At 33.5% G+C, this 102,851-nt stretch overlaps 8 protein-coding genes, 1 long non-coding RNA gene and 2 pseudogenes across 10 annotated transcripts; 8 read left to right on the forward strand and 3 right to left on the reverse strand.

Annotated features, from left to right (window-relative positions):
- Window positions 1-11,672: 11,672 nt before the first annotated feature.
- On the forward strand, window positions 11,673-12,367 carry LOC11425718 (ribonuclease S-4). The gene is made up of 2 exons (XM_003616934.2): window positions 11,673-11,846; window positions 11,942-12,367. The coding sequence occupies exons 1-2, from the start codon at window positions 11,673-11,675 to the stop codon at window positions 12,365-12,367; spliced, it is 600 nt and encodes a 199-aa protein (XP_003616982.2).
- Window positions 12,368-36,961: 24,594 nt separating this feature from the next.
- LOC112421734 (uncharacterized) lies at window positions 36,962-46,890 on the forward strand. The gene is made up of 2 exons (XR_003011952.2): window positions 36,962-38,013; window positions 46,799-46,890. It is a non-coding gene; the product is annotated as an uncharacterized lncRNA (long non-coding RNA).
- Window positions 46,891-49,910: 3,020 nt separating this feature from the next.
- On the forward strand, window positions 49,911-53,529 carry LOC11434699 (receptor-like protein 7). The gene has a single exon (XM_003616942.4). The coding sequence runs from the start codon at window positions 50,375-50,377 to the stop codon at window positions 53,420-53,422; it is 3,048 nt and encodes a 1,015-aa protein (XP_003616990.1). The 5' UTR covers window positions 49,911-50,374; the 3' UTR covers window positions 53,423-53,529.
- An 87-nt stretch (window positions 53,530-53,616) lies between these two features.
- On the reverse strand, window positions 53,617-57,195 carry LOC11424524 (lysM domain receptor-like kinase 3). The gene is made up of 11 exons (XM_024783753.2): window positions 56,351-57,195; window positions 56,000-56,033; window positions 55,887-55,894; window positions 55,537-55,793; window positions 55,309-55,398; window positions 55,117-55,210; window positions 54,858-55,009; window positions 54,686-54,780; window positions 54,359-54,527; window positions 54,185-54,286; window positions 53,617-54,104 (listed from the first exon to the last, which is right to left on the reverse strand). Exons 1-11 carry the CDS (start codon window positions 56,958-56,960, stop codon window positions 53,943-53,945), a joined length of 1,773 nt encoding a protein of 590 aa, XP_024639521.1. The 5' UTR covers window positions 56,961-57,195; the 3' UTR covers window positions 53,617-53,942.
- Window positions 57,196-61,247: 4,052 nt separating this feature from the next.
- Window positions 61,248-63,983, forward strand: LOC11434700 (receptor-like protein Cf-9). The gene is made up of 2 exons (XM_024785004.1): window positions 61,248-61,969; window positions 62,264-63,983. Exons 1-2 carry the CDS (start codon window positions 61,248-61,250, stop codon window positions 63,981-63,983), a joined length of 2,442 nt encoding a protein of 813 aa, XP_024640772.1.
- A 5,129-nt stretch (window positions 63,984-69,112) lies between these two features.
- On the forward strand, window positions 69,113-70,973 carry LOC120575815 (receptor-like protein Cf-9). The gene is made up of 3 exons (XM_039834760.1): window positions 69,113-70,274; window positions 70,575-70,795; window positions 70,905-70,973. Exons 1-3 carry the CDS (start codon window positions 69,113-69,115, stop codon window positions 70,971-70,973), a joined length of 1,452 nt encoding a protein of 483 aa, XP_039690694.1.
- On the forward strand, window positions 70,895-72,175 carry LOC11421421 (receptor-like protein 9DC3). The gene has a single exon (XM_024785005.2). The coding sequence runs from the start codon at window positions 70,979-70,981 to the stop codon at window positions 72,092-72,094; it is 1,116 nt and encodes a 371-aa protein (XP_024640773.2). The 5' UTR covers window positions 70,895-70,978; the 3' UTR covers window positions 72,095-72,175.
- A 5,438-nt stretch (window positions 72,176-77,613) lies between these two features.
- On the reverse strand, window positions 77,614-78,624 carry LOC11435168 (putative F-box protein At3g10430). The gene has a single exon (XM_024784023.2). It carries the CDS (start codon window positions 78,351-78,353, stop codon window positions 77,799-77,801), a length of 555 nt encoding a protein of 184 aa, XP_024639791.1. The 5' UTR covers window positions 78,354-78,624; the 3' UTR covers window positions 77,614-77,798.
- Window positions 78,625-81,686: 3,062 nt separating this feature from the next.
- Window positions 81,687-83,576, forward strand: LOC11421422 (receptor-like protein 20; annotated as a pseudogene).
- A 3,318-nt stretch (window positions 83,577-86,894) lies between these two features.
- On the forward strand, window positions 86,895-93,371 carry LOC11432872 (CSC1-like protein At3g21620). Of its 2 annotated transcripts, XR_005646307.1 has the most exons (13): window positions 86,895-87,084; window positions 87,742-88,086; window positions 88,315-88,461; window positions 88,790-88,925; window positions 89,074-89,175; window positions 89,720-89,839; window positions 89,981-90,061; window positions 90,387-90,727; window positions 91,405-91,650; window positions 91,792-92,116; window positions 92,331-92,564; window positions 92,738-93,045; window positions 93,089-93,371. XR_005646307.1 is itself a non-coding variant. In XM_003616949.4 (12 exons), exons 2-12 carry the CDS (start codon window positions 87,773-87,775, stop codon window positions 92,990-92,992), a joined length of 2,301 nt encoding a protein of 766 aa, XP_003616997.1. In that variant the 5' UTR covers window positions 86,895-87,084; window positions 87,742-87,772; the 3' UTR covers window positions 92,993-93,371. The 2 variants fall into 2 exon arrangements, 1 of the variants encoding a protein (XP_003616997.1); XM_003616949.4 differs by having other exon boundaries at window positions 92,738-93,371.
- Window positions 93,372-97,115: 3,744 nt separating this feature from the next.
- Window positions 97,116-100,161, reverse strand: LOC11424525 (receptor-like protein 9DC3; annotated as a pseudogene).
- Window positions 100,162-102,851: the final 2,690 nt, after the last annotated feature.

A 102,851-nucleotide genomic window follows, 5' to 3' on the forward strand; every position in this document is an offset into this window, starting at 1 on the left:
CACAACTTTTCAACGTATAGTTTTCTATTTAATTGTTGAAATTTATATTGGTCTTAAAATAGATAGTGGCTCACATAATTTAGTGTAATACATTTGAATTTAAATCAATAAATTAGAGAATGTTGTATAGAAAAATAGAAAATGTGAGTTACTTAAAGAATACTAAATCATGTAAACAGATTTCATAGTTTCTCTTCAAACAATCTCATATACATGGCTTTGTCAAGTCAATGAAGAATATACTCATCTATCCTTTGAATAATGAATTAAGGATAATAGACAAAGCGATTAGAACACCCTTTTGGCATACAAAAATGCTAAACCTTCCGGAAAAAATGTACAGCGACATATTCACGGTGGAATTGGCTTTGTTGCACCCAAAAAAATAGCACCACAACCTCCTGTATTCCATTAATACCGAACTTTACACTAATACACATTAAACATATATATGCATTTGTGAATTTTCAAGAGGCCTCGCACTATACAGCAGTGCTGTTTGGCATATATCATAACTTTATACTATTGGCAAAATCACAAGAATAAAAAAAAAGTTAAAATTTATATTAAATTTGTTTGTAATTAAGAAAATTGATATTTGTCTTAAATTTGTTTGTAATTACTGATGTTTTTACAATTTTATATCATCAATCCTCTTACCAATTATTAAATTGAAGCCAAATAATGTGAGATGGTAGGACAAAATATATTAGCTATAGCTATTATAATTCCATTTGAAAATGGTTCACCAAGCTTTAATATCATGTTAGATTTTGATATTAAGTCTAACTAATCCTTTCAAATGTAACCAAAAAAAAAAATCCTTTCAAAACATTTTAAAATTGACTTGTAAGGTAAATAATACATCTCTTTTTAAACTTTAAAAATGTATCAAAATTACAAACACGTTTTTAATATTTTATTTTGTTGGTAATTTTGACTATTTAAAAACAAGGTTCGTTCCTGACCAAAAAAAAAAAACAAGGTTCGATCACCAAAAAAAAATTCAAAATGACAAATAAAAGAAGAGGAACATGCGTAGATGTGTTTGTAATTTTGATTGATTCATTCAGATATTATAGTAACATTGTCTTACACATTTTGGACCAGGACAGGACCAATTGATGATGTTTTATCCTTCTCGTTTCTTAAGAAATTGAGATGATCTCTGCTTATTACAAATTGTTTACGCAATCTTTGATCTCTTGAGCTTTTTAATTGTCCAGAAAATACAATTGTTTAATGATGTTACTCGGTTGTCGTTCTAGCCAATTCTCTAAGAAGTTAATATCCAAAATTAAAGTGATAAGCAAAACGTATTACAGCAGTACTTAAAACAACTACCTTTCACATAAGCACAAGCCAAAAAGACATACGTTTGAATGCTACATATATTCATTCACATGCACTATGAAGTAGTATAACAAAAAAACTAGTACATGCATGCATATTCTCCATCATCAACCTAGCTAGTAGCAAAATATTTTATAGCAAACGACCTACCTATTTAAATATATATATATAAGTCTTAATTATATCCTATTTCTAGGTATGAAAAGAGTGAAGAGTTCCTCGAGATCAATATCAGGTAGGTAGAAGTATCCATGTTTGGGAGCTTCTCTTTTCTTTCCTCCAAATGAAAATGGTTTCTTCTTCTTTGGTGGAGGAGGAGGCAACAACGGAGTATGTATCTGACACTCCCACCTCTTCGGAGTTGAACAACCAATATCCAAATTGTTCATCATCTCATCTTCCATTTCACCACCCCTCATCTTGTTCTTGGTTCCTTCACACACACATGAGCAAAGTGTAAGAAGGTAACTAGTAAGTGAGTGAGTGAATTTTATTTATATTATAGTATATGGTTTGTATTGGAAGACCCTAGGAAGTGTTCATTTATGGTTGTGGTGGTGACAGATAAGTACAATTTCTCTAATACGTGGCAGCAACTTAAAGTGCCTGTCTGCCAGATAAGGACTTTTTTTTACTCTCGATTTGCTTGCACAAATAAGACATTCACCTTCCAGTTCCACCACCCTTCCTTACTAGTTACTGTACAACATAGTTTAGAGAAAAGGGGTGTGTGTGAGCAAAATTTTGACATAGATAATATGTCACTAACATGTATATAGAAATCAATAGAAGTGCAAAATTTGAAATATATGTGATGAACCTTGACAGGAAATATGGAATTCTATCTTTTTGTCTTATGATTCTAATTGAAAGCTTTAAGAAGGAAAATCAACTAATCTTCATATGGGCAACAAAAAGGAAAAGACTCAAATAAAAAATTTTAAAATTACATACCTTTTGTGTGTTTCTGGTTATATCGTGGAAAAAGTCTACTGAAATAATATGCCAAACATTGCAAACAAAACTTAGTAAAAAAAATGGAACATGTGATTTATAGGTTCTAGAGAGACGATACCTAACGAAATCCAAAGCTACAATTTTTATTAAATTTTATAAAGATGAATTGTACATTTCTTCAATCGTATGAACCGTGAACATATACATTGAAATAATTAAATAGAATAAGAGAGGTAGAATATTTTTTCTCCATTTTCATAATAAAAAAGCTGCATTCGATTGAAAAAAAAAAAAAAAAATACCATTAATTCACGTTATTGAACTTTCCCTCAAAAAAAATTTGTCATTGAACTTCCATCATGGTTACCAACATTTTTTTTTATGATATTGGTTACCAACTTCTAATATATTTTTTTTTCCTTTTTTCTTTTTGAATTGGCGCTATATGAAGATTAGTTGATTTAAGACATGAATTATTATCTTCGATATTGTTATACGTAAGTTCAGTTTTTTTCTCTCCCCAATGTTAAGTAATATATTCATATTCATAGTTCCACTAGTGAAATAAGACATGAATGGATATCTAATATGGTTTATTATAGAATTTTATTTTTAATTTATTTTAACCATTTTGGTTAGAAAAGATGAGCTTCGTTATATTAAAATTGGGCTAATCAAAATTTGACGGATAAACTACGAATATAATATTTTTATAGGTTAAAAGCGGATATAATAGAAATATATAGGAATAATTTTTAAATGTGCTAATTTTTAAATGAAAACAATACTTGTATGACATGAAGTTGAGGGAGTGTTTTTACAACTGACAGGAAATGTCAAAAATTAAGAAAAGATAAAATATGGTGATTTATAATGATTATGCAGCTAAAAAGACACCAATAGAGAGAGAATGAATGATCCTTAAAAATAAAAAGAATGAGAATGAATGAGAAGTATTTTTTTATTTTTTTAAACTCAACTTAGCTAAAAAATAATTAGAGAAGGTGTGGAGTATTTTTAGATATGCTACATCATCACATAGGGGCTGTTTTGTATTTAAATTAGTTAGGGGACCAAAACCGCAACTTTTAGAAAGATAAGGGTCCAAAAGTGCAATTAAGCCTTTTTTTAATAGGTACCATATTGATAAAATGTAATTGATTAATAAGATTAAGAGTAAATTACACTCCCCTCCCCTCAAAGATGCTTGAATTACACTCCCCTCCCCTCTTAAGTTAAAATATACACTTTACTCCCTCAATTTTTTTTTTTTTTATGTTAAAATTTATACTCCCCTTTATAAGATGCTTGAATTACAAATACATCCCTTAATAATTAAAAATGCACTACACTTTATTCTATTTGAACATAAATAAATATTCTTATAATATATATTAATTTTGAATCACCATTTAAAAAAAAATTAATTAATTTCTTTATAGTTTAAATGTGAATGATAATTAAATTTAAATATATTTGATATTGATTTTATAAATTAGAGTATAAAATTAACTTTTAAATAATCATGCTTTAATGATTTTAGTAACTTTTCACATATTTTAATTTTGTTTTGGGTTGTTTCATATTTTATAATAGAGTATAAAACTACATGTTAATGAAATTGTGAATAAAAAATAGCGAAAAATATGTATTCAATTTTTTATTATATTAAAATAGACCCAAAATACTATTTTTTTTTAAGTGTGTTAAATTATTATTTTTTGCTAGATTAGTAGAAATAATAAAAAAGAATCTTGAGGGAGTAAATTGTAGATTTTAACATAAGAGGGGAGGGGGATGTAATTCAAGCTTCTCTTAGGGGAGGGGAGTGAAATTTTTTCTAATATGTTTTGAATAAGAGGGGAGGGGAGTGTATATTTTAACTTAAGAAGGGAGGGAAGTGTAATTCAAGCATCTTTGAAGGGAGGGGAGTGTAATTTACTCTAAGATTAAACCTACCATTCCCTCAATAAAATAAAAAATTAAACGTACCATATTTAGCAATAAATCTTTTCCAACGCAGTCTGCAGGTAAAGGCGGAAACTTAGTAGACGGCCTCAAACTGCGTATTGTTAAACTTAATGGAAGCCATGTCCTGCAATTGGATGGTTGCCTCAATCACTACCGAAAGAGACTTCCAATGCTCAAGCACAGAAACAAGAAACTTCTAAATATTTATGATAAGACAAGATGTGTTATTACACTTGATATATAATCAGAGGTGTAAATTAAACAAATCATAACAAATTCTTAAGACTTTAGAATTTCTAATTAGATACAAACTCTGATAAGAAATTTGTAAGTGTTCTTCTGTGCTATTTGATTTTGGCAGAGTAATGACACAGTAAAAATAGGAGGGTCTTATTGTTTCTCTTCAAGTCTTCAGCTCTGATGTAATATTTTTTGCGTATTAACAAAAAGTAAGTATTAAGTATCGTTTCCACATGTAATAGTGGGATAACACAAACCGTTCAACATCAATTACAATTTTGAGTTAGGTTTAATCGTTTGATTGTTTTAAAAACTAATTAGACTAAAATGCGAGAATAAAAACGAGATTAGATAAGACGTAAAAACTGTTAGGATAAGATTTCGTTGACCAAGCTTTGCATATATCCTTATGACCACATATACGGATTCTAGATTTTAATCGATATTATCACATATCACTCGACAACACCGTTTATGTCTAAACAATGTCGTGACTTCGATCGTATCGTTTAATCAACGATTTCTCAATCTATTAAACGATCTGATAGCATTAAGCTTTGATATTTAAAGTTATTACTAAAACCTAAACCCCATTTCTAGAATTCAAGTTTCAATAGATGATTATCCTAACGCTAGATTCAAAAATTATTTTTCAATATCATTTTAAATCAAACATAAACATGAATAGCAAAGATAATATCAATATCAAGTAAAAGACTAGAATCATATATTAAAGGATAAAAAAATAGATATTATGCTTGATCAAGTACATCTAATCCCAACAAATGAGATTTAGCTACTCATTGTCATTGTAGCTTTGCAAAAATGGAATAAAAGATGAAAAGTTCATTGCAAGATCTTTGATTTCTCTAACAATCTTGTGAAAATTCCCTTCCTGCACTCTTGCCATATGTTGTTATCTGAAATGCGCCCTATCTCTCTCTAAAACATGTAATATGATATCTCTGAAAAATAAGAGAGTTGGCTTTTATACTTTTGCAGAAAAGTAACAACTCGTAGTAACAACTCGTAAGGCAAAATGCTGCTCTGCCACATCACTTGAGGAGTTTAGACCTCCTTAGATCGCCAAACGAGGCTATTGCTCGCCATGGCGAGGTCTTGTTTCCATGGATTCTTGGCTCTCTGGAACTTGCTCGCCTTTCCTGTTGCTTCATGCTCGCCATGGCGACTTGGCTCGCCATGGCCTCGTTGTGGCGTGTTTAAGGACTTCAAAAACATGGCCTCTCTGGAACTCCTAACCTTTTTGCTCGCTCTTGGTTCGCCATGGCCTCGTTGTGGCAAGGCATGGACTTTGATTTTGGTCACCTTCTGACTTGAACTCGCCTTGACCTCACCTTGGCTCGCCATGGCGAGTTAACCTTTGCAAAACTATGTTGTTTTCTTTCTTTCTCAGTGTTTGGGCATTCAATTCCTGTACATTGGGATAGAGTAATGCATAAAAAGCATAATTGGCTATTTATTCATATTTTCTTGCATTTTCCTTAAATAACTTGTAAAACAAGTAACAAAAGTGCCTTAAATATAACATGAATTTAACTACTTTCTAACACTTATCAAGTTCGTTATATAGGCAAGGATTTGAGATACATTGGAGAAATATGTTAGCGCATTAAGAGTCATTGAGAAGTTTCAAATCAAGAACGTTGACCCTTTGTCTGATATGGATAGTTCTAATGATTAGACATTTGAAATTCCTTTGCAGAAACATGAATTATCCGTTCATTCTCTTTGTCCTTGAAGTTCTTTGTTTGTTTCTACACGTGGTCCTTCTAATATATTGATTTTAAGATGTGATGTGAGTCTCACTTATGTAATTGCTCTTAGCCTAATGTAATAATACAACGCGATGTAGGCTCTTACGGATGTCCAAACAATCATGATGATATTATTCAACGCATCAAATATATAATATTCAACTTTTTTAATGTAGTTTCATAAATAGAAATCCTTAAATTAATGTAGTTTCTTAAATAGAAATCCTTAAAAAATGTATTTAAGACATTTAATAGCAAATTTTTTATAATATTAATGCTGGTATTCATACACATGTTCGTACCCTTGCAATATTTTATTCCCTCTGTCCCAAATTGTATGTCACTTTAGAAAAAATATTTGTCCCAAATTGTATGTCACTTTACAATACAAATGAAACATTAATGTTACTTTTCCTATTATAACCTTAACTATTTATTACTCTATCTTCTTTCAAGTCTTTTATTTATCTTTTTCATAGGACAATTTTGTAAAACAACTCATAATATCTCTTTTCCACATAATATTAATTACATTTCTTAATACGTGTGAAATGTCCAAAATGTCATACAATTTGGAACCTGGGAGGGAGTAATCGAAAATCGTGGTTATTTAATCTTTCTTACTAAAGCTTGTTTGGTCAAGCTATAAGTAACCCTAATTTTTAACCTAATATTTTCCCTCCAATGTTTATGCCTTAATTACTCCTTGGTGTTTTTCCTAATCAGCATTTCACCTTGAGAAATCAACTCTGCCGATCCACTTTTCTTTCTTTAGCATTTATTACGTTCAATTCAATAATCAATTTTGTTTTTCCAACATGCCATTTCAGTTTCATATTCAATTTGCTGTTTTATTTTCCCAACATGCAATTTCAGTTCCCTATGATTGCTTGAACTCCATCTATTTCCTATGTCCATTCTAGCACTATATATGTGTGTTTGCACTGAACAGTATCATTTGCCTTATTCCAAACGAAATCATGAGAAAATCAAAACTTCACCTCCCTATTTCAAGCATGGTCGATCGTCCTCTCAATGCATTGCTCTCCTACCATTGCCTCACATGTATATAACATCTGTCATCATTAGAATGCTTTCCCTATTTTCGTTTCTTTTGTACAACATGTTTTTCCGTGAATATTTCTAACATGGTTTTTTGCTTTTTATTTTGTAGGACCATTGAGCCGTAACCCATCCACATAATTTTACAGAACTATCAACTGCCTTTGTTTGAAGTATAGGACGTACACCATAGATTGTGAAGTTGATTGTGTGGGTTTTCAGATGTTTTGATTTTAAATTTTCTGTTTTTTGATTTTTTATGATTGGTTTTATGACAATGTTTATTTAAATTTACAAGTCGTACGTATGTGTAGACAGCCTATCACGTAATGGTCACATGTACATGGTTCCCTTAATTGTATTTGCTGTTTTTATAAATTTAGTTTCAGATTTCTGTGGAAAAGTTTGTCTGCGAAGAAGTTTGTCTTATCTGACCCAAAGTCCAGTTTCTGTAGCTCCTTCCTTGGCTCTCTGCTTTCTTTTAAAAGGGTTCTCATGCTAAATCATTCCTTTATGCTAAACCCTTATTTCCTGCTTCTTTGTTTTATTGAGCAATGTTCCGTTAACAATATTTTTGTATCTCCTTCTGAAATAATCTACCTATTAAGTAGTTGATATTTGTTTGATTCGATATCCATGTACGATTCCGTTTTTCTTAGAAATAGTAGCTGATTGTGCTCCTTCTTAAAATCATTTTTATTAGTCATTATCATTAATAATTAATATACAAAATTTCCTTTTATGGGGGAGAAACTGTTGTCCAAAGGGAGAATATATGTTCTTTCTATATAAATTCACACACATTTGTTTTCACGGTAATGTAGAGAAAAAGAATATTGTTTTTCTTTTATTTATTCAATGTGTTTAGAAAATGAAATTTGAGGTATCTAACTTCAACCAAAACTATTGTAAATGATATAGTAAATTACATTCTAACCCTCCCCTATATGAAGTTTCTCAAGTTATTTTCAGCAAAAAAAAAATCACGTGTAAAAATAAAGGGAATTATATTCGTTGCCATGTAACTTACATTTTGCATATTGGTTTGTAAGCATGAGAGGTTTTCTTACCATGACATTTTGAATTAGAGGGGCATTGGAATTTTTATTCATGTTGTATTCAATTCTTCATTCTGTATAAAATCACATTATAAAGGCATATCATTTATAATTTTTTTCATTTGATTATTCTTTTTGTTGGACTATGGAGGAATGTTGATAAGATAATTTTAATTTAACTTGGAATCCAGATTGATTGTTTTTTTTTATACGAAGGTTTAACTTTTAGATTTTCTACTATTGTTTTATAATTCACCAATATATCAAATTTTATAAAGGCATATAAAGGTATATCAAATTTTATGCATTTTGTCCATACTTCTTTGTGACATTATTTTCTTTTAATTCACCACAAAGAAAATTCTATCCGAATTGGAACAAGTGAAAGTTATGTTTTTATCACTATATCTTATAAAATTAAAACTAACATGCACATCTTATATATACACACACCTTCACGAAAAATTAAATGTTGCATGAGTTGAGAAAAATGAACTAAGTTAATGATTTATGAGGTCGATATTTTTAAGAAATTGCATTGCAGATTTGTGAAAATGAAACTTTATCAATTATATTAAAGATGCAAGCACAATTGAAGATAGTTTTTTTGGTACCTGTGTTGAAGCTAGGTTTCCCATATGGGATAAGTATACAAGACTCTCGAAGTTGGTTGGAAAAGTGGAAAAAATATTTAAGCCTTCCTATAAATGATATTGAAACCATTGTCCAATTGAAAAAGCTATTGAATGAATGATTATTTATTATTTTTGATAATATGAATGAATGATTAAATGGCATTGAGATCTTTACGAACCCTGAATCCTGAACTATATTTTTAGCGTCTTATTTTTATGAATGAATTATGAATGAACTATATTTTTTTTCCATTGCTATTATTTTTTAGTGTCTTATTTTTTTGGGTGTTGGCCAGGATTCGAACCCTGAATTTTGTATATATTATGCATTGTCTTTATCAACTGAGCTTAACTCACAGAGACTTTTTTAGCGTCTTTCTAACAATTGTTTCAAGGATCCATAAAATGAAAAATTATGTTAAAAAATAATTGTGTATTTTGTCAAGTATCATCTTTTGATCTAAAAAATTACACCACTTTTCTTTCTAATTTTTCCTTTTTATAGAAACAACTATACGTTTTACACATGTTTTACAGATATTCCACGCGTGCATCACTCATGATCCTTCAAGTTTAAAGACGACAATTTTCTTTAGCTGTCTAATTTTTCGTGACAATTAACGAGAGTTACATCTAGAGAAGGACTGAAGATATTGATAACTTATGAAGATGAAGATATTGATGTGACATCTAATGTCGTGTATAAAGAAGTATTTCGAAATGTGTAATATTTAATAATATATGTTATGTTGTAATTAAAAATCGTTTATTTCTTTGGTGTAACATGTTTGGTAGGCGATAAAATATTTATCGATATTGTAGCTTTTGTTTTGCATAAATTTCGTTTTTGTTGTTTAATTTTTTAAATTTCATTCCACTATATTTCATTTTATTATGTATCAATTTGTTCCAGCTAATAAGACCCGTGCGGGGCACGGGTCGGCGTTCTAGTTTTTTTAAAAGGCATCGTGGCCATTTAATAATCATTATGATTTTTCATGAAGAATAATAATCATTATCAATAGCATTGACCATGGTTTTAAATGCTTGAACCATTTCCTTAAAAAAATAAAAAAAAATTGAACCATTACATATTTTTATTTTTTTGGTGTTAGCCTTCCTGATTATAAGGGAAGAGAACTCAGGAAATCTGAACTAACCTTACGTTACTATAGTGTGGTCAAAAATTATTACACTTGAATCGAACTTGGTTCTCTTGAACGATTTAATTGCTGAAATTCATTAACAGCTTAAATTCAACTATTTGATTTAATTGTTTTATAGTTTTTGTTGTTGTACAATTATAGTTTGTTACTATGGACCATTTTTTTTTAAGAGTTTTTCTAATTACACCCTGTTTAATTCTGATTGCATCCCAAAATGACAGAATTATCCTTCCATAAAATTTAATTTTCAAAAAGCATCTTCCTTTTTTTTTGGTTACACCTTAAAATTCCTCTTCAGTTTAAGTAGGTCATGTAAACTTAATTTCAGTATGTCATGTAAACTAAGTTTAAGTGTACATACTTAAACTCAGTTTAAGTAGTTAATGTAAACCGAGTTTAAGTGTACATTTAAAAGTTCAACCTTGTTCAATGATTCTACTTAATCTCAGTTTAAGTATGTACATGTAAACTTATTTTAAGTAGGTCATGTAAACTCAGTTTAAGTGTACATACTTAAACTCAGTTTAAGTAGATCATGTAAACTTAATTTAAGTAACTCATGTAAACTTAGTTTAACTATACATACTTAAACTCAGTTTAGGTATGTCATGTAAACTCAGTTTAAGTATGTCATGTAAACTGAGTTTAAGTGTACATATAAAAGTTCAACCTTGTTCAATGATTATACGTAATATCAGTTTAAGTATGTACATGTAAACTTAGTTTAAGTAGGTCATGTAAACTGAGTTTAAGTGTACATACTTAAACTCAGTTTAAGTAGGTTATGTAAATAAGTTTACATGAACCTACTTAAACTGAATTTAAGTTAACCTCAACAATGTAAAACTGAAACTGTCGTACAGTACAGTTGAACAAGAAGAACAAAATTTGAAACCAGCGTTATTGAACAAAATTTAACTTATTTATATGTAATCGAGTATGAATGAAAGATGTTTTGATTCACTCTTTAATCTTTCATAGAGATTAATTGAACATCAGGATTGTTTGATCGTTGGTGGGTGAAAGAGAGTGAAATTTTAATGTGACAATGAATGAAATCAAGATTTTAATTTTTTTATATAAAAGGATAATTTTGGTATTATCAAAAACCTTTTAAAAAAACTGGGTGTAACCAGAAATATATAGGGTGTGAATAGAAAAACTCTTTTTTTAATAGGTAGGAGTATCACGTTTTTTTTATTGTAAACAAAATATCGGGATTTTAAAGCTTGATCCCATTTTTTAGTTAGGAGAATTATTGATATAATAATTGCATTAATGGCAAGACTAAGGAGAGGGGAGAACAAGAGGGTATCACATTATAGATTTATACAGCTATATATACAAAAACCAATTTCACAAACAACAAACTCATTCGCAATAGAAAATTTGCACCTTCCTACAATGGCACGTCTAGTTTTCTTGATATGTTTATTTTTCTTCTTACCTACGGTAATGTCATGCGATTTTCTTGTCCTAGCTCTACAATGGCCAATAACCTATTGTAGGCCACCATCCAATTGCAGGACAGGGCTTCCACAAAGTTTAACAATACGCGGTCTGTGGCCGTCTACTAAGTTTCCGCCTTATCCTGCACACTGCGTTGGAAAAGATTTATCGTTAAATATGGTATGTTTAATCTTTTTTTGTTTGTTGAAGGAATGGTTTGTTTAATCTTGTTAAACTTTATATTAAACTGTTTTTATTTTATTTTTATGCACCAGGTTACGTCAATAGAGGATCGACTTCACAATGAATGGCCAAGTCTAAATTCCGGTCAAAGTGATTTTTCTTTTTGGGAGATGGAATGGAATAAACATGGAAAATGCTCAACCGATGTCTTTCCTGATCCACTTACTTATTTCAGTTTTGCATTAACAAAGAGTAGAGCTGCTGATATTATGAGGGTACTTGATTTGAATGCTATCAAGCCAAGTCAAAGAGAAATATTCTCAGCAGTTAGAATTGTGAGTGCTATAGTCAATGCTGGTTTTGGAGTACCTCAACTTGAGTGTAATTATTTAGCATACCCTTCTGAGTTAAGAGAAATACGATTATGTCTACATACTAACGGAACATTCATGCAGCGGTGTCCATATAACAACTTAAAGATAGGTTGTGGACTAACATTAAGTTGGCCATTACAATGAGATAAAATGATGTGGTAATCATAAATATCATTGTTATTTTCGATTATTATTATCGGAACAAAAAAAGAACAAAACTTCTTTGCTTTATGTCATATTATTTATTGTTACTATTCTTATTATTTTTATTTTTTTTGGTACCTTTTTATGTATGTGTTTACTTATTTTGTATGCAAATACAATGTTGCTAAACCATCTTTAAATTTTTTTTTGTTATTATCTATCTTATTTGTTTCTAATTTAGTTTTTTACATGAATGCACTCTTTCATTTACGTATCACTATTTTAGGTGATTTTTTATTCTTTTTGAGTCAAATCGCAAGTTTTTTAAAGCTTCCGTACCTTTGAATATAGGTGGAACTCCACAAGACCACTCAAGTTTGTTGATGACGATAAACTTAAGCTTATAATAAAATTTTCAAATTCAAATATTGAATTTGGAAAATTAAACACAGAATTTGAGAATTCACCCATTGAGATTCAACTGTTTTCAGCGAAGGCAAAGTAAAACACCAATTTAGAATTTTTCCATTTAACATGTTATCGTCCAAAGATAGAGTATTTAATTTTGAATGTTGATTGATGTTACTGGGAATAAAGCCTACTAACTTAAATTTGTTGCATTCATAACGAGCTTCTTCCATGTGATATTGGATCAAGTCTTATTCGCCAACAGTAAGTAGTACGTAAGAAGCTCAATGGGTGAATTCTCAAATTCTGTGTTGGTAAACTATCCAACCCGAATTGGTATCGGGAAGAATTAAACATGAGACTTTGAAGATGAGGATGTTGGAAATATTAATAGGAAATAGAAGGTGATCTAGAAAGCACCACCATTTCTTTCATAGAAGGGAAAAAAATTCATTATTATCTAGAAAAGATCTAAGCATTCACACTCAAGTAGGTAAATTCATCAAATGCGTCTCAAAAGCACCACCATAAAAGGCTATGAATTTATTAAGAACATAAAAAATGTTTAACCTCATATTTAACCAAGGGCGAGTCCATCAAATCAGTCTCATAAGGACCACCCAAAAATTAGGGCTATGAACTCATTTAAGAGCTAAAAGCTCAACCTCACATTAAGCACTGCCACATGCCATAGGGATGAAAAATGTAGTGCATATAGGAGTATCCACCATATTTTCCTCCACTTAAGGTTTTAAATTCATCTCTCTCGACGTATCCATGACAACTTTCTTGGGTAATCCTTTCACATAAAGATCTTAATTTTTTTTTCTTTTGTCACTGCTCATATATATAGCGGGATAACATTATTTTATTTTTAGTTCCTTTCACAAAAGGATTTATGTCGTCTTTCATATACGCTATTATTAGTCATACACATATATCTTGTGATTAAAAAAGATTTAGAAGGTGTGGATCTCCTCCATAAATGTATCTCATTCACGATGAGTCTTTCAAACATAAACTTATTGACCTTCAAATTCAAGAGCTATGAATTTTGATTTCATTAGTAAATATGACTACACATATTTGCTTTATTTATTTCCAAGAAATATCACATCATCGTGAAATAAATAAGTGCTTCGCAATGGAACTCACCTCATCTTTATTGGAGATCCAATTTACAATATAAAATCCTTCTAAGATAGACAATCTGTCATAATATACAAATTACTCTTTAGATGTTTTAGAAAACATGATTGTCCATTCAAATAATCACCATTGAAATCATGAGTTTATATACCCAATCTATTCATTATGCCACAGGTAATGTCATTAGGGGTGGGCAAAAATATCCAAAAACTGAATCGAACCTATTAACCGAACTGAATCAAACTAAAATTAACTGAATCATTACATTGGTTATTGAACCGAACCGTTATTTTAAAAACAGTTCATTAACCGAACCGAACAGTTAACCGAACCGAACCATTACATCTCAATTAATTTCTCACACAAAAATTCATTTTCACACAAAAAGAACCCTTTTCTAAACCCTAATTTCATTTCAATCCAACCATTTTCAATTCCTTTATCAAATCTTACCATACATCTACAATATGCTAATTTTTCTTTGCAGTAAGGATGGAATTTTAAATATGTTTGGTGAAAAAAAAATTGTGAAGGTAATTAGCATTATGAAGTCCTGAAAACCAACTCCAACCACAAGGAGGTGGAGAGAGTATTACTTTGTTGAAGCATGTAATAAAAAGAAAGCCAACTAAGTTTCGATATGTATGTTAAAATAAATCAGTTTGAAGAGGCAGAAAATTCATGTTAAAGTATTCACTAAGATATGAACTATGCCTTACCTTGAAATTAACCATAACAAGCAAAGAACTATCAGTTAAAGGAAATTGCTTAACAACGTAGCCAATTCTGGCTATTGGTGTTTCCCCTGATCGAACATGAAACTCTGACTCTTGCATTAATATATTATACATGAAAGGGCTATTTCATAAATGAAGGACCATCACCTGCATATTACACACCTGCAGATTTTCTGTCTTTTGTTGGTAACATGCTAAGAACCACATTGCTCCCTTTGGTAAGCAACAATGGCAAACACAAGAGCTCATTTCTAACAATAACACACATGTGGATCTTGGCTTCCCTCACTCAAAAGATGTTTCAACAACTATGTAAGCATGTGGTTCCTGCACATAGAAATTAAACTAAGAAAATAATATGGTAATAATGATGTAAAAAAAACACAATTAAATTCGTAAAAGGATAAAAAAAAAAAAAAACATTTTGGGTCAAAATTAGGGCTGGCTTGTTGGAGAGGAAGAGGAAGAGTTGTTTGATCTTTAACTTATTTAAAAACAAAATAATTTTATATTATTTAATTTTTGTCTTTTATGAGGCTTAAAATGGAAAACCATAGGGAGGAGCTCTTTCTCCCTCTTTCTCTGCAGCATCAATGGAGAGATTGATTTTTATATGGAACCCATCTACTTTTAGTCTTTCTCTCTTGTATCTCTTTTGTTCCAAACATGATGACTTTACTCTCTCTCCCCTATTTCTCTTGTTCCAAACACAAATGATGATTGGCAAATTGTTTTTTTCTTTTTTTAAAAAAAAAACAAAGTTTGTTTCTTATCTTTAAATTAAAATAAAATTTTGTTACATATAATAATGATTTCATTTTTTTTTTTGAGGTAATATAATAAGTGACATTCATTCACTCCTTAGATAGATTCTTTGGTTTTGAACATAATAAGTGACACTCATTGGCAATACCAATAAAGGAACTCAGCTCTTCTCACAAGAGGGAGTGCTTTTTGGTTAATCAACTTCCATTGTCCCTTTTGTTCTCTCTCAAAAATATAACTCTAATGAAATCCACGAACGAGTTGTTGACTTGAGAAATACTTCATAGTGCATTTGAACATTTGGTATGTTTAATTTTATACATTTGGAATTGTGATATAATGTTACACTTAGAATCTAGTGTTGACGTCCTTACCCATAGTATTGTATTATGCGTCGTTTAATTTCCTATTTATCACCTTCTCCATAAAGCAATTTTTTTCTTTACTTTTTGACATGTTTTATATTTTGTTACTCGAAAATTGATTAAAAAATCACACCAGCAAGAAATGGTTGCCACTCTCGCTTGCTTTCACCCCAATGCACTTAACTTCGTATGATCATATTTTCAGGCAGTGGCTTTAACTGCTAATTTTACATTTCTGTGGAATATTCTTAGCGTATGGATTCTGATTCTCACTTTTTAAGGATGTAGTTACTAAATAAAGTAATTGAAGGCATTAGACGATATGTGTCTAGAAAATAACAAGGCTGGTTATGCTCAGTTTTGCTACCATATGCCCTCCTTTCCCACAAGCCCAATCCAAGACTGTCTTCAGCTCAGAGTCAGTGGTCTGCTCGTTTGCTACACACCATAGCTTCAGTTCGGCATTAGCTTCATGAAACATACTCTTGAAGATTAATATTATGAATACACAACAGAAGGAGGAAAATTAAGAAACTAATAGATTTGTAATGTTTACATTTCTAGACTAATAACATTGTAAAAATGAAACAGTTTCAGATTTTCCGGAACAAGTATGTTTCTGTTGGCAGTTTTTGGAAGAATTTTGGGTACGAAACATAGAGGAAACATTAAATTTAACATGGATACTGCCATTTTATTAGGAGTGAGAGTTGAAAGTCACCATGTGATTCATTGAACATATGAATTTGAAATCCTAACATTCTTGTCAGCTAACCACTAAATTATATATGTTGCACTACAGAAAGCAACCATCCCAGAAATATATAGAAGCTGAGATTTTACCACATCTGCAGCTTCAGCATGAACTTTCAACTCTCTCATTTGACGAGGGGGAAAATAAGTTATTGAAAATTGCATACAAACAGATGAGAATTCAAGATACAGAGACTAATCAAGGACAAGGAAGCATATCATCACAACTCGACAAGTAGGTAATCTACTGATTTGATCTTTTTAGTATTAGTTCATTATTCCTAGATAATTCTGCAAGCAACTACTTCTCAACATGTAGATTCACAAAAACAGTGATATCTAACTACTAAATATTTCAATTTTATTATAATAATGCATCACTGTAAGCTTAAATTAATTTTCAATTCAGTCTAGAACCATTAAGCCCCTGATTTACATGTTTCGATTTTTTTTTTTTTTGTGAGTTCTTTCTGTTTGCCGCAACATTCCAATTCACAGCAAAACTCGCAACTCAACAACGACCGAGGTATTTATTTCTCATTCCTCGATTGAATCTCAGGAAGTGTTATCATGGTTTTTGGGTGCCAAGCCATTTAATTGGACTTGTACCTTTCGACCGTTGATATCTCTATTTTTTCTTGGGAAGGGCAAAATTGAGAAAAAACCCTTAGATTCTAAGTTCGGGGGTCGTTTTCGCTACGGGAAGGTGTTAGGCACCCGGAGCGATTATGGTACTCCATAAGAGCCGCTCTCCTAAGTTGATTTCTACGCTTTATTTTTATTGCCTACTTATTGAAAGAAAAGAAGTTTTATTTGAGTGAAGAATGGAGGTGAGAAGGAGTAGAATTTGATTTTATTTCGGCTTGGATGAGTTTTGACTCATTGCCTACGTACCGTTTTACGGGATCAAAACCGGCGTAGTTCTTGCTAAAAGACTTGTTTTTCTTTTGTTTTAATTGTTTGATTTTAAGTTTTGAAAAAAAGGTTTTGAAGAAGGAGATTGGGAGGCTTCATGAGCATTAGATTTAGCAAAAAAGGTGAGGTTTGATTAGTGATTTAGAAAGAAAGTCTAAATGATTAAGATGAATTGAATTTTTCTTAAGAAAAAAGAAAGGAAAAAATGAAGTGTTGACTTCATACTTATTATGAAAATTTTTGAAGTGAAGTTCAATTGTTTTTTTTTTGAAAAAAAGATGGATTTTCTCTAAGTGTTTAAAACCTAAACGCTTATTTAACCATACAATCCTATGCATACATCTAAGGTGAGTGTGTGCGTGTCGGTGCATCATAGTGTCCATAGTCCATATTACAAAAATTGCCTAAATACATTCTATGGCCCCTTTGCCAAGCTACAAACCAATGATAACAAATTACATCTCTAAAATGAATTAAAACTTGCAAAAATAAATGCTAGGCTAAAGAAGGTGGAGGGAATGCTAAATGAGATGCATGAAACATGGAAATAAGCTTGTTAGTGAAAAAAAAAAAATCATAACAAGTGCTAAGAAATAAAAGCATGCAAGATGGCACAAAAAGTTAACAAAATGACATTTAAACCCTAAAAACTTAGGTATGAAACCTAAAGCATTCTTGGCCTCTAATTCTCATGCTTTAACAAATTTTGAAAGAGTTTTCTTTATCTCAAGTTATAGCATGGAATTATTGGAAACATGCAAGCATGATTTCATGCCATATTTTCTAGAGTAAACTTGGCATTTTATATCTTTCAAAATATGGATATATTGTTCATAAAAACAAGAACTCATAAACCAAATCAAAACAGCAAATCAACATGAAATTATTGGCACAAATCTCTCATATTAACACGTCAAGTAGCTTTTATTACATATTCTCACATCAAGGACAAATGTGTGAAGAAGAATCCATAACACATAATTCAAAGAGAATTAAAATGCTATGAATTAATTATACAAAAATTTCATAGATCCTTGATGTTCAAAAATGTCATAAAAACACTAAGAAAATATCAAGAAACATGTGATAATTTTTGGAGATTTTTGGAGAAAAATTTAAGCATGCAGGGGTTCAAACAGCAAAGAAATATGGTGCAAATAGCAGGAAAACAAACAAAAACGTAAAAGATCAAAGCCCAAACCAAAGGCCCAATACACAAAACTCAGATTGCACAGGAGACGTTAGATTGATCTAGAGGCTGAGAAAGAAAGGAAAAAACCGGAAATAAACCGGACTGGTTCAAGTCTCTATATATAGAGGTGAAATCCGGTTTTTTTCCATTTTGATACTCCTCTTTCTCTTTCTTCTCTCTTTTTAGAGAGAGAAGCTCCAACTTCTCTCTAACTTTCCGGTCATCTTCTCCGGTTGGCATGGCTTTTCCGGCGCGGCGGACGGCGGTGGCGCCTCCGCGCCGGAGTTCGAAACTGCTCCGATTCAAATTTTTTTTACGTTTTTAAACATCCTTTTTTATGCATTACTCGAATCTGAGCTTAGATTTTTCAAAAGAGCTTTGAATCGGAGTAGATCTAAACTTGAACCTTGATGAAAAAACTTAAGCAAACGGAAAGGAAAAAGAGGAAGAACGACGGCGGTTACCTCACGATCTTGTTGCTCCGCGTGTTTGCTCGCGTCCTTGCTTGCTTGTTGCTTGCTTGCGTGCGCGCTGCTTGCTTGCGTGCGCGTTGCTTGCGTGCTTGCTTGCTTGCGTGCGCGCTGCTTGCTTGCGTGCTGCTTGCGTGCTTCTGTACAGATTCTGTTTTTCCCTTCTTCTTCTCGGATTCGCACGCCTTTCGTGATCGTGCTTGAGTCCGGTGACGGATTCGCACTCGTATTGCGAAAGGAACAAATCGATGATGATGATTCTCTGACGAATCTCCTGAGATTTGCAGAAATTTCAATGGATTTTGATGATTTTGTTATGAATTTGTGTGTTAGGGTTTGATGAATTTCTGTGTTCTTGGTGATTCTGTTTTCTTTGATCTAACAGAATGGAGAGAGAAAGTTTTGATCTGTTTGTGATGTGTCACTGTGTGAATGGAATCTCCTCTTTTTTTTTTCGAAAAAATCTGACACTGTTCCCCTTTTATATGCTGCCATGTGTACCTGAACCAATAAAAAAGTGACATCTGGACTGGACTAAAATTTGTGCGAAAATTTGGACCAAAATGCCCTTTGGGGCGTTTCTGCAAAAAAAATGATAATAAAAGGACTGAAATGCAATTTTTAGAAACTTTTGGACTGAAATGTAATTTTGGGACCTCAATTGAGGGACCAAAATGCAATAAAAAATAAAATTGAATAAAAAACGCAATTTGATCAAACGTAAAGCGAAACAAAAATAAAATTGACAAAACGGACTAAAATGAACCAATGGCCTAAATGAGGTACTTCAAAGTAACCTCCCTATGCCAAAATTTTGTGTGAAATGACCAAAATGCCCCTAGGGCTAAAAATGACCTAAACAGAGCCAAATTGACTCGACACTGACTCAGATGCAAGTTTGAAATGAAATTAGCAAGGTTTACTGATGGAAAGTTAAAAATGAATTTGAAAAGACTCAGAGACAGTCACAAGGATGAAAATGGGTCCCACTGCAGGAAATGACCAAAATACCCTTCTGTACGACTTTTTGCAAATTTTGAAATAAACTGTAGAAAAAGCAATGTAATGATTCAGAGACACTTTTGAATGACTTACAAGACAAGTAAAGACATTTCGAAAGGTTTTATGCAAGAAAAACATAGGTAAAATTGTGATTGAAAATACTGCGAGGCAGAGACAATTTGAACTGTGCAGTTGAAATTTGATAATTGACAAAGTTTGAAATGAAATTGGGCCCAGTATTTTTAGGTCCAAAAACAGGGTATAACAGCTGCCCCTATTTAAGTTTCTTTGTCTGGAGAGTCAAGAGACGGAGTCTTTGGCTTGACAGGACGAAGATACTTAAATATTAGCATTTGCACTGTGTTTGGACGTAAAAATACGCCTACCTATTTTCAAATAATATGCATGCCATGCATCATTTGGATTATGAATGCAAGACCTCATGGGGATTGGAATTAACAAAATATGTCGTATCCATTGCGGGATTGGTAGACATTGACAAAGATAGTGAATAGCAGAGTAACGGGAAACTAGAAACAAGTTGGACAGGTACAAGCTGTTCTTGGATTCAAACTAGCCACTTGACCGGGGATGAAACAAACAGACAACTGCGAGTTGTTCTTATGGATTCGAACTGGTCACTTCACAGGGGATAGAGGTTACTGGACAAACATGAGTTGTTCTTATGGATTCGAACTGGTAACTCACTTGGGGATATTGGAAAGTGCGAGTTGTTCTTATGGATTCGAACTGGTGACCCGACTGGGGAAATTGACAAGTACGAGTTGTTCTTAAGGATTCGAACTGGTGACTCGACTGAAAACAAGGCAAATAGACAGGTGCGAGCTTGTTCTTGGATGCGAACTGGTTACTCCACCGGAGACAAAGGCAAATAAACAGGTGTGAGCTTGTTCTTGGATGCGAACTGGTTACTCCACCGGACAGAAACAGATAGACAGGTACAAGCTGCTCTTGGATTGAGCTGGGCACTCGACCAAACGGAAACATATTGACAGGTACAAGCTGCTCTTGGATTGAGCTGGGCACTCGACCGATAACATAAGCAAATTGATAGGTACAAGCTGTTCTTGGACTTGAACTAGCCACTTGACCAAACAGAAACATATTCACTGGGGATTGAGTTTTGTTTGACGAAATATAGATTGAGATTGACTTGGCGTCGATTTGGTTTGAAAGGTAGAAATTGATTGATATTATTGGCTCACAAGGCTTTGACAGAGAACCTGACATGAGTATTGAATTGAGACTGATGTTGATATTGGAAATGCAATATGCATGGATGTTATAACAGTTCCATTAAATGCATGGGCACGTAATATGCATGATTATGCATGTATGAATGCTTGTAATGCATGACTGTTGGCATTTGGTAGGCACGACTTCACGGGGAAGACAAGACATTAGAGTATTGGGCACGTAGTGGCTCGTGCTATATTACACATTCTTGGAAATCCTCTTTGGAGATGACGTCGTTGGGAGACGTATCGGAACCATGGCTGAGGGCAGGTAGCTATGCAACTTGCTGGGGATAGAATCTCGAGAGACTTTACTGGGGATAATGCCGTTGTGCTGGGCATGTTGTGGACATCGCATCTGTGGTCAATGCTTTTTGCATGTTATATTCTCAATTTTCATTTTTTGCATCCCATTTTTGCCTGGATCGCCCTTTCGGGTTTTCGATCCACCGGGGAAATAAATTCTTTTCATTGCCCCATTTTTGCCTGAACTGCCCTTTCGGGTTGTCAATCCAGCGGGGTGCTCATTTTTGCCTAAGCCGCCCTTCCGGGTTTTCGACTTAGCGAGCCTATTCATTTTCATGCATTTTCATTCTGTTTTTTCATTCTTGCCATTGACCACAGATTATCCTGGAGGAGAACCTGCTTGTAACATATATTGAAATAGACATTAACATACTCTCGCTCATGCATGTTTCATTTGAACGTACCCTGTTGCTCAGGTTTGCTTTTCAAAATAAACAAAAAGTTTTCAATTTTCAAAATGTTTGTTTCAAGCATTGTCATTATCAAAAATGGAAGGAAAATGTTTTGTATATAGCTTTGAAAGTAGAAGAAAATAGAGTTTTCAAACAAAAGCAAAGGCTCAACTTGATGTATAAGAGTGGTGGTCAGCCGAAGGCATGACTCCACGGATTCACAAAGCTTGGAAAATGGTAATTTTATTGGTTGGTGGTACATTGAACACAGTAATCATGACATTTCCCAGAAACTTTGAATCCACAAGTGCAGAAGCTTTTGATGAAGACAGTCATTAACAGCTGCAGATGCCCCAAGGGGGACGGTGGTTGGCCAGATATAGTTACTTGCCTTTTGTTTCAATCTCATTTTTGCATGAACCGCCCTTCCGGGTTTTCGGCTCATCGAGACGCTCATTCTTGCCTGAGTTGTGTACAATCTCAGCGAGCTTTTCATATTTGTTTTTTGTCCCTTATTTTTGCCTGGACCGCCCTTTCGGGTTTTCGATCCACCGGGAAGCGCATTTTTGCCTAGGCCGCCCTTTCGGGTTTTCGACCTACCACGCTGTTCTTTTCATATTTTTAGGCAAAGTATTTCTTGACTATATCGGCATTCACTGGATTTGGAAGTTCCACACCATCCATGTGTGTAAGGATTAAAGCACCACCGGAGAAGGCCTTCTTGACAACATAAGGACCTTCATAGTTAGGCGTCCACTTGCCCCTTGGGTCGGGTTGCTGGCTTATCCTCCTTTTCAATACAAGTTCCCCTACCTTGAATTCTCGAGGATGGACTTTCTTGTCAAAAGCAGTCTTCATTCTTGCTTGATATGACTGTCCACGAGCCATGGCATCCATACGTTTTTCCTCAATCAAATTCAACTGATCATACCGGCTTTGGCACCATTCAGCCTCAGATAACTTTGCTTCCATTATCACACGGAGAGATGGGATCTCCACTTCCAAAGGAAGAACTGCTTCCATACCATATACAAGAGAGAAAGGGGTTGCCCCGGTTGAACTGCGCACAGTAGTACGGTAGCCATGCAGAGCATAAGGTAACATCTCATGCCAGTCCTTGTAAGTGGTTACCATCTTCTGGATGATTCTCTTGATATTCTTATTGGCGGCCTCAACTGCACCATTCATCTGAGGTCTATAAGGAGAAGAGTTATGATGCTCAATTTTGAATTCTTCACAAAGAGCTTGCACCACATTGTTGTTCAGGTTGGTACCATTGTCGGTAATAATCTTGCTGGGAACACCATATCGACAGATGATGTTGTTCTTGATGAACTTAGCTACCACTTGCTTGGTCACATTGGTATAAGATGCTGCTTCAACCCACTTGGTGAAGTAGTCAATTGCCACTAAGATGAAACGATGACCATTCGAAGCCTTCGGTTCAATCCTTCCAATCATATCGATGCCCCACATTGAGAACGGCCACGGGGATGACATAACATTGAGAGCGTGCGGAGGCACATGAATCTTATCAGCATAGATTTGACATTTGTGGCATTTTCTGGCGTACTGGTAGCAATCATGCTCCATAGCCATCCAGTAGTAACCTGCCCGTAGCAACTTTCTTGACATAGTATGCCCTGTAGCATGGGTCCCGAAGGTACCGTCATGTACATCATGCATTAACTGCTCCGCCTCATGTTCATCAACACATCTTAACAATACCATGTCATAGTTCCTCTTGTACAGAATATCTCCATCTAACAGGAATCTACCGGCCAATTTTCTCAAGGTCTTCTTGTCTTGTTTGGAAGCACTCGGCGGATACTCACGGCTCAGCAAGAACTGTTTGATGTCGTAGTACCAAGGTCTATAGTCAACCACATTTTCACCAGCTTGATCGATCACATCCCCAATAGCAAACACATGTGAAGGTCTTTCAAGGCGTTGCACTTTGATTAATGGCACATCATTCCAATGGTTTACTCGGAACATGGAAGATAGAGTAGCAAGAGCATCAGCCATTTGGTTCTCATCACGAGGAATATGATGCAGCTCAACCTTTGTAAAATATGTCAGAAGACGTCTCGCATAATCATGATAAGGAATCAACTTAGCATGGTGGGTCTCCCATTCACCCTTTATCTGATTGATGACGAGCGCAGAATCTCCATAGATGTCGAGGTGTTTGATTCTCATGTCAATTGCTTCCTCGATCCCAAAGATACATGCTTCATACTCAGCCATATTGTTGGTACATTCGAACAGAATTCGGGCGGTAAAGGGAATGTGATGCCCTTGCGGGGATACAATGACTGCCCCAATTCCTTTGCCATAAGCATTGACAGCACCATCAAAGACTAAACCCCACTTGCTATTGGGATCTGGACCTTCATTAATCAACGGTTCGTCGCAGTCTTTGGATTTCAAATACATGATCTCTTCATCAGGGAAATCGAATTCAATTGGTTGGTAATCATCAAGAGGTTGATAAGCAAGGTGATCGGCAAGAATGCTGCCTTTGATTGCCTTTTGAGTTTTGAACACAATATCATATTCAGACAAAAGCATCTGCCAGCGTGCGATCTTCCCAGTAACGGCCGCTTTCTCAAAGATATACTTTATCGGATCCATTCTGGATATCAACCAAGTTGTATGATTCACCAAATAATGGCGCAGGCGTTTGGCAGCCCAAGCTAGAGCACAACAAGTCTTTTCAAGCATTGTATATCGAGTTTCACAATCGGTGAACTTCTTGCTTAGATAGTAGATAGCATGCTCTTTCTTTCCGGTTTCATCTTGTTGACCAAGTACACATCCCATGGATTCATCAAATACTGCCAAATACATAATCAAAGGCCTTCCTTCCACGGGTGGGACAAGGATAGGTGGTTCCAGCAGGTAATTCTTGATGCTATCAAAAGCTTCTTGGCATTCATCATTCCATACAACAGGCTGGTTCTTTCTGAGTAGCTTGAAGATTGGCCCGCAGGTTGCGGTCATATGAGATATGAATCGGGAGATGTAATTCAAACGTCCCAAGAAACCTCTGACTTGCTTCTCTGTCTGTGGAGCTGGCATTTCTCGGATGGCCCGGACTTTATCAGGATCGACTTCAATGCCCTTTTGGCTGACAATGAAGCCTAATAACTTTCCAGACCTGACACCAAATGTACATTTGTTGGGATTCAAACGCAGCTTGTATTTTCTCAACCTTTCAAACATCTTTGTTAAATATTCAACATGCTGCTCCTCATCTGCTGACTTCACAATCATGTCATCCACATATACCTCAACTTCTTTGTGAATCATGTCATGAAACAGAGTGGTCATCCCCCTTTGGTAGGTAGCACCAGCATTGATTAGACCGAACGGCATCACCTTGTAGCAGAAAGTACCCCATGGAGTGACAAAAGATGTCTTTTCTCTATCTTCAGGAGACATTTTGATCTGATTATAACCGGAAAAACCGTCCATGAAGGAGAACACCTTAGATTGAGCAGTATTATCAACAAGCACATCAATATGAGGTAGTGGAAAGTTGTCTTTTGGACTGGCTTTGTTCAAGTCCCTGAAGTCAACACACATCCGGACTTTACCATCCTTCTTTGGCACAGGCACAATATTGGCAACCCATTCGGGATACTCAACTGTCATGAGGAAACCCGCATCAATCTGCTTTTGAACTTCATTCTTGATCTTGAGGGCCATGTCAGGATGAGTCCTTCTCAATTTCTGCCTGACGGGAGGACATTCAGGCTTGGTAGGGATCCGATGCTCCACGATCATAGGGTCTAGACCTGGCATATCTTCATAGGACCATGCAAAAATATCCGGATATTCCCGGAGGAGTTGGATGATCTTCTGTTTAACCCCTTCCTCTAGAGTAGCACCAATCTTGATTTCTCGCTTGTTTTCTTCGGTACCTATGTTGATAAGCTCAATCTCTTCTTGGTGAGGCTGAATGGCTTTCTTTTCTTGCTCAAGTAACCGAGTGATCTCATACGGTATGTCATCACCTTCCTCATCTTCGGCTTCATATACAGGGAAATCAAAACTTGGAGGAACCGTAGGATTACTGTGTTCAACGGGTTTATTATGGTTCAACCTGCATATAATGATTGGATGATTTTTAGAAAGAGTTTTTTTTCATGCAGACTTTTGAAATTAATAAGAAAATACAGACGTTTTGGTTTTTTCTGGCATTACCATTGTTTCCAAGGGAAAAAGCACTAAAAAAAAAAGTAGTCGTGGAAGAAACGACAAAATTTTATTAATCAACGGCAATGTCGAAACAAACATGCCCTTACAGAAAATATCACTCTCGCTTTGGGCAGAGCGAGAGGATTGTTATTTTGAAAACAAAGCACTAAAGCAACAAGACACATTACTCAGAAACATGCATGATTGAAGGAATGTCAATGGCATCCCAATTTGTCGCAATGCCTCCTGGTGTAACAAATACAGGCCTGAGACCAGATCCAGTGGCTTCTTCAGAGATAGCATTAACAAACCCTGCACTGTGGAAGACTCCCGAGGAAACCCTTGATGACGGGGAGAACCCGAGACCTTCTTTACGCTTGTTCTCACAGAGCTGTATCACCTTGCCCCAGCCGGCAGTCTGACCTTCTTGGATGGCTCTCTGAGCATCTTTCAATGAAGCCATAGCAGCCCCAGCTTCCTTAGGCTCTGCACCTTCAATGGTCAAACCTTGGAAAGCAGTCCCTTCAGCAGACCCTGCTTCAACACAAGAAAAAGAAGACAACTGGCTGACTAAGTATGCTTCTTCACCATGGATTGTAACGAGTTTTCCATTCTTCACAAATTTCAACTTCTGATGTAAGGTGGAAGTAACCGCACCTGCATCGTGTATCCACGGTCTTCCCAGCAGGCAACTGTAGGATGCATTAATGTCCATCACTTGGAAGGTAACCAAAAAATTCTCAGGGCCTACGGTTATCGGCAAGTCTATCTCCCCCAGCACATTCTTTCGAGATCCGTCAAAAGCTTTGACCAAGAAAGTACTTCTTCTCAAAGGGGTCCCACGGTAGCTCAACTGATCTAGAGTTGTCTTGGGCATTACATTGAGAGAGGAACCGGTATCCACCAACACATTTGATATCATGTCTGATTTACAATTCACCGAGATGTGCAAAGCCAGATTGTGACCCTTTCCCACTTCCGGCAACTCTTCTTCACTAAACCAGAGGTTGTTACAAGCAGTAATATTTCCCACTATGCCGCTGAAACGGTCTACCGTAACTTCGTGGTCAACATAAGCCTGCTCTAGTACTTTCAACAAGGTATTCCTGTGAGCCTCAGAGCTCAAGAGTAATGACAAGACGGATATCTTTGAAGGAGTCTGCAGCAACTGATCAACGATCTTGTAGTCGCTCCTCTTTATTATCCTCAGAATCTCATCTAAATTTGAATCCTCTATAGATTTGCCTGGCTGATTCACATCTGTAGCAATGGGTGAAACAACGGTTGGAGTTGTTTCTTCAACTGGTGGAGTGATTGGCGTAGCTACCTTCTTCTGAAATAATGGCGGACGAACCTTCCCGCTTCTTAGCGCTGCAGAAGTCCCTTCGGCAATATTGCTTACTGTGGCAAAGGAGGCTAGAGGCACCTCTACTCCATTTTCTATCATAGTAGCATTGTACTTGTATGGCACTGCCTTGTCCGAAACATAAGGAATTGGTCCTGGCAACCTTATCACCAAAGGCTCAGCATTCTTCTTCAAAGGTACACTCTTGACAGGCGGATCGTGAAAAACTGGCACGACCACGCAAACATCACTGACAGTCAGAAGATTATCATTCATCAATCTTTGGATGTCGTCTTGAACAGCATGGCAACCCAAAGGATCACGGAGGCATCCTAGACACTTGGCATGATCATGGCTGAACAGAGAAGCTTTGCACAGCTTGATGTGCAGAGGCACCAGGGGAGTGGCAACATTGCGGACATCAAGTCTAGGAGCTTCCTCACACACTTCGATCATATTCACAGCGGCATGATTTGGAAGAGGATTGTCGAGGACATGTGGAATATTATTCTCAAAAGTCAGCTTCCCTTGATCAATGAGTTTCTTCACAATATACTTCAAAGCATAACACCCCTCGACATCATGTCCTAAGGCACCTTGATGAAAGTCACATTTGAGATCAGACCTGAACCTTGGAGGCAACGGATCAGGTGGTGGCTTGCCCTGTCTAGTTGTACAATGACCTCTCTGGAGTAGAGTTGGAAGAAGTTCCGCATACAACATTGGTATAGGAGGAAAAGTTGGTCTAGTATACTGCTGCTGTTGTTGTTGTTGTTGTTGTTGTTGAACCGGCAACTGTTGTTTCATCTGTTGGGCAATTGCATTGACGGGCACTTGAGGCTGGCCCGGTGGCAAAGGGTACTGATGATAAAACGGTGGGAAGAACGGATGCTGAGAATACGGCATATATGGGTATGACGGAGGCATTTGAGCTGCATTGATAGGAGCAACGGTAGCCATAGATTGACCGGCTCCAGCTGACACCATCCCCACTTCCGTTTCTTTCTTCTTGTGGTGTCCATTACCATACCTCTTCGATGCACTCGTAGAAGATTCAGCTTTCTCAAATACAATGATCCCATCTCTGACTGCTTCCTCAAGACGGGTTCCCATAGTGACCATCTCCGAAAAGTTGTTCGGGGCAGCGATGATCATCCTCTCAACATAATCTTTCTTCAAGGTCTTTAAGAATGTCTGGGTCATTTCTTCTTCATCTAAAGCAGGAGTAATACGGGCAGCTGCCCCTCTCCACCTTTGCGCATATTCACGGAAACTTTCCTCCTTTTTCTGAGATAGGGACCTGAGAAACTCCCTATTCGGCTTCAAACGAGTGTTAAACCCGTAGTGGCTCCTGAAAGCGGTGGCTAGCTCATCAAAAGTATGGACATCGTCTTTGCTCAGACTAGTATACCACTCTGCAGCATCTTCCATCAGACTGTCTTGGAAGTAATGGATCATAAGGGAATCATTGTCCTTGTAGTTGCCCATTTTCCGGACGTATTTGACAATATGATTTTGAGGACAAGTCAGCCCGTTATACTTGTCGAACTCCGGGACTTTGAACTTTTTTGGAACATCTACCTTCGATACTAAGCAGAGGTCCTGGGTTTTAATGGAGTCTCCATTTCCCCTGTTGGCCTTAATTTCCCGTCGGAGCTCTTTGGCCAGTTCTTCCATTCTCTCTTCCATAGTTCCGGTTGTGGCAATACTCCCGTGGTGCGCATTAGCATGGACAAATAGAGGCACCGCATTCACAATGGGCTCGGTAACAGTTGTTGCAGCTTGAGTCAAGGCGGTACTAACAGGAGTTAAGTTTGCCCCTGGGATTGGGCCATTGTTGGTAGTACCAGAGGTCCCTGCCCCTGTATTAGCAGTATAGTACAGCGGAAGTCCGTAAGGATACCCGGATGGCATGATAGAGCGGGGATCAGTTGTTACGGTAGGAGTCACATTTGCAGCTGTAGAAACTACAGGAACTGGTTGTTCCTGAGCAGCCAACAGAGCAGTCATAGCATCATGAGCTTTGGCCAATTCCTCCCTTAGAGATACCAATTCGGTACGAAGCTGTGTGTTCTCTTCTTCCATAGCCCTTTTCTTTCTTCTGTATTCTCTGGTTCGATCAATTCTATCAGGTTCGTAAACTCTCTGAGCACGAGCCACTTTTCACACTGCGGCAGAGAAACCAGGAGGTGGTAAGCACTCGGAAGCCTTTGTGACCGATGCATGATGCATATGATGCATGATATGCAAATGCAAATGCGAAAGACTTATTTTTTCCATCGAAGGATTTTTAAACAAATTGAAAATTTTGCAAATAATCAAAACTACATAGCATTTTCAAAAGGAAGACTTTGAAATTTCAACAAGATAAACAAATGAAGCCCTCAAGCATAAGAAGTAGTCGGAAGATCATCGGACTCGGAATCTGAATCACAGTATCTATCAAAGAAGTCTCGTCGTCCTCTGGCTCTCTTGGAATCCCTCATAAGCAGCTCGTCTTTCTCTTCCAATTCCCTTCGGGCTTTAGCTAGCTCTTTCTTCAACATCAGATTCTCATGAGTCTTCTGCTCATCTCTACCATCCAAAGTCACGATTAGATTCTCGGCTTGATTGTACCGAGCTTTCCACACTTGCTTCTCACGACTCTCCATAGCTAGATGCTCCTGATACATATCCTGAGTTGCGGGGAGTAGGGGTAGAGGCATAGATGGAGTAGACGAAGACACGTATCTCATAGCTGGATAAGGCATACCAATCTCCTCAGCTCGATCTATCACCCACTGAGTATAGGCTTCGTGAGCAATACCGGATCTCACACCTAGATGCTTCACACTCTTCCTTCGAACCTTGGACCAAGCATCCATGAAAGCTTTCCTTTGCCCGGTAGGAGCATTCGCATAGAAGAAGAACTCTGGAGATGTAGCAAGATTGATGGGCTTCGACTTCATAGGAAAACCAAACTGTCTCATAGCAAGCTCGGGGTTGTAGTTAATTCCTCCACGAGTACCAAGAAGAGGTACATTGAGAAAGTCTCCACAACCCATGATAATTTCCTTGGCTTGAGCGGCGGGAGTGATCCAGACCACCTCATTAGGAGTGAGAGCCATAATCCGCTGAGAGTAGGACCAATTTTCCGAGTTATCATGGAAGGAACTCGGAAGGTGCGAAATAAACCACCTATACAAAAGAGATACGCAGCAAAGAATATACCCACGGCCCTTGAGAGTCCTGTCATGAATGGCGTGGTAGGTATCTGCTAGCAAAGTAGGAACCGGGTTCTTGGAATGAAAGATCTCGATAGCATTCATGTCCACGAAATTGTCGAGGTTCGGAAAGAGAATGAGCCCGTAGATAAGCAAAGCAAGAATAGCCTCGAGTGTATCCTGACGAGTAGTACCGAGATTAGCCTGATCAAGAAGATACTTTGAAGTGAACCCGCGGATGTGAGATTTGGTAATAAGATGGTTGGAGACGTCGGAAGTCTTGAGGTAGAGATCCTTAGCAATAACCAGAGGAGTAAGAGAAGTCCCAGGACCGGTGAAAGGCGTCTTCTCGGCTATAGGTAAACCCACTAGATTGGAGTAAGCCTCGAGAGTAGGAACCAACTGGAAGTCCGGGAAAGTGAAGCAACGGAAGCTTGGATCATAAAATTGCACCAGAGTGTGCACTAGCTTCTCGTCCACATCGGTTCGGAGCAAAGTAAGCAATCCCCCATACCGGAGTCGGAACCCTGTTTGACTCTTGACCTTGAGCGCCAACTCTCTCAAACTAACCAAATCCACTTCCTTGAACTTGTAGCACTTAGTCTTCTTCATACCTGTGATTATTTACAAAAATTTCCATTTGTTTAAACCCTTCGATGAATGCATGAAAAATGTTTATGCATGAATGCATGTATGCATGATTGTGTTGTTTTAGTTACAATGTGGGTTGAGATCCAAAGTAACAAGGCCACGGATGGACACGGCGTCCGGTGAACTAAGGCTTTAGATAATAGTAACCACGGTTCTAACACAGTTCCCAAACTGCAACCTCTCTCACATATATCATGGTAGTACAGGACGACACCCGTTCCATGTTTATTTGTGAGAAGGTCTAGCTTGAGTGTAGTATCGCGTGACGACTAAAGTTTGAGACAACACTCAATTTAGCCACCGCACTACGTCCTAAAAAAGGCTAGGATGGGTTTGGTAACTACGGTTCATAGCTTCGTCGAACAATTGAAAGTGAAGTGCCTAAGCATGACAACACACGCCGACAATATCACCTTCAAAATGCCTCAGCTATGTGAGATTGATCGCATAATCCAATACACGAGGCAACCCCCGGATCGAATTGTCGATTATATCTCTACCTAAACATAAGTTCACTCAGCCCGGGTTAGGACTTTTGATATTCTCACCCCACACGTCAAATGAAGGTAAACAAGTATTCACATATGTAAGCAATAAAATAAAGCATAAATATAAACTAAGGAAAACTAGGCGCGACCCGCTAAAAACTAATCCCCAGTGAAGTCGCCAGTTCTGTTATCATGGTTTTTGGGTGCCAAGCCATTTAATTGGACTTGTACCTTTCGACCGTTGATATCTCTATTTTTTCTTGGGAAGGGCAAAATTGAGAAAAAACCCTTAGATTCTAAGTTCGGGGGTCGTTTTCGCTACGGGAAGGTGTTAGGCACCCGGAGCGATTATGGTACTCCATAAGAGCCGCTCTCCTAAGTTGATTTCTACGCTTTATTTTTATTGCCTACTTATTGAAAGAAAAGAAGTTTTATTTGAGTGAAGAATGGAGGTGAGAAGGAGTAGAATTTGATTTTATTTCGGCTTGGATGAGTTTTGACTCATTGCCTACGTACCGTTTTACGGGATCAAAACCGGCGTAGTTCTTGCTAAAAGACTTGTTTTTCTTTTGTTTTAATTGTTTGATTTTAAGTTTTGAAAAAAAGGTTTTGAAGAAGGAGATTGGGAGGCTTCATGAGCATTAGATTTAGCAAAAAAGGTGAGGTTTGATTAGTGATTTAGAAAGAAAGTCTAAATGATTAAGATGAATTGAATTTTTCTTAAGAAAAAAGAAAGGAAAAAATGAAGTGTTGACTTCATACTTATTATGAAAATTTTGAAGTGAAGTTCAATTGTTTTTTTTTTGAAAAAAAGATGGATTTTCTCTAAGTGTTTAAAACCTAAACGCTTATTTAACCATACAATCCTATGCATACATCTAAGGTGAGTGTGTGCGTGTCGGTGCATCATAGTGTCCATAGTCCATATTACAAAAATTGCCTAAATACATTCTATGGCCCCTTTGCCAAGCTACAAACCAATGATAACAAATTACATCTCTAAAATGAATTAAAACTTGCAAAAATAAATGCTAGGCTAAAGAAGGTGGAGGGAATGCTAAATGAGATGCATGAAACATGGAAATAAGCTTGTTAGTGAAAAGAAAAAAAATCATAACAAGTGCTAAGAAATAAAAGCATGCAAGATGGCACAAAAAGTTAACAAAATGACATTTAAACCCTAAAAACTTAGGTATGAAACCTAAAGCATTCTTGGCCTCTAATTCTCATGCTTTAACAAATTTTGAAAGAGTTTTCTTTATCTCAAGTTATAGCATGGAATTATTGGAAACATGCAAGCATGATTTCATGCCATATTTTCTAGAGTAAACTTGGCATTTTATATCTTTCAAAATATGGATATATTGTTCATAAAAACAAGAACTCATAAACCAAATCAAAACAGCAAATCAACATGAAATTATTGGCACAAATCTCTCATATTAACACGTCAAGTAGCTTTTATTACATATTCTCACATCAAGGACAAATGTGTGAAGAAGAATCCATAACACATAATTCAAAGAGAATTAAAATGCTATGAATTAATTATACAAAAATTTCATAGATCCTTGATGTTCAAAAATGTCATAAAAACACTAAGAAAATATCAAGAAACATGTGATAATTTTTGGAGATTTTTGGAGAAAAATTTAAGCATGCAGGGGTTCAAACAGCAAAGAAATATGGTGCAAATAGCAGGAAAACAAACAAAAACGTAAAAGATCAAAGCCCAAACCAAAGGCCCAATACACAAAACTCAGATTGCACAGGAGACGTTAGATTGATCTAGAGGCTGAGAAAGAAAGGAAAAAACCGGAAATAAACCGGACTGGTTCAAGTCTCTATATATAGAGGTGAAATCCGGTTTTTTTCCATTTTGATACTCCTCTTTCTCTTTCTTCTCTCTTTTTAGAGAGAGAAGCTCCAACTTCTCTCTAACTTTCCGGTCATCTTCTCCGGTTGGCATGGCTTTTCCGGCGCGGCGGACGGCGGTGGCGCCTCCGCGCCGGAGTTCGAAACTGCTCCGATTCAAATTTTTTTTACGTTTTTAAACATCCTTTTTTATGCATTACTCGAATCTGAGCTTAGATTTTTCAAAAGAGCTTTGAATCGGAGTAGATCTAAACTTGAACCTTGATGAAAAAACTTAAGCAAACGGAAAGGAAAAAGAGGAAGAACGACGGCGGTTACCTCACGATCTTGTTGCTCCGCGTGTTTGCTCGCGTCCTTGCTTGCTTGTTGCTTGCTTGCGTGCGCGCTGCTTGCTTGCGTGCGCGTTGCTTGCGTGCTTGCTTGCTTGCGTGCGCGCTGCTTGCTTGCGTGCTGCTTGCGTGCTTCTGTACAGATTCTGTTTTTCCCTTCTTCTTCTCGGATTCGCACGCCTTTCGTGATCGTGCTTGAGTCCGGTGACGGATTCGCACTCGTATTGCGAAAGGAACAAATCGATGATGATGATTCTCTGACGAATCTCCTGAGATTTGCAGAAATTTCAATGGATTTTGATGATTTTGTTATGAATTTGTGTGTTAGGGTTTGATGAATTTCTGTGTTCTTGGTGATTCTGTTTTCTTTGATCTAACAGAATGGAGAGAGAAAGTTTTGATCTGTTTGTGATGTGTCACTGTGTGAATGGAATCTCCTCTTTTTTTTTTCGAAAAAATCTGACACTGTTCCCCTTTTATATGCTGCCATGTGTACCTGAACCAATAAAAAAGTGACATCTGGACTGGACTAAAATTTGTGCGAAAATTTGGACCAAAATGCCCTTTGGGGCGTTTCTGCAAAAAAAATGATAATAAAAGGACTGAAATGCAATTTTTAGAAACTTTTGGACTGAAATGTAATTTTGGGACCTCAATTGAGGGACCAAAATGCAATAAAAAATAAAATTGAATAAAAAACGCAATTTGATCAAACGTAAAGCGAAACAAAAATAAAATTGACAAAACGGACTAAAATGAACCAATGGCCTAAATGTGGTACTTCAAAGTAACCTCCCTATGCCAAAATTTTGTGTGAAATGACCAAAATGCCCCTAGGGCTAAAAATGACCTAAACAGAGCCAAATTGACTCGACACTGACTCAGATGCAAGTTTGAAATGAAATTAGCAAGGTTTACTGATGGAAAGTTAAAAATGAATTTGAAAAGACTCAGAGACAGTCACAAGGATGAAAATGGGTCCCACTGCAGGAAATGACCAAAATACCCTTCTGTACGACTTTTTGCAAATTTTGAAATAAACTGTAGAAAAAGCAATGTAATGATTCAGAGACACTTTTGAATGACTTACAAGACAAGTAAAGACATTTCGAAAGGTTTTATGCAAGAAAAACATAGGTAAAATTGTGATTGAAAATACTGCGAGGCAGAGACAATTTGAACTGTGCAGTTGAAATTTGATAATTGACAAAGTTTGAAATGAAATTGGGCCCAGTATTTTTAGGTCCAAAAACAGGGTATAACAGGAAGCAAATTGATATTTTGCATATTTGGGGTTCAAAGTGTCAAACATTTACAAATTGAAGACCCAAATGGTGGTTTCTCATGTCGATTGAACACGATTTTGATTGTGCCTGAAAAAACACTTTAGAATTACTCATTTAATTCTTGTTGCATTACTTTGCAGAATATATTACTCATTTTCATTCGCTTCTCATATGTTCTAGATTTGAAGATCATGTAATCTCACACTATTTTAGGTCAAGACCTGTTTTTTCAACTCTGATTTCTGAGAGAGTGTGGAAGTTTTCCAAGAAAGTTGTAGAATTTGGAAAGAAAAAATGTATTATTTTCCAGAGAAGGTAATTGAACATGTTTTTGATTACGTGGTATCATATAGTGACAGAAACACTTTGTTTTTGGTATGTAAAAGTTGGTATAAAAATAGAGAGATTTATAAGGCAAAGAGTGTTGATAAGGAACTATTACTCCGTTAGTCCTAAGAGGTTGGTCAGAAGGTTTCATAATCTCAAATCTCTAACTTTGAAGGGAAAACCTCATTTTAATGACTTCACTTTGGTTCCTCGTGATTGGGGTGGTTTTGTTTATCCATGGATTGAAGCATTGGCCAAGAATAAAGTTGGATTGGAGGAGCTTAGGTTAAAGAGGATTGTGGTCTCGGATGAGAGCCTCGACCTACTTTCTCGTTCTTTCGTGAATTTTAAGTCTAAGGTTAAACCATTGTTCTATGCCTGTTGACGCACTTCCACGGACACTAATGCAGGTGCCTCAATTAGTGGATTTTGGTATTGGGTCATTTTCTCACATAATACACAGCATGTAAGAATTCAGTATCAGTTATTTTATCATTGGAAAATTTAAGAGAAAGACAAAATGGTAATTGTTCACAAAACTTTTCAGGATCGAATCATATTATTCCAACGGACTATTGAGAATGGAATTTTCCGCTTAGAACTTTTACGACATTTAATCGGATATTTTAGTTTGAAGAATAGCATGAAAAGGGCAAATTGGGCATTTACATAAAAAGGTACAAATAGAACAAAACTAAGGGTATGTTTGGTTCCCATGAAAGTTTAAGGAAAGAAAGCCTATGGAATGGAAAGCACGCAAATCTGAAACCTTTCCACAGTTTGGTTTACAAGAACAGTAACTAAGGAAAGAAACAGTTGTGGGATCCATGCATGGAAAACTTTCCTCCCACTTAGGCGCGGAAAGGACGAGGAAACGCTTATTTTTTTTGTTGTTCCACTTTTATCCACATGTGTACATAAAAGTATATAAGTTATAAAATTGATAAATAAATATGGGATGTTAATGAATATTTTGTATTTTTACAAGGTATATATAAATAAATATTTATATTTATGGACATATGTTAAATTAATAAATTTTATCAATTTATTAATATATTATGAATATTCATCACTCTTTTTTCTTACTTTCCATTCACTTTCATTAATATCAAACAATTAAATAATTATCCTACTTTCATTTCACTTTCTCTTAACTTTCTTTCCTTCAACAATTTACTATTTTTCCCCACACTTTCTTTTTCAAGCCAAACACACCCTAAAATTTTCCACATTTTTCTACACTCTTCTCTCACAAAAATCAGAACATCCCTCTTCTCTCTTCCCCCTCTCTCACGTGTTCCTTTCTTTCACTCCCACCATTACCTATTTCACTTTTGTAGCAAAATCAAGCTAGAAATGACATTTCAAGTTGTAGAAAAGTGATTTTTGTGTTGTGTTTTGAGCATTAGAGGCAAGCTTGAGCAAGAAACAAGAATATTGAAGCTAGGGTTTGGCTTGGCAAGAAGATTGAGGCAGGGGCTGAATGTAAGTATAAGTGATTAATAGCTTAAATTGAGGTAAAAGTGATTATTTTGAGAAGCAATTCAAGTTATGTTGATTGATTAGATGTATAAGTTGTTACTGACTTTGGGATTCTATGATGAATCTGTTTTTGGGCTGTTAGTAGTATAAATTTTGTCGTTGTTGCTGTTTGGAATGAAAAGCTAAAAGTTAAAAGCCATAAGTTGTTCCAAAAGCTTCCGTAGTTGATTATTGGGTTAAATATGTTAGAATTTATTTATTACTGGTGTAGGAGCTGTGTATACATATTTTATTTGATTCTGGAAAATTTGAGTTGAAATTGAATTGTCTAGAGGTCATAAGCTGTCAGTAAGCTGTTTTGGGAATTTTGCCTTAAATGACTAAGTTGTGGATTAACCTTCTGTATAAGTGGTTCATGGGGCTGAGTATATATGTTGGAACATCTTTGCTGAATGCTTGGTCGAAATTAATTTGATAGAAGCCATAAGCTGCTAGTTAAGCTGTTTGGAAGTGCTTAAATAGCCAAACGACGTACTTCTGGTGCAAGGACTGAAATTGAAATTTTTGTGTATGCTGGTTGATGAAGTAAGAGTACATCACAAATGAGTTGAGTTGTTTTGGAAAGAGCAAGACCTATAAGCCAAGACATAAGCTATTTTGGAAAATGGATTATGGAGTTTTGGACTAGCAAAAGCTGCAAATTTTGGATAAGCTGCTTGCAATTTCGGGACTAATTCCAAGGTGAGTTCCTTTAGCTTTGAACCCACCTTTGGAGATCGATTATGATTATGCTAGATTATTAAGATAACATGAATAATTAGACCATTTTATGATTACTTGCCTTTTGTGCAAACGTGTCTGTTATGCCATATGAATGGTACATTTGAAGTAGAATAAATAAGATAGTTAGAATGATTATATCTTGATTAGGCACCCTTACTTGTTTATTCTAAAATCTCTCATGTTAATAAGTATGTTGATGTTAGTATAAATGTTGGAGGGAAATTAGCAACGCAATTGATGTATATATACTTATAGAAATGATTTGAAAGAAAAGTTGAAATGCAACCTGAGTAATATGCTCACAGTGAATTATAGAAACTCGTAGAAAAATTGAAATGGGTAACATGCTCATAGAAAAAGAAAAATAAAAAAAAGAAGAAATAAATAATAAAATTGAGAAAAACTCCGTTCGCTACAACGGGCTACGGCTCATAGTAAAAAAATGTAAAAAATCCGTTTGCTACAACGAAGAGATAATGTAGCCTATGAGGTACGGCTTACAGTAAACAAATGTAAAAAATCCGTTTACTACAACAAAGAGATAATGTAGCCTATGAGGTACGACTCATAGTAACGAATTGAGAAATAACTCTGTTCGCCACAACGAAGAGATAATGTGGTATATCCGTTCGCCACAACGAAGAGATAATGTGGTATATTTCCGTTCGCCACAACAAAGAGATAATTTGGTATATTCCGTTCGCCACAACGAAGAGATAATGGGGCATATCCGACACTCTGTTGTCAAAGCGGAAATGCGGCGCGGGGTGCGGGCGCGTAGCGGACGCTATTTCGGTGACGCGGACACTAATATATTTAATATTAAAATACTATACTATTAAAAAAATTACTAAAATACCTTAAACATTACTTAAAATTCATGAAGTATTCCTAATTTGAAATAAAATTCACAAGTCTTAAGCAAAACATAAAACATATTTGCAAAAAATACTAATAAAATTCAAGGAAACCGACACTTTAAGCCTCTAAAGCTTAAAGTAACAAAACTACAATTAACAAGTTCATCCTCCCAATTAACAAATTGACAAATTAACAATTAACAACTAACAAATTGACAAATTAATAAATTCTGAAATCAAGAGATGAAGAGAGGAGAACAAAGATGGATTCTGAGATGATGAGACGAGGAGATGGAATTTTTTTTGTTGGTACGATGAAGAAGTTGAGTTTGTGGCTGTGTATTTGGTTCTGGTGGAGAAGAGTAATAGTTAGGGTTTTGAAAATTACAAAAATGACCGTTAAAACAGTTTTAAATTAAGGGAAATCTAGTATTTTACACAGGGTTGTCAAAAGCGCCCGCTTTGACCCGCATCGCGCCCGCTTTTGCCCGCAATTGCGCCCGCTTCATCCGCTTTCTCCAAACGCTCCGCGTTGGAGCACTGTGTCGCGCTTTGTTGTTTTTGGCCGCTCCGCGCCGCGTTCGGCCGCTATTGACAACAGAATCCGTTCGCCACAACGAAGAGATAATGTGACATATTTCCGTTCGCCACAACGAAGAGATAATGTGGTATATCTCTGTTTGCCACAACGAAGGGATAATGTGGTATGAAAAGAGTTAAATGATGAGATAGTTTATATTGAGTGGTACAAATGAGAAAATAATTTATATACTTTATTGATAGTAAATTCACATCATGGGATGCGATGATAAAGTATACGAGAATGTGTCAAATTTCAGTAGCTTTGTACTTTAGAGAAGACTTGTCTAGATGTCTCTTATTTGACGTTAAATATCTGATCTAATATGATTTTTCTTCATGGACATGGCTCATTTGGCTATAGTCAAGTCTTGTAATATACACCAAACATTTCTATGGATGCTAATGAATTAATGTTTTTATCAATTATCGCATCACTAAAATTGCAACCACAAAAAATATTTCCACTGGAGTTCCGTTTGAAGAAAACCATCCCCTAGCTACTACAAAACAAGAGCACGCCAAGACTCAATTTCTAAAACCTTTACTCAGTTTTCTTGGCAAAATACCTTTCATTCATTGGCTCAAATTATTTTCTTAATTCCTAGAATGGACTGTTTTCCACAGGTGAAAACTAGTGCAGCCGCTTCTATTCATTCAACTTTGAAAGTTCATAACTGAAATTTACCATTGATTTTGATGATCTGATTCTCAATCTTTGAAAGTTGGTTTTACTGTCAAATACTTTTTCTTTTTAATACATAACTGTCAAATACATTATTATATAAAAATTTATGTAAATAATTCAGTTTTATATACTTAACATTACAAAATTTGGTGCCAGTTTCTGCGTAAGATGTAAATTTATTACGGTTGTCATCGATTTTGTAGATAAATGACCATGTGAGTTGAATGCATCCGCCCCTAACTGAACTGATGTTAGAAATTAAATCTGTTTAATTTTAAATTTCTTACACAAGATTAAAAATAGGTGAAAATATCCCTCTTTAGGACATCTCTAATACATTAACATTGGTATCCTTAAAAGAATTGATGTTTGTAAAACAGTGAAGTAAGTAAGTGTATCAAGTATGTATCCCGTAAGTAATTTGAACAAAAATTTGTAGAGTATATAAAAAGATGGGTTTAATACATGCTTTGGTCCCTTAACTTATTTTTGAATTTCATTTTGGTCCCTTAACTTTAAATTGTCTCAATTTGGTCCCATAACTTTACATCCGTTTACCTAAGTGGTCCTTTATGTTAAAAAAACTAACAGAAGGGACCACTTAGGTAAACGGAGGTAAAGTTATGGGACCAAATTGAGACGGTTTATAGTTAAGGGACCAAAATGAAATTCAAAATAAGTTAATATACCTTCCAATAATTTATTTTTTTACATTTGACTCATTAGAAGAAAAAAGTGTTATAGTATAATATACCATCCGATTTTGGGAGAAAGAAGTAGTGGTAATTTGAAGTTCGATTAATAGGTAGGAAAGTCTGATCAATAATTAAATTTAGATTCTTGTTATATAGATTTTGGAATATATTTCTTTTGTATATGTTAATTTCATTATTATTGTTATTATTATTATTATTATTATTATTATTATTATTATTATTATTATTATTATTATTATTGTTGTCGTCATTGACAATTTTGTATATGTTAATTCCATTATTATTGTTATTGTTATTATTATTATTGTCATTGTCATTGTATGTCAATGTCAATGACAATGACAATTTTGTATATGTTAATTTCATTATTACTAGTATAGTGACCCGTGCCAGCACGGGAAAATAAAAAACTTTTTTGATAAAATGTATAGATTTTAAATTCGATATGAAAAAAAATATCATCTTAATTTTGTATATATTTTGAAATATCTAAACATTGCATATAATGATATGCAATGTTAAACTAATTATTTGGATTATTATACTTGTACTAATTATTTGTAGTATAAGATGCACTCATTGTTAAACTTAGCATATGTAATTTTCTTGCAAAAATACGCCGACGTACTGTGTAATAATATTTTTGTTGACAAAATGTATTTTATTAATCACAAAAACTAAAAAATATGTATTTTTTATATAATAGTCATTGTCACATGCATACACGTAGTTGGTAAATGCAAACGTTTAATTTTTTACGGGTGTGTATAAATATAGTTTGGGCTACAGAAACGCCGATTGTTATTTGTTTTTAATTTTTACAAAACAAATGGTCTAATGTAAATATTGTATTTTAGGGTAACAACGATGTAAAAAAAAAAATAAAAAAAAAGGTTTCACGGATTGTTAAACCTGAAAAGTGCATGAATTAATAGTCAATGACAGGAGGATCTGCTTATATAGAAATTGCATGTATATAATGACCAATACGCCTTACAAAGAAATTAAAAATAAAACGACTTCCAAACAATAGGCAACTTTAGTTTTATAAATTATAGCAACAACAATTCTAAAACATAATCAATGATCATACTTTTTGAAAAACTTCACGATACACAACATTTGTGGTCTCCTTACAAACATTATCATCTTCATCCAGGATGAGCAGCTTCAGACCTTTTCTTGAAGTTACTCGAGAGACAGCGACATAAAGTTGTCCATGCGTGAATACAGGCTTAGGAAGATAAACCCCCACTCGAGATAAAGATTGACCCTGACTTTTATTTATTGTCATTGCAAAACAAAGCGTCAATGGAAATTGCCTGCGCTTGAATTTGAAGGGTAGTTCTGGATCACTCGGAATAAGATTCATCCTGGGAATGAATACCCTAGTACCTGCCATTTTTCCTGTAATTACGGTAGCAGCTATCGTGCTCTTCCCTAGATGTGTAATTGTCAGCCTAGTACCATTACACAGTCCATTGGCCTAATCGATGTTTCTCATCAGCATAACTGGACATCCCACCTTTAGTTTCAACCTGTGATTTGGAATTCCAAAGCTCTTAATACCATTAAGAAATTCTGGTGTGAACCACTCGCTTTGGACATCAGAATTATCACCCGATCTAAAAATAGAATCAGAGCTTAAATACTCTTTCTCTTCACCTGGAATCAGTGACATCATAAATTGGTTAACATGCTCAACTGAATCAAGCGTTGGTGCGAGTATTCCCCTTTCTTCGAAAAATAGTTGGTCACCAAGGTTATCATTCAGATCGGGATACACAAAGTCTATAAGTGACATCAACGGATTTGTTATGTCTGATATCAGCAAATCTTCAGGAATTTCTACCTTCATTTCACCATTGTCACCCGAAGCATCGTTGCCGTCTCCAATTGAGAGTATCCACTTGCAAAAATTAGCAATTTCTTCCTGCTCTGCAGGTACCGAAGATGCACCCAATCTCATATTAACAGTAAGCCTCAACACATTACAATAAGCCCATATCTTTGACGAATTGACCGACGCATCAACAATATCCGGCCTCGTTCCTCCTCAGACAACAGGCAATATCTGCTTAAAATCACCACCTAAAACTACTGTGATTCCACCAAAAGGTTTAAGTGCGTTTAGGGGATCATTCTTGGACATGATATCACGCAATGATCGGTCAACTGCCTCAAAACACCATCGGTGCATCATTGGAGTCTCATCCCAAATTATCAACTTTGCAGCACGCACCAGGTCTGCCCTAGGACTATCCTTTTCCATCGTAAGCGATGACGCCTCATTAATCTCAATAGGGACTGTCGGCATGGAGTGCGCGGTTCTTCCACCTGGTAATAGAAGAGCCGCTATACCGTTGGATGCAACATTCAATACAATTAACCCCTTCGATCTAACAGCAGCCGACAATCTTTTCCATATAAAGGTTTTTCCAGTACCACCGTAACCATATAAGAAAAAGAAACCACTGTCGTCAGAACCAACAGACTCCATGATCTTGTCATGCACACATCTTTGTTCATCAGTCAGCATCAGTAACATATCAGCGTGTCTTTTCCAGTTCAACTTTGTTGTAATTTAGCTCATCAATGATAAGCTTGTTTGTGAAAGTTGGCATGTCTGCCGCATTTGGCCTGGGCATAGATTTGAAGTCAGTAAGCGACGTCCATTTTCCTGAAGCTGCATTTCAATTTCAATCAAACACATGTTCTTCAAGTCATCGCCACCGATACACATATCTACATATTAAATGTAAAGTCACGAAATTAATATAAACACCTAAAGAAAAACGATAGTAAGAGAATATATGCAATGCAACAGAAAAACTAATATTAAAGTCACGACTCAATTCTTAATCGAAAAAGCTTCTTTCAGCTTAACTCAAACTAAATAAATAAGCTTATTTGTAAAGGATTTCCCAAGCCATTATTTATTTAAAGCGAAAATAAATAGATATAGGAACTGCTACAAAATGATGTCATGAATGCTCACTAATCTAGATAACGTGAAAAAGTAATCAATTAAAAAACAGAAAATGTGAACAAATTAATCAAGATATACATAGTGGAAAGCTATATATGACAGTTTTGTGGCGTTAACAGTAGATAAATATATTTATTTAATAGTGTATAATCAAATTAATAGTGTATTTGTTTATTATCACTACTTAAATAGATAAATATATTTATTGAGATAGGCATACAATACTTTGAACAGGACTATGTTAACCAATTTTCTAAAATGTGCCTTTTTAGACAGAGAAAAAAAATGCAAAAATTAGATCGTAAACAAAACAAAAAATGGTGCATAGATTTCGTAATAAGTACAATAAACATTACCCAGAATATTCAGACGCTTCCTACGTTCAAATAAGATATCATCGGGCAGTAACTGCCATGCAGCATCCCATACTATATCAGGGCTCGTCATTGTCCTAGTGGTTAAGAGATGCACAAACAACCAACGCAATTGATTGCCCGAACCTAACTCACCATTTTCCGTGATATCATCTATAAACTCTCTGTCGTCATCAAGTGATCCTAAAGCAGCGCGTGCTTCCTGGAACGTGTCATAGGTATGTCCATTAATCGTTTTTATGCATCTATATCTCATACAACCCTTCTTAACGGTCAATAGTATCCTCATGTAGTACAACTCAACGGTCAATAGTATCCTCATGTAGTACAACTCTCATATACAAGGCGGCATGTAATGAAGCCTTCCAATTTGATATCCTAGTTTACGTGACTGCCACTGTTTGTCCTTCTTCTCATAAGTAAATCTTGTTGGAAATTCAGCATATGTTAGATCGCGACCGCCTACATACTGACGATTTGCTTCAAACCACGCGAGAAACATGGTCTATGCTTCCTTGTTATACATCACCACGTCCTTGATGTCATGATCACCATCATATAGTACTGATTGTTCATTATGCAAGTGAAACGTTAGTTTGAGAACATGAGGCCATTTATGGTGTATATCAAAAGCAAATATCCTCCAAACAGCCTCGCAAGGTGAAACATAACAACAATCGTAATACTGCTTTATTTCATCAACCGGCTTGGACTTATCACGATTGTCACCGTCAACAGACAACTGCATCAATGCCTTATCAGGTACTTTGTTCACGTATTTGAAAAGGTACTTGATGGAGTTGGATTTGTTACAACATTCCACATTTACATGACCTCCGTATCTAATGAGAAGATGTGGATTGTATGGGACAACATATCGATTATCCAATAGGACCCTCTACTTGTCAACATGTATCCCAAAATCGCGACGTTTGTACCTCGGATAACCCTCGTCAATCGTCGTAGTTTCTTTTTAATCCTTCAGATAATATTTCGTACATCTGCCCCTGTCCATGCAAGGCGAGAAGGGACGGGCACCACCACATGGCACGTGGCGCTGACGTGGCATGCCATATAATTAATTTTTGTTTTCAAAATTCTAAAAATTCATTTTTTAAATTGAAAAATCGGAAGAAAAAAAACTGAAAATTAAAATTTTTCGATTTTTAATTAATTTTTTTTTCTTCAAAATTCTGAAAATTCATTTTTTTAAAATTAAAAAAAATCAGAAAATTGAATTTTCGGTTTTTAATTAAAAAAAATATTTTTTTCACAATTCTGAAAATTCATTTTTTTAAAATAAAAAAAAACTGAAAATTAAATTTTCGAAAATTCATTTTTTTTAATTCTGAAAATTAAATTATATTTTCAAAAGTTATAAATTTTGAGATTATATAATTTTCAATTTTATTTTTCTTAAATTTATTTCTAAATTTTAAAAACACTCATTTCCAATTTTTTTCTTCATATTTAAAAAAAAAAAAATTGGAATTTTTTTATGATTTTTTAATTTATTTTCAAATTTAAAAAAAAATGACGTGGACTACCACGTCAGGGCCACGTGGCAAAAGTCGCACAGTCAACAAATGCCACGTGGCCAAAGCCATCCCATGTCAACAAAAAAGTGGGGCCAGGGACCTTTTCAAAACAAATTTTTTTTACAAGGATGTTTTTAATTTTTTTTTTATAAGGACGAAAATCAAAACGCGTCCAAATTACTGGGACGGATTGCATATTTAAGCCTAAAATACTACTAATATTACAGTGTATACCTGCATCAACTTTGCCAAACATTCTTCTTTCTTAAAATCATCCATCAATTTATCCAACTTCATTTTGAACACTCGCCAAACAATATCAGGTCTATCAGATGCCTTTAAGTTTCGTTCTTTAAGAAAATCTTGAATTTCTCGCCAGTTTGTATTGCACGCGATTGTTACGAACAGATCAGGATATCCATATTTCTTACAAATTGACATTGCATCCTGACAATTATTAAACATGTAATGTCTGCCACCCGCAAAGGACGACTGTAACACTATCTTTCGTCCAACATTAGACGCATCAGTTTCACCCATATCCATTGCCTCGTGCAAACCATTCAGAATGCCGCACCTTATGGTCTTTTGATTTTTTCTAATGTACCTCAACCGTTGTGATTCAATCATAGTATAGCAATCAACAGATCTCCTCGAGTTAACATTGTCATAATCAACGACCATGTCTTGCATTTTATATGCAATCTATTTGCGTATGATGCAATCCATTTCCGCATGTCTTAAGTGTTTTCAATGAAGATGTTGGGTTTCTCTAACCCAAATATGATAATCCAACAAATTGTAGACTCCCTCAGAACTCCAAACGTTATGATGAAATATTTTGTTATTTTTAGGTGTTATTTTCTTACTTTTTTATATTAAATATAAAAAAAATATTTAAATTTTTTGTATTATTTTAAATTCCTTCATTTTTTATCTTTGGTGAAAACTAATCATAGAAAAATATGAATGTGTTATGCACGGCCATACATAACATAGAAATAACACTTGGAAAGGGTGGACAATTAGCTAGAGCGGCTGGTGCTGTAGCGAAATTGATTGCAAAAGAGGGGAAATCGGCAACATTAAAATTACCTTCTGGAGAGATCGTTTGATATCAAAAAACTGCTCAGCAACAGTAGGACAAGTAGGGAATGTTGGAGTAAACCAAAAAAGTTTGGGCAGAGCCAGAGCTAAACGTTGGTTAGGTAAGCGCTCAGTTGACAAAATGCATGTCTATTAAACTTGTTTATGATTGATGATTTAGGAGAATATTTTGATACGTGATAAGTGAGTCATATATGTATGAAGAAAAAAAAGCACAAACTTTGGTCTGCAATAGATGAAATATGTGAGAATGCAAATAAAGGAACTAATAGTTAAGGTTTCAAATTAGAAAGGCAAGAAAGTTTGCATCCTTATTTATTTTTCAATACATGTTGACATATGTATATCTCTGTATTGAAATCATTTGATTGTCATTGTTTTTACTATAAATACAATAATGGATGGTTAATTGGTAATATAATTTCTATTAAAAATGTTATACTCTAAAATTTATATTTATGGGTTAATGTAGTGATTGAGGGTAGATTTGAATTTTAAGTCAAGACAAATTTTAGATTCGTATAAAAATTGAGACCCAATTAGTTGCTAAGAAAAAAAAACCTTTAAGTTCAAAAAAATTAATTTGAAAATTTAATCTCTATCTCAATGTCCTCTTTTTTACTTATTATTTTTAATGAAGTAATTATACATTTTTTATTATTATCAAGACATAATAATATCTTTAATTATTGTGAATGATCAAAGTTTGGTTGTAGAATCCATTAACAACACTAAATATCTTTAATTATTGTGAATGATCAAAGTTTGGTTGTAGAATCCATTAACAACACTAAGGCGAGCTAAGGGAAAACGGAAAACTTGCTTTATATTCTCAAATGATTTAAAGAACTCTGTGAGTTTCTTCTTTAAGATAGCCCTCATTGGAGCATTTCAAAGTTTCAAAAAATCATTTATAATTAAGACAATTAAAGTATGTGTTTAATTTTTGAAAGAACAAAATAGAATTTTATTTTATGCTTATTTAAAGGTTATTTAAAGGTACTTAATTACTAACAATTTTTTATATCGTATTCACGCGGAAGTCACGATCCTTTACTATAAGTATACCCAAGTCTTTGGAATCAAATGTTGTGAAACAAAGAAAAAAATAGATAGCCTATTTAGAACGTTTGTACCAAATTAATTTCATTCAAAATATTACAACGTTTATTTCAAATATTACAATGTGATCACTTATTTAAAAAGTTTGTATCAAATTAATTACATCCAAAATATTGTTGATCCTTAGAGATATTTGTCTTAATTAAAAAATAATAATGTCTAGAATTTTCATGATTTATAAAGATGAAAAAATAAACTCCTTAATTATTTGGTGAAAGGTTTATTTCATGGCATTCTTAAATTTTTCTCGAAAAAAAGAGTTCTATCTACTCTTTTGTGAAAATGACTAAATGAGATGTAACTATATTACTCAATTAATATATTTTTTTATTAATTACCATTTACATTACAACATATATGGTGTTGTGATGGATAAATTAAATATGTTAATCAAGATTATTACTTCCCTCAACAACAAAAAAATATTGCTATTGATTACCGTCCAATAAACAAATGGTCATAGCTTTCTTTGTCAACTACATAATGAAAAATAATTTTTTAAAGAAATTATTGAAATAAAATCATAACAAATTATAAACGAATATACAATTAACCGAAGAAAAGAGGACATGAGATTGCTGGTGAAACTTGGGTGTTGCCATTTGATAGTGTGTGTGCATGATGTTTATTATTGATTTCGACTAAACTGACTTTAAATATGCAGAAAATGATAAACTCAATTATGAACTAATAGTAAAAAGCATTAAAATGATAAGTAATTTATTAACTAATTTCATCAATATAATACTCCTTTGTTTCATTTTTCAGTCCGATTACATATAAACATACCAAAAAACTAAACAATCCTTCTTTGTATAAGAGACATAAAATAGTGACTCATCATAGTAAAAAATTTATCTAGATTCTTTTCTAAGAACGACTAATTTCTTTGGAATCTCAAAGTTTGTCATAATGTCATCTTTTTTTCCCCTAGGCCCTCGTGTCAAGAATATGTTGTCCTGAACTCAACCATCATATACTCGATTTCATCTATAAAATAATATCTCCATATTCTTATTTTTTGTGCTTGTTCGTGATTTCTTGATAAAATACCCTGTATACATAGGAACCACAAAAGTAAAAAAAAAAAAAAACTATAGTATTCATTTATAAAGCATCCATAAATTTAAATAGAATAATAACGAAAACAAAAAAGCATAGCAAGAAATGTCTAACATTATTTGATGTTTTTTTTTTTTTTTTTTGAATAAACACTATTATGCGTTATTATTAATAAAAAACAAATTTGAATAATTCAATCAATTGTTTTATATTAATCTATGAATTCTAATATTTTAATTCAAACTATCTTTTTTGAAATAATTTTAATTTAAACTATTTAATTATTAAAAAAAATTATTTGATTCAAATTTGTACTTAAATTCAAGTAATAGAATTTGATATTGTAAAACTTCCTTTTATACATGAACATTAAATACAAATATGTGAGGATGATTGTGGTGAGAGCATTTTGTGAGGATCAATATGGTGAGAGCATTTGTAAAAAAGAAAGGGACATGTGGCAACACCAAAACAATAGTAATTCATTTCCATAAAAGTCTATGAAATGGTTCCTAAATTTATATTATATAGATTTTTATTGTTATTATTATTATTGTTATTCATTGTCATTGTCAATGTCAATGTTAAATTTTGTTTTTAATTGAAATTATTTTGATTTAGATTAAAATTATAGGTATAGATATTAAAATTATTTTTATTAGGCTTAATACATGCTTTGGTCCCTCAATTATTTGTGAATTTCATTTGGATCCCTTAACTTTAAACCGTCTTAATTTGGTCCCATAATTTTACTTCCGTTTACCTAAGTGGTCCCTTCGGTTAGTTTTTTTTAACAGAAGGGACCACTTAGGTAAACGGAGGTAAAGTTATGGTACCAAATTGAGACGATTTAAAGTTACGGGACCAAAATGAAATTCAAAAATAAGTTGAGGGACCAAAGCATGTATTAAGCCTAAAAAGATGACATAATTACAACTAAGTCATCTTTTTATATACTATATCAATTTTTGTCCAAATTACTTACTGTGATTACTACTTAATGAATATTTCAAATTAGGATTGCAGCTTAAGTATTACATACGGTTCAAAAGTCTTGGTCTTCCCTTATAAAAAAATAAAATTGCAACCACAAAAATTCTTCTTAGCGGAGTGCCTCATACGGTTGAAGAAAAGCACCCCTTACTATAAAACAATAGCATGCCAAGACTTACTCGGTTATGTTTCCTATATAAATACCTAGAGTGTAATGGATTGGTACATACAACATCATCAACTAAAAAAGAAAGAATATTGATAATAGAGTATAAGTCTAAGTCGTTCTAAATGGGGTCCTTTTTTACCTTTCACTTGTTCTTGTTGTTGTTGCTTACTCATTTTACTTCCCACACTTTCTCATTGTGCAACCAACATGATACATCTGCCTTGTTACATTTCAAAAACTCATTTTCTTTCAACACTTCATCGAAATCCGATATACATTTTTGGCCTAGATGTTCCACTTTTTCTTTCAAGATAGAATCTTGGAAAAATAATACAGATTGTTGTGGGTGGGATGGTGTCACGTGCGACTCCATGTCAGATCATGTGATTGGTCTGGACCTCAGTTGCAGCAATCTGAATGGTGAATTACATCCCAATAGCACAATCTTCCAGCTTAGACACCTTCAACAACTCAACTTGGCTTTTAATAATTTTTCTGGGTCTTTATTGCATGTTAGTATTGATGATTTAGTGAATCTCACACATCTAAATCTATCACACTGTTCCCTCGGTGGTAATATTCCCTCCACAATCTCTCATTTGTCAAAATTAGTATCACTTGATCTCAGCAGTTATTATGATTGGCATATGGGATTGAAACTCAATCCATTGACATGGAAGAAACTCATTCATAATGCTACTAATTTAAGGGAGCTTTCTTTAGGTTGTGTGAACATGTCCTCTATTAGAGCGAGCTCTTTATCTATGCTAAAGAATTTGTCATCCTCTTTGGTTTCTCTTGGTCTAGGAGAAACTGGGTTGCAAGGAAATTTGTCAAGTGACATCCTCTCTTTACCTAATCTCCAAACACTAGATTTATCATCTAATAAATATCTGAGCAGTCAACTTCCGAAATCCAACTGGAGCACTCCTTTGAGGTACTTGGACCTCTCTCGCACCCCTTTCTCAGGTGAAATTCCTTATTCCATAGGCCAGTTGAAGTCTCTAACTCAATTAGACCTTGAAATGTGCAATTTTGACGGGTTGATTCCTCCATCTTTGGGGAACCTCACTCAACTCACATCCTTGTTCTTTCAAAGCAACAATCTTAAAGGTGAGATCCCATCATCACTTTCAAAACTTACACACCTCACTTACTTTGATCTTCAGTATAATAACTTTAGCGGTAGCATCCCAAATGTTTTTGAAAATTTAATCAAATTAGAATATTTAGGATTCTCCGGTAATAATCTAAGTGGCCTAGTTCCATCATCACTGTTTAATCTGACTGAGCTTTCTCATCTAGATTTAACAAATAATAAATTAGTAGGTCCTATTCCAACTGAAATCACTAAACATTCAAAATTATATCTTCTAGCATTGGCTAATAATATGTTAAATGGAGCAATTCCACCCTGGTGTTATTCCTTGACTTCATTGGTAGAATTGGATCTTAATGACAACCAACTAACAGGTTCGATTGGTGAATTCTCGACTTATTCCTTGATATATCTATTTCTCTCTAATAACAACATAAAAGGTGATTTTCCAAATTCAATATATAAATTACAAAATCTTTTTGACTTAGGATTGTCATCAACCAACTTGAGTGGTGTTGTGGACTTTCACCAATTTTCAAATTGTAAGAAGCTATTTTTCCTTGATCTTTCCCACAATAGTTTGCTTTCTATCAATATTGAAAGCAGAGTTGACTCCATCTTACCCAACCTTGGGATATTATATTTATCTTCTAGTAATATTAGTAGTTTTCCTAAATTCTTAGCACAAAATCAAAATCTGGTAGAATTAGATCTCTCTAAAAACAAAATTCAAGGGAAAGTTCCTAAATGGTTTCATGAGAAGCTCTTACACACATGGAGGGACATTCAACATGTTGATCTCAGTTTCAACAAGTTGCAAGGAGATCTTCCAATCCCACGTTATGGCATTTACTACTTTTTACTCTCGAACAACAACTTCACAGGAAACATTGATTTTTCATTGTGCAACGCAAGTTCCCTGAATGTGCTCAATTTGGCTCACAACAATTTAACTGGCATGATTCCACAATGCTTGGGAACATTTCCTTCTCTTTCGGTATTGGATATGCAAATGAACAACCTCTATGGACACATTCCTAGAACCTTCTCCAAAGGAAATGCATTTGAGACAATAAAGTTGAATGGAAACCGATTGGAAGGACCATTACCACAGTCTTTGGCTCACTGTACAAAACTCGAAGTTTTGGACCTTGGAGACAACAACGTAGAGGATACTTTTCCCAATTGGCTTGAAACTCTACAAGAATTACAGGTGCTCAGTTTAAGATCAAATAAACTTCATGGCGCAATCACATGCTCTAGCACCAAACATCCATTTCCCAAGTTGAGAATTTTTGATGTCTCTAACAACAATTTTATTGGGCCCTTGCCAACATCGTGCATCAAGAATTTTCAAGGAATGATGAATGTGAATGACAATAACACTGGTTTGCAATACATGGGTAAGTCCAATTACTATAATGATTCTGTGGTGGTCGTAGTAAAAGGACTTTCTATGGAGCTAACAAAGATATTGACCACGTTCACAACTATTGATTTATCAAATAACATGTTTGAAGGAGAAATTCCACAAGTCTTTGGAGAATTGATTTCTCTCAAAGGCCTTAACCTTTCAAACAATAAAATCACAGGTACAATTCCTTATTCTTTGAGTAGTTTGAGAAATCTAGAGTGGTTAGACCTCTCAAGGAACCAATTGAAGGGTGAGATTCCTTTGGCTTTGACAAATTTGAATTTTCTCTCTTTCTTGAATCTTTCACAAAACCACCTTGAGGGAATCATACCTACAGGTCAACAGTTTGGTACATTTGGAAATGATTCCTTTGAAGGAAATACAATGTTATGTGGATTTCCATTGTCAAAATCATGCAAAACTGATGAAGATTGGTCGCCATATTCAACATCTAATGATGAAGAGGAATCTGGATTTGGCTGGAAAGCAGTGGTAATAGGATATGCATGTGGATCCGTAGTTGGGATGCTTTTGGGATTTAATGTGTTTGTAAATGGGAAACCCCGATGGCTTTCAAGACTAATTGAAAGCATATTTAGCGTAAGACTACAAAGAAAAAACAACAGAGCTGGTGCAAATCGCAGAAGAACGAATTAGTTTCATGTGGCGTTGTGTAATTATATTCATTTATATACATATACTGATACACACGTGTTTGAAACTAATTTCTACTTCTCTGTGAGGAATGTAGTATCATATGTCTTTTAATATCATTGAATTATCTATTTCAAGCTTTTCTTCAACTACATTGTATATATAATGCAGCAAGTAGAAGTCCTCTTCTAGATATCATGAATTATTGATGTTGTTATTTTCTTGATAGAACATGAATGTATATATCTTGTGATATTATTATCTACCAGTAAATGATGCTGCAACCTGCAATTGAACTTGACTGCTACATACATACGGCTCAAAAAGTCCTGATCTTTCTTTTTGAATATTTTCATTTTCTTCAGCCCTTGCTTATCATATACATTTTGAATAGTTTCATGTAAATTGGTATATTTTACAGTTCTTCTCTTATAATAAGTTTTACAACCAGAGCATTATAAAATAGTATTAAGATCCCTAAAAAAAAATAGTATTAAGTTAAGTTTCACATTGGAATTTCATTTCATTTCGAGTCATGCTCCATAACAGTACTCAATGCTGCACTGGCTGACCTACTTCCATCATCAATTGTAGAATTAAGTGTCATTAGAGAAACCACAACAGCTCTCATTGTTGGACGACGTTTCGGATCTCGGTTTAAGCAAGCCCTGGCAAGCTTTGCCATCTGCAAGTGGATAAACAGGTAAAGTTTATCTGATGCTGAAATCAGAAAAACAAAAATATTTATGATTCATAAATAAATACCTTGCTAATGGAATCAATTGAATAATTATCTTCTAGCCTTGGATCCACCAGATTTCTTAGACCTTCAATAGGATCTCCCTTTTGATCAATAACTTCATCAAACTAACACAATATATAAACACTTAGTTAAGGTTATCAATTGAGAATTAAAATTAGTGAGACTTTAATAATTACCAAAGCTACAAGGCTCTTGTATTCATCAATAGATTCATTGGTCCTAATCTCGCTCTCGAACTCGGTTTTATCGATCTTGATCACAGCTGGTTTAGCAGAAATTAGTTCATAAAGAACAACTCCAAAAGCATATACATCTATCTTGCGAGAAATACGTCCATATACATTTCTGCACAAAAGTAAATACTAGTTTTTACTTTTTCATCTAATGAGTTATGACTAGTTGATTACTACTCAATACTCATGTGGAAAGAAACTAAAGAATGGCTCTTTGATTTCAAAATCCCAAATTCTATATCATAAAAAGAGAAGCAGAATTCATCATACTCAGGTGGCATGTAACCAAATGTGCCAGCCACATGAAGAGTGTTATCTGTTGAATTTGCAGAATCAGTAAGCCTGGTTAATCCAAAATCTGCAATCTGTAATAATAAGAATAATGTATGATCTACCACAATTATCTCAAGAAGGAAAATATTATTGCAGTTTAATATTATACCTTCCCAGTAAAGTTTTCATTTAATAAAATATTATCTGATTTGATGTCGCGATGGATGTATACAGGCACTGAATGCTCATGAATGTATTCAAGGCCTCTTGCTACATCCAGAGCAATTTGCATCCTGGTAGACCACGTCATCGGTCCTCTCTCTGTAAATAGTTTCACTTGATCCTTTTAGGCTAGAGTCGTTTTATTCACATTAATGCAACAACACTGAAAATAGATACTCTTCATCATGTACTTATAATTATGTCACCTGAATCATGTAGATTTTGGCTTAAGTTTCCATTGTCGATGTATTCATAAACAAGGAATAGAGATCCCTCAACACAATATCCAATCAAGTGTACCTATACATGTTCAAACACACACACACATTACTCAAATAAGTTTACAGCACAACAACCAACTTTATAAAACAAAACATGATTTAAGTTTGAAAATTTACCAGGTTGCAGTGGTGAACTCTTGTTAAGATTTTCAGTTCAGCAAGAAATTCCCTTGTTGCTTGCATCTTCATCTTTTTTATTGCAGTTTTCTGTGTAATTGAAGAGAACATATATAAGTCTAAAATAGTCACATGGAGGTTATTATCTTCCTATTTAAACCTTTCATATGCAACTTTTCTTTCAAATGATCAATGCAAAGTAAAACTAACAATGCTATGATAACAAACCTTGCCTCTCGGCTCTCCATAGTAGACTTCACCAAAACCACCTTGACCAATTTTGTTAGCCAAGCTGAATTTATCAGTAGCATTGGCTAGTTCTTCGTATGAAAATTTAGGTGATTTGTCCACCACAATATATTTTGATGGCAATTTAGACTCCTTTGCATTCTTATTTCGAAAGTATATAGCATATATACTAATTGCTAATAACAGAACCGTGCATGTTCCTCCGACAGCAGTAGCTAAACTCCTAGCTAAATGACCTGCTTATATAGATAGAAATTTAAGCTCAGAGACATGCCAAAAATAAATAGTCATCAACATGGCCGATTCTATCATATGTTTGAAGGCCAAACCTGCTTTTCTGCAAAAGAGAAAAGGAAATATAAATAATGATAATCGAACAAAACATAAATGAATGTTCATTGTTTTGAGCTCTGAGCATGAAGGGTAACTTATTAAAACTTACCCGTGGGGCAAGGGAACATAAACTCCATTTTTATCTGCAAAGTTAAAGGGAAAAAATAAATTAAATAATGAATATTAAATTGGATAATATAGTCAAACATTAACGCTTTGTTTGGATAAACAACTCAATGAAACGCTTACCACATTAGTATATTTCTATAATAAAAGAAAAATTAAAGGCAAACTATTTTCATATAAGTCATAAACAACTTGTTAACTTATTGTAAGTTCATTTCATAAGCTCTCTACAGTCTCACAAGTAGATAAACTCAGATAAGTCAATTCAAACAGGTCTGAAATACTTTTTTGACAAATTTTGAAATTCAAAATATCGAAACTCAAAAAATCTGACCTTTCCCTGGAATAAAAACCAGCCCACTTCCTTTGCTGAAATTCACACCAGGGTTGTACTTCTGTAGCAACTCAGGCTTAACTTTTGTATGCTTCGCAATGGACTCCAAAGTGTCCTCAGAACTAAGAGGATATGTTATGAACAAACCATAATCCTTGGAAACCATTTTGTCTCCACAGGAACAGTTAACAGTAACATTAACCTTCACAGAATCAGGAACATTGACCTTCTCCATCCACTCTTTATTGGTCAAATTGCTAAAAGTCAACTCAGCAATGGAAGCATAGGTCTCTCTTGGGTGAAACTCGTACAAAAACGTGTGACCAAGAAACTCGTCATTAATGCAATCACAAGGGAATGGAACATTCAGTCTTGAAGAAAAACGGAGCATATCTAGGTTTGGTAGAGTATCAGTATTGTAGCTGAAAATATCTAGAGGTTTTGAAACAACATTGGATTGCATGATGTTTGAAATATATGTCAAGTTTGTACCTTCCCATATATAATAGGATGCTAAAGCTAAGTCACAAGTTTTGCTACATTTTGATTCTGCACTAGAGGAGGCCAGCAACATAAGTAAAAGTGACAATATGAATTTGATTGGTTTCATTGTGAGGGATTTGGATCTGTTGTGATATTCCTATTGAAAGAAGTTCATCACCTTATACAACATGTGAATGACATCAAAGTAGATTGCGTCTTCAAATCACGTGTTCGTTAAAAATGGGGTGTATTTGGAGGTGTGTAGAGTGGAAAGTGATAAAGGTGATGAATTTCTGTTAGGTTTTAGACAAACTTAAATTAAATATAGGAGGTTTCAAATACATAATCTAAAATGTTTACCGCCTTTAAATTATATAATAAAAAAAAATGATGGTAATGATCAAAAAGAGACATATATGGATGATACTTTTATTGATATTCTATTACAAGAAAGAAAATATATTATAATTTATAGAAAACGATACACTTTGTGTTTTAATTGCAAGTATTATTTTTCACAAATTGCTAAAATTACGAGATTATCACAACTTAATTTTTGTGTTACAATAGTTCTCCTCCATATTGAAAACAGTTCTTTTACAAAAAAAAAAATTAAAAAAAAAAAGACTTGGCTCATATATGTGTTCCAATATCATTGGACCATTAGCGCACTACTAGAGGTACGCCTCTTCCACAAGAGTCGTCCTAATCAACTCCCTATCTATGTATCTTTTAAAAAATCAAACACAAGGAAACATCAAACAGTAATCATCACTTCGCCTTGTCCCAAAACACGTGTTTGGGTGCTGTGAACTGTCAATACATTCCTAAGGATTCAGGAACCTTCCTAAAGGGCCATAGGAGCCCTCCTAGAGGCACCAGTGCCCCTCCAAGAGCGTCGCCTCAGCCAGCTTCTAAAAATCTCTAGAGCTCAGCTAAAAAACTTAAATGCCCTTATTATTTGCGGTTTAAGTCACAAGAAATCAAACCTATAGAGGACTATAAATATCATCCTTAAAAACCTTCTTAATGCATGACCAATACAAATTTAACCCTGATATCAGATATGGTACTCACCGCTAGTACAATAATCTTTCTTCATGGACTTGGCTTGTTTGGCTAAAGTCAAGTCTTGTAATATACACCAAACATTTCCATGGATTAATTTTGTGGCGTGCTAATAAATTAATTTTTCTTTTATCAGTTATCGTATCACTAAAATTGCAACCACAAAACATATTTCCACTGGTGTGCTCTATACGGTTGAAGAAAATATGACTTAGCTACTACAAAACAAGAGCACACCACTACCCTTCAAAAAAAAAAAAAAAAGAGAACGCCACTAAATTTCTAAAACTTTTCTATAGGAAAATACCTTTCATTTCTTAATTTCTTAAAAATTAAAGGTAAACTCTTCATTCAACTTTAGAATTAATTTGTTAAACTATTTTATTATAAAAATAATAATAATTACTTTACTCAAAATTAATTCTAACAATTGCATAGTTTATGGGACAAGTGGAAGTATCAATAGAATCAATTCGTTGGAAGTATCAATAGAATTTTTTATATTTTTTATTTTTAAAAAAATAAGAAGAATGCAAATATGTGTCATATTATCAACTGCAAGTATATATATATATATTTTACCATTGATTTTGATGATCTGAAATCTTATATTTGTGTGTGGACAATGGTAGAAAGAAACTACAAATAAATACATGAAAAGTGGTTTTTTTTTTTTTTTTTTTGACAAAATGAAAAGTGAGTTTTATTCTTTCAAAAATATGTGAGTTTTTTTATCGTCAAATACATTATTATTATATAATTAGACATTGCAAAATTTGGTGCCAATTTCTACGTAGGATGTATAGTGTAAAATTGATGTTAGAAGCTAAATCTTTTTAATTTTGAATTTTTTACGCAAGATTAAAAACAGGTGGAAAATATCCCTCTTTACGACATCTCTAATGCATTAAAGTCGGTATCCTATAAAGTATTGATGCTAGTAAAACAGTGAAGTAAGTGTATCATATATGTTTCTGGTACACATATGATACTTGTTTGAATTGTTTGGTACTCCATTTTGTCTAATTATTATGTTGCAAGTGAAATGGGTAACTTTTTTCATATTTAGGAGTCTAATATTTAAATCATGTTTTTTCTTAAGAAAATAAATTAATTGCATGAGAACTTTAATCTTGTTAGAGACTAATTTGATTGATAATTAATGTTTTTTAAAAGACTTTGGCAATTAATATTATTAAAGACTAAATTAACATTTTTCATATTTTAAGGGTAAAAAAGGTCTTTGCTCAAAAAAAAAAAAAAAGAGGGTAAAAAAGGTCTAATTTTTTTCGAAGATTAGAGACTAATTTGTTCGAATGCAAATATGTGTCTTATTATCAACTGCAAGGATGATTTAATCCGTAATTTTGTATAAATAAATCATAATTAATGTCGTAAATAGTGTTACATCTGATTAAAAGATCCAGTCATCCCTTCTAGAAGACGATATTTAATTCAACGTGAGAAAAACACAAGAAGGAAGTTGAATTGTGTCCTTTTAAAAAAAATTAGAGAGAGAGTAGTCTAGTCCCCTTGTACTTCCAAATGCTAGAGCATACAAACAATATACTTCTAATGCTCAATCACAACCGATCTAACTTAATCAAATAAAATATTGTTTTCTTTTCCCACTTAATTTACAATAAGTGGTGTAATCAATTACAAAATTGAATAAGACTCTTCCAACTTTAGAATTTTTAAGATAATAACTTGGTAAGAAATTTTTAAGTGTTTATGCGCAAGTAATTTTGATAGAGTAACAACACTTTCAAAATATGCTTATTCTTGTTTTTTTATTCATCAAGTCTTCAGTTCCTTATATAGTGAATGATATGAGAGACGTTGGAGATGTGTCAACACATGATTTAGAGTCTTTGAGAAGCTTGATCATAGACGTTGGAATGTTTCTCGATTCGGTTAATATCGTTGAAAAGACATTTGAAATTCCTTTGCTTGAAAAGGAATTATCTGTTTCATTCCAATTATCCTTGAAGTTCTTTGTTTGTTTCTGCATGTGGTCAGAAGAAGATAAAATGTACTATCAAAGTCTGATAGTGACTTAATTTAAAAAACAACAAATTTGATGTGTCCTTCAAAGTCTTCACACTTCAGAGTCGGATGACCTTCAAAGTCTTCAGTCTTTAGATGCTTCTAACCTTCAGATTCTGATGGCCTTTAGAGGCTAGGAATATTCTTTAGAATATTGTCCAGAACTTCAGATCCTCTTTAAATTCTAAATGTTCTTGTATATGTTCTTTCAGTACCAAAACTTGATTTAACACATTGAATTTTAGTCTATGGTCATTCACATTTGAACATGCATTAGCATAACCAATTGTTCTGTAATACCTTATCATCATCAAAACTTTAAAGACATTATACAAAGCCCATTTTGTGTCAACAATCCAAATATCTATTGAAATAAATTTATTTTTTACTTTTTGAGAAAAAAAATGGCATCATTTTTATTTTTGGTATATTAACATGTTAAGGTTTCCACATGTTAGAAAATGCATGTTTTCATATTCTTCGATCCCTATCCATCTTTTTTTTTTTTTTTTTCTTGCGATGATATTTGAATGAAGTTTCCACCACCGTTAAGTAATGATTAATCTTCGTCGGAAAATTTGTAGGACATATAAAATGGATTCTCCCCTTTCAATGTCATTTTTTTTCATACACGTGAACTATAAATTAAACCATGACCACATGCTTAAGAGGTCTATATCCCTTACCACTTAGACCAAACCATGATTGGATATCCCTACCCATCTTAATTATACACTAAAATGTTTCGATGAATACTAACGAATTAATGTTATCGTCAATTAGTATAATGGACTCAAAATACTCCATCACTAAAATTGCAACCACAAAAAATCAATCTTCTTATGGAGTGCCTCATACGGTTGAAGAAAAGCACCCCTTACTACATAACAAGAGCATGCCAAGACTTGTTCGGTTATGTTTCCTATATATATAGATTGAGGCTAATCAATTGGTACATTCAAAATCATCAACTAAAAACGAAAGACTATCGAGAAGAGATTTTTAAGTGTAAGTTGCTCTAAATGGGGTCCTTGTTTATTTTATTGCCTTATTTTACCTTTCACTTGTTCATGTTGTTGTTGCTTACTCATTTTACTTCCTATACTCTCTCATTGTGCAACCTTCATGATAGCTCTGCCTTGCTACAATTCAAAAACTCATTTTTTGTCAACACTTCATCAAAACCTATCCTTTTTTAATTTCAAACTTTGGTTGGTGTTCCTCTTTTTCTTTCAAGACAGAATCTTGGAAAAACAGTACAAATTGTTGCAAGTGGGATGGTGTCACGTGCGACACCATGTCAGATCACGTGATTGAACTAGACCTCAGTTGCAACAATTTGAATGGTGATTTACATCCCAATAGCACTATCTTTCAGCTTAGACACCTTCAACAACTCAACTTGTCTTTAAATTTTTTTTTTGGGTCTTCATTGCATGTTGGTATTGGTGATTTAGTGAATCTCACATATCTAAATCTATCAAATTGTTACCTCAGTGGTAATATTCCCTCCACAATCTCTCATTTGTCAAAATTAGTATCACTTGATCTTAGCAATTACCGGCACTTGGAACAACAACTCAAACTTGATACATTGACATGGAAGAAACTCATTCATAATGCTACTAATTTAAGGGAGCTTCATTTGAATAGAGTGGATATGTATTCCATTAGAGAGAGCTCTTTGTCTATGCTAAAGAATGTGTCATCCTCTTTGGTTTCTCTTAGGCTAGGAGAAATTGGGTTGCAAGGAAATTTGTCAAGTGCCATCCTCTCTTTACCTAATCTTCAAAGACTAGATTTGTCAAATAATGAACTTAGCGGTAAACTTCCAAAATCAAACTGGAGCACTCCTCTAAGGTACTTGGACCTATCTGGCATCACTTTCTCAGGTGAAATTCCCAAATCTATAGGCCATTTGAAGTATCTTACTCAATTAGTCCTTTCATATTGCAATTTAGATGGGATGGTTCCTCTATCTTTGTGGAACCTCACTCAACTAACACATTTGGACCTTTCACAAAATAAACTTAACGGTGAGATCTCACCATTATTTTTGAACCTCAAACACCTCATTCATTGTGATCTTGGATATAATTACTTTAGCGGTAACATCCAAGTTCCATCATCACTTTTTCATCTACCCAACCTTTCTTTTTTAGATTTATCATCTAACAAACTAGTTGGCCCAATTCCAGTTCAAATCACAAAACGCTCAAAATTGAGCATTGTGAATTTAGGTTCTAACATGTTTAATGGTACAATTCCGCAGTGGTGTTATTCTTTGCCTTCATTAATAGAGTTGGACCTCAATGACAACCATCTCACAGGGTTCATTGATGAGTTTTCAACTTATTCTTTGCAATCTTTGTATCTCTCAAATAACAACCTACATGGTCATTTTCCAAATTCAATATTTGAACTCCAAAATCTTACCAACTTAGATTTGTCTTCAACAAACTTAAGTGGTGTTGTGGATTTTCACCAATTTTCAAAATTAAACAGACTATGGTATCTCTATCTTTCACACAATGGTTTTCTTTCTATCAACATTGATAGCAGTGTTGACACCATCTTACCTAACCTTTTTTCATTAGATTTATCATATGCCAATATTAATAGTTTTCCTAAATTCCAAGCACGAAATCTGGAAAGCTTAGATCTCTCCAATAGCAACATTCATGCGAGAATTCCCAAATGGTTTCATAAGAAGCTCTTAAACTCATGGAAGGACATTATACACATTGACCTGAGTTTCAACAAGTTACAAGGTGATCTTCCAATTCCACCTGATGGCATTGAAGACTTTTTACTCTCAAACAACAACTTCACAGGAGATATTTCTTCAACATTCTGCAATGCTAGTTCCCTTTATATCCTCAATTTGGCTCACAACAATTTGACAGGTATGATTCCACAATGTCTAGGAACATTTTCTTATCTCTCTATTTTGGATATGCAAATGAACAACCTCTGTGGAAGCATTCCTGGAACCTTTTCCAAAGGAAATATATTTGAGACTATAAAATTGAATGGAAACCAATTGGAAGGACCATTACCACAATGTTTGGCTTACTGTTCATATCTTGAAGTATTGGACCTTGGTGACAACAACATAGAGGATACTTTTCCCAATTGGCTAGAAACTCTACAAGAGTTACAGGTGCTAAGTTTACGATCAAATCATCTTCATGGGTCAATCACATGTTCTAGCACCAAGCATCCATTTCCTAAGTTGAGAATTTATGATGTCTCTAGTAACAATTTTAGTGGCCCCTTGCCAACATCATGCTTCAAGAACTTTCAAGGAATGATGGATGTGAATAACAGCCAAATTGGTTTGCAATACATGGGTAAAGCCAGATACTTTAATTACTATAATGATTCTGTGGTGATCATAATGAAAGGTCTTTCCATAGAGTTAACGAGGATATTGACTACTTTTACAACTATTGATTTATCAAATAACAAGTTTGATGGAGAAATTTCAGAAGTCATTGGAGAATTAAATTCTCTCAAAGGCCTTAACCTCTCAAACAATGGAATCACAGGAACCATTCCACAATCTTTAAGTCATTTGAGAAATTTAGAGTGGTTGGACCTCTCAAGGAACCAATTGAAGGGTGAGATTCCCGTGGCTTTGACAAATTTGAATTTCCTCTCATTCTTAAACCTTTCACAAAACCACCTTGAGGGAGTCATACCTACAGGTCAACAATTTGATACATTTGGAAATGATTCTTATGAAGGGAATACAATGTTGTGTGGATTCCAATTGTCTAAATCATGCAAAAATGAGGAAGATCTTCCACCGCATTCAACATCTGAAGATGAAGAAGAATCAGGATTTGGCTGGAAAGCGGTAGCAATCGGATATGGATGTGGGGCAATATATGGGTTGCTGTTGGGATATAATGTATTCTTCTTCACTGGAAAACCCCAATGGCTTGCAAGACATGTTGAAAATATGTTTAACATAAGATTGAAAAGATCAAACAATAGAGCCAACTTAAATCGTAGAAGGATGAATTAATTTGATGAGGGTGTTTTCAAATATATAAATACAACTGTTTGTATGTAATCTAAACATCCCAGTTTAAGGGATGTAGCATTATATATATATCTTTTAGTACCAGTGTGTTATATATTTCAAGTTGATGAATAAATAAGGAATTTATAGTGATCAATTGCTTTTATGATACTTTCAAAACAAAATTATGTATATACTATAAAATTTTCAAGACTTAATTTGATGTTTTTAATTTCTATGATGGATATAGATGTTTGTGCTTCAATTGAAGGATGGTGATGTTTTTTACCTTTTGAAGAATGTTTATTCGAAACCATATCCTCAGTGTGTCATAATCAACGCCCAGCACACACACAATAACTCAAGGAATTCAGTACTAGGCAGGGGCGGATCCATCACCCGGCGAGCCCAGGCTCAATCAATACTTTTTTTCATATTTTGTCCAACCCAATAGTCCATTAATCCACTCAATTTTTTTTTGGGCAAACTCAATATTTTTACATGCGCCCGCACAAGAATTCTTGACTCTATAATTTTTGCTCAGACTCTATAAAATTTCTGGCTCCGCCACGGGTACTAGGTGATGCAGCCATTCAAAAACCAAGAGCTTGAACCAGGCTATCAAAGAATCAGATCTAGCAGCCATTCAAAAATGCATTAGCATTCATTCTTCAAAAAAATCTTTTTTAGTACCATCATTATGTTACTTACCTTAGTAGAATAAAAGCGGAGATTCCACAGAATCTTCTTTGTTCTGAATCCACTCTAGTGCATTTTCAGAGTTCGATTCCAATATAATCTCACCATCTTTTAACCAAATTTTCTCTAAGGATACTTCAAGAGCGAATACAGTTGCTAAAAACTCTGCCTCATTGGAATCCCGAACACCTACTTATGCCATAAAGCTTCCCATGATTGTACCTTTGTCGTTTCCAAGTACACCAGCTGGACCTGGTTTGCCTTTGAAGGTGAGAAAAACACAAGAAGGGGGGTTGAATTGTGTTTACTTTTTCTTCTTCTTCTCCTAAGCTGAAAACACTGATTAGAAGCAGATAGAATTCTATTTCTGAAGTGATGTTCAGAACTAGTTGCAGCGGATAAAACAGAAAGAAAGAGAAGAAAAACACATAGCAATTTATACAGGTTCCTTCCACAAACCGGAAGTCAGTCATGCCCCCTTGCACTTCCAAGAGAGTCTAGATGTCACATATATGTGTTTCAAAAAAAATATATATATCATTTTTCTTCATGGACTTGGCTCATTCGGCTAAAGTCAAGTCTTGTCATATTTCTATGGATGCTAATGAATTAATTATCGTATCACTAAAATTGCAACCACAAAAAATATTTCCACTGGAGTGCTCCATACGGTTGAAGAAGACATACTACCAAACAAGAGCACCGCAAGACTCAATTTCTAAAACGTTTACTCGGTTTTCTACGCAAAATACCTTTCATTCATTGGCTCAATTTATTTTCTTAATTTCTTTTAAATTAAAGGTAACTCTTCCTTCAACTTTAGAATTAATTTGTTAAAGTAATTTTTTCAAAAAAAATAAAAAATACTTTACTCAAAATAAATTCTAACAATTGCATAACCAAATTTAGTTGAATATTGCTTTTCTCACATTGAATTTTTCTTAAAAACACATCGAAATGATGCAAATACCCCCAATGGTAGTTAACTACCATTGCAATAAAATCGGCGGTAGTTAACTACTGTCGTGCTTATTTCTTAGCCGTAGTTAACTACCGTTGAGATTTTTGTACAAATGACAGAAGCACCTGCAGTTCTGCATACTCTCAATTTTCATACTCTCAAAATCTCTACAAAAATTCCCCAATCTCATTTTCACGAAATTCATCAAAATTTCTTCAACAAAATTACAAGTAAGTAATCATAGTGCTATTAACCTATAATATAGTTAGTACAAGGTGTTTTTTTTTATAATTTTAGTTTTAGGGTTTATTGAAATTTTGATTTTTTTTTTGGTAAGAAATGGTTCAATGTTTACATGTAAATGATTTATGTTGATTAAATGTTTAGATGTTTATGTTGTAGTTTTAAGTTTTAGGGTGTATAATTTGCACTCCAAATGTTTGATGAAATGTTTGAATGAGTTGTTCATTGATTATTTTTAATTTTTTATGGTGTAGATCTGAAGCAATGGACAATTTGTTCAGCGCTCAAATATGCTTTAACGGTGGAAAGTCCAATTCGTTTAGGGTTCAGGACAATGCCACGTTAAAATATCTGAAGGATCAACTGGATGATCAACCAATGACTCAACCACGAAGACACAAGGAGGGTGAATAGGTTTGGTATGAACGTCATCGTTCGACTTAGAGGGGTGATTGATGTTCAATCGGCTAGAGTTAACGAACGAGGACGACGTGAATATCATGTTCTCGATATTTGGTCAGCACAACATGTTCCCAACGATCGAGATGGATGCTACGTTGCTGAGATCACCTGAAGATATTCTCAAGAGTTTGATTCGGCTAGATAAAGATGTTTAGGTAGTATTATTATGTAGTGTCTTTATTTGGTTGGAATTAAGTTTAATTCATGGTAGTCTGTTGAGAGTGTTGGGATTAAAGTGTCTTATACTTAGTATAAAGGTGTGCATATATGTTTCAAAATTCACAAGAATGAAGAGAACATAACATTTATTTTGTTGAATCAACTATATAGGTTCTCACATCGAACTCTTTGGTATAAGATGAGTGTCACAAACAGGAATGCATTTATAAGATGTTGTTTTGAGCTTGATATGCTCATCTGTTAATTGAAACTTGTCAGTTGACATGGCAGTATGATTAATTTTAAAAGAATATATTGGAATGCATTCATGTTCGTCATTGCTCATCTTATATGAATAAATTCGGCATGAGAACATGTATAATTGATTTGGTAGAATACATGTGGTGTTCTCTTTATTCTTTTGAGTTTTGAAAGAGACTTGCAAATTTTTAAACTAAGTATAAGACACTTCAATGCCAACATTTTGAGGAAACAGCCATAAATTTTATTTAAATCCGGCCAACATCATGAAGATGCAACATCCTTAGAGATAATGTAATGTAGCACAACACTTTGTTTAAAAGTAAATAAATTTGTAGTATTCTATTGTTTTAAAATTGATTTTGCGTACTTTTGTATAAATTGAATTGATTTTTCAAAGACATGCTTACCATTAAGCAAATGAATGTTTTTAAAAGGTATTGAGAATGATTGAATGAATGTGGTAAATGAGAATGATTAAGCAATTTTCAACAAACAATAGTGTTAAAATGCACCAAATGTCAACCTATTTGGGGTTGGTCTAGTGGTTGGCTTGTGATCTTGGAGTTTGCTCCTCCAAAGGTCTAAGGTTTGATTCCCCCTGGTGTCAATTTTGGTGGACTTAGTCGATTTTTAGATCGGATACCGAGTTTTTTAAAAAAAAAACACCAAATGTCATAGAATAGAACCAAGTTTTCAAAAAAAAAAAAGTGCTTTTTCACATACAGAAGTTCTTAAAAACACATTGAAATGACACAAATAAATAAATTTTGGTGCCTGATTAGAACAGAGATGAAATTAAAACTAATTTAGTTTTACGCAATTGTGTTTTTTGTAAGTTATGATTTTTAAAAATTTATCAAATGAATGTTTTTTAAAAATGCAAATTGCTGTCAATATTTGAAGAAAGGCAACGGTAGTTATACCGTCGGGGATATTTGCACCATTTCAATATGTTTTTAAGAAACTTTGAATGTGTGTGGAGCAAATTTCAAATTTTTTGGTCATGTAGTCTGTTGGTTAAAATTCACTTTTATCAAAATAAACGAGTAGGGTGCTGGAATTCAAACTTCAGCTCCTACGTATAATAATGCATATCTCTATCAACTGAGTTATGTGAAAGAACAAATTTCAATTTAGTTTATGGGAAAAATGGTTTGGACCAATGTTTTAAAAACTAGACTTAACCAATTAATTGAATTGGTAATCATTCAGTTCACGGTTTAATAATGACTACGATAGTAAATCGAGAATCAACTTGTTGGAAGTATCAATAGAGTTTCTAATATTTTTTATTTTTCAAAAATAAGAAGAATGTAACTATGTTTGATATTATCAACTGCAAATATATTATATGGTCACTATTATATTAAAGAAATCTATTTTTTAGATGTATTGAATAATGCATGTTTAGACTTTAAGATAGACCACATATATTAATTTCTTTTAAGGAATATTTTTCTTTATTTTTGAAAGTTCATAACTGAAATTTACCATGGGTTTTGATGATCTGATTCTCAGTCTTATATTTAATTATGGACATTGGTAGAAAGAAACTAAAAATAAATACATGAAAAACTGCTTAATTTGATGATTTGATTTTGATGAATTTTTTTTATATAGAAAAAGTGTAAAACTGATGTTTAATCTGTTTAATTTTAAATTTTTTACACAAGATTAAAAATAGGTGGAAAATATCCCTCTTTACTGATACATTAACATTGGTATCCTTAAAAGAATTGATGTTTGTAAAAGGTGAAGTAAGTAAGCTTATCAAATAGTAATTAATTTGGACAAAAATTGATAGAATAAATAAAATTGCAGCTTAAGTATTACATACGGTTCAAAAGTTTTGGTCTTCCCTTATAAAATAAAGAAAATTGCAACCACAAAAAATCTTCTTATCGGAGTGCCTCGTACGGTTTGAAGAAAGCACCCCTAACTAGAAAACAAGAGCATGCCAAGACTTATTCAGTTATGTTTCACATATAAATAACTAGAGTGTAATGGATTGGTACATACAAAATCATCATAAAGTAAAAAAGAAATAATATTGGTAAGAGAGTATTAGTCTAAGTCGCTCGAAATGGGGTCCTTTTTTAAATTTCACTTGTTCTTGTTGTTGTTGATTACTCATTTTACTTCATACACTTTCTCACTATGCAACCATCATGACACCTCTGCCTTGTTACAATTCAAAAATTCATTTTTTGTTGACACTTCATCAAAACCTGATCCTTTTTTTATTTCATACTCTGGTCCTAGTTGTTCCTCTTTTTCTTTCAAGACAGAATCTTGGGAAAACAGTACAGATTGTTGTGAGTGGGATGGTGTCACGTGCGACACCATGTCAGATCACGTGATTGGTCTGGACCTCAGTTGCAACAAACTAAAAGGTGAATTACATCCCAATAGCATCATCTTTCAGCTTAGACACCTTCAACAACTTAATTTGGCTTTTAATAATTTTTCTGGGTCTTCAATGCCTATTGGTGTTGGAGATTTAGTGAAACTCACACATCTAAATACATCATATTGTAACCTCAATGGTAATATTCCTTCCACAATCTCTCATTTGTCAAAATTAGTATCACTTGATCTTAGCTTTAACTTTGTCGAACTTGATTCATTGACATGGAAGAAACTCATTCATAATGCTACTAATTTAAGGGAGCTTCATTTGAATATTGTGAACATGTCTTCCCTCAGAGAGAGCTCTTTGTCAATGCTAAAGAATTTGTCATCCTCTTTGGTTTCTCTTAGTCTATCAGAAACTGAGTTGCAAGGAAATTTGTCAAGTGACATCCTCTCTTTACCTAATCTTCAAAGATTGGATTTGTCATTTAATCAAAACCTTAGTGGTCAACTTCCAAAGTCCAACTGGAGCACTCCTCTAAGGTACTTGGTCCTCTCTTCCTCTGCTTTTTCAGGTGAAATTCCCTATTCCATAGGCCAATTGAAGTATCTTACTCGATTAGATTTTTCACGGTGCAATTTAGATGGGATGGTTCCTCTATCTTTGTGGAACCTCACCCAACTAACATATTTGGACCTTTCATTTAATAAACTTAACGGTGAGATCTCACCATTACTTTCAAACCTCAAACACCTCATTCATTGTGATCTTGGATTTAATAACTTTAGTAGTAGCATCCCAATTGTTTATGGAAATTTAATCAAATTGGAATATTTAGCACTTTCCTCTAACAACCTAACAGGCCAAGTTCCATCATCACTTTTTCATCTACCTCATCTTTCTCATTTATATTTATCATCTAACAAACTAGTTGGCCCAATTCCAATTGAAATCACAAAACGTTCAAAATTGAGCTATGTGTTTTTGGGTGATAACATGTTAAATGGAACAATTCCACATTGGTGTTATTCTTTGCCTTCGTTGTTAGAGTTGTACCTCAGCAACAACAATCTCACAGGGTTCATTGGTGAGTTCTCAACATATTCTTTGCAATATTTGGATCTCTCTAATAACCACCTCACAGGGTTCATTGGTGAGTTTTCAACATATTCTTTGCAATATTTGCTTCTCTCTAATAACAACCTACAAGGTCATTTTCCAAATTCAATATTTGAACTCCAAAATCTTACTTACTTAGATTTGTCATCAACAAACTTGAGTGGTGTTGTGGATTTTCACCAATTTTCAAAATTAAACAAACTATGGTTTCTCCATCTTTCCCATAATAGTTTTCTTTCTATCAACATTGATAGCAGTGCTGACTCCATCTTACCCAACCTTTTTTTATTAGATTTATCCTCTGCTAATATTAATAGTTTTCCTAAATTCCCAGCACGAAATCTGAAAAGATTATATCTCTCCAATAACAACATTCGTGGGAAAATTCCCAAATGGTTTCATAAGAAGCTCTTAAACTCATGGAAGGACATTCAGTACTTAGACCTCAGTTTCAACAAGTTACAAGGAGATCTTCCAATTCCACCTTCTGGCATTGAATACTTTTCACTCTCAAATAACAACTTCACAGGATACATTTCTTCAACATTCTGCAATGCAAGTTCCCTTCGTACCCTCAATTTGGCTCACAACAACTTTCAAGGAGATCTTCCAATTCCACCTTCTGGCATTCAATACTTTTCACTCTCAAATAACAACTTCACAGGATACATTTCTTCAACATTCTGCAATGCCAGTTCCCTTTATGTGCTCGATTTGGCTCACAACAATTTGACAGGTATGATTCCACAATGCCTGGGAACATTAACTTCTCTTAATGTATTGGATATGCAAATGAACAACCTCTATGGAAGCATTCCTAGAACCTTTACCAAAGGAAATGCATTTGAGACTATAAAGTTGAATGGCAACCAATTGGAAGGACCATTACCACAATCTTTGGCTAACTGTTCATATCTTGAAGTTTTGGACCTTGGTGACAACAACGTTGAGGATACATTTCCTGATTGGCTAGAAACTCTACCAGAGTTACAGGTGATAAGTTTACGATCAAATAATCTTCATGGTGCAATCACCTGTTCTAGCACCAAGCATACATTTCCCAAGTTGAGAATTTTTGATGTCTCTAACAACAATTTTAGTGGGCCCTTGCCAACATCATGCATCAAGAACTTTCAAGGAATGATGAATGTGAATGACAATAACACTGGTTTGCAATACATGGGTGACTCTTATTACTACAATGATTCTGTTGTGGTCACAGTGAAAGGTTTTTTCATTGAGCTAACAAGGATATTGACTGCTTTCACAACTATTGATTTATCAAATAACATGTTTGAAGGTGAAATTCCACAAGTCATTGGAGAATTAAATTCTCTCAAAGGACTTAATCTTTCAAATAATGGAATCACAGGTAGCATTCCACAATCTTTGAGTCATTTGAGAAATTTGGAGTGGTTGGACCTCTCATGCAACCAATTGACGGGTGAGATTCCTGAGGCTTTGACAAATTTGAACTTCCTCTCAGTCTTAAACCTTTCACAAAACCATCTTGAGGGAATCATACCTAAAGGTCAACAGTTTAATACATTTGAAAATGATTCTTTTGAAGGAAATACAATGTTGTGTGGATTCCAATTGTCTAAATCATGCAAAAATGAGGAAGATCTGCCACCTCATTCAACATCTGAAGATGAAGAAGAATCCGGATTTGGCTGGAAAGCTGTGGCAATTGGATATGGATGTGGGGCAATATCCGGGTTCCTCTTGGGATATAATGTATTCTTCTTCACTGGTAAACCTCAATGGCTTGTTAGAATTGTTGAAAACATGTTTAACATAAGACTGAAAAGAACAAACAACAGATACTGTGCAAATCGCAGAAGAATGAATTAATTTGATGTTTGTATTTTCAAATATGTAGTTACAGCTGTTTGTAATTATATACTATATCTTTTAATACCAGTTTATTATATATTTCAAGTTGTTAAACAAATAAGAAATTTATAGTGATGAATTTATACTATAAAATGCTCAAGACTTAATTGCTTCAACTTTTTTTTTTTTTTTTCTTCCATCTCATTGTCTCCTGGTTGTTAGTTATCTCACGTATATCAATTTGATGTTTTTAACCTTTTGAAGAAAATATTTTGAAAGCATATCCTCATTATGTCAATAAGTGTTGATATTTTACTATTTTGTACATAGCTTCAAATGGCAAGTAAGCTTGCTATGTACCTAGTGGCAGCACAGGTACAACTTTCAGGAATCTAATTACAACTATAAAATTGTTCAGAAAGTTCTTAAGCTGTGCAGTGAGGTTTAGAAGACACTTCATTCTGTTCTAGTTGATATATAATATTAGCTTTGGGTTCTCCTTGAATATGTTTTCTTCTTGAATTAAACTCTATTCTCCAACTAGTTTTTGGACTCTAAATACACCTACTTTTAACAACTTTTAAGGTGGAAGAGCAAAGCAGACAAATTTTGGAATTGAAAAGTGCTTTAAGTGCTCACGTCAGTGAGATATAGATTGCGGAAAAGTAGATGATGAATCACATCACTATTTCAAACTATTTTGCATGAAATCTGATACTGCAAAAGTAGATGTTTTCGATGTTACCACCGACATGTGGAAAACAATGGCTGATGAAAACAAGTAGAAGTATGCATAAGAATGTATATTCCATTAACACATAAATTACTACATTAAAAAGGTTAAACTAGGCTACAAGAAAATTGAACCAACATAGTTTATTTTTGTCAAACCGGCTGATCGTCTACAACAGGAAACCTTGCAACAGATGTCTCGAATACTTACCATACATTAAACTGCTCGATGGCTGCTAGCGTGGGGTGAATATTTTCAATGCCTGAGGGATTTGACCAAACTTTGGACCAGTTGTCCTCGTGAACCTCCACAGTCTTCATGCAAGAGATAGAGCAAACATGTAATTTTGCTCCATGATCATGATTATGACCCAACTTATCAAGCTTTTTTTTGGGAGTACATAGCTTTTTTTTTCCTTCTACTTTTTTCTCTTATGGTTGTTTTAAACCGAACCAAACCGTTATAATACACAATTTTTGTGAACCGAACCATTTGTTTTTGTGAACCAAACTGTTAACCTTTTCTGAATTACTTTTTTTTATTGACAAATTATTTTGTTTATTTGACCTATTTTCTACTCTCTTTTTTTCAGGATAATTAATCCTACATTGATCATTGAAATCATTTATGATATAAGAAAAAAGTAGGGAAGACCGAAGGATTGGTTCAACGTGTTTTTTGAACTTTGAAGTAGCTTTGTTGAATCCCAACAATGTTTCAATTACATGTATAATGTAAAAATCATTTTTATCACTATATTCAACAAAAAAAAATGTACCGTAAATTACATGTGTCATAAACGAACCATTGAGTAAATTGTATTTTAAATTGACCATAAAAAAAAAATGATTTGTAAATTACTTGTATAATGAAAATAAAATCATAATATATGCAGAGGTGACATAAAATAAAACCCACCCATTGTACTGTTGTGAAGTATTTCTGCATCAAAGTTTCTAAGTTGAGAGGGGGGAAAAAAGCAAGATAGAAATTGACCATTGAGTGTAGCATTCCACAAGAAATAGCTGATAAAAGGATTATTACACACACTCACATCAATCCCCAATAATAAGACACAAATTGAAATAATTGGAATGGATCGTTCATTTGTATTTTGCAGGGAAATTCATTTAATCCCCTGCTTTAAAACATAAACTTCGGACCATACATGAAATTTTTTTTAAGGTCTGTTAGGGAGAAGAATCATTTTATAAATCAGACAGACTGTGAGTGAAGGAGAAATCAGGCGAAAGTTGTATACTATTCTCCATTTTCTCTGTTTTTCACTTATCCTGAAGTTTATATTGACAAATCATACCGATTACATCATGTAATATTCAACAAAACATATGCATACCTGAAATCCCGATCATATGCATTTTAGACATGCTATTTTTCGATAAATATTGCAAGTCTAATTCCTGTAACTCATAAGTCTTTTGATTATAAAAATTAAACAAAAAACAATTCATTTGACCCTTGAGACATTGTTACAAGTGTAAGTTCACTTACATACTTCAATGGTAAGTAAAATTACTTGCTTATCAAAATTATATGGGTCAGAATGTACAAGGTAAGATAAAATCAATTCAACTATGATTACTTCTCAAAATGATGACCCAGGTTGTGCAACTAAGGATCAATTTCACTCCATGAACCATATTTTAAGCCTTATCTCATTAATGAATGTTTGGAGTCATAAGGTACATGCCTACGTTGACAAAGCTCTAATAAATTTATCAGTGTCAAGAAGGATCAGCAAGCCTATTAAGCATCAATTCTATTATGATTATTAATTTGAAGACTGATTTTTTAGTGAGGGAGAAGTGTTAAGAGTCCCACATCAGTTGAGAGATGGTCTGAAAAAGTGTTTGTAAGTGGGGGCAATCCCCACCTCAAAAGCCGGTTTTGTGGGGTTGTATTAGACCCAACCATAAATTTTAAGAAAAGAGAACTGCTAATTCTTGATTAAAGCAAACAACCAGTCACATCATAAGAGAGGAAATACCTGAAAAACAACGAAGGTTTTCCGGGCTTAATACATTGTTATTATAACTATAAGTTCATTTACACACTTAAACAGCACGTAAATAAAATTATTTGATTAACAAAAAAATAATGAATAATTAATGATTAAATCAGTGGACCAATCAATGCAAAACTGGAACTCTCATTTTTGGAAGAATAATGGGTAAGAAACCTGGAGGAAACATTAACTTTAACATTGATATTGTCATTTTTGGAGTGAGTTGAAAGTGACCATGTGAATATGTGATGCATTGAACATATAAATTTACAATATAAATCCTAACATTCTTGTCATCAGACTAACGATTATGTTGCATTACAGAAAGCAACTATTCAAGAAATATATAGAACCTGAGATTTTACGACATCTGCAGCTTTAACACGAACTTTCAACTCTCTCATTTGACGATAGGGGGGAAATAATAACAAAAAGATGACAAATAAATACAAAAAGATGAGAATTCAAAAGACAGAAACTAATCAAGGACAAGGAAGCATATGATCAGAACTTGACAAGTATGCAATCTACCGATTTGATCTGTTTAGTATTATTTCATTATTCCTATATAATTCTGCAAGCAACTACTTCTCAATATGTAGACTCACAAAAGTATATCATAATAACACACATCTAATGCAATAGCAGTGATCTCTAACCCCTAAGTATGCTCAAATTAATTTTCAATTCAGTATAGAACCATAAGTCCCTGATTTGTCGATCTAACTACAGCCTAAAAAAGCGAGAATCAGCATTAACATACCTTCATGTTCTCAACACTTTTCTCAAGTGATTTCTGAAAGCTTCCATGATAGGTAGATCAAGCCTCAAAAGAACACAATACCATCCACACAATTATCAAGCTGTTTTAGCAACTGCACTGAAACTAGTATAATAGCCTTTGTAATATTCAATTCATTGAGACACAAACGCAAAATTAGATTCAATGTTCTCTCGCTCTCTGCATATTTTCTCTCAATTGTTTTCTCCTATTTTCTGATCATAGCTTGTATACTGCATATGATTTTCAATTTTTAAGGGTATAATGTGTTGGAACAAAATGTGTTTCACAATAAACCTTAATGAGTTTTGATGATAACAAGGTATTAAAAATTGTCAATTAGTTATTGCTAATAATTGTTCAAGTGTACAGGATCAAAGGCAAGTCAATCAATTTCAATAGGTCTTGGAAGAACAATGGAGAGCAAAGGAATCCGAAGCATCTCAAGAAAACTGCGTCTGAAGCTAAAGTGCTTCTGAAGCTGGAGTGCTTCTGAAGTAATGACGTCATCAGAAGCAGAAGCTCATCAGAAGCAGAAGACCATCAGAAGCAAGGTTTTCATCAGAAGCAACATCATCACCAGAAGCTACAATTGATCAGTAAATTTAAACTGAAGATTCAAAGTAGTTGTTTAACATTTCAACCTCGTCTAAGAAGAACGAAGAATTGAAAGGGAGGTATCAACGGTCAAACACTGAGTACTTGTCCTTCGTTATCAGAGTTGACAAAGTACAAGTGTACAACCACTATCTCCACTACTCTATTTTTGTCTACGCTACAAGACAAGACAACAGTTATGCCTGCAGAATTGTTCCTTCAAGATGAGAATTAATTTGAAGCTAATTCTTCAAAGGACTACACCCAAATCAGGCAAAGGATTACTGGTGAATGATCAAAGGAACTCAACGACTCTTTAGACGTGTTATTCATCTCAACGTCTCTTTCACGCCTCTATATAAGGGAGTGAAGACTTGAAGATTGTAGATAGAGATATACAAGTTAAAAAGCGCCAAAACTCTGTCAATTTGATTCTACAAAGCACATTGAATTTCTGCACTGATTTGATACATCTTAGAAATTCACAAGTCTAGAGTCTTTATTGCATTATATTTGTGAACACCACTGATTATATATCAAGTGTTCAAGGTCAAACATTTTCTCTGTATTTTTGTTTGAATAGAAGCCTCTTGCCTGCGTGCTTGAGCATTAGAAGACTCTTGCTTAGTGCTTGAGCATTGGAAGACTCTTGCCTGCGTGCTTGAGCATTTTGAGAAGTCTCATACTTAGAGAGTATTGAACATTTGTAATCTTTGTGATTATAGTGAAATCTCCTTGGAAGTGCAAGGGGGACTGGACTACTTCCAATTTGTGGAAGGAACGAGGATAACTGCTTGTGTCTCGCTTTTCTTTTCTCTGCTTTGATCTTTTCCGTTGCATATCTGATTCTGGTCATTACATCAGAAGCATTCCCAAACTGCTTCTGAAGTATTATCAGAAGAAGTATTTTTAGAGAAAAAGAAACCAACTTTCTTGTGTTTTTCTCACCTTCATAATGAACCATGTCTTGTTAGCCAGGTAGCATATTTGCATGCATACAAAGCAAATAAACCAACTCTAGTTTAACAAAACATCTCAATTGAGAAATTTCTCATTTGTCATTGATCAGAAGCTAAACCGAAAACCTCCACTTATAAACTATTGTTATTAAACATTAATACTTGCACACAGTTTTTTTGTGCATTTGAAATTCTGCCTTTTGTTTTGGTATGCTTTGATTTTATTAGCTAATTTGGAACGTAAAAGAAACAACTAAAACACAAAACTAAGCATAATGGCATAGATATTTTAAGTAGAATAATGAAATTCAAACGATGATATGTTGCTCGTTACATGATCAACCTTCCCAAATATAAGCTATTTTACATGAAATCGGAGACGATTGAGTAAAGGAAACAAATCATTCTTACAACTGAAATTCAAATAGAAACCACATCAAATACTAAGGGAGTAAAACTTTAAAATAAAATAGATAAAAAAAGATATGGGCATTTGACAAGCCGCCACTTTGAGTACAGGAAAAACTCTTAATAGGCATAATCATATATCTATTGGGTGAAAACAAGAAGGAAAATTTGTATATATTCCTCCAATTGGAAGTAGGCTTTCTTTGTGGAATAATATCTTAATAAAACCTCTCTGTTGTAACACCAATCATCCCGGTAATTAAATCAAACCAGGCTAGTTCACTGTCTTTTTTCCTGAGGAGTATATTGCCCTTCTTCCCTGCTCCAACAAAATGGCCAAGGCAAGGTAAGGGTCCAACAACGAATAGCTTCGTCCATGATTCCTTTACACCGAGCTCACCCAAAATTGAAATGTGAAATGTAGAAGCCTCAGTATCATGTACCATAAAAGCAATAGATCCATTCAATACCATCAAGCGTCTTCGGACCAAATGAAAATCCAAACTATCATATACGTAAGAGGGTATGGGTGTTGTAATAAAAGATTCCTTGCAGAAGTCAAACGACACCAAATAGACATCTGTTTCAGTTTTATCCAACCAATGACACACTCCATTCAAGTATGCGTGTTCAATGCTACAGTAAGAATGTGGCACATCAGCATCAATTTTCTTCCAAGAGTTACTGTTTAGGCTATACATCTCCCACAAGTGTTCAGATGGCACATGATAGATAGGAACGATTTTTGGAGAATAACGTGTGCACCGAATCATCTTATAATCATCTTTAATATGATCATAACCAATTTGATAATGATCGGCGAAAAGTTTCCATGCAGGATTTTTCTCAGGCAAAGGAAGGAGCCTGAATTCGTTGGTAGTTGGATTCCACAATACAACTCTCCTTTTCCCATAGAATTCAGATTCTAGACAAAGAATGCCATTGAAACTAATGGAAAGTGAAATTTCAAAACCAAGATCTTTTCAAAACTACAACAGGACGGACACACTGTTCCTTTTGAAGTCGATGGACATCCTCAGTCAAAGCCTTTGGCCAATCTAGTTTGACTCTATTCTCAAACCTCTCGCCCGAAAGAGAATACAAATAATAATAAATTTCGCGAACCTCTTGTGGGTCATCATCTACTCTTTTTTTACATCTCTTATAGGACTAGGAATGTACTTTGATCCATCATGTCTCTTTTTTTCTAAAAAAGAAAATCAAATTTGTTTGAATTTCGGATTTTTATAAAAATAAATAAAAAAATTAAGTGTGGTCCATTTAAAGAACCCAAATGAATATAAATAATAATTCAAAGAATGACTATAATTACCGATTGAGTTGTTAAAATGGGTTTGAATTGCAAAAGAGACCACAATCTGAAGTCTAGTTATTCCTCATGTAAACACCGCTACTATTGAGCTTGATCCAATGCATGTGACTTCTGGAATTTTATTTACACCAATATATATAAGAGAAAAGTATGATGTAGTTTTTTTTTTAAGCTGAGTCAGCCGATACAAAGTTTTTATTTTGATCTCCTATTAATGGACGGTGAAAACTGATCTTTCAAGTTGTTCAATCTTGGAATTTGATACCAAGTTTTGAATAAATACAAAATCTTTCAATTCTACTATTTGGATAATAAACTTGGAGAGTTACTTGAAATGGTTATACAAAATTTTCTATACAAATTATACAGGAGTGGTTTATAGTTTTTCGATGAGAAATTATGAGAAAAGGCTAACTTTTATTGTTTTTATGTGTTGATGAAGAATTGGATGAAAGGTATGGGAAAAGGTTAAATAATCAAATATATGACTTTTCAGTCTCACCACCCTACTATTTTATTTATTTTGTTGACTATACTTATCTCAAATCAGATGTTAAACCTTTGTCACTATTTGTTGGGCCATTACGGTGAGTCTCTTAATTTGGATTGGATTATTACATTGCGATAACATAAACCACATAACTGAATTGGATATCATATTTTGACTTTGCATTTATGGGTCCTCTCATTTATACGTTATTCACCCAAAATCATTACAGTTCTCCAACATCAAGAATCTCTCTCGCTATCACAACATTCGACTAAAAGAGCAATCCCATAAATGAGTTGGACATCACATTTTCACCTAAAACCATAAAACATAATATACGAGTCATCTCACTTTTATATAGTGTTCAATCTCATCTCTTCTATAATTTGGAGTCTAGGTGTCAAAAGCCCAAAATTAAGGGACCAGAATTGTTATTAGAAAAGTGCAGGATAAATTAGAGAAAATATTATGTGATGGGAACCAAATTTTTGAGAAATAAAATAAGATGGTAAAAATAGTGAATTTAAGAAAATAGAGATCAAAACTATGTAAAGCTGAAGAAGTCCAAGTATCAGGTTTTGGATACAATTAATTATGTTGATATTTTGGATACAATTTGGGATAAATGAAACATTAATTTTACTTTTCTTATTATATCCTTAGCTATTTATTACCTTTTCTTCTTTTAATTCTTTCATTTATCTTTCTCATATCATTTATTAAGGATAATTTTGATGGGAACCAAATTTTTGAGAAATAAAATACGATGGTAAAAATAGTGAATTTAAGAAAATAGAGATCAAAACTATGTAAAGCTGAAGAAGTCCAAGTATCAGGTTTTGGATACAATTAATTATGTTGATATTTTGGATACAATTTGGGATAAATGAAACATTAATTTTACTTTTCTTATTATATCCTTAACTATTTATTACTTTTTCTTCTTTTAATTCTTTCATTTATCTTTCTCATATCATTTATTAAGGATAATTTTGTAAAATAACTCATAATATCTTTTTTTCACACAATATTAATTACATTTCTTAATATGTGTGAAATGCCCAAAACATCATACAATTTGGGATGGAGGGGGTTAACTTTTTTCCCATTCATTTTTTGGTTGAATGTAATCTGACACATTAATAGAGAGTTGATTTTTTATACATACAAGAAAAGAATGAATTGAATTGTATTGAAGTGATAGTGGGAGACTTGTATATAAAGAGAATAACTTGGTGCAAGTTCAGTAAAAGCAATCTCACGAATAGAAAAAGAAAAAAAAAACTTTATATTTTTGGTATTCGGAGCAGTATTAGTAATTTTAGGGTGTTGTTTTGGTGAGTTCTCTTTGTGAAGAGAGTACTCATATTTTAAGTTTTGGAAGGCTGTTTTATCCTGGAGACGATGAGGTAAGATTGAACTGTTGTGCCTTAGAAGCAGAGCTGCGAATCGTCTTAAAAAAAGCGAACTAATCCGCAACTCAGCCTAATAATTTTTCTAACAAATTATTTTGTGTTTGTGTACTAATTTTTGCAGCAACAGCTTCAAGAGTACGAAAATTGTTCCAACAATAAGTGATAACTATAAGGTGAAGCTGAACATGCAAAAGAAGTCCAATATGAGTGCTACATGCAGTTCAAAAAGTCTTGCTATTTAATTTAATGCATGTTTTGATTTTCTTCCCATCTTAAATATACACGAAACTTTTCTGTGGATGCTAATGAATTAATGTTGTTATCAATTGTCATATCATTGAAGCTGCAACCAGAATATTTCTTCCTACAAAGCAAGAGCATGCTTGCAAGAGCAATTTGTAAACAACCCCCATCTTATACCAATGCTTATATAATAAATTGAGCCTAATCAATTGGTACATCCAAAATCATCAGGTAAAAAAATAAAAATATCAAGAAGAGAGTTTAAGTTGCTCTAAATGGGGTCCTGTTTTGTTCTATTGTCCTATTTTACCTTTCACTTGTTCTTGTTGCTGCTGTTTACTCATTTTACTTCCTACACCTTCTCATTATGCAACTATCATGACAGCTTTGCCTTGTTACAATTCAAGAACTTACTTCTTGTCAATGGCATTTCATCTCAGCATGATATTTGGCCTAGTTGTTCCTCTTTTTCTTTGAAAACAGATTCTTGGAAAAATAATACAGATTGTTGCGAGTGGTATGGTGTCATGTGCGACACCGTTTTGGATCATGTGATTGGTTTGGACCTTAGGTGCAACAATCTTAAAGGTGAATTACATCTCAATAGCACTATCTTCAAACTTAAACACCTTCAACGACTCAACTGGCTTTTAATGATTTTTTCAGGTCTTCGGTGCATGATGATATTAGTGATTTGGTGAATCTCACACATCTTAATTTATCAAACACTGGAATCATTTGTAATATTCCTTCCACAATCTCTCACTTGTCAAAATTAGTATCACTTGATCTTAGCAGTAACTGATACATGGATCAAAAACTCAAACTTGATCCCTTCACATGGAAGGAACTCATTCATAATGTTACAAATTTAAGCGAGCTTCATCTGAATAGTGTTGATATGTCTTCCATCAGAGAGAATTCTTTGTCGCTGCTAAAGAATTTGTCATCCTCTCTGGTCTCTCTTAGTCTAGGGAACACTAGTTTGCAAGGAAATTTAGCAAGTGACATTCCCTCTTTACCTTATTGTAAAACTTCCAATGTTCAACTGGAGCACTCCTCTAAGGTACTTGGATCTCTCTTTAACTTTTTTCTCAGGTGAAATTCCTTATTCCATAGGTCAGTTGAAGTCTCTCAACCAGTTATCGCTTAAAGCATGTGATTTGCATGGATTGATTCCTCAATCTTTATGGAACCTCACTCAACTAACACATTTGGACCTTTCATTTAACAAACTTAACGGTGAAATCCCATCATTACTTTCAAATCTCGCACATCTCACTTACTTGGATCTTGAACAAAATGCCTTTACCGGTTTGATCTTGAATATGTTCCATAAGCTTATTAAATTAGAATATTTAGATATTTCCTCTAACAACATTACAGGTCAAATTCCCTCATCATTGTTCCATCTAGCTCAACTTTCTTATTTAGATTTATCATTTAATAAATTAGTTGGCCCAATATCCAAAATTGAGTATTGTGGATTTAAATAATAAAATGTTAAATGGAACAAATCCTCATTGGTGTTATTATTTGTTTTCTTTATTAGAGTTGTACCTCAGTGACAACCACCTCAGAGGGTCCATTGGAGAGTTCTCAACTTATTCGTTGCAAAAATTGCTTCTCTCTAATAACAAGTTACATGGTCATTTTCCAAATTCAATATTTAAATTCCAAAATCTTACTTACTTAGGTTTGTCATCAACAAACTTGAACGGCGATGTGGACTTTCATCAATTTTCAAATTTTGAAAAACTAACTTTCCTTGATCTTTCCCGCAACAATTTTCTTTCTGTCAACATTGGTAGCAGTGTTGACTCCATCTCACCCAACCTTGAATCATTATATTTATCTTCTAGTAATATTAATAGTTTTCCTAATTTCTTCGCACAACTTCAAAATCTGCAAGAGTTAGATCTATCTAATAACATAATTCAAGGAAAAGTTCCTAAATGGTTTCATGAGAAGCTCTTACACACATGGAGGGAAATTCGACATATCGATCTCAGTTTCAACAAGTTGCAAGGAGATCTTCCAATTCCACTCATTCAATACTTTTCACGCACAACAATTTAACAGGCATGATTCCACAATGCCTAGGAACATTTCCTTCTCTTTCTATATTGGATATGCAAATGAACAACTTGTATGGAAGCTTTCCTAGAACCTTTTCCAAAGGAAATACATTTGAGATGATAAAGTTGAACGGAAATCAATTGGAAGGACCATTACCACAGTCTTTGGCTTAGTGCATAAATCTTGAAGTTCTGGACCTTGGTGACAACAATATAGAGGATACATTTCCCAATTGGCTAGAAACTCTACAAGAGTTACAGGTGCTAAGTTTACGATCAAATAATCTTCATGGTGCAATCACCTGTTCTAGCACAAAGCATACATTTCCCAAGTTGAGAATATTTTATGTTTGAGTAATGTAGTATTGTATTATATATTTTCTAGTACCATTGTGTTATATATTTCAATTATTGTACAATTATTAAAATTATAGTAATGATCAATCTTTCATGTTATTTCCATGATTTTATATTCATATACTCTCTAAAATGTGCTCAAGACTTCAGATGGTTAGAATGAAATGAACATTCTTTAAAGCAAAACTTGCCAAATAGAAAGTGAACATTTGGATATCAATGAGGTCTGAATTATTTAAATATTCGATTTCTCAATGGTGTTTGAACCCATATTAGTGTGTGTTGGAATTTAATCTAAGAATGTATGTGTATTTTGATTGTGCGGAAAGATTGCAATATGAATATGATGATAGTTGGTATTGGTTTCTTAGATTATGCTGCAAGGTTAAATGGCTTATGAAAAAACTGTTTTGGAAATTTGGAGTCGAAAATGCGTCGTATATAGAAGCTGATTTTGTTATGACATTGATATCAAAATAAGATGAAAATTGAAAACAAAAGAAGTTTATGAATATATATATATATATTTTATGCAAGTTTATAAATAATGTCGAATTCCCTGTTTTCCTTCTTGATAGAGGAAAGTACATAAATGATGTTCCTTCTTGTTTCCCTGTTGTAAGGATCACGTGCCAAGCGTGTCCTTAATTTACATCCAACTTACAACACTCATACACACTATGCATAAATCATTTGTACTATACGCGTTTATTTTTTTTTTAACAAATTAAAATGGGATATATTGCTCAAAAGAAAGGTGAATCACCCTGCACAAGGTGTGCAAAAGTGAAAAAACACTTAAAGTCTGTTACAAACAAAAGCACCTAAAAATGATGCCAAGAAAGCTGAAAGCTACAAGAGATTACATAATATCAATAAAGTCTGTTACTATACGCGTTTATTAGATGCTGGAAATGATTGATTGACTTAGGAAAACGAGGTTGATATTAATTCCATAAATTCTTTACATGTAATTGTGTTTAAGGTGGATCAGAAACTAAATATAAATATATTTTCCATTGAAATTTTAACATTGATTTGCTATGTATATATATTGTAAGAGTCTAATCTTTTATGTCAATACTAAACTATTTCTACTTTTCTTTCCAAAACTTCCACATGTGCATTCTTTTGTTTCTTATATCACAAAAGGTTGCTTAATTTGTTATAAGGTGATTATTCAAGCCCTGTTTTAGGCTCGAGGGAAAAATACAAAAATAATATGTGTAAATCCATTAATATTTTTACACTCGTTAAAATAAAAAATTTATCTTTCACTTCATATCACATCATCAAATTAAAGTAATTCCTTATAAAAAAAGTTGCAAATTTTAAAATATATTTATTGCTTAAATGACTTTTATACTGATTTTTTTTCAACTTTTATACCATTCTATATTTATATTTACTAAAAATGAAATCAATCATCATATTAGTTGGTGTGAAAACATTAAATGTCAACGATACTTTATTTGAAACTTTTTTTTTTTGACAAATCCTTATTTAAAACTTTTAAAATCATCACATCTAACGAATCTCCTTAGTCTTAATGATTTTTTTAAGGAATTATTTTAATTTTTTTCTTTCTATATAAACAGAGAAATATACAAAATCAGATAATAAATAGTCAACAACACAATTGAAGAAAAAATAATAAAATTAACTAAAATAGTAAAATCCATTGAATATAATAGTTAAACTCTAAAATTTAGTCTAATGGTAAAAATACACACTTTGAATTTAGAGATTTATGGTTTGAACTCAACCAATGTCTTTAAAAGGATTTTATTTTTAGATGAGTTAAAATTAATTTTAACATGTTTGATTCTTCTAAAGTAAAATTAATTTTAACATGTTTCATTCTTCTAAAGTAAAATTAATTTTGCGTCGAGAATTGATTATATTTGAAGGTATAAATTCTAGCTTTTGATCCTAGAATTGAGCTCAAATTTATAGTTCAACATACTTCTCATTCTAGAATGTATCTGAACATAAGTTATTATACTTTTTAGCTCTCAAAAAAAAAAGTTATTATACTTTTTAAGATAATTTTACACAAAATCAATTTTATGTAATCAATTCAATCATAGTTATTGTTTCTTATCGTATAACCAAACATATACTAAAGAGGAGGAATGCTAGAAACAATCTCTTCTAGCTCTAGCACTCAGTTTAACAATCACTCTCATATTTGGTAAAAGTAAAACACATGTGGTCTCACTATTTTATGTGAGATCCATTTTTAACGTGTGACACCCGTTCGAATTCGACCCAATAAAAAAGTAGATATTTGAGAGTGTTAGAAAGAGAGTATACATAACATTTCTCTATTCTAAAATGTAAACTCATTTTTAGGTGTGTTTACTCTATTTTATTCTTCTTCCATAAAAGTTAACAAAAAAGAAAGGTTTTTTTTTTTTTGAACCTTGACCTTAGAAGGAACTGAGTGTATATTAATTTGAATGAATGTTTCACGTTCCATGTGATAAGAGGATAAAAAACGGTCATAGTTTGGACTGTTGTGAGGAATATGTGAAACTGAATTAATAAAGATAGTAGCCGTTATGGAAAGAAAGAAACGTGACCACAAGGAACAATATTCTCTCTCTCTATATCTTATGCCATCATTTCCACATGCCACCAATTAAACGCATTGTTTTAGGGAATTTAAAATTTCTTCTCCCAATTACTGAATTGCCCATTTCTTAACGTTTTTTCGCAAAGTTGATTTCATGCAATATTTTTCTTTGCAAACCTACAATTGCTTTATTATCGAAAAGTTTTTTTTTTTTATGGTCGGGGTTCGAACACGAAACTTATATATATTTTATGTATTGTTCTCTTATCAACTGAGTTAAGCTCACGATAACACACGACTCATATAATTAAAATTGTTTGAATGAGATGATAGAAATCTCTTATAACTTAATTGAAATCTCAAATTTGAATTCAAGTTTAGACGTACAGTAATATTAAAATTTATAAGAAAAAAAAAATCAATCATACATATATTATAAGATTTGAGTGATTAATCTATTGCAGTTATTAATAAATATATCGGATTTAAAAGCTAGTTGGTTGGTCGGCATGCAATGAATGAGTAGGCACATTTCACACCTCAGCAAATTGAGACGTTTCGTTACAAATATTATTTTATTACCCTTCAAAAAATAAAATATTTTTTTTTTTTTGTCAGATAGCCTAGTGGCTAGAAATTCACTTTTAAAGTGAGTAAGTGGGGTGTCAGGGTTCGAACCCTGGCCCCTGCATATAATAATGTATTGTCCCTGCCAACTGAGCTAAGCTCACGGGAACAAATAAAATAATATTTTATTAGTCAATAATACACTCTTTGAAATGTAAAGCCATAAAGTTTACAACTTTTTGATGATTTTTTACTTATCTTGCTTCTGGGTTTTGACCATTCTACCCCTGATTGAGCGTTGAACTAACATCAACAACAACAGTGTTCACTCTCATTATCACAATTTTGGATTCTTCAGTTCAACAAAACCATTCTCTTCTTTTTCTGTTTCACTTCATTTTCTGTCTTTTTCTCAGAAATTCAGAATTTTGGTGCTACATAAGGTAATGTACTCTTGTGTAATGGATCTTATGGTTTTTCTTAGCATAAATGTTCTGTTTTTTTCAATTTTAGATTTTGGTTATGTATGTTTTTGTAAAACCAAGTGGCTGGAAAAGAAAAATAAATGTTATGAAATTTGGATTTTGGACTTTTTTTTCTTTTCAATTTTGCTTGAAGAATTGTGATTTTAGTTCATAAAGGATTGTTGCAAATTGGAAAAATAATGTTTTTTAATATTATTTATACATTTTTTAAGTGAATTATAGTTTGGTTAGTGATTACTGAGCTAGATTATGTGAAAAGGGATAATTTTTACTTGTTTTCATGTTTGATGAAGAATTGTATGAAATATATGGTGGAAAGAAAAATAATCAGTTCAATATGAGTTTTCAGCCCCACCACCTTAATTTTTTTTTATTTTTTGTTTTTTTTGTTGACAATATTATCAGAAGAAATGAAGAAGAAATAAAGATTTACATCAGCTCTAATCAGTTGTTAAACCTTTATGTCACTGTCTTACTTCAAAAGAACATTGTACTTTTCGCAATATTTCAAAGCTTTTGACATGATTGTGACTGCAATTACTGTTTATATCATTGATTGGAAGATTAGAAATGAAATGGTATCGATGAAATAATGAAAAGTTGTATGTTTTGCAGGGTGTAGGTTGTTGATAGTAAATTGAAGAACATGGCTTCACTTGGCGATATAGGACTTGCAGCTGCAATAAACATCCTTACTGCAATTGTATTCTTACTGGCATTTGCCATACTTCGGATTCAACCTATAAACGATAGGGTGTATTTTCCAAAATGGTATATGAAGGGTTTAAGGTCCAGTCCATTGCAAGGAGGGGCATTTGTGAGCAAATTTGTCAATATAGACTTCAGGTCATACATAAGGTTCTTGAACTGGATGCCTGCTGCATTGCAAATGCCGGAACCCGAACTAATTGAACATGCAGGCTTGGATTCTGCTGTATACTTGAGGATCTACTTACTCGGGTATGCTTTAGTACACTTTGACTCCTCTAAAGTTTGTAGTTCTGAATCGGTTACTAGAAAATCCAGAGAGTAGATTTTAACCAATACTTGATTTATTATGTATACACAAGTAATATCAATAACTTTTTTGATAATAGTTGATATTTCTTACGTTTTTCTAGTTTCAAGATTGTTTACTTGTGTCTTTTCTATTTACTAACTGCATAATCTTATTCAATTGAATTGCAGGCTGAAAATATTTGTCCCAATTTCACTCCTAGCATTTTCTGTTATGGTCCCTGTCAATTGGACCAATGACACCTTGAAACGTTCAAATGTGGTTTATACCAGCATCGATAAGCTTTCAATTTCAAATATTCCACTTGGATCAAATAGGTACATAATAAGCAAACTTTTCAATTGTTACCATTCTTTTTTTGCACCTTCTTTGCTATCTATAGTCTATCATTTTAGTATGTATGAACTTCAGATTTACATAATATCCGTGTTTATTTAAATGAATAAGAATAAGGCATTTTAGCATTTGATGAGAATTTTACACCTCTAACTCTAAACAATTCTATGCAAACTTCTTGATCAATATCAAACAAATTAATACATCTTCTGGTTATTGGTTTTACGAGGACTTATTCCCTAACCGAAATATCTGTTAAGCTTTTCATATGAGTATGTTTATCTTCCAGTAACTCATTATATATTGCAGATTTTGGACTCACTTGGTAATGGCTTATGCTTTTACCTTCTGGACATGTTATATCTTGAAAAGGGAGTATCAGATAGTTGCAGCAATGAGATTGTCTTTTCTTGCATCTGAAAGACGCCGTCCTGACCAATTCACGGTAAGATCAAGTTTTATCACACTCACAATATGCTGATAATCATAGTAGCACCGCTTCTATGATAAAGATTTATATTCTAAAGTGACTTTGTTCTTTCATTTTGTTCCCCCATGCTCCTTCTTCAAGCAATTACTGTGCATTTGTGCAGGTGCTTGTTAGGAATGTACCGCCTGATGCTGATGAATCAGTCAGTGAACTAGTTGAACATTTCTTTTTGGTCAACCATCCTGATCAATATCTAACTCATCAGGTCTGATCCTGTTTTCTGTAACTGCACATACCTAATTGTCTCTCTTTGCCTGGAGCTTGTAGTAAGAATAATAATGTTGTGTAACTTTCACTATTTAATTACACGTATCAAAACAATCAATTTTACCTGTTATGACTTCAAATTCATATTCACTTTTACGTATGTACAAATTGATAGTAGTTCTTCTCTAGCATAAGAAGCAAATAATGTGATGTTTCTTAGAGAATTATATCTGGTTAACTGGTACTAAGATTCAAATCTTTGTATTGTTTCCGATACTTTTGGGTAAAATTCAATGCAAAATAACGATACTGGGATGAATTCTTCTCTAGCATAAGAAGCAAATAATGTGATGTTTCTTAGAGAATTATATCTGGTTAACTGGTACTAAGATTCAAATCTTTGTATTGTTTTCCGATACTTTTGGGTAAAATTCAATGCAAAATAACGATACTGGGATGAATTCTTATTGGCAGTTTGTTGTGTCTTATCCTACCAAGTTGTTTCATTGTGTTTTCCCTTACTCTAAGTGATATTTTTGCAGGTTGTTTACGATGCAAAGAAACTCTCTAGTCTAGTTGCTAAGAAGAAGAAACAACAGAATTGGCTTGACTACTATGAACTTAAATATTCTAGAAATGAATCCGTAAGGCCAACTAAAAAGGTATGTTGTCGTCTCCTGTAATCCTGTCTCTATGAACTCCAAATCATCTTCCAAATCGGTTGCCATCTTTTTAAAGGTATTCTATTTCCTTTTCTTCCCTCTGGCACCATGTAATTATAGTTGGTCATATTGTGCTTGCAGACTGGCTTTTTAGGTCTTTGTGGCAGTAAAGTGGATGCTATTGATTTTTATACTGCTGCAATTGAGAGACTATCAAGAGACGTAAGCAGAACTGCATGTGCATGCTTTATATCATTATATATACAACAATTATTATTTTACCACACTTGTATTATGAAAATCTTAATAAAGGCTGCATGAAAAAGATATATAGATCATATCAAAAGTGTTTTTTATATGATGCCATACAAGAGAACTTGTGTCCTCATATTTGTAACCTTTGCTTATTTTCATCATTGCAGTGCATGCTTCTCCAAATTGGTTTTTTAGTTAAATATATACCTTGAATGATAAGTTATTGAATGTTCATTACTTTTAAAAAAAAAAAAAGTATTTGATATTAGTTGATGTTTTGTTAAAATTTCAGATAGAGCTGGAGAAAGATAAGGTGACAAAGAATCCTAAATCTATAATGCCAGCAGCCTTTGTTTCCTTCAAAACTCGTTGGGGTGCTGCAGTTTGTGCACAAACTCAACAAACTAGAAATCCAACAATATGGTTGACTGAATGGGCTCCAGAGCCCCGTGACATATACTGGGATAACATGGCTATACCATATGTTTCTCTCTCAATAAGGAGACTTGTAATTGGTGTTGCTTTCTTCTTTCTTACATTCTTTTTCATGATTCCCATTGCATTCGTACAGTCACTTGCTAATATAGAGGGCATTGAAAAAGCCGCACCATTCCTCAAGTCCATTATTGAAATGTAATGTTATCTTCCTTTTGCCTTTTATTACATTTTTCTCTTTATTGGTTGACATAGTATACAAAATGTGTTGAAAAGTATGTGTTCAAGTTATGAGTTTTAGATAAAAAAAATAGAGAAATAATAATAGCTTGAATAACCCATCTGGGTTGGTCTGGTGGTGTTGACTCGGGACCTTAGAGTTTGCTCCTCTCACGGTCTCAGATTCGATTCTCCCTGGTGCTAATTTTGGTGGGCTAGTTTAGTTTATTCAAAAAATAATAATAATGGCTTGAATACTATTTATAATAGCTTATAGTAACTTGATACAAAATGCTAAGTACTAATCCCTATGTGTAGGACTACATTGACTCAAACCTAAATAAATAGAAAATTCAGGAAACAAATCATATTATAATAGCTAATAATAAGTAGTCCTAAAGAGATAATGTAAGATTATAAACTGATCTTAGAATATAAGCTAAGAATCTCTAATATAATATGATATTGTATGGAACATTTTGCTATTTTTATGATTAAAAGAATGCTATCTAGTCTGATTACATCACGGAATATGCTGGAAGTTTATGTCTTGGCAACTTTGATGTAAAAATAAAATATTGCAGATAACTCTTGTGACTCTTTGATAACTGTCTATCCATGGTAGATGTTAATGTTATGCATTATTTTTATTGCAGCGACGTCATCAAGTCTTTTATACAAGGTTTCCTTCCTGGGATTGCTTTGAAGTTATTCCTCATTTTTTTGCCAACAATATTGATGATTATGTCCAAGTTCGAAGGGTTTATAAGCCAGTCTTCTCTGGAAAGAAGATGCGCCTCAAGATATTACATCTTCCAGTTCATTAATGTGTTTCTGGGGAGCATAATTACCGGGACTGCATTCCAACAACTAGATAAATTCATTCATCAGTCTGCAAATGAGTAAGTGTTCCTCCTATGCATATATATATATATATATATTTGTGTGTGTGTGTGTTTGTGTGCGCGCACATGTGTGTGTGAGTGTGTTTGATTTACCTGTACATGATTTGTTCATAATGCAAAACATTTGTATGTATGCAGAATTCCAAAGACAATTGGTGTTTCGATTCCAATGAAAGCAACTTTCTTCATAACATACATAATGGTTGATGGATGGGCAGGATGTGCTGGTGAGATTTTAAGGTTGAAGCCTTTGATATTTTATCACTTAAAGAATTTCTTGTTGGTGAAGACTGAAAAAGACCGTGAAGAAGCAATGGATCCAGGGACTATTGGTTTCAATACAGGAGAACCTCAAATACAACTTTATTTCTTGCTTGGCCTTGTGTATTCTGTAGTCACACCATTTCTACTTCCATACATCATTGTCTTTTTTGGTTTGGCATATCTTGTCTACCGTCATCAGGTAAACATTAGCTCGTAGAACCTTCACTGTTTTGATGCTTTTCATTACTGATTTTTGTATTTTACATATTTACCATGAAAATGAGTGCTATGTTATTTGTGTACAACTTTGGTTATTCAAACATGATTTTAGTCCATGAGCATATATTAAAACAACATCCTAAGTATTTTAGTGAATGTATTGTATAATACTAATGTCTGAAACTGAATGGCAGATTATAAATGTGTACAACCAAGAATATGAGAGTGCTGGAGCATTCTGGCCTGATGTCCATGGACGTATTGTATTTGCATTAGTTGTCTCACAACTTCTGTTAATGGGATTATTGAGTACAAAAGAAGCTGCTAACTCGACTCCATTACTCATCGCACTCCCAGTTTTGACAATATGGTTTCATCGGTTTTGCAAGGGAAGCTACGAACCTGCTTTTACTACTCATCCATTACAGGTATATTTTTTTTCTGATGTTGAAATTAGTAATATTTGTGTCTTCTTTTTTTTTTAACTGCTTTGAGCAATCAAGTAAACAAAAAGCAATATTTTAGGGACACCCTATGTTTTGAACATGCTTCTTATAAAGCTTGAGTTAATTTTCTTTTTTTTGTGGTGCGTGAACTTCAGGAAGCAATGGTCAAAGACACATTGGAGCGTACTAAAGAGCCAAACTTCAATTTGAAAGATTTCCTCCATGATGCATATATCCATCCCGTTTTCAATGATGACGGAGACACAGACAGTGATGTGATGAGTCAAGAATGGAAGGAAGAGCCAGTAATTGTCCAAACAAAACGCCAGTCGCGGAAGAACACACCTGCGCCTAGCAAACATAGTGGTGGCTCATTACAAACCTCTATGCATGGTACTACTGATGTCTGATGATGAGCATTAACAGCCTTAGATTTGAGTTGAAGTCAAAGACTAAGTTAGTGTTGGAGCTTAATTGGTTCAGCATAAATCTATAGACAGATTGAAGGTCCTACAAGAAGCATAGAGATGGTTTGGTTCACAAGTTACTCTTGTAAACATTGCACAGTGATTTCCAGATTTTCTTTTGTATATAGATATGCAAAGCAAGAATTTTGGGATGAGACAGATAAGAGCAATATTCAGGTCAAATTGTAACGAGTTTTTGCTCTATGGATCTTCTGTATCAAATATACTAGTGTCTTGTTTTATTTTTAAAAATTGACGGTGAAATCACTCGTAGCGGAGACCACAAGCAGAGGGAGGATAGTCGATGTTATGGAGACCAAAATCTTGAGAATGAGCAGATTGAAAATAAAACAAGATAACACTTTAATCTCTTAAACAATCTCTTCCATCTCCTTGACGCAATTATTGAAAACCCTGTTGTTCATAACTTTCCAAATCACCCAAAGAGAAGCATATCACACTAATCCATATTCTTTACAAAGTTTCTTATTCCCAATCTCCCCACTCCAATAAACGAAGTGGGAGTTTTAATGATACTCTCTATCTCTCTAATTATAAACTTTCATCTTATATTTCGCATATATTAAAAAAAGTTGATAGTTTAATCAATATAAACGGTTTAAATATAATTATTACTAAATTGTCTTTTATATATAAAATATTCAATATTTACTTGGCACATTTCAATAGTAATTATGGTTATGCTTGAAAATAAAATAGATCTAGTAATTTGAAATAAAGCTTATACTCATAGATAAATGAAAAATTCAATCGGTTATATAATATATTTTTGGCTTAATTATCTTTTTGATCCTCTAACTATTTATTTGGTATCAGATTGGTCCTCTAACTAAAAATTGATTTATTTCGGTCTTCTAAGTTTCTCACTGTTACTACATTTAGTCCTTTCTGTTAGTTTTATTCAAATAAACGTTAGAGTTTGTGTTATTTGGGTACCTGACCTCCTGTTTCACAGATACATATGAACCATAACAGTTACCAATAATATCAGTCACTATTTAATCATAATATCTTAACAAAAAATAGGACCAAAATGATATTAATAAATAAAGTTAGAGGAGGACCCACATAACACAAACTCTAACGTTTATTTGAATAAAACTAACAGAAAGGACTAAATGTAGTAACGGTGAGAAACTTAGAGGACCAAAATAAATCAATTTTTAGTTAGAGGACTAATCCAATACAATTAAATAGTTAGAGGACCAAAAAGGTAATTTAGCTTATATTTTTTTAGGAGAATCAAGTTTTATAATATGTAATTATATTTGTACAATCATTTCATGATAACTACAATATTTATTTTGTCTCTTATTAGTAAAAAATAATAGAGGGAAAAAAATGGTAAGAAATATGAGTGTGAGAGTTGAGAGATGTTCAAAAGTTGCATAAAATGACATTTATATGCATCAATTGACTTTCTCATCAATTGACTTTCTCTTCTATCAGCCGTCACCAAAACCCTAGTTTTCTTTTCCTTCATCCACCAAAGAGGGGTGATTTATGGTCAATTTCTGACCCAAAATCACGCCTCTAACTCGTTTTATATATATTTCCCTTTTATTGAAATAAGTGATTTTCACATCTATGTTGTTTTTTCTTTCGTGATTTTGTCGTCTTTGTGCGACGTTGTTTTGTTTGTCGTCTTTGTGCGACGTTGTTTTGTTTGTCGTCTTTGTGCGACGTTGTTTGTCATTCTTGTTTCGTACAGGTATTTGTTCAGTTTAGATTGTCAGCTTTGATCCAGTGTAGATCAAATCAATGACTTTGGAGTCCTCAACGTTGCAGATTCGGATGCATGGTTATTCCGGAGACTTAAATATAGTCATGTGTAGGTTTTAGTGATTTATCATTTTATACTATTAACATAGATGTTGTGAGTTTGATCACATATTCATCATTTTTGTTTTTATCGAATTCTTAAATATAGTCATGTGTAGGCTTTAGTGCTTTATCATTTTATGCTATTAACATAGATGTTGTGAGTTTGTTCACATATTCATCATTTTTGTTTTTATCGAATTCTTATTGTATCGATCTACTCTATCAATTTGAATTAATGAATATCATTTATTTTTATAAAAAAAAATAAAAAATTGCACAAAATAGATGTACAAATTATATCATTTCTTCCAAAAAAAAATTATGATCTATGATATATGAACAACCGTTGGTGACAACTTCCAAGACAACTTCAATTTTCTCTATTTCTATTGGTCAAAAATAATAAAGAGAGAAAAAAGAAGAGAGAGAATAAAAATATAATATGAGTATGAAAAAGAAAATTGTCAAAAAATTATTGCAAAAAAAATTATTGCAAAATAGATTTACAAATATCATTTCACAAAAATAATACCATTTCGCTTTTATAATTGAAGACATAATATATGATTCATGATTACCAAATGTACCCTCTACAGTTTTAGACGTAGTCTTTAATACACACGGACCCACCTGAAATAACGGTATGATTCAGAAACAAATGAGTGTAACGACAAATCAAGCATAACTGTAGACTGTAGAGCATGAAAAGGATCGGACCCCAGGACCCATGTAATAAGGTGTGTGGGCCATGTCCCACATTTAGTTTTGGAAAAAATAATAAATTATTCAATGACTTTGTTTTAAATAAATTTTTTTTATAATAATAAACTGGTGTGCTCATTTCGATCATATTAATAAGCAAAAACAATTTTATATGTACATTGAATAATTAATATATCTGATCTATAATTATGATCAGATACATTAATTTTTTTATTAACCTAAAAATTTATTTTTTGCTTATAAATATGATCGAATGGATGTAGTATGTAATGCAAATTGCACAACAGAGAATATAAAATAAAATTTGACTTTAGCCTACAATATAAAACAATGCTTAATACATATATTTATTATTGCATCAGATAAAATATGCAAAATATGCTATAGTTTTTGCCTCATAAGTATTAGAAAGTTGCGACTTTGACCTCTTAACAAAATAAAATACAATTCAGCTCCTTAAGTACCGTACATTTTGCAGTTTTGGCCCCAGGTCAATGCTGACGTGGACGCCATGTGTGTAATTTTTTTATTTTTTAATTAAAAAATAAAATTTAAAAATAAATAAATAAATTACACACATGGCGTCCACGTCAGCATTGACTTTGTCAAAATTGGTATGGGGCCAAAACTGCAAAAGGGGTAGTACTTAGGAATCAGATTGTATTTTATTTTGTTAGGGGCTAAAATTGCAACTTTCTGATACTTAGGGGGCCAAAACTGCTATTAAGAAAAAAAATACATATATTTATTTCTACAAATGTGTAACCGATGTAAAACCGCGTCGTTTCAAAGCAAATTATATATTTTTAAAGCGTTTAAATGTGTAATTGGTCTAAAAAGTATATTTGAGAACGGTTTATAACTACCGTTTGTCGCCAAACAATTTATAACTCCTAATGAAAATATTTTTGAAAGTTTGAAGTGCTTGTGAGTAATTGTTAGGTAAGGAGGAACTTACAAAATTCACCATTTCCTCAAATTGATCTAGACCTAAAGAAGCTCAAATAAAATAAGGTTCATAAGGTTACAATAATCCACACACCTAATAAATTCGTTATTGTAGAATCATTAACACATGTTCTTAGGGCAAGGTAACATGTTGTCAAGATCCTTAAGATAATTGTTGTCACTATATAACCTCTTTTTTGAAATTTTAGTTGCATTAATTATTTTATTACCAATATACCTCTGATTATTGTACCTTTTTCTCAATCAGCAAAAATATTGTATTGATTGCATTAAAAATAGATAATGTGTTGAAAACATAAACATATTATCTCTGTTGAAGGACAACTTGTAAAAATAATATCAATTATTGATAGATTTAATATAACTACCATCTTTCTTAATTTTCATCATTTAGTTAAGAGTCCTAATTTAGAGACAAGGATAATACATATCACTGTTCTAAGTTAATCATGGTACCAAGTTTGATTCATACTTATAAACAAGTACCGACGTCTAATGCGAGAACGATAATCCCAGCAACACAAAGTAGTAACACCAAAACAATTAATCCAACTATGAGAATAACCATTTCAAGAAACCACACAAACTCAATAAAATAAAATAAAATAAAATAAAAAACGATATAAGACTGCATTACTCAAACAGAGAAATTCAAATTACCAACCGTATATATCTTCATATTTGAAAAGACCCTCATCATTCTTCTAGGATTTGCACGGGCTCTAGTGTTTGTTCTTTTCAATCTTATGTTAAATGTTTGCTCAAAAAGTCTAACAAACCATTATGGTTTCCCAATGAAGAGTACAATATATCCCAAGATCATCCCAAATATTGTCCCACATGCATATCTTATTACTACCGCTTTCCAGCCAAATCCTGATTCCTCTTCTTCTTCAGATGTTGAATGTGGTGGTTGATCTTCATCATTTTTGCATGATTTAGACAATATGAATCCACATAACATTGTATTCCCTTCATAGGAATCATTTCCAAATGTATCAAACTGTTGGCCGGTAGGTATGATTCCCTCAAGGTGGTTTTGTGAGAGATTCAAGAATGATAGGAAATTCAAATTTTCCAAAGCGGTGGGAATCTCACCTGTCAAATTAAATGGTTCCTTGAGAGGTCCAACCACTCCAAGTTTCTCAGATTACTCAAAGATTGTGGAATGCTACCTGTGATTCCATTGTTTGAAATAAGACCTTTGAGAGAATTCAATTCTCCAACGACTTGAGGAATTTCTCCTTCAAACATGTTATTTGACAAATCAATAGTTGTGAAAGTTGTCAATATCCTTGTTAGCTCCATAGAAAAACCTTTCACTATGACCACCACAGAATCATTATAGTAATTGGCCTTACCCATGTACTGCAAACCAATTTGGCTATCATTCACATTCATCATTCCTTGAAAATTCCTGATGCATGTTGTCGGCAAGGGACCACTAAAAATTTTATTATAGATGTCGAAAATTCTCAACTTGGGAATGGATGTTTGGTCATAGAACAAGTGATTGTACCATGCAGTTTATTTGATCTTAAAATGAGAACCTGTAAAAAGTATTTGATGCATGAAGTTGTTGTTAGAGAGTAAAAAGTATTCAATGCCATAAGGTGGAATTGGAAGATCTCCTTGCAACTTGTTGAAACTGAGATCAACGTGCCAAATATACTTCCATGAGTTTAAGAGCATTTTATGAAACCATATGGAAATTTTTCCCATGAATGTTGTTTTTGGAGAGATCTAATTCTTGCAGACTTGGTATTCGAGCTAAGAATTTTGGAAAACTATTAATATTTGTAGAAGATAAATATAATGCATTAAGGCTAGGTGAGATGGAGTCAATATTACTGTCAAAGTTGATAGAAAGAAAGCTATTGTGCGAAAGATCGAGGAAAGTAAGTAATTTAAACTTAGAAAAATTGTAAAAGTCTACTACACCTCTCAAGTTGGTTGATGACAAAGCTAAGTAAGTAAGATTTTGGATTTCAAATATTGAATTTGGAAAAGGACCATGTAACTTGTTATTCGAGAGGAATAGATAATTCAATGAACTAGTAGAGAACTCACCAATTGACCCTGTGAGTTGGTTATCATTGAGATACAACCATGACAACGAAGGCAAGGAATAACACCAGTGTGGAATTGTTCCGTTTAAGTTGTTAGATTGTAAAAGAACAAAATTTAACTTGGAAAATTTGGTGATTTGAATCGGAATTGGGCCATCTAATTTATTAAACGATAAATCTAACATAGAAAGCTGAGTTAGATGAAACAATGATGATGGAACTTGGCCTGTTAGGTTATTTATTAAAGGAAAATACTAAAATTTCTAATTCGGTAAGCTTGTGGAACACATCCGAGATCATACCGTTGAAGTTATTATTTCCAAGACCAAAGGTAGTGAGGTGTGTGAGGTTTGAAAATAATATAATGGTGGAATCTCACCACTAAAGTTGTTAGTAGAGAGGTCTAACTTTGTTAGTTGAGTGAGGTTCCACAAAGATAGAGGAAGAACAGCATAGAAATTACAGTTTGAAAGGCCTAAATGTGTAAGATACTTCAAATTGCCTATGGAATAGGGAATTTCATCCGAGAAGGCGGTGTATGAGAGGTCCAAGTACCTTAGGGGAGTGCTCCAGTTGGACAGTGGAAGTTTCCCACTAAGGTCCTCATTAAAAGACAAATCTAGTTCTTGAAGATTTGGTAAAGAGAGGATGTCACTAGCTTGGAAAATTTTCTTGCAAGCCAGTGATTGATAGATCAAGAGCGACCAAAGAGGACGATAAATTCCTTAGCAGCGACAAAGATCTCTCTCTGATTAAAGATATATCCACAGTATTCAAATGAAGCTCCCTTAAATTAGTAGCATTAAGAATGAGTTTCTTCCATGTGAGTGGACCAAGTTCGAGTTTCTGTTCCATGTTCCAGTAACTATAACTGCTAAGATCAAGTGATACTAATTTTGACAAATGAGAGATTGTGGAGGAAATATTACCACTAATGCCGGTGTTTGATAGATTTAGATGTGTGAGCTTCACTAGATCACCAATACCAGCATGCACCGAAGACCCGAAAAAATCATTAAAAGCCAAGTTGAGTTGTTGAAGGTGTTTAAGTTGAAAGATGGTGCTATTGGCCGCTAATTCACCGTTCAGATTGTTGCAACTAAGGTCCAGACCAATCACATAATCGTACATGATGTCGCACGTGACACCATCCCACTCGCAGCAATCTGTGCCGGTTTTCCAAGATTCTGTCTTGAAAGAAAAAGAGGAACAGTGAGACCAAAAACCAGGTTGAGATGAAGTGTTGATAAAAAATGAATTCTTGAATTGTAACAAGGCAGAACTGTCATGATGCTTGCACATTGAAAATGTATAGGAAGTAAAAAGAGTTAGCAGCATCAACAAGAACAAGTGAAAGGCAAGATAAGGAAATAGAAAACAAAAGGACCCCATTTAGAGGAAACTATACTCTCTTCTTGAGGATTTTTTATTTGATTATTTTAGCCTCTATCTATAGATGTTATGAAGAGGTTTGAAAGATGCAGAAGCATGACCTACTAAGCATTGATTGCAACCATATAGTAGTTGATAAGCAGAATGAATCAGGGAAAAGAATATTGCATATATGTCTTATTCTCTTTGTATTTGAAATTGTGGTAGTCTTGTCTTGTGCATTGGACTATTAGTGTTTTCCTGTCCTGGTTTGACAAATCTTTTCTGGTGTTCTGGTTTGACAAATCTTAATGCTTTACCTATACAGTGTTTAATTCGTTAATAGAATAATTCCTATGATCACAATTTCCAAATTAATCTTGTTTCGTGTATAAATTAAGACATTTACATTCACATTCCATATTTGTTACTGATAAATTTATGCTGCATGCTAAATTTTAGAAGTATTTAATTTGAATAAGCATATGCAAATAGTACTTTGTAAATTATAAACCAAATGAAATAATTAGTCATTCAGTTTCATTGTTACTAATATCACAATATACTGTAAAGTTAATCTTGTTCGAGACATTATTAGACAATCAAATATGAATACTTCTCAAGTTGGTATTCCAATTATTTATCACGTTGCGAGAGACTGGTCCTTCCACTGGACCCAACTATGTTTACCATATTTTTTGGTGTATGACTATTGACAACAGCATCAATTCCTTAGCATCCACATAAAAGTTTGGTGTATATTTAAGATGTGCAGAAGAAAATGAAAATATGCATTAAATAGCGCTCAAGTTGGAATGCTTTTAGTTACAAGGTTTTTTTTTTTTTTACTCAAAAAAGTACTCTTTTTAACTGAAAGATGGAAAGAAAAAAACTCTAATTATTGGGAACTTCCGCTGTACACCCGCAAATTAAGGTGTCGTAATACTTCAATTTCTAAAAAATTTAAATTAACTATTATTTTTATGAAATAAAGAGCTATTTGTTGATATTTATATTTTAGAAAATGTCATTTCATAAGAAAAATCATCATTTTTTTGTTTATAAAAATCATACTAATTTTTTTATATTTAATTGTAAACAATAATCAAAATTCTCTATTATGAGTCATAAAAATTCAGAAAAATTAAATTTGATTTCGTCGACGTTTTTGGTAAATAAGATTTAATTATTATAATCATAGGTGAAAGAAAACAATTTTTTCTCTTCAAAAAATAACACATTTAACTATTAATTTATAATTGATTTGGTGTACCAATACACTCAAATCTTTGAGTGTACTGTAGAAAATATTAGCTCACTTTTAATTTTGAATGAGTCTTGTCATTAAAAAAGTGTTAGCTCACTTATAATGTAGGACAAATCGAGTATTATATGAAAAATGTGAGTGAGTCTTGTCATTAAAAAAGGAATAGAGGTAGCTGAATTCATAAGTTTGATATGAGAAGACAACAAATATTCATTTACTAGAAACCACAGTGTCTCATTTGACCAAAAATTTACACATCAATGAATAACAACATTAATCGTATTAAAAAATAGAGACTTGGACTTTCCTATTGTACAGAGTGGTCAAGTTGAATTAAGATCATTTAATAGAAACCACAGTGTCTTATTTTATTGAGGAGATGTTACGCAAAGGTGAAAATTAAAATTTGTTTATTTTAGAGGTGTAAAGATATTCAATCTTTTAATAAACTACATGATTTTGGAGCGACCAATTCTATGAATAGACTATATAACTTGAAAGATTTTTTTTTTCCGGTCATTTGATAGGAATATTGAACGATATGCGAAAGAATCGGGTTTCGAACCTTAATCAACTCACTTACGCACTTTAAGAGATAGATTTTTAACCACTAAATTACTTTACCAAAAAATATTTGAAATTGAATTTCCTTAAAAGATTACTAACTCCGGTCAACAACCATGTCCTGGTATTTGAACCATAAGTCCAAACAACTGGTGCAAGAAAATAAACACTTAATATACCCGCTTTTATAATTTCAGGAAAATGTTAACATGTCCAAATATATAAAAATTGTGTATTGAAAATTACATTAATTTATTTTTTAACAGTTTAATAATTATTTTTTCTCAACAAAAAAATTACAATTTATAATAATCAATATGTGCTCTTGTTGCACATCTTAGCATGACCCATAATTTAAAATCATGTGAGACTTGGATATTAATAAACTCTGGTGAAGACCTTCCTTAAATCAAAACTTTAATGAAGACTTGGACTTCTTCAATGGCACGCGTAACACTCAAATTAAAGTTGAAATTGAAACCTCATTAATGATGAAAAAAGACTAAGTATTAATATATAAATTAATTGTTTCTAATAATTTATAAAAGTTAAAAAAATGTTATCAAATACGTTAACGGTTCATTTGATGATCTAAATCTATTTTTAATTATATCCTATTCATTCTTTGTAAATTTTATCCGTAGTTTTTAGTGGGTTAGCAACATGATAGCACAGAGCTATCACAAGCGCCTTCTTCTGTTACTCAAAAAAACCTTCTTCGACTTCCACCCTCTCCAAGAATTCAATTCCAAAATTCTGTTTCGGTTCTTACTTGCTCCTAATTTTTGCTTGCCTATTCCCTTTCGTTAGGTTTTTTCCTTTTTAATTTCTTTTTTCCGATTCTCTCCGATTGATTTCAGTTCCAACCGTGTTTCTTGTTTCATTTTTTTTCTTTCTATTCAATCCAATTGATTTTCAATTCTTCAGGCTTCTTTTTTGTTTGTGCTCCGTCTTTCAATTTTGTTTCTATTCCAATCGAATTTTTATTTTGTGC

This window comes from Medicago truncatula, chromosome 5 (genome assembly GCF_003473485.1).
Source record: "Medicago truncatula cultivar Jemalong A17 chromosome 5, MtrunA17r5.0-ANR, whole genome shotgun sequence".
Taxonomy (NCBI): Eukaryota; Viridiplantae; Streptophyta; class Magnoliopsida; order Fabales; family Fabaceae; genus Medicago; species Medicago truncatula.

Bases quoted from the DNA above. Each gene is read 5' to 3' on its own strand.
- LOC11425718 (XM_003616934.2), top strand. From the start codon at position 11,673: ATGTCATGCGATTTTCTTGTCCTAGCTCTACAATGGCCAATAACCTAT. The intron at 11,847-11,941 runs GTATGTTTAATC...TTTATGCACCAG, and splicing joins AAGATTTATCGTTAAATATG to GTTACGTCAATAGAGGATCG.
- LOC11434699 (XM_003616942.4), top strand. From the start codon at position 50,375: ATGGGGTCCTTTTTTACCTTTCACTTGTTCTTGTTGTTGTTGCTTACT.
- LOC11424524 (XM_024783753.2), bottom strand. From the start codon at position 56,960: ATGAAACCAATCAAATTCATATTGTCACTTTTACTTATGTTGCTGGCC. The intron at 55,010-55,116 runs GTGACATAATTA...AACTATTTACAG, and splicing joins CCAAAATCTACATGATTCAG to AGAGAGGACCGATGACGTGG. The intron at 54,528-54,685 runs GTATGATGAATT...ACTTTTGTGCAG, and splicing joins TTTGGTTACATGCCACCTGA to AAATGTATATGGACGTATTT.
- LOC11434700 (XM_024785004.1), top strand. From the start codon at position 61,248: ATGTCAGATCACGTGATTGAACTAGACCTCAGTTGCAACAATTTGAAT. The intron at 61,970-62,263 runs ACAAAATAAACT...GTTGGACCTCAA, and splicing joins CTAACACATTTGGACCTTTC to TGACAACCATCTCACAGGGT.
- LOC120575815 (XM_039834760.1), top strand. From the start codon at position 69,113: ATGTCAGATCACGTGATTGGTCTGGACCTCAGTTGCAACAAACTAAAA. The intron at 70,275-70,574 runs GTGAGTTTTCAA...CTAAATTCCCAG, and splicing joins CCACCTCACAGGGTTCATTG to CACGAAATCTGAAAAGATTA. The intron at 70,796-70,904 runs GCAAGTTCCCTT...ACAACTTCACAG, and splicing joins TTTCTTCAACATTCTGCAAT to GATACATTTCTTCAACATTC.
- LOC11421421 (XM_024785005.2), top strand. From the start codon at position 70,979: ATGATTCCACAATGCCTGGGAACATTAACTTCTCTTAATGTATTGGAT.
- LOC11435168 (XM_024784023.2), bottom strand. From the start codon at position 78,353: ATGATTCGGTGCACACGTTATTCTCCAAAAATCGTTCCTATCTATCAT.
- LOC11432872 (XM_003616949.4), top strand. From the start codon at position 87,773: ATGGCTTCACTTGGCGATATAGGACTTGCAGCTGCAATAAACATCCTT. The intron at 88,926-89,073 runs GTAAGATCAAGT...GCATTTGTGCAG, and splicing joins GCCGTCCTGACCAATTCACG to GTGCTTGTTAGGAATGTACC. The intron at 89,840-89,980 runs GTATGTTGTCGT...TTGTGCTTGCAG, and splicing joins CCGTAAGGCCAACTAAAAAG to ACTGGCTTTTTAGGTCTTTG.